Below are 144179 nucleotides of genomic sequence, written 5' to 3'. Positions count from 1 at the left end.
AGCTGAGTCAACATCAACACTTCCTGCTTTCACAAGTATGAAGACGGAAAGCAGAAGGCCGGTTGCAGTTGCTAAACACTAACTGGTGATCAGGAAGTGTGAGCAACACCATAAAAAAATGTTTTATGTGGTATGGAGGTGTTCAGTTAACACATTGTCAGGAATGAAAGACATGAGTAATGAGTTTCCAGAAGCACTAGTTATTGCACATCAGGCTGGCGAAGGCGTTTTCAAACTATTTCGTGTTCATCATTCTACATTGATAAAGATTTCTTACAAATGGAAAAGCATTCAAGACATTTGCAAATCCTCCCTGGTGGGGATGCAGCAAGTTCACGTTGAGGTCAGACCATGCAATACTCAGAAAAACTGTAAAATAAAGACACTGTGAGAGCTGCATCTCAGACCCTGCAGACCTCAGTTAGCATTTTTAAGTTCAAGATAGTATACATAGAAAAAAAAAACAGAGTAACACATTATGTAGCTTATCAAAAATATCTCATGTCCGTCTCATATAAACCATCAAGCATGGTGGTGGGGGGGCTGATGATTTGAGCTCATTTTGCATCCACAAGACTTGGACATCTTGGAGTCATTCAGTCGAACATAAACTCTTCTGCTTCCCAACATCTTCTACAGCTGAAGCTGTCAGACAGATGTAAGTACAGCTGAAGCTTGGCTTAAAGTGGTTCTTGCAACACGAACGTAAACTTTTTGAGGTTGTCAAATTGGATCAAAGGTAACATGACTGTCATGGTCCTTATTTAGCCACAGGTCAAGGGAGATTTGATCGTTCTGATTCTGTACAGTTACTGGTTTCTGGTTTCTTTATGAAGACAAAACCGACTTTTGGAAGGAATTACAGAAAGCAGTCACAGTATATTACGGAAAAGTACAGTAAACTTACATTTTGTTGGTTTGTAATCTGAAAAGGATTAGAGCGGAATAAAGCACATCAGAGGAATATTCATGCCATTCATGGAAGATGAGCAATTGAAACCTACAGGAATCAAATGCCTTACATTGTGTTCTGTCAAACTTTAAAGTAGTAAGACAGGCTCAATCCAAAACATTGCATTTCCTATTAACCTAAGTCGTATAAAGTCTCTTGGGCTGGACTTTACAATATTGGAAAATGGAATCTGCTCACCTTGATGGCAAAGGCAGTAATTCCATTGACGAGGTAAACTCTTCTAATAAAGATAAGCCCCCAAGAAAATCAATAAGCTGAACTAATTTCAAAAGGGTCTGGACAAACACAGTTTTCTTTTCCATTGATACTGCTCACCTAGACCTTTTTTGTGTCTTTGCTACACTGCACAGTAACATAGTGGGCCATGAAGTGATTCCACAGATGCCCTTTCTCTGATTCCTTTTATTCCCCCATTAGGCCTCTGCTGCTGGGTCCACAAACTTCTCTAATTAAGAATTCGTCTTCAGCAAATTCTCCCGTAAAATGGCCCCTGCTGCAGAACGTGGGGGTGATAAAAGGAGTTATTGGGCCTACGACCTCCTTTGCTTCTTATCTCCTATAAACACTTCAGTTGGTTTTACAGGGCCACGGAGGCGGCGGAACGAGCAATAAGCCGAAGGGGAGGTAGCGAGGGGGGCTGATGACTTATTCATGAATAATGGCGCAACAAGAGGGCGCAGATGAAATTGACAGTGAGAACTCCTCATACTATAATTTGTTATGTAGTTCTGATGGGACTCGTGTTGCACTCCAAGCTGATTAATCTTTGGACGAGGTTCTGCATTGTGATGATTCTTTCTTTCTCCTTTATAATTTTTTTTTTCCTCAAGTAGCAAACAGTGGAGTGCTTGAGCTCTTTTCGGGAGAGAAATAGAAACTAACAGCACATGCTCATTAGATTTCCCAGGGTCCTAACATTAGCTTGTGGATTTAGCATCACGCCAGCAGAGACAAAGCTCTGCTCTGCTATGAAAGTCACCCTGCTGAAATGACATGTTTTATTCCCTCTATCTTCTTAACCTGATTCTGTCACAGATCAGGAACTGCACATGCTCGGATAGTGCCATTAAATCACTGCTTCTTTCAGCTTTTTCAATCTGAATTCTTCACGTCCCTCACCTTGTGCAACTCTGGTGTTCTTTTCAAGGGCTTTAAATGCAGTTAAAGCCTCACCTCATCTCAGTTTCTTCGATGCACTCGCAAATCCAAACTGAAGGCAAATCCGACCTTGCAAGGCGGGCTGAAAAAGAAGAAATGGGAATCCAGGCTGCATTCATACTCCTCCAAACTGTTGTTTTCGTCAGAATGAACAACGGAGAGTGTTGACACTCTGTTTGCTTTCCTTGAAAATGTCTGAAAACAGAACCTTGCTGCCAGTTGAATCTCAGTTAGAAAGCAGATGTGAAGCCCAGCTGGCACCAGACTTTACTTCTGCTCTCAGGCACAGAGAGAAGCAACAGTAAAAGCAGCTTGGCGTTATGTAGGCAAATGTTGGAAACAATGATAGTGCATACAACACAGCACAGTGACGGTGAACTAGGGTGATTTACATCCTCTCCTTCTCTGTCCAGTCGAGCCTCAGAAGCACTCCCTGCCGGAGAGGTGAAAACTCAGGACGAGGTAATGGAGCTGGAGATTGTTATTATAGATAAACACTTCTGTTACGATCCAGTTCGCACTGCAAGTAGGAAATTACAAGGCTGTTTCTCAAAGATGAGCACAGAGGCAACTGATTTTATTTGCCTGGAAGGTGCCAGTGGGCATAGTTACAATCAAACAGCAAATGATGCTGGCCTGCCTGTGTGCATCTGATGCCCATTTTGAAAATACATTTATGTCAATTTTGTTTCGCAGGAATCTGTAGGGAAACTGTTTCCATTCCTAACTTATGGTCGATAGTAGGTTAATCAAGGAAAAGATGAATTACATACAGAATATTTATAATGACACTTCATATCTTTACATATCACTTTTACCATTTTTTTTTCCAGTCCAGCTTCTACATTAGATGTTGCTTATGGAGACAATTCTTTTTTTTAGTCTGCCAGAAAACATTCCGATTGGATGTTCCAATCCATAAAGCAATCTGATCGGATGCGTGTGTATTTATTTTGTTCTTTTTTTTCACGTGCAAAAAGTGGACTCACCTGCTGCTCTGTGGGAAATAAAGCACGTAAAGCAGGAAAAAAAAAAAAAAAAGTTTGAATTCTCTCATCTTTATTCATGAAAACTAATTAATTCAGTCAGGGATGAGCCAGATGGAGCCATATTGTGTCCTGCAAACAATTGTTGCTGCTCTGCTGCATACCCAACAGAACATGCAGTGTCTTCTTCAGCTATCTATAAGCAGGCGGGCATTGAAACTGTTTACTTGGTGCCTCTCCTTCCTCAGTAGATGAGGAGCCCTTGGATGAAAGACCATGGTAAACACAGCTACTGCAAAGGGACATTGCATTTTATGAGAACTAGAAATATGTTACATAATTTTAAAAAGCTAGTTATGTATCTAAACAAATGCATACAATAAACAAATTAATAAATGAGTGAAATATATACAAGAATGTTGAATTGCAATCGTATAGTTTACCCTCCCTCTTCCAAAGGCAGGCCTGCTTTTAGGTTGATAGTGGGCTGACTTGTGCATAGTAGCAAAGAAATAATGATATTTTTTAAAAATATCTCTTTGTAATCTAATCATTTACTTTTCAATACATGTCTATCTGACTCATTATAAGTTGCAACTGAACAGCCCAGTCAGTAAAAATATTAGGTTCCTGAAATTCTCCTCACGGGCTAATCGTATGAAAGGAGGCTATTTTGTACTTCAGTAATTCAAAATATTAATAGTAGTAGGACAGAGGCTTGCACCCTCTGCAGCGCACGTGACAGACAAAGGGAACAAGAAGCTGGGCTGCTAATAACATCCTACTCAGTACATCATTATTAATAACTTTGTAATGCTGCTGTTGGTTTTTTTTTTTTTGTGTGAGATTTTTTTTAACCTATCTTTTCAAGGAAGGATCCATCCAACCTTAAACCTGACATAGAGCTAAAATTGGAGACTGTGTTGTGTTTCCTTTCATAGGTCTGAAAGATTAGGCTTGCTGTGGTCATTTTACAAATTTAAACACACTACTATCTGCACAGCGCCTCTTGCCTGATGATTGCTGGGATAGACTCCAGCTTCCCCATAACAGTAGGTATAGATAATGAATGAAACACACTTCTAATTAACTGTCCATGATGGATGATAAAAGCAGGATTTTTTGTGCCATTAGTGCTGCATCTCCTGGTGGACTGCATTAAATTCAGAAAGATTTGGAAATATATTTTTAAACCAGTAAGAAGGCTGTGAATTTATCTACCTTCCTTCACACCAAATGAACATTTGGGAGAAGGTCTCTTAATATCCAGTTAGACCATAAAGAAAATTACAACAAGTTAATTTGCTTTCAGGTTCGTCTGAGTTGCTTTGAGACAGACTTGAATAATCGTGAACCTTTCCTTTAATCAAAATTTGATTGTCTGATACAGACACTTTCATTAAAAGAATGAGTTGGCGAGTTTTAAACTTAGCACTGATAAATGACTGAGCCACCTCGGTCTACGAGGTCGGATCCCTCTGATTATGTTACAATCGATAGCCAGCACGTGAAGCAACAACTTGAATTACTTATGCAGATGAGGTAGCTTGATACTGTGAAAGTTCCAGTCCAAGGTCAATGGCTGCGGCTAAATGACATCCCAGAAATGCGTAGATGTCACTGTCAGTCTGAATCACTTCTCATTTGCATATCTCACAGTTACACTTGACTGATATGTCATTCACTTGTACTCCATTAAAAAAAACACAAAAAAAAACATGCTAATCCTGCTTTTATTGCAAATTTGGCTGTCAACTCACGTTAATTGGCAGTTAGCCGAGCCACTAAAGAAAACTTGACTTGAGCATTGTGAAAGCAGCTCCCTGTACTAAGCCTATGTGTCTTAGCATGCTTAGCCTCTCACAGCTAAATGCATACTGCTTTCCCTCTTGTGTATTAACTGTTTGCATGCATGCAATATCCCACTCCTGCATCAGGAGGGGCAATAACCAATACTTCAGCCTCTAATGCGAGCAAACATCGGGCATTACATTTGGAAACACATTTATGTTGAACGCATTAACATTAGCTTGCTAAATGCAGCCTGGTGTTGAATCAATTCAGCACTTGGCAGCCAGCAGCACATCACAGAAGGTCCAAATACTAAACCTTGACTTCTGCAGTGCTGAATACATATTTGTGATGGCGGGAAAATACTGGCAGATTTGTGTTGCATGCTTTCCAATAGGACAATGAAGTGCCAGAGCGTGAAAGGTTTTCCAAGTTACGGAGGATCGCACATGCAAGCAGTAGCTTAGGGAAATCAGCACAAGATATTAATTAGTGTATATATATATATATATATATATATATATATATATATATATATATATATATATATATATATATATATACCTTAGTTAAAATGTATTTGATAATTGACCTATAGTAGACCTTGTGCTTAATTCAATGTCAAAATGGGACTGCGCTTCATGCATCACTTAATGCTGATTATGAACTGAAAAATTGATGCTGTTTAATTAACAGCAACGCAAAAGCTTAAAATTCTCCAAACATTGTGCGTCTTTCCCAGATTTGCTCATCAGAATTGTGGTATCTTTGTCAGCACACAGCTGGCCTTCTCATGGTGTTTCTCATTAAACTATTTATCATGCTGGCCTCATCAAAGATTAAAAGTATCCTAGTCGTTCATTACAAGATGCCGTGCATTTTATTTGATGAAGTAATTCATCCATAATGTATGTGTGTATTGCAGTTTTCAGGATGCCTGCGAGACTAGAGAAACACATCGGCATTCCAAAGACCTACAGTGAAAGGGGGGGGTGGGGGTGGGAATGAGGTTAGTGCATTGCTTTTGATTACGTCGGCATTTCACAGTCTTCCCTCTGCGATAAACTGCAAAATAATTACTTTTACATTAGGAAGATCAGACTCATTGTGGGAACTCGGGAAGGTTTGATGGGGGAGACATGATAAGTATCACAGTAGCATTAAATTTGGCACAGCAAAATTAGCTTTATCTTTTGTGATGAGGAAGCTCTCACGCTAAGGGGACCTTGATGCAGTGGAAAGCATAGGTGCTTTATCAGAAGTGGCAGGCTGAATGAGGCTCATCAGGCCACTCTCTGATTGAATTCCTTCTCATAGTCTGTTGTTGGTCCTGACGGGCCGCCGAACACTTTCCTGAGTGAGTGAGTGTCCCTACGATTGGTTGCCTCCACTCATCCAAGGGTGATGAGCAACTCAGCCTATTTTATCTGCGAAAATGCCTTGTGGGATTCCAGACATTGTCAGCTGATGCTTGAAATAAATCTCAGCGCATTGACAAATGTCAGCCCTAAAGGGGGAGGGGGTCTGGGCCAAAGTGTTCAGCGGGGTAACAGAGGCTGCTGAAGCAATCCTGCGGTGACTGAACAATGATGTATTTAGGCCAGGTGACTGGAGGGTTGTTGTCATGGCGAGATTCGTGTTGGTCTTCAGAGTATTTTCACTCGGCTCCATGTAAAGTGGTATGAGATGTTTGTTGCTTTGTTTATTCAAATTTGGCGAGAACAACATAAACATATATTTGTTTATGAGGCACAGGCTCTCATCAAGTTGGGTGGCTCATGCTCGACGTGTGCACAGATGGCCGTGGGCAGAAGGATTGGTAATTGGGAGAGCCAGCTTTGCACGCTGAAGCATTCTGCAGGGGAAAAAGAGCCGAAAAGATCGCTATAGAGAGAAAGTTTAACTTGGCGTATAGAAGATCACAGTTTAAAACACTGTAATTAGTGCCTGAGGCCACATCTGTCTGGGCGCATTGGCAAATGACAGATTACACCCTCTTCAAGTCCGTTAATGAATGCCTCTGCTGACATGCGGGTGTGGATTTGGTCATTGTCTTACTCATACACTCCACAAATAGTCAAATATTGCTTGCCAACAGAGCTGCCCTGTAATTTCTTCCCCCAAACTTGGAAAAACTATTCTGTTATTAGGGCCGTCATATGAAATGCTGCTGGGGTGTCAGATCTTAAAATGACTGCAGGACCATGTTAGGAGCAGTGAGTGGAATTTGGGGACATTATGACATTTCATGTCCTCTTGATTTTTCACATTTTGAAAAAAGTCTATGAAAAACCAGAATTTTAAAATAAAGACACACATTAGTTTGACTGAAATTGGAATGAATTAAATTTCTCAAAGTGTATAAACACACCCAGATAACATGATTTGTGCATATGTATATTCTGCAGTGCTTAGTGAGGCGTTACCATTTAATAATGTTTATGTCTGTGATCTGCAGGGTTATGTCACAGAACTTTACTTTGAATATGCCATCCTTTATTAAAAATAATTTTAAAAAAATAGGAGCCAGAGTATATCTCTGTATAGAAAGGACATGATCAGAAATCAATTATAGATGCCTGTGACCTTAAGTTTTGAGTTGCCGTTGCAATAAAGAAAAGTATAATCTTTGATCAGACTAATCATGTCTTTTTTTTTCTTTTTTTTTTTTGGAAATGACAGACATGACACCCCCTGGACTGAATCAGAGATCTTCTCAGTAATTAATTCAGAAGTCTGCATCTCTAGAGGTGTGGTAGCACATCTGGAAAGGCAACATCAGTGCAAAATAATATACAGGTTTAGACACCTTTCAAGGAAGGTCTTGCCGCACATTTCGGCAAGACAATGCTAAACTGGATGCACGCATCTAATTAGGATGGGACAGAAAGCCAAGTGAGAGTTCAGAAAGGCTTTTGTGAAAATATAGAGCATTAAAATGATTCTTTTGGGGCTTTTTTTCTGTTTATCATGAATGTCCTCAGCTTGCCTCTTGTCTCCATGTGAAAAGGCTGCATATCAGATGAATTTCTAACTTCAGATGAATATCTTTTATAATGACCTTTATAATACTCTGATTATCATTAATTCACCATTTCTAATGGGCACCAAGAATTATCCAGGCCATAATAGAAGGTGTTTTATAATAATTTAGCTTGTTTTTCAAGGAAGCCCACAGCACCGTGTCAGTGAGGTGTGCAAGTACCAGAGACGTCTGTTTCAGCCCAGTCAGGTCGGTGTTGGGGACATGAAAGCAACGAAGCAGGGGAAGTGCTGAAATGATATAAAATTAGTTTAAGATGCTTATCCACCAGGTGGCCCCAGAGGAGAATATTACTGTGATGCTGGTTTTGTTGGCATTATAGACACTTACAGCTGCCATCTTATGTTCTCCTGCTTTAAATACATGAGTGCAGTCGTTGTGTAGTCAACTATTTATACCTTTTCTGCCTTTTTTCAGAGTGATATTTGTCTAACTTGGTTAGAACATTCATATATTTATTGAATTTTAATAAATTCAGAATGGGGACAAGGACAACAAAAAGGACTGTCGAGTGTAAAGAAATATATCTTCAACCATCTCCCTGCCAGAATACTAGATTGATGAGTAGAATAAAGTTTCTAAACATGAAATTTAAAATATTTTGGGATGTTGTTATATATAGGCTGTAATGTCATTCAGAGATTCAAGAAATATAAGAAAAACAAGCCTCTTAATTCAATGAGGGAGAAAAATGAAAAGCACTCTGAAATCGCTGTGATATTCTGGCCCTCAGGCAGCGGAGCATTGAAAACACTCGTGCTTCTGTTGTTGAAACCTCTGTATGAGCTCAGGAAGACTTCCTGAAAACTCCTGCCAGGGAACACAGTTCAATGAGACATAAAAACATAAATAAACAAGATACAAAACCCTGCCACTTTCTCTCAGGTCTGAGTTTTTTTCTTTTTTTAATTTGATGGATGCGAAGTTAAAAATTCTTTTCTTTCCACCAACTATTAATTCTGACTTATGCATTTAAATTCTAAATCTTTTTTTTCCGTAAAGAGCCTCCTATTATCTGCACTACAATTTAACACTTCTTCCTTATCATATTACAAGTGGATCATCAGTCAAATGTGAGGTTTGAACTTTTGATGCACAGATCGATCAACTTAACATCTGTATCAGCCGGGACTCAGCTTGTCGACTGCACACAATCTGTTAGCAAAACTTGACAACACTGACCAATGACTGTGGCTGATATCTGTGTGTCCTCGATGTGCTGCTTTTCTCTGAATTGAACAGATTTTATTTTGTTAGGCACAGATTGCAATAGTAAAACAGGTTAGAAACAACCCTTTCATAGAAATTTCCCAGAATTTTCTCAGACCTCCACAGTTTGTGCAGCCCCTGCAAAAGTCTTGGAAGCGGAATTCTGTAAAGCTGCAATAGATACTAAAATAAAGCTACTCTGAATTCATTTCATCATCGAGATCAAGCAAGCTTTTTTTGCACAGTCGTTCTCTACAAGCTGAAAATTTGGATATAATATACAAGATTCCTCAGTTTTTGATGTCTACAACCAATGTTCCCATTTATTTATTTACTGTTGGCTCATGTGCTGTTGCAGTAAAAAAAAAAAAAAGGTTGTTTGATCTTCGGGGTTAAGAGGAGCAGAAAAGATCATCCCTGTCCGCTGTCAGTAGCTGAAGCTTCAAAGTTTTTGTAATAGAAATTAATAAATGGAACCAGGAATCCCAGTGTGAACTAAAATCCATCCATAATTTAAAACCAGTCCTGTACTGTACGTAGGAGGGAAATTTTAGAGTTGCAGTTGGATGTGTGTGGGTGGGAAATCCATTGTACTGGCTGGTGAGGGGCCCGTTTGAGAGAATGTCTGAGAAAATAAGTGGGAGCAAAGGGGAAGGAGTAAAATGAAAGTGCGTGTGCATTTTTATATTCCAAAGATGTGTTTGTGTTTGTGTGTGTGTGTGTGTGTGTGTGTGTGTGTGTGTGTGTGTGTGTGTGTTTTCTTTCACTTTTTGTGAGGGAAGGGTCAGAGCATCTGACAGACTTTCTAAGTATGATGTGAGCCAGTCAGAGAGCAACTGGCTGAGAAATAAGGAGAGCAGAGAATTTGCTCTCCTCTGCTTCATATTAACATTGTTTTCTTTATGCTGGAAATAGAGCAAGCCTTTGGTGACTGACAATGTGCATTTGCTTGTGTAACGTATTGAAAACTGAGGACCACACTAGAAAAATTAACACTAACAATGATTAATAACCTCCTTGCTCAAGTCCACTTAATAAAGACACCCGTAGTAATCAAGTTTTATTGGAGTAATAATTATGTTGTGTTGACATTTTTAATAAGTAGCTATTAACACAAACAAATCTGCCCTGTATAATACCTGCTGCCTGCCTCACTTAGTTTTTGTTTGGGGGGGATGCTGCTGAATATGAATGAGAGATTGTTATGCAGACATACAGAGGAGGCTGTTTGGGTTAATTAGTGAGAGCGTGGCCTGCTGTGGCGCCAGAAACCTGTGTAGCCCTCCTCTTAGCCTGGTGGGGAATACAATGAATCATACAGATCTCTTGACTAGGTAGTCTAGTGCCTGAAAACTTCAGAGGCTTTGATGTGCGTTTTAGCAGGAATGTGGTATAGATTCGACGTGGTTATCTAAGAAGTGAAACATTTGACTGTACTTTATTTTATTATTTATAAATCTGTGTTAACAAGGGGATTAGTAGACTATCACCAGGCAACCAACCAAACCACCAACCACACACGCACACACTTGTTTTAATTTGTAATGACTGGTAACGTTTTTCAGCGAGCGTATGGATGCGTACGCAGCTGTAGCAAAATGAAGCAGTTCCCCTGGCAACTGTAGGAGGCAGTATTGTGCATTCTAGCCTATGTTAGACTTATAAAGAACAAAGAAGAACGTTCATTCATTCATTCATTATCCTAACCGCTTAGTCCAATGAAGGATCGCGGGGAACAAAGAAGAACACTTGCTTTATTTAATGGCCACATGTGTACTGTGCTGCTTTTTTTAATGTCTCTTTCTGAGAATGTGCATTAGCACAATGTCCTCTGTAGCCACCCTTCTCGCTGCTGAAACTGACATTAGAACTCAAAGGACAACTTTTAACTTTGTACTGCCTTCAGCAGCAGTTACTTAACAACCATACCAACATAAAGAACACACGGGGGCGGTGGCATTTGACAGTGTATGAAATGGATGTAATTATTTACATTCATAAAGGGAACATCACTAAAAAATGCATGTCCTCTGCAAAAGAAGCAAGAGTTTCCTGAACTAGATAAACCTTTAGCAAAAAGTAGAAGTTTTTCATCTTTTTCAAATACATTTCCTAAACATGATTAATAAAATGGCAATGGATGCCCAGCTTATGATACCTTATGATTAGTATATTTTAATACTATCTACTTCCTCAAAGTCCCAATACCTCATTGAGATCAATGTTTTTATTTTTTTTATTCAGGCTCCTGTGGCACCAGAGACATACTTAGACTAATCACACGACTAGTAAACAATTAAGTATAATTTGGGTCAAAAGTTTAGTGATGATACAGCATGGGGAAACCATTTAGGAAACAGCGCAAGAGAAATGTTTTACCTTAAAGTCCCTGATGGACAAGTGCAAGTAAAACATACAAACCCTGCAAGTGGAAAAAGTGCCCAGGGCTCGGATCTAAAATCTTGCTGAGCAGCAGTGGTGAGCCACAAGACGACGATGCTTTACCCTGCTCACAAGACTCAGTGGGCCCACTTATGTAGCACTCACAGACCCCTAGTGTTTGATGGACATAATTTTAGTTAAATACTATATAACACGGCTGCCATGTGGCAAAGGTAGAGCTGGAAATATACGCTGGAAGCGCTGAATAAAGCAATAAGGCCCAGTGGAATGCGAAACAACGGCTCCTTCCAGGTGGTGTTATGCTGAGAGAGGAGTGCGGGGAATTGGATGAGACAGAAAGCCCGTCTGGCAGCCTGGCGGTAGGCATTGGACTTGGCAGCTCTTTGCCAGGGAAATGCTGACAGGCAGGCGCGCCTGTCGCAGCATATAAGTGCCTCCCTGCACAACGCCGGGCCCTGTAGGGCAGGTCGGCTCTCCTGCGTTCAGCACACACAGCCACCACCACAGACTCCAGCTACCAAATGAAGTGTGAAGCGGGGGGCATGTGTCATCACCTTTGTATGGTTGAAAGGCTCTGTAAGGTGAGAGAAAGGCCAGTGGTTATATCATAGACATGTGCCATGCACATGAGCAGTAACATTCATGTTTGCTTGATTAGAGGAACAACTTCTGTGACTAAATCGCGCTCAAGGCAGAGTTTTTTACACCAGCAGAGACTCTATAATTACGCAGGGTCACTAAAAGCAACACAAGCACACAGATTTGAGCAAGAATAATTTATTCATGCTTGACTAGTGCTTAATCTTCTCTTAGTATAATTTATGGAAAGACAGATTTATGGCTGTCCTGGATAATATCTTTGGAGCTTTGAAGAAGCAGTAAGATTTAAACATGAGTATTTGAAGCTGTAATCCTGGGGAAACAATAACGGATGCACTAATGATCACAAGACAGCCATGGTGAAGTGGAAGTTATGCTTTAATAGCATGCAGGCCACAGGTGTAAAACAAATAGCCTTCACATGGGCCAGGAAAATACACATTTAGGTTTACTATCTTGAATTTCTTTGGAGTGGTTTGGAAACGCCTTCAAAAATTAGCAATACTAATGAAGGGATAATGTGACTTGATATAAGTAAAATTACAGTAATGTGAGAAAATGTTTGCCCCTTTGGTGATTTCTTACCATTTTGCACATTTGACACAGTTAACTTTACAAAGCTAAATATATAATAGTTTATACATACAGTTTTTGGGACCTTTTGCATCACTTTATGGTAAAAGATTTGCTCACAGTCCTGTTCAGTACTATCTGATACTGGTCTTCTGTCTCTTAATAGGTTCCAGGAAGCAAAATATTACACTCTCAAAATTTTGACATATCACATGGTAATTAGTGGTAAATATCCCCCCCAAAAACATTTTTAAATTTTTTGTAACACATTGTTAAAGGGCTAAATAAAGGCCTCATGTGCAAAAAATTTTATTTATTTATTTTTTGACCATTTTACACAATTTGGGCTTTAGAGCTTTAAATGTTTCATATCATCACACAAATTTGAATATAAGACAAAAGAATCTGGAAACTCAATGAGTGAGAATCAAAGTGATTGAAATCTGTCCGTCTGGAAAGGGGCACATCGCTATTTCTAAGGTGAAGTAAAAACTTATATAAAAACACTTTCATTTTAAACTTTTACACTTTAACAAATAAACTTGTGTTGCCTTAATGGTAACTATTGCAACATTGTGTACATTGTGATCTTTTCTGTTAATTTAAAGGCATTTCTCTCCAAAATGGTGCTTAAGCACCTGTAAAACAAAGCCAGTACTATGCTCATAAAGCTCAGAGTAAAGAGAGGACATTATAAAACGCTGGTACAATTCTGCCAGCTCACATATAAGTGTATCCATGGCCACAAGTGAGAATGAAAACATGAGTAATCTTAAAAAAGTGATTAGATACCAACAGAAACACAATTTATCAGAATTTATTACATTTATCTGTCATTGAACTTTGATTTTGTGACATATTATATCTTTAATTTCACCATTCTTGGTGACAACATTTGAAAAATAGGTTTACAATCCTGGTATGCTAATGCTTTGGTTCTGTTTTTGTCGAGTTGAGCACCACCGGAGTTTTGCTACCCATCACAGGAAGAGCAGATGTTAGCAAGTGAAAAAATCTGCATAGCTGCCAAGAAAGCACTTAAAGATTACAAATACATCAAATGTCATATAAAATAATGCAGATAAGTTGAAACTGTAGTTATGATTGTTTAATGGTTTTTAGCATTATTGTCTTGGTTGTGAAACCTGCTGCCTAGGGTAAAAAAATGCAACTCCAACAGGCCTTAGATGCTGCAGTAAACAGTTGTGGCAGCGCACTGATGCACTTTGCTTGCCAAAATAAAAAACATAATCAAATTTTATGTTATCAATAGATCCAGTTGCTGTAGTGTAAGCTCTGCATATCTACATATCTGGCTCTGAACTATCTGGTGATGTCTGCTGCAAACTTTAAGATAACTGAGAAACATTTCTAGCACAGTACTAACTAATGCTGTTGTATTAACACTGTTGGATTACTCGTTTTCCCATCACTTTGTGGTTGAAAGGGCTGTAAAACCAAAATCAATAATTTGATACAAATCAACAGCAAAATTTAGTATTCAGTTATCAATGCCAAGACCACCACTGCAGCTGTGGCAGAGATGACCCCCTCCCTTCACTAATTTGAGCATAAAACCAACTTAACATTGTTTTTATTGTCCTAAAGTTTCCGCACATTGTGAAAAGGCCTGTTTTTGAGAACCAGTGCAACAGTGTATGATTTAATTTATTTCCTTTTTATTCAGCTTTGTCATATATTTTTGTAAAAAACCTGAAGGGAGGACACATTTGATAGGTGCTTCTTGTGTGAGTAAAAAGAAACTGGAGAACTTGTCTGATCCCTGAGTTAAAACTTTGAAAATTGTCATTCATTTATCAATAATTCAGTCCAGATGGACATCATATTAGAGCTGCATTTAATTTCTACAAAAGTACAAGAATGTTCTTAAGTGTCTCGTTGATACTTCTGTTTTCAGTAAGAGGCACCAGGACTGCTTCCCTGTTAGTCCCTATTTATTAAGACCAAATGCGTGACCATTAAACTATTTCTTCCCAAATGGTTTCAAAAATACTGTTTACTATTGAAGTACTATTAATTGATACTTGTACAAAAGAAATGACTAAAATCCCTTCATGATTTTTACTTGTTACACTAAAATCTTATCAAACTAAATCCAAATGACTTCTGAAAAAAAACAAGCTGGTTTTGAAAATATATCTAAAGGATTTCTGATGTGATATTTGTAACAACACACAACAAAATGAGGTATTTGTAGTGACGGTATGAATTGTCAGAGCTGTACTGCTGTGTGTGGCAGTGTGTTCCAAGGAAGTGAAGGTTTAGATTACCCAACCATGACCTTTGCTGTTGAAGCGGGATGTTTGCATAGCCGGATCCTGCTGTTTTGACTGGCGCAGTGCAAGCAGCCGCTCTCAGACGCTTTTCTTCGGGAAGATATCTGTGGACTTTTGTTTAGTTAAAATGAATTCCATGACATTTGAGAAATTTGCTCTGCTCTGTCAACTCATGGCTGCTTGCTTCAGAGCGAGTGAGTGTATTCTATCAGATGCTGGTTATGTGAAGATTAATCCTCTGAATGATGCCCATTCAAACAAGAAAACAAGAATTTATTTCATCTTTCAAAAAACCGTAATGAATTACACTTTTCCCAAGGTTTTTTTTTTTCTTTTTTTTTTTTTAATTTGCTTTGAAATTATAAATCATATTTAACACCCCTGAACCCTTCACCTTTTCAGTTTGCTGAATTTCTCTGCATTTCCATTGATCTATTCTGACATGAATAGAAAAACCAAAGTCACCTAGCAGTGGAAACTTCTCTCGGCCTTCAGACACACTAGCATATCTCAGACACATTTTCTAATGAGCTGTCTGGCTAATTATTTTTCAGCAAGAGAAATTACACTATCAATTGAAAGTGACTTCATAGAGTGAGAAGAAAGAGACGTTGGGAATGGGGGAGATGAGAAGAGACTAAAAGACAGATGTATTGGGATTATCCTTTTGAGATGATACACTCACAGCAGACATGGAATGTATTTATGGCTGGATCTTTTCTTCATGGGGAAAAGGGATGTGGTGTTTCAGTATAATAGAGACATTCATTCTGCTTTTTATGCCTGAAATCTGAAAGTCTTTTCTTCTCTTTTGTTTTGTCTTTGTTCCTTCCTGCAGATGTACTGTGGACGGCTGATGATTTTCCCTCCTCCAGTTCAAATTCAATGGCAGACAAAGACTGCATTTCTGACTGCCCCTGCTACCACTGAACCCGGAAAGACTCTTCTCATTCACAGCTAGACAGCGGTCTTGCTTCTCGCTTCTGCCTGCCATTCTTTGCTCTTCAGTCCATGGCCATGGCTTGTTTTCTGGCATCGGTGTTTCTTCTAGTTCTCCAGACATATGCTGCCCCACCTGAGTTTGTTCATACAGGCTTTGGTATGGACTTTGACTCTGGACTATCAGCCAATATCTCTGAAGTTGCAACTTTTCCACCCCCGGGAACAAGAAAACGAACCCCACATAGTATCATTATTGGGGTGCGCAAAGGTGGCACAAGAGCTCTGCTGGAGATGTTAGACATACACCCCGAAGTCGCTGCTGCTGCTACTGAGGTGCACTTCTTTGACTGGGATGAGAACTATGCTAAGGGTCTTGAGTGGTACCGTGAGCTGATGCCCTACTCTTACCCTCACCAGATCACAATCGAGAAAACTCCAGGTTACTTTACGTCAGCCCTTGCACCAGAACGCATCTGTGCCATGAACTCCTCCATAAAACTGCTATTGATCTTGCGAGACCCGGCTGAACGGGTCATCTCCGACTACACCCAGGTCTACTTTAACCGGCTTGAGAACCACAAGCCAGTACAAGCCATCGAGAACCTGCTAGTGCGCAACGGAGCCCTGAACATCCGGTACAAGGCAATTCAGAGGAGTCTGTATGACGTCCACATGCGCAACTGGCTGCACCACTTCCCCCTGGAACAGATACACATAGTAGATGGAGATGCCCTGATCCGTGACCCTCTGCCAGAGCTGCAGAAGGTGGAGTGCTTCCTCAACTTGCCTCCAAGGATAGTATCCTCCAACTTCTACTTTAACCAGACCAAGGGGTTTTACTGCATCCGAAGTGATGGAAGAGAGCGCTGTCTGCATGAGTCTAAAGGACGTCCTCACCCTGCTGTCAACAGCACTGTTCTGCAGCAGCTCCGCTCCTACCTACAAGAACACAACCGAACCTTCTTCCGGCTGGTCAAGCGCACCTTCGACTGGCAATGAGAGGTTTCGATCGCAAACTGGACTCAACTGAGCCGCTATCTTGTCTGTAAGGAAGACAAAAAACACAGCACTTTACATACACGAAAAGCCCCGTTGAATACCCCCTTATTAACTACTGTTGTGATCTCTGGTTTCAGCAGAACTTATTAACACGATAAGGTGAAAAATAAAGAAAAACTGTCTTGACAGTTGTAAAATTTAACAGAGTCCCTGAACTTAAGTCCTTTTTTTCAGTACCGGAAGCATTTGAGTTGTCCAGTTGCAGTGAAAACAAGTTACTGAAAACGAATGAACTTTTTCTCCCCTTCTAATGTTTGATATTCTTGGTCTTGATAATAAACTGTCCTGTTTTGAAATGAAAAGAAAAGTGGGCTTTTTCTGTATCTTTCCATTTCTTTCCGACTATCTGAAGCACCTGAGCCATCCAAACTGTGTTATTTTGAGAGTACACGGTAGGTAGAGGTATTAGAATTAGCTGGAGCTTTGCTGGGGTGTAAGGTAGACATTAATGCAAGGAAATGGGTACCCCGGAGCAGCACTTTAGCAGTACAGAAATCTCTAATAGCTTTGGACATTGAAGGTAGCCTTTGCCTGCAGCTAAATCGGTCCAACCTCCACCGTCAGCAGACTCTTATCCATTAAACTTCTGTTGCATTTTGCTGCTGTTTTGTTCAACAATTTGCTTAGTTGTTAAATGTGTCCATTACATTAGATGCCTGACAGTGCTGTGAATTATTTACAGCTGGTAGTGTATGTGTATACAGTGGGAGGCGTATTATCTCGTTCCTTGAATGGCACGCAGTTTTCCCAGAAACAGCTTGTCGCCCTCTAAACAACAAATAGACACGGGTCATGTTTCTTTCATTGATTGGACTTTAAAGAGCAGCCAAAGCTACAGCTCCACTGGGATCTGATATTCATGCGATCTCTCTGCTCTGTCTGCTGGAATAAGCACTACTACCCTCCCGAGGCAAACAGTCATTGATGCTACATTGGATCCATATCCAGAACACAAGATGGGAGGGAGGTGTAAAGCTGCAGGCAATCTAGAAATGTGCTGAATATTTATATTAGGAGTGTAGTTCATGGGTGACCTGAGGTTTTAGTTATAATTAGACCTGAAAATTATGCGTGTAGACAAAAGTTGTCTGATGACAAAGTTAAAGCCAAATGAAATCAGCCTTGATTCATTTGGCGAAGGGACTTTTCCACCTTCTCCTCACCAGGGGGCACTTGGACTCCAGGGTATGTGGAAATATAATTAGATATGTTGTGTCCACGTTCCTCCGTGCCGGTGCACACAAAGGTGAAGGGCCTGAGACAGTTACCCTGTGATACTGGCTGATGCCTGTCTGCTCTTGTATGCATCATCCAGCTACTCAACTAGAAGATAAACTGTCCTACAGACACGTACACATGCACATTATCGGTCGTCCCCAAGGTGTTATGTTGGCATGGAAAAGTGTTTTCATTAAACAGATGGGTAGGAAGGACACAAAAGCTTGTTATGCTTACAAAATGGGAACACTGCGACCAAATTCTCATTTAAAGCTTTTATCTATTGGAGGTAAAGTTGACTGGGTTTGCTTGCTGGGAGCTGCATCCTGCATCTGTAGCACTCATACCTGGTGTGGGTTGCTTAAAAGACAGATATTTTTTTATCTTTTAACTCCACAAGAGTTTAGTTCATTAAAACAAACCCAATCTATCTCAATAACTGACTTGCAGGATGCTGGTAAGTTTCTCTTTTTATTCTAATTGTTGAAGGAAATAAAATCTTCTTTTGTCAATGCCATGCACTATATTTAATATTTACAATATCTCTCTCTCTCTCTCTCTCTATCTTTATATATATATATATATATATATATATATATATATATATATATATATATATATATATATATATATATATATATATATATATATATATATAGGTAGATAGATATTTATATATACATTTGTCTATTCATACAAATTTTGACATTAGAAACAATCACCATATGGTGAAGTAAAGTAAAGTAAAGTACCTTGACATATACTGATGCTTTTCTCAGCTCCAAGTCATTCAAGTTTTAGTAAATGGCACCCACTCATCATGCATGTGTGCAGGTCTGTTTGTGTCTTTCTTTGTATGTGTGTGTTCTTTTCCCATTCACCCCTGCTAGATATCTGACCGCTACTGCTGATTCCCACAAGACTTACTGCAACTCCCACGGGACCCATCTGCTTCCAATCCCACAGCAGTCCTCTAATGTGAATCATAAAGGATGTTAATTTTAAAGCCAAAAAAAACTAAAATGAAATGAAGAAAACTATCAGACTTACATGTTGTTTTGTTTGCATACTAAACCCAAGTAAGCCAATGTTCACTAAGATTTAGCTTATTATTTAACAGCAATGAATGAAGGGGTTATGAGGGTAAATTAGTGAAACAACATACAGATATGACATTCCACAAACCTGTCAATGTGACCAAATTGTTTTTAAATCTTCATGTTGTGTAAAACTGTATAGAAACAGTGGAAAACACCACCAAAACTCTGCCTTTGTAACAGACTCAGGTGCATCTGTCTTGCAAAGACCTAATAGTTTCTTAGAATATAAACCCATTTAAGTCTTTTATGAAGAATATCTGTAATATTGTCTCAAGCAGAACACAGCAGGTCTGAATCTCACTTGAAACTTTTCTATGTGGAGTTTGCAGAGGTTCTTTCTTGGTGCTAAATTGGACAAAACTGATCTGGAAAAGGGAAGTATCTTTCTTTAGGAGTCTTAAAATTTGAATTTAAATATAATATAATATAATATAATATGATTATATGATTTACATATAAAATAGGTAACTTAAACTGATTCTAATAAGTTATTTTAACTAATGGCTGAGTGAGTCACTTATCACTGCATGTCTTTTCTAACTGGCAACCTTGGATATAATTAAAGGTTTGAGGGGTGGTCTGAAGCAATCTGGTGTAGATGGTTTGACTGGTCTTGTCATCCTAGAAGCATCTAATGATCTGTCTAGGATTGTGATTGATGAAGCACTTAGCATCGAATCAAAGCACGAGGAGCACTCGCCGCTTGCTAAGCTGTTTGCAAACTAACAGCCACTGTATTTGCGCGGCACAAGTCTATTACAGAGGTGTCCTTGATCTGAATTAATGACCTCTGAGTCAACATTAGAGGCAGAACTTAATGCACAATTAAAGTTGATTGGCATGGCTCAGTGAAGACATAAGCTACAAACAGCATGGGTCAATGAATCAGATCTGAGCTAAGGAGTTATTTATCTTTACTCATGAATACTGCAGGATTTAAAGAAAGAGGAATAAAAGAACTTCCAGTGAGGACATTACCCAACAATGGAGTATTTTTAGTCTTTGTCAGGCTAGTTTGCTGACTTGCAAACTAGCCTGAAGGGAATGATGCACACTGTATATTCAACACAAAAAGCTGTTCAAAAAAATCCACCCACTCAAGCCTTTTCACATTTTTACATCAGAAAAGAACAATGAACCAAGATATAATGAGAAAAGACCCACAAATGCTTCCTAAAATGCATGTAAGATTTCCACAAAAAACATAAAAGAAAAGTCTGAACAAACATAATTGCGCAGATAAATGTGTTTCCCCTACTATACTTTTAAAAGCAGCTTGTTGATTTTTTGTTTTTTCCCCTTCTGTGATGACTTATTCATTTGTTTGTTGATTTATTTTTCATTGCCTTGGGTACGGAGGGCATGTGTTTGATCTGCTCCCGCGGCAGTCTTTGCTAAAGAGGGAGGAAGGCTGCTGCTGCATGCAGGTCAAAGGGAGGAGAAGGAGACGTGTCTACTTATTAGCAGCTGAACTGTAAAAACCTCGGATTAATCCTGTGAGGCATTTGGGGGGGGGGGGCAAGGTTAGGGTAAGAAATGCATGGCTTATTGTATTATCTGTCAGTTCAGGCATTTGCAGGAGTAAGTAAAAGAAAGCTAAACTTCTCCATGCTGATGTTCCTTCCAGTTCTCTGCTGTCGACCTCTTGCTGTTTTACAGAAAACCAAATGTCTATAAAGTCACTGATGCAGCTTTCTGAAACTACTTTCAACACTTACTAAAATCTATTTTTTTACTTTGAGTTATGTGTTTATTGCAAAAGGAAAGACTTTCTGTTTACAAGTGAACGCTTCACTCTCCATAATGGTTCCTAATCTCCACAGAAAAGCACAATACATTGTATACCGCAGTGTGTAATGTACACCACCCTCTACTGCACTGCCTCATTTCATGTCTCTTTCAGAGAATGTACATTTCCGTGCTCTCTGTCACCATGGTTGCTGTTCTCTGAAACCGATGTAAGAACTCTCTCGAGTGAATTGTCTAACAACCCTGCTAACATAAATTAAACACAGGAAAATGTAAACAGCAGCGTTTGAAACAGACGTACCTCGCTGCACATGTGAAGGGAGCAAAAGAAGAGGCTCACGGTTCATATGGGTGTAACTCGTGAGTTTAATCAGCACACATCACAAGTTTCTTCCACATTGCAATTTCAGTTTATTTCAGGAGCCACCAGCTGAGATGAGATGATACCACATACTGATCTTACATAATCATTCATATCAAATAATGCTCAACTTAAATCCAAAACAAAGTTATTTTAACATAATCTGAGGCACATTCTGGATGTTGAGTTTGAAAATGTTCATGTAAGGAAAATGAAAGAATATATTTCAATTTGTAGACATTGAAGGAATTTGTTCTGTAAACTTTACTCCTATTTAGACTAAGACAAAAATAAAAAGGCAAAGAAATTGGTAGTAATACCAAGGTATTACAGTCTGACTTCATCATAGTAACTCACCACACATTTTGGTTAGCAGCATTTACCTCATCCTATTCATTTAGGAAATTTAGAGAAATAATTATTTTCATGTCTTATAACACATACTGCTGCTAGACTATCAACATGTTACACTCATAAATACATTACGCTATTTTATTTAGTGGACATTGGCTTCCAGTGCATTTTAGGATTAATTTTGAAATTCTTATGTTGACATACAGAACATTAAATGGCCAGGCCCCAGATTACCTCAGATTTTTCTAATATAAAAAAAACAACTGCTAACTGTCTTCATTGTCACGGCTAAAGGTAAGGCAAGTTTATTTTTATGGCACAATTAAACAACAAAGTGATTCAAAGTGCTTTGCTGAGAAAATAAAACATTAGAAAATAAGAAGCAAAAATTAAAATGAAAATTGAGTGTTTCAGCTGGCCTGAGGCTTACTGGGAGTTTGTTCCAGACTTGTGGAGCATGAAAGCTGAATGCAGCTTCTCCATGTCTCCTTCTGACTCTGGGAAATGATCAGAGACCGGATCCAGGTGACCTAAAGACCAGGGAGGACAGAGCCTCTCACTCTGCTGCACCCAGTTATGTGTTCATACAGGTATTATTGGTTTTTACTTTATGCTACTTGTTTATCTGATTGTGTCTTATTTATTTTTTTGGTGGCTATTATGGTATTTAGATTTTTTCATTTTATTCTTACAGCACGGTGGGACTGAGAAAATTACTTAACAAACCTTAATTACTGACTTGCTACATTCATTCATTTTTAGTGAGGCACTAGCAGAGATGCCCCAGTGTCACTGACAGGGGCAAAGTGGGCCAAAGTAGTCTCTGTGAGGGAATGACCCTGCTACTTGGGTCTCCCAGTCTGCCAGACTCTGGACTCTCTGCCTCGGGCAGTCTGTGAAGCTTTGCCATCAAACAAACTGAATTCTGAATTTCTTCCTAATTTTCCTCTGTTTTGCAAAGTCAGAGGAGAACTTGGATCCCAGGCAGGCGGAGAGGTAAGCTCTTGTATCTGAGCGTGTAAATATCCACACACAGCCTCAGGTACGAGTTGTTTTAAACTGTGAAAAATGTGCTGTTTTCATGTAGCTTTTTCCAGTAGCTTTTAGCTTGGCTGACTCGGGATTTCTTGCTGATTTACCACAGAGTGCTCTGACAGCTGTCTACTGCAGGTAAGATACTGACCTTAACTGACTTCTACGCCCATAAATAACACACAGTATCCCACTTTAAACAGACGGAATCACAACTTTAAATACATGAAGCCACAAATGAATGATGGCGTCGACAACCTAATAAGACACGGACCCTCCTTTTAAATGTAACCTCCCACTGAGTGCTCCACTTTTCCATCTGTCTGTGTGCTGACACAGCATGTAGACTATGTTTCTCTTTCTGAGATTCCTTTCACTCTTCTCCCCCCAGCCTCTATTATCCTTCAATCTTCCCCAGCAGCTCCTGTCTATTCACATCAAGGGCTGGCGGAATAGTGCCACAAGGCATTTCACTCTGAAATATCAAATCTACTCTCCTTTGGGTGCAGAACCCTGAGTCCCCGCTCTGATTCCTCCACAGCCAAACAACAACAGTCAGAGTGCACAACCATGACAGCAAGCATCATATTTTACTGCTGGCTTACAACATCCCGAGCCCACAGGAGCCAAGTGTCACACAACTGCTATTTTGAGCCTCGGCAGAAAGCGGGGAAGACAAACCAACGCAATGCACCTCGCTTTCTACGTCATCAAAGTTTTCAGCCAGAGTCGGGTGTTCGGTTCCTTTTTATTTTCATTCAGTTTTTTCTACCTGCACTTTTTCCCCGTTTGTTTCAGCTGCAGCAGCTCAGAAGGGAAGGTGACATTAAGACTGTTATGTTTCAGCGCTGTTAGTCATCATTTTGTCAATTTCATTGTTTCAAGCTTTCCACTCAAAGGCTCCACAAGCCGCTTATTTTTAGACCATTAATTTATGTTCCGCTAATTAAGTATCCTTCACTAGTTACTCAAGCACCTTCCTATAGCTAATTTATTTCAAAGGAGGTCCTGTGTGCTTCTCCGTTTGGAGGGGAGAATAGAGATGGGGAGGATAAAGTGTGTTCAAAGGGACTGCACAGACTGAGAGGAAGCGATAACACTGGCTTAGTCCCCCAGAAGTCCTCAATAAAATGAACATGGCCTTTGGGGTGCTTGCTAATCCAGCAGAGTTGTGACAGCTCAAGCAGGTAAATAAACCGAACTCATGTAAAGGAAAAAAAGGATAAAAAGAAAGAAACCTATTAGCATCACTTCTTATTTGATTGCATAACACATGCATATTTATAATGTTACTATTGCATATAACTCTACTAGCAGTTGCTGAACAATATCCAGCAATTATACAGCATTTCACTCTTGAAATGTATTTGCTGTTTAATTAAGACAGCATGAGATGAAATATTATCCTGAAAATCCGAAATGACATGGAAATTTAATACCACAGAAACTAGCAATTATTCAAATTTCGCTTGCTGAAATTGCCACTTAATGAAACCTGCAGGAAGCTGGACACTTCTGCTTGTCTTATCAGACAACACAGCAAACGCAGGGCCATAGAAAGGAAGGGACTCCCGTCACTCCGCCGTGGATGCTGCCTATTTATAATGTGTCTGAAAAATTCAATTCAACTTTTTGCAGGCTTGGTGATTGGTGTGAAACCTTCTCTGCTTGCTGTGAAAAAGTGGTCCTTATTTGCAGCTGTGACTGAGCGAGCAGAAAGTCAGACTCACCTAAGTTAAAACAGTTTTCCTCTCCGTTGGTTTGGCATCATTTGGTATCAGAGAAGCCAGCTTACGTCCTGACGTTGGTAGGTTTGAAGATATTTGAATTTAAACTGTTTTCATACTTTTATCTGCTGATGCGATGCAACAAAAGCATCAGAATAGTTTTGAGCTCTTTGATTTCTTGACAGTTTAAAGAAAGATTATATTTACACACAGTAAATATAAAAAACACAAATACAAAGTTTTAAATTCTTATTTTGTCTCGAGGCAGAAGCTCTAAGATGATAATTTGATGAATCACTTGTAAAGGCTTTTGTTGCTTATGGACTGCAGTTTGCAGGCCATAATAATAATAACTGCCCAGGCAGAGTTCAACACAGCTGTTTTTATTCATAACAAAGACAAACGTATGTGCCATCTTAACCTTTCTGAGTTAAGGACCTGTTGTCACTACCTCCATTCGACACAATGTTATGAAAGTATGACATGAAATTAAATTCACTGGTTTCTTTTAATTTGGTATTTGGACGAGGAATTAACTGTTTATAGAAATACAGTCATGATAGACTTTATGAAACTGTCAGAAAAAGGATAATAATTGATCTTAACAAGCAAAAATGTCCATATTTAAAGACGGAAGGGGTTTCAAGGTAGATTAAACACATCACTGTCGACTTTCTTTTACTTTTAGGTCATATGTGTGAAGAACTTTGGGGTCAAGCATAAACATCAGCCTTATCTACAAACAAACAGATGTTTATCAGGATGGTGGATTGGCAGTAACACATCTATAAGATCTGTTCTCTTACCTGGAAACTCTCAACGAGTTCTACCTTCAGTGTCACTATTCCAAGCAGACGTAAGACATTTTGTGTGAATGTCAGATCAATTGCTTCTGCTTTACAAATACACAAGTTTAGAAAGGAAATCGTCAAGTTATTATTAGGTTATAAAATATTTAGATCAGCTTATGACAGCACATTTCAACATGACACAGTTGACATAAAGGCTCTTAGATTTACAGCTAAAACATCAAGGAGATGAGACATAAACCCATTAATTAGGAAAAAAAATGATTAAACACAATGTTATTATTAATTTATTCTAATCAATTTTAAGTCTTGAGCAGCAGGTGGACTTTGTCAAATCTAAGTGGCGCCTATGGAGAGAAAAATTTGTATTAAATAGAGTTTGTCACTGTAGGTGTTCAACCTCTTCCTTGTTTAAATCAAAATCAGAATAATTTAAGAGCATCTATCAGGCTCGTTACAGAGATCTTGGGGTGTGGATGTAGAATAATGCAGATGTTTGTAATCACTAATTGCACATTAGTCCTCCAAACCAGAGAATAGGCTGCTGGTTGCTAAAAACATCCATATTCATGGATTTTACAGAGTCGCAACATTTTTATTTGGCTTCTGAGTTATATCAATTAGATAAAGATACTAATTGTTTATTACCAGCTAATAATCTGAGGTGTTTGTATCTAAAATCCTTGTGCCTATTTTAGAATTCTTCATTCCCCCTGTGATAATGAAGCATTAAAACAAGAGCCAGCAAAATGCAGGGACAGCCTCCACTTCTCTAAATTCCCAGTATTTGGTTGATTACTGTTCCAAATGATGGTTTTTGTATGGGTTCTCTCCAAGACTCTCCACTTTCACCCAAGAGACTGTTTTCATTTCATTTAGAATGCATTATTCAGTTTGACCTCCCCAGACAGAAACTGAGGGGTCGGCATTATCATGCATATAAACATGTTGTTCATTTATTCTTCTCTGCACATAGCTCATTGATTCAGAAATTGGGAGCATTCTGCGCTCTCTCTCACACACACACAATTTTAATGAGTTTCCCACCTCAGCCAATAAAAGAAGTGCATTTGTGTGTGAGCGGTAGTTGGAAACAAAGGGGGGGGTGGCTGGTCAACTTGAGCACAGCCTTGTTAAAAAGTCAATTAAAGAGAAACAAAGAGCAAGCGGAGGAAGGAATTGTTTCTCCTCGCAGTTGTTTTCTTTTTGCAAAGCTTCGAGCAGCCTCAGCAAATGAGTGCAAAGATTATTTCCAGGCAAAGTCAGTTTCTCTGAAGGGAAAGAAGTCGGAGTCTAAGATTACGACTTTGTTTTCTGTGCAATTCCGCATCCAACCCTGTTGCTTCGTTCTCATTTCACTCTTGCTCTCTAATTTTTTTTTAGTACTCAAGAAAAAGTGGTCAACCGGTGGAAGATTTTTTTTACACTGTGTGGCTTTGGAGGTAATCTAAAATAAACATGGTTGAGATGATGAAGTTGTGTACGCTGCACTTTAAATTCAATCAGCTTGAGTCATTCGCTGGGATGTTGAGAGCAGAAAGGGCAACTCGAACACAGCAGCTATAAATCTGTCAAGTGTCTTCCTCAGTCACTGCTTACGAGGTCAGTGAGAGGAGAGGGGGTTTCACCCATGTGTGTGCGGTGTGTGCGGTGTGTGCGGTGGTTGTGTACAGGAGAGCTTCTCCATGCTCTGTCCTCAGTAAGAGCCCCGAGTTATTCCTCCATTATTAATGACGTTGGACAACATGTTAACCTAATTCTAAAGGATTAGGCTGCAAACAGCTGTCTCTAAGAATCCAGTCAAACTTTATTTTTAATTTTATTTTACTTTATGGAAATGATCATTGGAATGTGTTGAGACCTCGATTTTGCAAATGTGAAAGATTTTAGCAGATCTTTTGAAATCCCTCTTGGTATTACACCTGCCAAGGTTGTTTATCTTTAATGTTACTGATTTCAATTGTACATATTCTTCAGGATAACAACACCACATTTCTGCGTGCAGATGCACATTATGCTGCATATTATTTACTTTGGATTTTACTGAAATCTTTAGAATTCTCCCTTAAATTGATAAAAATACACTCTATAATGTTAGCCAATAGAGAGCAAAGATTGACATGCTGAAATTCAGCTTAGTGTTGGGCAATATACCACTTCATATTGACCACATTGCTAAACATGCTGATCTTATTGGACATGATGAGTAGTGAAATTAGGTGAGAAAAGATTCAAAAGTAAAGCTGTAGCTTAATAAATATGAACATGATGACACAGAATAACTTTTGCCAAACAGGAGCCAAATCTGTAGTCTGGAGATAATCTGATTTTAAAACAAATAGGACCAAACACATTTATACTGCTAATGCTGTCAAGCTAAAGTTTTAAACAGAGAATGTGACATCTTTAGTGGTGAAACTAAGATATGCACTCTCACCTAGCTCCTAGTTCTGCTAAGTACTCTGGAGAAACATGTAAGCAGGGCTAGGATCAAGACACAGTGGACATTTTTTTCGTCTTTGTTGTGTGATTAAGTTCATAATGTCTACTCTGACTACATGTATAGTTTCTTTTTTTTCCACACGAGTATTTGTTAGAAAGTAGATGGTTTTACGTTTTAAGACAAAGTCTTCCTCACAAACGTCATCCGACATCCATCATGGTGTGTCCTTATCAGCTGGTGGGGGAATCCGGGTGAATTACTGGCAACATCTGGCAATGTGACTGATATGACTGGAGGTCCACGCCTCCTGCTGCACAGACAAATACGCTTTGTCTGGAAAAATTGCTAACATCTTTACTATTTGAATTACTGTCGTAGATAATGAATAATAATAATAAAAAAAAAAAGATAGTGAACCCAAATTGGTGTTTTTCTCAGTCAATTTAACAACTTTATCGAAATAAAAAATATAAACAAATCTAGAATTTCATGGCTGCAACACAATATGTTGGGTTAGTCAAAGGATAATAAAAGGGGCAAAGAGTCTTCTTTCTCTCTTCTTTTCTTTCTCTTTCTCTCCATCATTTGTCCATTTTCCCTCTATTTCTTTTCCTCATCCTTTCTTTTTATTATCTCTTTTTTTTCTGGTCCAGTCCAGTAGTTAGAAGCTGAAATAACAGACTTATGAAACAAATAATAAAATAAACAATAAAGCTCAAGAACCAAGGGAAGCCTTATTATCCACAGGCTGTTCAGCACAACACGGCAGCCAGACCATCATTCTGCTGCCAAGATGCTGGACAGGACAAGTATTTAAAAAAAAAAAAAAAAAGTCATAGGTAGGACACATTAAAAGAATATGTATCTTTAAAAAAAAAAAAAAAAAAAAAAAAAAAAAAGAAAAACATGTTATGATCAACAGATTAACTAGTGACAGGTGAGGGTGTCATGATTGGGTATATTATGTATTTTAAATATATATTTTCTTGAATGCACATGAGTATAAAAATGGGGTCTTGCATGGAAATGTTATGATAATAGGCCTTAAAACATGATTTCATCCATGAAATGTGTGTGCTTCATTAGCATGTCTGCAGATCAGATCTGTCTCCTTCTAAATATGTATGTAAACAATTATCAAACAATAACAATAACAACCAGGAGTTGTTGAGCAGCAATGTGTGTATGGGCAAACCCATCGTGCACAAACCACTCAGATACAAAACCACTCTTTAAGGGACAAACTGGGGTATTTTTTGTCATTTTGAATGTTCCCACTAAAAACTGCAGACAATACTTTAATTAGAGGCGGGTTGTGAATTGGATTTACTCCAAAATGTTCTCGTTAGAAATGCCGTTGGCATAGGAAGCAGCAGAGTCCAAACTATTAATGGATATGAGAAGATTATTGCAGTTTAATTACCAACTGAGATTAAGCCTCAAAATTGAAATTAATTGATTAAGGATTAACCCTTACATTGTTAGAAAAGGACTTGAGAGGAAAGTCAATGACAGAAGAGCAGCTAATCAGTTCTTAAAATGTGAATACGCACATTTAGACTGAAATAATGTCAAATAGCTGCTTATGTAAAATGACATGTGGTACAGTTTGTTCGTCTGCAAACTGTGCACTTCCCACTGGAGACAGTGAAGATATTAGTATTTATCCCAATAAGAAGGTTCCGATAAATGGCTGAATGGCACACAAAGCCTATTTTTCTATTTTCATTCAAACCCTGATTATGACTTGGTTTTTGTTAATGTTGTTGCACTATTTATATATCATGCAAATTTTTCCACAGCGGGTATAGTTGCATGATGTTTTTTTTTTTTTGGAATGAATAATTCGGAATTAAATAATTTGGATTTAACATATTCTCCTATAAATTTACATGAAAATAATAATTCTGAATGAAGGTTTACATGAAACACGTCCTCTCTTGACCTCTGTAGAGCGGCGGGTTGGGAATGGTTCTGAATGGACAGAGGGTGCACGTGACATATGACGTATACTGGACATAAACACAGTTCGCTCCCTGTTCCTCATCTTTTTAGTCGTAACTTGTAAAAACTACTCAATAAGTACCAGTTTCGCTGCTATTTTTTTATTATAGTTTTGAAGTAGCAGCTCAATACGAGCATACTACTTCACTTTTTGCAGCACTGAGAAAGGGAAAGAAAGGTAGATCACCAAACACGGGCAGCAAAACAACGCGCATCATCGGGACAGGACAAGGTAACCAGCATGTGCAGAACGACCGGAATTAACTTAGAGCGGAATTAAGGTTTACATGACAGAGGGATTAAATAGATCAGAATTAAAATGTGAGTAAACCAGACACTTACATCGAAATTAAGTTTTATTCCTAATAGAAATTTACATTAGGAATTCAGTGTTTGCATGGTCATTTTTCATCAGTTTAAAGCGGAATTAATTTTTATTTGGAATTAAAGAGGAATTAAAACTCCCATGTAAACATAGCAAATATCTCCACAGTGAAGTGATCTCAGAAAGGCCAGGACTGTGTAACACACTACAAGCTCTTACTAAATAACGTCTGAAGCAACAAGGACATTATATCCACCTCTTCTCTTATTTTGTTCTTTGACTCCAAATATCAAGAGTGGTTTATAATATTATTCTTATTTTAAACTTTAAAGATATATCCAAGTTGATTTAGCAATAAATCTCAATTCTGTGACAGATGTCGCCGGGATGAAGATTACATGCAGTGACCATATGTCTTGCATTTGTTTACATCACTGGGATGCATTGTTGTGATTTCTTACTGGATCATTTACTGACATTTAGACATGAAGTCCAGAGCAAGAACAGATCAAAAACATTTTCTAAAATGCCTAGACCGATGTATCTTGGTAGCGCTCCGGTATGGCTTGTGAATAAAAAGTTGCAGCTTGTGGGAGGACAAAGTTAATAGTCAGAGATTGGCTTCTCAGCCAGCAAGAGATGCAGAGATGAAAGTAAAATTGGCAATGTGTGTAAGGGCAAGCTAGCATTATGGAACTCTCCACTTGCTGTAAAATCCGTTTCAGTGGTGTTCTTTCATTACATGATGCAGTGTATGGTGTGAAACAGTAGATTTTACACAGGTTTTTCATTGCAGACACTTACTTTGAATGGAACCAGCTGTTCGTGAGCACAACAGATGATGCACTGATGCACAACTTGTGCTTATTGCCTTGACTTAGCAGATGTTATTATCTAGAGTAAGGAATGCAGTGGTTACTGCTCTGAATGTGTTTGCCACCAGCTTTAAGTTCAGCATTTAAATATCAACAACCAGTGGTCGTATTTGTGCAATTGAGCTCACGCCCTCCAGTGAGGAAAAACAAGAAATATCCATCTGTTAATCTCAGCTCACAGTCAACAGACATAAAGCTCATATTTTCATTGGTCAAGCTCAGAGTCTATGATCTGTGTTCATACATGTTCATAACTTGTCCTGCAATTTTTCCACCAGATTATCACGTGATTTCACATCACAAATAAGCATGTTGGAACGCAGCTGAGTTGTGTATGCCCCAAGCTAACCACTTTCAGTCAATCCTCTGCAATGTCACCATATGGTACCACCCTTGGAACCATGGCCAGGATCATGTAAAAAAGTAGAGCATCATTCTGTTCAATGGAAACTTAACTGGATCATGTAGCTCTTGCTTAGCCAGTGCTAAGTTACTTGAATACTAACGTACACTGAACATCAGTATAATGTTTTAAAAGATATTTAAACATTTTTCCAGCAATGGACTCTCATATTGTCGGCTAATTTGGTATCCATCTATCTTATACCCTTTACCGTGAGCTCTCTCCAGCTCTCTCCAGCTCTCTCCAGCCAACAACAGACAGGTTCATTTCTTTGTCCATTCCTTTATTCCAACAAAAATGTCTTCTTGCATTTCTTTGCTGAATTGGCCATGGTGTGCGTTCAATATGGCCGACGTTGTTTGTATCAGTTTCCCAGCATGTGAAGCAAAACACAGTTGCAACGTCACGCACTCCAATGAAACTGCGTAGTGCAGTTTCTTAGGGCGGAAAGGCTGGAAAGTTACATGATGCGTTTTCAAGCTTCAATGTGAAAATCTTATTCAACTGAGTTGATGTGCAGACCCTGAATTCACCTACAGGTTTCCCCACATTGACTTTAAACTAATCTATTTCTATAACTATATTAGCACAACTTTTCACAACATTAGCAGTTTTATTTGCATCGGGGGAAAAAAAATCACCTTTAGAAGTTTTCCACCAAATGTAAATATTTTTTAAATTCTTTTTTTTTTTTTTTTTTTGTCTTGTCCAGCATTTAGGCAAGCAGAATGATGGTCTGGATGCTGTGTTCTGCTGAGCAAATTTTCTCTGCCAAGGGAAGCTTTATAGATATAATGATCCCCTTGACTTTCTGAATTTTTATTTTATTTCTATATTTATTTTGTATTGTTGTTTGAATTGTAGAGTTTATACTGCTGGACCAGAGAGGACAGACAAAAGACAGAAAGAGAAAGGAGGAAAAAACACCTCATAAGAAAAGTGAAAGAGATAAAGGGAGAGAAAAGGGAGAGAAAAAAAAAACTAAAAAATAACCCAAAAACAAAAAGAAAGAAAACAACCTACAGATGTATACATACACACATACAGGCACACACATACATATGCACACACATACACACGCATACATACACACACATATACTCACACGTATACACACATAATATATATATATATATATATATATATATATATATATATATATATATATATATATATATATATATATATACACATATATATACATATGTACACATATACATATACATACAAGCCAACTTTAGATCATAGTAACTAAACTATGAATCTAAAAAGTTAAATATAAATGAGAAACAAACAGAAATGAGAAAACTAGCTGCTGTTAGTGAATAAAATTGCAGACGACTCGGTGACTGTGTCACATGCAGAACATGCAGAGTGGAACGTGTTCTGGAAAAGGTGATCATGCCAGTGTGACCCCTCCCACACAAAGGCAAAAGGCAATATTTTTAAAATTCAACTAATTACAGCACCACTGGGCAGTGCCACCCCGGCCACCCCACTAGGACTGCCTCTGCATTTGCAGCAGACAGTTATCCAAATTTGTTATATTCTCAGTGGAAGAACATCTGTGTTGCTATGCATCATTATATACATGGTGACTTACACAGGATACAGTCCCAGCTACTGTGCATGCAGTGGTGCATGGCAACACAGCTGTTCTTTAGCTGAAAAATAAAAAAAAACATAAAAATCCCCCAAAATAGTGTTCACTCAAACAACAGGGACATTTTTTAAAATTGGATTTTAGATTAGTTTTAAATGGTGACAGTTTGCTCTTAAGCTGAGTGTGCTCAGATTTCTGCTGTTTTTATGCTAAAATTACCAGTTTTTGTTTTTTTTCTATAACTTAAGCAGAAACACAGAGTTTCTAATAAGCTAGTGTTTAACCTAATTTAATTTGAATCACTGTTAATATGTTTGTTTCATTACAAGGGAGAGGAATGAGGTTTTTTGTTGCAAACACAGGAGATTTAAGCAGCACTGCCATGGGATTTTCTTTAAGAGTGGTGGTTTCTCAAGTCATGGTGTGGGAAAAAAAAAAGAATATCTTCTTTACACCTGTCCTCATCATCTCGATATTTCACACACTCTGGATAGCTATTACCCGAAAAGTGGGTCCTGAAGTTTGTGTTCCACCTCTCCAGTCTACAATCTCACACCTCCTCTGTAGCAGTGATGGGCACAGCTGCCCTCTCCCAAAACCATCTTCATGTGTGTGTGTGATTGTGTGTGAGGCACCTTGGTTGGAGGCGTATGTATGACAGGCCCAGCAACACCTGGCCTCCCCAGCAGGAAGCAGTGTATCTAATAACGAGAGAAAGTGTCAGGACACATGAGGTGTATCCAGCAGAGAGTGGAGTATAAAGACGACCACAGACTCGTGTCTGAAGCAGCTGCCAAAGCGCTCACACACACTCACACCTTGTCCCTCTATTCCCATCGTGAACCACATGAGGGGTAGATAATCACATTTTCTGTCAAATTGAAGAGGTGATGGCAGCTCGGGGAAGAAATAAAAGAGCTACAGCGATGCAAATGTGCCTGTTTGTTTCTTTTTCTGCACGCATCAGCTGTCATCGCAGCTCAGGTTCCACTGGAGAAATACATCTTCCTCCTTAGAAGCTACCCATGAATGGAGCACATGTCCCCTGATTGACAGCTCATTACCTTCCCCTTAACACAGACAACAACCTTGGAAAGAAAGAGGTAAAACGGTGGAAACAGGTCTAAAATTTGGGCTGTGAGCTGTGAAGAAGGGAAGTGGGCACAAACAGGCACAAAGGTGAAAACATCTGAACAATTTTACATTTTTAATAAACTGTCATTTGTTTTCAACAGGAAAAATACTGTTCACGCTTTCTGGTCACTTTATTAGGTACATCTTACTAATACCGGGCATCATCTCTTTTGCCATCAAGGCTGCCTTAATTCTTGGTGGCTTATATTCAACAGTGTGTTGGAAACTTTGCTCAGAGGTTTTGCTTCATATTCCCAATCAGTCGAGGCATCTGCCGGAGGTTTTCTTCCTGTTAAAGGGGAGTTTTTTCCTTCCCACTGTCGCCGCGTGCAGCTCAGGATGGGGGATTGGATCGAAGTCATGACTTGATGCAATCAGTTGGTTTCTATTATTGGATATGTATGAATTGGCTCGAAATGATGTGTATGTTGATTTGTGTGTGTAAAGTGCCCTGTGACAACACTGTTGTGAAGTGGCGCTATACAAATAAAGTTGAATTAAATTGAATTGAATATTGACATGAAGCATCACACGGTAGCAGTAGTAGTATTTGTCAACTCCACATCCATGATGAGAATCTTCCATTCCACCTCATCCCAAAGATGCGCTGTTGGACTGATATCTAGTGACTGAGGAAGCCTGTCTGCTCCATGCTTGGATGTGATGACCATTCAGAGATGGTATTCTGCATGAGTGGGTTGGAATCAGTAGTATTTTGATTTTCTGTTATCCTGCTAATATCTGCCCACTTTCCTCTGACCTCTGACTTCAGTGTAGCCTTTTGGTCCAGACAACTACTGCTTAATAGGTATTTTCCCTTTTTCAGTCCATTCTTTGTAGCTCTTACACTGCAAAAACTCAGCCTTAAAAAACAAAAAAAAAGATATACAAAAATGAGGTAAATGTTGCTTAAAATAAGATAAATTATCTGCCAACAGAACAAGAAAATTTGGCTTGTCAAGACTTCCCAAAAGTCTTGAAGTTGTCAAGACTTGGAGACAACTTCTTCTCCAAATGTTTGCCTACCAGTAAAAAAAATGTGCTTTTTTGTCATTTGTCATTAATTAAACTTGTCATTTAATAACGCATCAAATATGAACAGACTGGAACCTACATGTTCAAAAAACTTTCTGATTATGATTGTAGTTATTTTATTAGTTAATTTATTTTGAAAATATTGAAAATCTTACACACTCCACCTTTAAGAGTATTTTTACTTGTTTTGGGAAGTCTTGACAAGCCAAGACTAAACAAGAGAAATTCTCTGGCAGAAAAACTAAGAATTATCTTACCTTTAAAAAAAATAAGCATATGTGTACTCAATTTAAGATTTTTACTCTTATGCTGGGCGGACACTGTGCGATTTTAGAAATCTGACTGTCGGGGAAATGCTCCCACTGCACGACCGGGTTTGTCCCTCGTACTCTGTTAGACCCTACAACATGTGTACTCATACTGTACGACTGCTGTCAGCCACGATTATTGACAACCACAACTAGTTGTCGGCGTCCGTCGGCGTGTGACGGCACTACATGCTCGAGTGTGAACAACGAAAAACAAAGGCTCCTAGTTCCTATGACAACCACAGTGTGCCTGACAACAAGATGGTGAGCAGGCAGCAAGTTGTTGCAGTTGTGTGCGCTGAAACAAAATAAAAAAAAGAAAACCTCGTGTTCTCTCCATAGCTCTACTAATCTCTCTTTTAGCAGCTGTGTCCACCACACATGTCTGAAGTTGGGGTTGCCCGCCATTGTTTAAAGCTCCACCGGTGTCTTCTGCGCAGGTGCGAACGTAGAATCGTGACATAACACCACTCACGCTGTACGAGCGACGGCGAAAATTTCTGACATGCCAGGAGTTTGATCGGGAGGTCGCAGCATCATCGTTAGAATGTAGCAGCAATTAATCCTTCCTCGTGAGTATTCTCACACTGTACGGCTTACGACCTCCCGACGCTACGATGTTTCCACAATGACGTAGCGTGGTCTGCGACAGCAAAATCGCGGTGAAATCCCCTCAAAATCGCACAGTGTCCGCCCGGCATTACTTAGATTTCAGTTTTTCCAGTGTAGTTGTTTTTGGTTGTGTGTGAAATCCTAGTAGATCTGCACTTTCTGAATCACTCAGACCGGCTTGTCCAACCACCAACCACCATGCTATGTCCAAAGTGATTTAAACCCCCTTTTCTTCCTCATTGTGGTGTGTTTGTGTTTGAATTTCAGAAAGTAATCTTGGCCATGTGTACACAACAAATGCATTGAGTTGCTGCCATGGATTTAGCTGACTAGATAATTGTCTTAACAAAAGATTTGAACAGGTACCCCTAATAAAGTGGCCAGGGAGTGTAATTCTGTTCATAAGAGATGCCTGCCAAGCTTTCAGCTCAAACAGCTTTGTCAGCTATTGAAAGATTTTTTTTTTTTTTGAAAATGGGATTTTTCACTCACTCTAACTTGAATACTAACTTTGACACTTCTCAAAGTGAAAAGTATGTATTGATTTTTTTTCCCTGCCCAGTTCTCTTCTTTGAATAACTGAAACCCACAGTAATATTGTGAGTCACGGTTGAGGCAGTTTGCTCCCAGAAGGGTCACCCTGACCTGTGTTATGGTTCAATTCAATCAAATACTTGATGTTTTTCTAGCTCTGCAAGATATGAGAACCTTCGCCAGATACACTGATTCTGGTATTTGGGAGGGTTTTTTTTTTGTTTTTTCTTTTTTTTTTTTAGAAAATGTGTGTGTGTGTATTTGTAGAGGGGGTATTGTGTGAAGAAAAAAAATCTGCAAAGAGCAGATGCATCAGTATAAGTTCAAATAAACAAAGAAACACCAACTGTAAACATGCAAATATGTAAGCTCCGACCTTCATCCCGAGCATACGACAGTATCAGTCAGGTCTGAGAACTCTCTGTTCCCCAGAGAAGGCCCAGCAGTCGCTACACCGCCTACCTTATCTCCCAGTTCCCACCACCAGTGAACAGGAAGGTCTTTCATATGACTCTTATCGCTAGACTAGAGGAGAGAAAGAAGTGGGAGGATGAAGATGGGGGGGAGGTAGAAGGTGGGAGCCCCCACCGTGCAAGGCCACAACCCTGCTTTCCCATGCCAACGTCTGATCATCATCCCCGCCAGGGTGCAACGCACAGAGATAGATCTCACCTCTATCCGGGTGAGACCTTCACAGAGAGGAAGAGCCAGACAAAACAGCGGAAATGTCAAAAAACTAGAAGCAACCTGACAACTTTCATATCCCCCCCACATGTCTGCAACTCTGCATGGTCGCCACATGGGCTCAGATATCAAAAAGCAATTGCAAAGCCCTGTATTTCCATTTCTGTCAACAGTTTGCATGCGCAGCTGTTTGTGACTGGGTTGCCTCATGACTTTCAAACACACAGCATTTAGATGCTGTTAAATTGGCAACTTTAGATGAAACACTGTTTATTTATAAGAATGTGTATGTGTGTGTGTGTGTGTGTGTGTGTGTGTGTGTGTGTGTGTGTTGGGGTGGGGGGTATATACAGTGTCTCAGTATGTCATATGACTTGAAAAGAGTCTTAACAACAGAGGAGTGAAGGGAAGGAATTATGTTGCAGTTATCTTAATATGTTGCAAAACACTGAAAAATGTTAAATTTCTGCAACATTTGAAACTGCTAAAGTCTTCCTGGAATATTTTCTTTCCTGATTTATGTCACAGACTTGTATCATCTGACTGAAAAAGAAAAAAAGGTTAAATAAAATGTGCTGTCATGTTATATTTAACACTTATACTGTATATACTGAACACTTGTGTAAATTGAAACGTATACTGGATAAAAAACATAGTGTTTTATGACCAAAAACCAGTTTCAATGACATTCTTAAAACAAAATGTATTCTTTATTACAAATTCATACACATACAGTCATGTAAAACATAAAGAATTTAATTACTTCAAAAGTTTCACAGATCATAACAAAAAAAAGGAAGACCGAAAGATAAGAAAAAGGCCATGTGGCCCTAAAATAAAAATAAAATAAGCATTGCATGACCTGTGGTACTTGTTATTTAAAGAAAAAAAACAACATGGACCCTTAATGCTTTTATAGGAATTTAAAGTGTAAGTATTAGGTGTTAGTTTTCAAATGTGTTTGAAAACTAGCACTTTTCCAACTATGTAAAGACCTCTACAAAAGCTGAAGTTCTGTTAGCTTGCAGGTCTGGGGCACTCAGGCATGTGTTAACACAATCCAGAGGACTGACAACAATGACCTTATGAAAGCAACTTTTTTTCTGCTGAACAGTCTAAGATGGCTTATACGACCATTTCTAAACAAGTTATGATCCAACTTTCCACAGTGGAAAATTACTGATAAGTGGAAAACACTGAAGACAGTTGTCAAAGTCCTTCTTATGTACATTTTATGCAGACTGCGGCATTCGTTAAAATCTTTGTATCTTGGTTTGTTCATAGCTACAAACTCGCTTATAAATGTTTGACATTTTTGGAACAAAGTCAGCCTTCGGACAAAGGTTGGATTTGTTAAAAATGCAGACTGTGTACAAACATTGAGATTTTCCTCAGAGGAAAAATGTTTTCAGTCATTCATTCAAGAACAAATTGCACTCAAGAGGAAATTTAATTTTATTGCAGCTCTTCCTCACACCATCAGACTCCACACACAATTGTATTTAAATGAAATGATCGGAGAAAGGACCCAAAAGCAGCACAAGAGATCTGGGCAGATTAACAGTTTTTATTTCAGCCACTTGGTGAGGTTCGGTGCTGGAGTTGAACTCTGGTTCCCAGTGAGTAGAGCAGAGCAGGGCAGAGTAACTTTCCTCTGGGCCGACAGAGTGGACACCTAGCACAACAAGGTGAGTGAAGATCCACAACTCACGGTTGGGGGTCCTCCAGGACAGAAACCCAGTAACCACTGGGGAGCAGGCTCCAAGGGCAAGGCAGGAAGCGGAAGTCGGGGACAGATCAGGTCGGTAACGGGCAGGCAATTGCGGTCGGAGTGCTGGAAGGTCAGGCATGAGAGCAATGACAATCTGGCAGTGAGTGAATGGTGGAGGCTGCATATATGTGCAGGCTGAACTGATGGGGATTGTGAACAGGTGGCAGAGGCAGGTGAGAGCAGTGAACTGATTAGGGGTGTGGCAAGCAGCAATGCTGGAGGAAGCAAGGCTGATTGTGACATTTAAACACATTTAGTTAAACTTGTTCCTTCAGCTACAGGAATAATACACTACATATATCCAGGTCGACTTCCAGATTCAGCTGCTGAATATGATTTTTAATCATTAAAATGTGCTACAACTGTATCTTTTTTTTTTGATTGACATGATTAGTTTTATTAGGAAATCCAAATTATGCACCGCCTACCTGTTAATAAAACCACTGACCGACTCACCTGAAGGTTTCATTTAATCAGATGCACTCGCTCCACAGGCTCAACGCATCGTAAAAGGATGCCACAGCAGGTTGCAGTTTGCTTTACAAACTGTAGAAGGTACAGTAGGTTATGCTGTGAAAATGCATCTTTAGCCGCTATACCCTGAGGATACATCTGAACATGCTCATGGGTCCCAAGTTCAACCCGTTTGTACAAAAAACTACTTTTTACATGATTTGAATGTCACTTGGGTTATTTATAACCAAGTTATTACTCTAAAAATGAGGATAAAGTGCTCTCCCACCACCGTCTATCTCTGCTTGCACATCTCTGCCTTTCGCCCCAAAGCCAGCTGGGATAGGCTCCAGCTCCCCGCAACCCTGAATTGGATTAGGCGGTTTGGAAAATGAATGAATGAACATTATTTATTGAACCAGTGTCCTTACAAGACGGACATTATTCCAGTAGTAGTAGTCCAGTAGTAGTAGTTTAAAAAAAACAAAACTTAGGTGCGACCTTAGAATAAATTTAAGAAGATTTGTAAGAAGATATTGTGAATGAAGCCCAAATATCCTCTGGACAAACAAAGAGAAAATGGGAGATGTTTGGTCATAATGTGCAGCACCAGGTTTGGTGAAAAACAAGTGCAACTCATCAGTGCAAAACACTAATTGTCAAGCATGGTGGAGGGATAATGACTGAAGCTTTTACTTCCACAGGACTTGACAGCTAAAGCTCGGCTGAAACGGGATTTTGCAACACAACAATAATCTAAACAGAGCAGCAAAGCTACAACAGAATGACTGAAAAAGAAGAGGATCGGTGTTGCTGATCTTATCTACGCAACAGGCAGTTGCGGAGCGTTTCTACCATCCTCTTACTTCTTTACGCATGTCATTTGGTCTGTTTTTGGGGCCCTAGTTGGTCCATACCCTGATTGAGCAAAAGGAGTAATACTGGAAATGGTGGAGGCATTGGAGAGCTGTACAGCTGATCTGCAACAAAACGAGCAGAGGAAGAAGTAGCCGTCGCAATATATTTAACGGCCATACAGACCACCATTAACTTCCTTTTATTTTCCCTTTCTAAGACCGAACATTATCATGATCTCCACTTGTATATCATGATCTCACCATGTATACTTTGTCGGAAACTATTGTCTGACCTCTGCACTGTCCCCTGGTGGATGGACTGGGAATCGCCATGCTAATGTCACAGATTCTTGGCATCTGAACCAAGCGGCACCCTCCGGTGGTTAAAAGTGAAGCCTATGCGGAAGTGCATAAAACTGCAGTTCCCCCTTCATCCACTAGGGGCTGGCTCCAAAACTGAGCAAATCCCCATAGACTCCCATGTTAAAAAGACCAACTTCACAGCAGAAATAAACATGTTTACAGCCTGGTTCAAAAATCCATTTTAGGTTTAATAGGTCAGGTTTACCTTCATGACAACTGTGGGGGGAGTGAATTTTTTTTTAACTCGCCTGTTTAAAAGTAATTTAATCTCAAAGTTCAGCAAATTTAGGGGTGCGTCCTTTTGATTGACAGGTACCAATCTCTGGCTTCAAGTAAGAAGAACATAGAACAACCACGGTTTTTAGCCGGTTAACGTGACTTAGCTTTAGCCCACTTACCTCTGTTAGCTGGTTAGCTCCTGTTATCTCGGGGTTAGCTCGGTTAGCTTTTAGCTACAGAAAGCTCAGAGTTCACTCAATGTCAACCATCCACCATGACGCTCACGGCTGCCCTCTCAGCTTCACCTCTTTGCCCATATTTGTATTTTCCGGGCGAGACGATGCGCATGACGCTGCCAACATGGCGACGGTAGGAACCGCCCACCGAGGTTCAATTCAGCTCTTCAGAAACCTATAGGTGACGTCACAGAGGCTCCGTCCATCTCTTTACATACAGTCTATGGTCTGAACAGACATACTACTTTCAGAAGCAAGGTTGATTAAAGGGGACTGATTTTTTTTTTTTTTTCACCGTTTTTGCTATTTGATATTTACACAATAAAATGGTACCATATGTCAGATATAAGACCTGATCAATATCTTTCCTTAGTATACTTAAGTTTAGTTTTATTTTGTTTATATATGTAAAAACTTAAATATTTGATTACAAACAGACACAACAATCTATTCAGCCTATAGTTATGAGCGAAATAAACAAAACTAATAATGCATGTTTTTTTTGTTTTGTCAGCTTACAACATGTAAACTTATTTGACACATGAAGAAAAACAAAGTGAAACCACTTAATCGTAGGTGATGTTGGCTTGCCAGACAGAGCAGAAACACCTTTTCAGAAAATGCAGAGCAGTGACAGGCCACATTTCCATGAGAATTTTAATTCCTCTGTAATTCGGAGTAAAAGTTAATTCTACTTTAAAGAGAGGAAAAATGAGCATGTTGACACCTAACTCTGAATAAAAATAACATTTCCGAATTAAACCTGTAAGTGACCAGTTTATTTCCATTAAAATCTGAACTGATTCATTCCTCTCTCATGTATATGTTCATGCACTTTAAGTTAATTCCTGTCGTTCTGCACATGCTCATTCCTTTGTCCTGCCATGATGATGCATAAATTCCACCTCTCTTATCTGCTACTCCATCTCCATTCTCCTCCTCAACTCCTGAAAATAGTGAAGTGGCACGCTCATGTCGAGCATGCCACCTTCAAAATTATAATCAAACTGAAAGCGAATATGGTGCATTGACACAGATTTTATTCAAACATCACATTTTTACTCCAGACAGGTCAGAACAGTCCTGCATTTGTCTCTCTCCACACTCCCAACCCATGTAACCACTTTTAATGCTATTATACACATATAAAGACTATAAACATCAGTGCAGCAGTTAGGACAAAGTAAATGCTTTATATTTAATTCAACAGATGTTTAATATTTAATACCATGTTAGCACACCATTAAGCCTAATTAAAACAAGCATCCATTCAATTACAGCACATCATGTTGAAGCAGCACTGACTGATACTCTGGAGGGTCTGTCAGCCCACACAATAGTCCACCTTCACTCTCCGTCGGACCCTGTAATGTCTGCTGAACTCTGCTTCGCTTAACAATACAAGAGGAGCTGCATGTAAGAAAGCAGGTAATTTATTCAGCCAAGAAAACAAAAATGAACAAGTGGAACAGCAGAAGCATTACTCAAATTTCAGTGAACACAAATCAATCCTCTCACTGCATTGGGGAGGTGGGATTTCTGGTGTGTGTCTTTGTACTGGAAGTCAGTCCTACCATGTATATTTTATACCACGTTTTAAGCTGCTGGCTTTTTAATTTATTCCTTTTAGAGTGTTGTTGCCTGCAGGTCCACCAACGTAGGTAAAAGCTTCATGCAAACACATGTGAGACAGATGAGTGCTTTAAAAATGAGTCAGATTCCTTGACAGCGATAACATAGAAAGAAAGATAAAACACAAAAACAATTTCTAATTACTTTTACCACAACAACAGTTATCGTGCAAGTTATATATGACATCATTTGCAGTGTGCCTGATGTCTTTTGGCTATTAAATGTGTTGCATCGCAAATGAGCTGCAAGAGGATGTTTTAGAAATAAAAACTCAGATAAAAAAACTCACACTGGATTTAAAGTTTGCCATTCTTATTAATAACCAACGTGTTCAGTGGCTGAAAAACAAGCACATTCCGCAGATTAAAGACATGAACCTATTCAGATGCATGATGACGCATCCTCTCCGTTTTCCTGCCGAGTTTTGTTTAGTACAGAGGGACAAGCAGGCTCAAGGGGAGGCCAAGCCCTCATCAGCATTGCTAAGCAGCTGGGCGAGACACAGAGGGAGGGGGAGAGAGCGTGCTGGGCCAACCCCACTGGGAGCGACCTGGGCCTTTTGAAGTGGTAATTTGCCCGGACTCCAGGGAGGGCCGCCAAATTGAAATGTCTTCTGACAACCACAGACAGCCACAGTTGTCGTCTGATTGAACCACCTTCAGGGATAGAGAAGGAGACAGACAGGAAGATACTGGAACGCCGATGGAGAACGTTACGAGGACAGAAAAACAAAACCATCCCACTCAGTGACTTTAATTTAACTGGAAATATCATGACTCTGATCCCAAATGTAACATCAACGTCTTTTTGATTGTCTACGTATTAAAAACTAACCAACTATTAAATATACCTGACAGTATAATTTCTTATATATGTAAAACATCCAGCCATGAGCAGTAATGTCATCATGATTAGTGGGAATGAGCATTTTTTTATATGGAGGAATCTGAAACTGCAACTAATACTGCCAAGATAAAGAGAGAAGACAGCTGGCAGCACTCTTACTACTGCGACCTGTTAGGAAGAAACTCTAAAGTAGGGTTTTAATAATGTTATTAGGTGTTAAAAGTCCCACATCAGCTGTTGTTAATACCAACAGAACTCACCTGTGTTCCACAGGGTTCTAAATCTTGAAAAGATTTTAATGAAATAGGGTAAAAAACTGGCTGCAAAATTACTTTAAAAATTACTCGAGTTACAACAACAATTCGTCAATATGTTACATGACATGTAAGCTGCAGTCAGTAAATCAGGAATCGTTAAATGTGCATATATGAACCCTGCCCACACCTCTGGTAAAGAGAACATATTATCAACGGGGTCAAGAAGCAACTAGCCTCTGGCTAATATTTTTTTATGTCTTGTTAGCTGAGTTTAAACACAGCAAACTTGCTGTACTGCCCCACCATGCAAATAGTCAGGAAGGGAATATATAGTATGTCCAGCCTCATCTTTCTAAAACTGTGAGTGATGCTCTGCAGATTTAACAAACAAAGTCTCTGCCACAACATTGTTTGCAGATTTAGCTAATGACATGTCTTGCAATGCATAGAAAATGTGCTAACGAGGCTAAAAACATGTCTAAAAACTTTTAAACAAAGAAGTTTTAAACGCTCGAACACACCAGCATACTGCTGGGAGTCAAACAGCATAACATTATCCCAGCTCCACACAGGACATGGCTGAGGCGCTCGTCTCACCACCTCGTGGCCTTATTCTGTCAGCCCCTCAGCCTGATGCAGATTGGCCCCTACTACAGGGGCTCAGGGAACTCCCCCCGGTCTCCATCTGTTTAACTGCATCCCCAGCATCACAAAAAAGGGAAATGGAGGGAGGGGAAGTTAAAATTCACCTACCGCTGGGAGAAGCACAGGAAGAGAGAAACACGGAGAGTGAAGCGTGTAGCTGTTCATGTTGCTTGTAGCAATGAAGTAAAATGTTCAGATGGAAAAGAATGTCAGCGTAACAGCACCGCGAGCTCAGCTTTAGCTGCTGAGACATTCTGTATCTGTATGGCCTCGGAGCAATGCTAAGCTAGTTTCCTTTAGTAAGTTATACTTAAATCTCAAATATAATTAGCTCTCATGATGTGAACATATATTAATAATTCTCTATTTCATTCTGTTATATTTCAAACCATAGCTTCATTCATTCATTGATTTTCCTTGTATAAATATATTTGCATGTAGAAATGCAACTTTTCTAGTTTTTGTTATTTTCTCTTGCAACCGTTTATATGCATTGCATTATGGGACACGACATGTAACTGATACATAACAGAGAGCTCACCATGTGCTCTGCTACTTATATTGTTACAACGTCATTTTGTAGTTCTCTTCTGCACAAATTCAGAGAGAAGCACCAGATATCTGAGAGCATGAAATTACAAACCAACCAATCACGACCGATTACGTCTGTGCAACCATCCTGCAAGTAGGGGTGCACGTGAGGTCTGGCAGAGGTGTGTGTCAAGCCTCTGCTGACCTATGCAGAGCATATGGCAGTGATGCTGTAACTGACCTTGTGCAGACACCAATGCGAGTATAGTCCAGCTTTAAGGTCCACATGTCCTTAACATGTTCCATGCTGCTACTTAAAGGTAGTAAACAGCAAAAAGCAGAGTAGTCTGAGCTGTAGGCAGCTTTTTGTTGGGTTAGCTCTGTTGTTGGTGTTTTAGCTTTGCACTGCTGAAAAATACAAAGTTCTCTTTGTTAATGTAGTAAAGCTATTACATAATGAAGACTGTTTACAGGAGCTGCTGCCATGCTTTCCAATGCATTTCTTTGCTTTTTTGTCATTTTAAGCATATTGTCATCTATGTTATGCGTGCAGCAGTTGCCTGTATCTTCATTGGCCGGCTAGAAAGACTTGAAAAGTTTGTTTTTTAAAAACACATTTTGATCCTGATTCTTTTACTTGTCAGTTGGGCATGTTTCATGTGTCACCATGACACTAGCTAGTCATCTTACTAAACACCAAAACAGTCAACATCAGTGGAAAATGGGATCAACAAAACCCTTTGTATAGTAATATTTCCAATACTTAATATAGATACTATTTCTTAATTAGGACAAGACTCTTCTGCATTACACTGCACTACATGGCAATACCTGTGTCCAGCTGGACTCGCTGCGGTCTGACTAGCACATATCCATGATGCCCCCTGAAAATTTAATTTCTTGCTTCTGTTCCTCTCACTCTCAGACATAAGTTGCTTTGGAGAAAAGCATCTGCTAAATGACTGTGGTAGTAGCAGGATAACTGTTAATTCCAGCCTAAGACATGTTAACAAACAGTGCTAATAATATACATAATGGTGCTCTTTAGCATCTATCAGAAGAAGGATTAATATTCTTTCCCCCAAACACACACACACACACACACACACACACACCTGCACAGCAGCTATGTTTGATTAAAGCTTTGTATTTGCAGAGTGCAACTAACTAATGCTGCTAATGAACATAGTGGATCCCCCAAAATGGCAGTTAAAGCCTAAAGAGATTTGCAGTTGTTTGCTGTGTTGTGATCTAGGAAATCGCACCCTCATCCTGTCAAAGAGTCACGTTCTTAAACCACGTTGTATCCCTGAAATGTGCTGAGAGAACTCCCTCCTGCTTGGTGGCAGATGCGTTCCAATGAACAAGCAGCTATTCTTGTCCTTTTTCCTTACTGAAGTGAGACATTTCTGCTTATCTCTGCAAATTTCCCCTTGCTTTTGGATAAAAAAAAAAGCACTGTGCAGAAAAACAAGGTTGGATTTTTAAAAGCTCCATGTTGAAGTGTACCCAATTAAAAAGCTGGCCCTCCTGAGACGTGAAGGAAATGAGTCGAACGGCTTGATGTGGGGAGGACTGCTGCAGCGGCTGAGCAACACTTGTTTGCCTTATTTCTAAGCCACTTGTTTTGCAGATCAAAGTAAATGAGGGGGGATCCTGTACCTCACATTTAAGGCATTTATTGATCAGAGAGTTGACAAGCTCTACGTGGCTGCTGCAGATTCTGTAAACAGCACACAAATATGCTACTGCTCGCCAGACCTTGAACAAATAGTTTTGTGTTTCTCTCACCAAACAACAGGATGCCATACACAGAAAACCAGTTCCTAATTATTATTGTGAATTCATAAAAGAAATTTCTACTTTGACACTATTCAGCATGCAAACCATGTTTGATGTCTGCTCTCAGTCCTGGTTTCACCAATGGGTGGAGTGAAAGATTTAGGTCCATGTCTCAGTGGCAGTGTGGGAGCTGGCTAAAGCTGAACACCCACACAGAGCCAATGCTTCGAATTATTTTGCCCATTATTATGAAGTTTACACCAATGGTTTTATCTTGTATATGTTTTTAGCCTCTAAATCATTGTAAGCCTCCTTTTTTGTGTCTTTTTTTATCCAATTCCTTTTTGGATAAAACAACATGACTGGATTGCAATGAACTTTAGGACTTGAATAAACTCTTTACTTTACTCATGTTTTTTTTTTTTTTTCAAAGAATACTTTGCTAAAGTTTTGATATCTCTTTATTAAATATTTATTTTGCTTCCAAGAGCTTACCTTAAAAAAAAATCATTCAAAGCCATCTTGGCCAACAGCTTCCCAGTCTTTCATTGTCATCGGCTATTATTTCAATATTTATTTTCAGTTTTGTCCTAAAAATAGCATTTAACTCTATGAATAAACCAGTCTGTTTACTAAAAACAGCCAACTTATCAAAAAACCTATTTTAAATGGTGTATTCAGTCATTTTGTTCATAGCAGCCCACAGCAGAGACACATCATTTGTTTCTATTTCTTTGGTTGCTTTGAAAAATGCCAAATATAACACAGTTTGACATATAGAAAACATTATTTTCCCGCCAACAAGGTGATTCCCAAAGAGCCATTAGTTAAAGCTTGGTATATGTCGGCTTGTGTGGCATGTCTTGAAAATCTATTAAAAAGGAGGATTTAAAGTGGAAGACAAACGAGGAAATGCCAAGCCTAAAAGCTACTGGTAGATCTCGAAGTATCTGGACGTTTGTCCTCGAGAAGTATGCAAAGAATCCAAAGACCTGTCATAGAACCTTTCGAGATGCATCTGGGCCTGTCGTTTATTCATGTACTGTTAACTGAAGCTGGACTATATCCCTGTGATCATTGGGCGAAAGGCAGGGTGCACCCTGGACAGGTCTCCAGTCCATCACAGCTCAGATTTGACAAGATGTATAAATATCATAAGATGTGTTGCTGGTGAAGAAACAAAGGCAGATGGCAGGAATGAAAACAGAATTTATAATTACCTAAAAGACAAACACTTTCAGTGTGAATATAAATTAAGGCTGTCAAACAATGAAAATTTTTAATCTGATTAATCACAAGATAGCTGAGGATTTATCACCATTAATAACACTCCAAACTATCTGCTAGGTGTTTAGCTTGAACTCACAGCCTGAACAAATGTGTGCCTGGTGTGGGAAAAATATGAATAAAATTAAAATAAAAGATAATAATCATGATAATCAGTTTTATTTAATTATTTCCGATTTGGGAAATTCCGTTCTGCATTTGACACGTCTCTAAATGGACTGGAGAGCAGCTTGCTGCCATGTTTCAGCAGTTGTGGGGTTAAGGGTCTTGCTTAGGTGGTCACACTGGTTTCCCTCTGTTGTCAGACTGGGAACTTAAAACCCACCTTTGTAACCACTACTCCACCTCTCCTCCTAATGACGTTCCAAATGACACAAGAATTGGACTGAGAATCAGTGACAACAGGTATGAAGTGGTGATAAATCCCCCACAGATCCTGGACGCCCAGGATTATTGCAGCAGTATGAGACCAGTTTAACAAAGAAACAATTGCACAAGACTTATTTATGCCGTATACATCATCTTTCTCTTCATCTTTGCATGTGTTTGGATAAATTACTGTAATTATTCCCCATTTTTCTTGCACTACATAAAAAAAGAAATAATGAGTTGCTGAAGACATTTGCACAGTACTGTAAATGGGGTCATGTCATGGGGTGTGAGGTGACCTCACCTGGACCGTCATCTAAGACAGATGTTCCTTGACTACACTGTGATATATGACTGTTACTCTCTTTGGTGCACGGGGTTCAGACAAAAAGAGCACAGTTTCATCTTCAGCTGCTTGCACTGGCCTTGACATGCCATAACACTCCCACTATGCCGCACAGCGTATGAGTGTAGGTGTGTGCGCTCATGTCAGAGTCTCACTTTGGTACACCCTGAGAGTCCTTGTCTAGAGACCTTGAGTGCTTGTAAGTGCAGGGTGCCCGTCCATTGGGAGAATGAAGGGGAACAAAAAAAAAAAAAACACCGGAGCAGATAAGAAACTTTTCCACCAGCAGGAACAACTCGTCCTGGATGTTTCCCTTCTTCCATGCGCTGCTTCTGACGTCTGCAGCATGTGTCAGATAGGAGATAATAACTGTAACAAGTTCATTGTCAACCAGAAGGATTTGGACATAACAGACAATGAACTTTGCAAAGGAATCTGAGAAATGTGTATCACTGTAGCAAAACAAAATGTGTTTTCTTTTTTTTTTTTTCCCGTCCCTCTCTCTCTCTCTTTCTCTCTCTCTCTCTCTCTCTCTCCGGAGGCATCCTCACAGGAGTGTTTCCATGGCTTGAAACCAAGGAGAGAGAATAAATGCTGATTGAGCACAGACAACAGCTACTCTGTCTTTGCTAAACATCTTCAAGGTCCCTGTGGAGGGATAAATGGCCAGCAGGAGGTGCGTTCCCAGGAGAGAATCATCTGGATGTTTAGGAGGTAAGTCCTCTTCTCAACTTCTCCATCTTAGAAACTCACTCTTTTATATGCAACAACATTTTGGAAACTTAGAAAACTTTTCTTTAAGCCATGATTTCCTTTTTTTTTTTTTTTTTTAAAGATAGAATAACAATTTGATTCAGTTTTGCATGTTCAGTAACGAAAGCCAGCAGTTCTACCTGGTGAAGCAGCAGAAGAAAATCTGAGCTTTTCATTCTGTTTGTCATGCATTCACAGTGCAACTCCTCTGCTTTTGTCGTCCCTGCCTCGCAGGTCCCTGCGCTTGGCGACGGGGTCGCACAGCTCATTGCACTCGCTGTTCCTTTTTCCTATGCATATACTTCTTTGAGATGTAACTTTAAAGAGGCATAAGGCATGGGAAAATGGGGCTGCAGAGGTATTCCACCGAGCAGACGGACATTTCATTGTGCTACACGGCAGCTGACCTCAAAGGGAACACACACACACACACACACTCACACATGAACGAAACTGGCTTGACTTGAACTAAAAGAGGAAAACTGATTTTATGTCTGTAGTTTGTTTTTATGCCAATTCATGATTTTAAACTCGTATTTATCTTTCATGACCTGATGTGAATGTGGATCTGTTTGTCAGATATATTTTGTCTTTTATTCTTTTAATAAAGAAATTGCTTCTAAAATTGTGTGAAATTGAATAATTCTGGCCTTTTAGATTTTTGATTTTTAGATTTGGTTTTCTTAAAGTTGCACATTTGGGTGGTGATACACTAACCATTTTTTTCTTACCAAACTGCCTCAGTTTTGCTGATTTAATCCCATAACGGAAATAAATGATTGTATTTTCATATTCTGTTCGACACTGTGACTTAATAATATTTTCTCTGTTGCTGAAAATAGTATTCTGGTCCTGGTGAATGATTAATAAACATTACATAAACCTAAAAAAAAAAAAAAAAAAAAAAAGAAGAAAGGCTAAAGGTAGAACAATTCACAATAAGAAGTATAATTTATAATGTAAATGCCATTTTAGCCATTAATGATGTTTAAATATTTCCTCTTTAAGCAGATATTTTAAATGAATTTATATCAAACTTTAAAGTGGGACAAAGTCACTTTTAGCACGAGGCTCTTCAACTCGGCTCCCTGAGAGCCACTGTCTGCAGGTTCTAGTTGTTCACTTGTTCACAAGTCTCACATTAATCAGTCATTGTGCAGAACTTGGCAAGCTGCTGAATGCTTTAGCAGAGGAAATGGATCTTATCTTAAATAGCAAAAGGTTAAACACTTTAAAACTACACCTATGTTTTTAGTTATTAATCATATTTTACTAATTGTGTATTTTATTTATTTCATACAAAAAATGTGCCCATATTTCTGATACAAATGGAGGTCAACTTTGTAACTACAATATACATGTATGAATCAGATTTAGTTATTCTATTCTATTCAATGAGTGGCAATGTATTAATGTGCCTTTATTGTGGTGGGCATCATGCATAAAAGGATTAAGACACTGGTTTAATCTTTATAAAGTGTTGGATTTAATAACAAATATTAATCTTAAGGCTGATTTGGAAAAAATATCTGTCAAAGCAGTGAAGTAAAACAAGCAAAATCTCCTCCACTCTTCCTGAAGAATAAAATGTAACAAGTATCACTTAATACATAAATGTAAAGTTTCCAGGGTTACAGACAACCAGCTACTTGGTCAGAAGAAACAAAGATCAGATCTGTTATATTTTGTTCTTTGTGAATTGTATCTGGAGATATCTCCATCTTATAATTACGGTCTTTGCTTCATATGTTCTTGAGTTCTTGCTCTTTTGGTGTAACTGAAAAATATTCAACTAGATGTCCCATGCAGAAACTTACCTTTTGATGGCGGTCGTAAGCCAAAACAAAGTGGATTAGACATATATGTCAGGAGACAGAAAGCAACAGTTTTACCCTGAAGGTCACAAGAGACTGGAATATCTGAAAAATATTTTGTTCCTAAATCATTTAATGTTTTAACAGCAGTATTTTAAAATAAATAATTTATTGGACAGGGGAGACTTTATGAAGAGGTCAGATCTGGAATGAAAGGATTAATACAGGTGAAGCAGCAATGCTCTGAATCAGCTGCAGTGTCTGATCGATCTTTTGCATTTTGGCAGATCTGTAAATCAGCTTTTACCGCATGATGCATGAAGTACTTTTCTATAAATCAATCTAACACATTATGTCTATTTCTCAGTATATTTGAGGTGAGAGTGACTCTACTACTCTATAACTGACTGAAATTCTCACCCAACATCCAGGTTTCTGCCTTGGTTTGTGATTTCTAACATTGCAAAGTTAAACTCACACTTGATTTGAAATATATAGTGTATAAAGTGCATAATATAAAGTGTAAACATATATTTTTGCACATATTTAATCTTTAGACTACTAATAGATGGCAAATGAAGTTAGTTGGGCAAAAAGTTCAGTTGGGTTACAAGTATAATAAGAAAAGCTATGTAAAATTATATGAGCATACTTTATTTGACCCCTGACCCCCTCCCCATCACCCAGCCTTGGCCTCAGTCTGTTGCAGCAAACCAGCTGCAGCTTTCCTCAGACTGTTCGCACCTTTTCACCTGCCCACTCACCTGATCCAAAAGGGATCAGCCTAACACTCATTGTCATGCAGCTCATCTATTCTCTGCCCCCTCACCATGGATCATTTATTGATGCTCATGTCTCCATAAGCACCAGGAGCTGCAGCAGCAGACAGAAACTTTTCACTGCTTGGGATTTCTCCCAGTGCATAAAGTCCAGGATGCTTTAAAATGAATTAAGTTCCTTTCATTAGATTAACTACTGATGCTTGCAAACTTAATCAGCTCCTTTCATAAATGTGGCTCCTCATCCTAATAAATTTGCTGGCCTCAAATAAAAAAAAAAATAGATCTTCATAACAACCTGGAACATGGAGTCTGATCCCCTGCAGCATTAGTCAGACTGAACTCCCAACTACAAGTGAAGAAGGCACAGAAACTTTACAACAGCGTGACTCCGTCGGTCACCCATGTCCCAACTAATGACCTAAACGTGAGGCAATACACACCTCACTCAGACTGGATGGCACAGTGTGAAGTGTGAAGCGTTCTGTCGTCACACAAAAGAGCACAATGGATCTCTGCCATCACGCAGTTACTCCGCTTTCATGTCCTCTTGAAGATGCAAATCTACAAGCAGCAGAGGCAATTCCAGGTGGAAGTGTCTGAAGCAGTCTGAGATGCAAAAGAGCCTTCTCAGAGGACTCAGGTGTTTTTTTTTTGGTTTTTTTGTTTTTTTTTTATTTTGTTTGGAGAAAAATATAGTTCTCCTCAGCTGGTAGTTATAGTGATATCCAACAGATGGCAACATACAGGCCCTCATTTAACTTGTATGAGCTCATTGTCTGCATGGTAGCTTTGGATTAAACTCCATCAACTTTTCATTCTGTAAACTATTTATGACACTGATATGAGTCTTTCTCTGATAATGTAAAAGACATAATATTTGTGTCGACATTTCATGGATGAGACTTAAAACAAGCTTAAACACACTCAGCCATACTTTGTAAGGAACTGTGTTAAAGTAAAAAAAAAAATAATGGAAGAGATGAATGAAAGTATTAAACTTGGTTTAATTTGTGGCCTAAAACGGAAGATTTACATCAAACACGCACTTCCAGCTTATATGAACCCTTTCACTTTCACACGACATAAAGGCAAGAGAAAGATGTTCTCTATGTTTTTAAGAATAAACAGAAACCATGTTGTGTTTTCAGCAAATGGATGAGATGTTTAAAAGATAAACTTACATAACAAAAGTGAAATGGTTGAAATGTGAAACAGTATTGTCGAAAAAAACACCTAGTTCAGGTTTTACATTCCCAAACCTGTTAGCAAAACTGCTCAGGCTGGTTTGTTTCCACATTTCATTAATGGGAACTCATCAAAGTCACTGGAAATTTAAGTCTGACAAATGGTAGACCAGGGGCTGAAAGGGTTAAAACTCATAGCGCTTCAGAAATGACCAAAGCAGTCATATTTACAACTTTTAAAACACTCTTTTAAAGAGTAATGTGGTGATTTCTAGATTCTAGATAGAGGTACTTCTACTGCAGTAGAAATGTGTGTGTGTGTGTGTGTGTGTGTGTGTGTGTGTGTGTGTGTGTGTGTGTGTGTGTGTGGTGGGGCTGCGGGATGGGGGCGGTGGTGTGGAGCAGCGGGAGGGGCCGCAGCCGGACGGGAGCTGTCCGCTCAGGAAGGGGTGCTGAAACAGAAACGGAGGCAGCAGAGCGGCCTGGACTGCCAGGAGGCGGGGGCGCGTGTCCTGGACCCTCGTTTCACTTTCATCCTCCGGTTCTGGAACCAAGTTTTAACCTGAGACAAGAAAAAAAAGCCACATATAAAGAAAGAGCCAGAACCAAACAAGGTGCTATCCTGCGTTATGAACTGACTTACAGGGAAAGTTAAGCATCTCCGCAAAATCACGAGACCTAAACGCAAACTGTGCAAAAAAATCCGAAACTTCTAAATCCCACCTGTGTTTCGGTCAGGTAAAGCCTCCGTGCAACCCTCTTCCTCTCCCTTGCATCCAGGCATTTGTGCTTTCTGAAAGTGCTCTCCAGTTCACCGATTTACACCGAGGTGAACTTGGTCCTCACCCTCCGCTGCGGCGCGCGCTCCCCCTCGCTGTCCTCTCCCACCTCGCTGTCGGACCCAGACGCGTAGCCGCAGCTGTCTGGAAAAGAAAACAGTGCAAATTTAATTAATTTACTCAAAATCGATAAGTACTCAAACGGCCTGTCGATCCCAGTCCTTAAAACAAAGTTTATCAGGGAACTTACTATTTGGAGAGGTCGGGGAGTATCGCCTTCTTGCAAATTCCTCCACGTCTCCCAGAAACTTCGGATAAAGCGCTGCATCCTGTGCCTGCTCACAGAGTCCTCGTAGTAACTTTTGGAAAGCCACTCCACAGAAAAGTTTGCCATAATGTTTCCGACCAGTATGACGGCACATGGTGGGCTATATAGGGGGGCCATGCGACTTTATTTGCATTTACAAAGGAATCTCAGCGGAATGACAGAAACTTGATGGTGGTTGTAATTGAGGTTAATGGAGACCGAGTTGTAGTTTTTCTCACGTTTGTGGCGGTGTGAGAAGTCCCGGCGCCACTCAGTCTGAGTATCAGTTACCTGGCATCTCTGCCCTAAAAATGATGCTTGCATGAAGACTCTCAGCAAGCATCCGCCTCACAATACAAGGCCATCAACTACTAAACAAGGCAAAAAACTACTTTAATGTTTATTATGTCTTGAGAAATTCAATAAAAAAAAAAAAAAACTATTCCCTTTTTCTTTTCTTTTTTTTTTACCAAAAAACTACAAAGCACCCCACAGCTACACGTGGTTTGCTTTGAATTAGTCATCAGTAAATGTTTGACCACTGGTGAAGATATTTCCAGACAATCATGGTGCAAACAAAGCCTCCCAGCATCCAGAAACCTGGTTGTTGAAGCCTTTTGTTATTGGTGGGATTGGTGGGTGTGACCGCTTTCAGAAAACATCATCAGAAAGTGAGAAAGTTTGCTTTGATTCTTATGGAGCTGTTTGAATGAGACATTTGCCTTGAGGCACCCTCACCCTCCCCTACAGGCTGTCTTTAACAGCTTCATTTATAAAAAAAAAAAGAAAAAAGCTTTTGGTGTGTTTAAAACTTCGCAGAGAATAAGCAGCCCTGGATTTACAAATAACAATTACAATACATTCAAATATGTCAAAAGTGTATTTTTTTAAATGAACTTTTCCATCTCTACGTCTCATTCCTTCGTCAGGATTTTAACCTGAGGCTTCAGACTTCACATGTAGATCACAGAGATCAGATCATGTGTGCATACAGAGCCACAGACTCTCTGGAGCCAGGTCTGGGGCCCTGGGGTACGTGTAAACTCATCAGTGAGGAGCTTAATGAGGACTAATTGTCGGCCATGAGCTCCACGTTAGCTGGCCTTTGAAGTGCAGCAGAGGGGACAAACAAGACTCATGAAATCTGACCATTTTGTCCTTGCTGATCGAGCCACAGCTGGGGGGGGGGGGGGGCGTGAGATGAATCTGGATTAGGATATTTGCTGCTATGTTTGACATTCTTCCCTGATTCAATTTATCACTTTTTGTTTTTATGGACTGGTTTGACTGGGATTTTGGTCCTATCACATCCAGACATTATTAGGGAATCAAATCAGGAGATCCATACAGTGACCTGTCACGGAACCTTTAGCCATCTTTATCAGTTACCCTTCTCCTGCCCCTCATCATAAGATGAAAGACAAGATGATCTATTCATGTGAGACTAATACCAAAATAAAGATTAGGGTATCTAAAAGATACTGGCTCTACAATGTGCCATGGATGAAGAAGAAAAAACAAACAGTGCGTCTTCAATTTCTCTATTGGAAGATAAACTTTATTCAATCATAAATAGATTTTCTCTAATTATATACAACATTTACCTATAGGCTACAAGGCATCCGATTGCACGTTTTTAAAGTGTTGAAGTAGAAAAAGTCTGTAGTTTCTTAGTAGAAACGCGGCTGCTGGATCATGAGACGGTGCGTCTGGTGAGGGGGCATCTGCTGGAGGACCAGCTCTGGCACAGGAAGCGCGTAAAGGGCCCGGCCTGTGAGCGCGCACTGGGGTCGTTGTCCGGCAGCTAGGTGGTACTGAACCGATGGAAGAGGCTGGAAAGTCACGGACGGGATCTGTGGAGCGAGGTAGTCCTGAACTTCTCGTTTCAGCTTCATCCTCCTGTTCTGAAACCAGGTCCTCACCTGAGAAGAAGAAGAAGAAGAAGCAGAGAGTCAGAAAGCTGCACTTCTGGAAACTCCTGCTTCTCCAGGAAATGTTTGTTTCCCAAACCAGTCTGTTCAGCCCCGTCTCACCTGAGTTTCTGACAGGTTGAGCTTCTGCGCCGTCTTTACTCTCTCTCCAGAATCCAGATATTTGTTCTTGCTGAAGATCTTTTCCAGTTTGCTGATCTGCTCGGGGGTGAACTTAGTGCGCACGCGGCGCGAGGTGGGGAGAGACGGTCTCCCCACCTCGCTGCCTTCATCCACAGAGAGACTGTCAGAGAAAGCGGCTTCGCTCTCATAGCCGGAGGAATATCCGCTGACTTCTGAAACTGAACAGAAAAGTGGTTGAATAAAAGAGCGCGTCTGCGGATCTGACTCAGAGTTTGAGGTTACTTACTGGGAGAGGAGCAGTGTGCTGGACGCACTGGTGAGAATGAGCTGGCCTGCTGCTCTGCTGGCTGAGCGGACTTGGATGGTTTGGGTTTTGCCTGCAGGTAACCTCTGCCATAAGTCGGCGCGCTCGGCGGCACCACGCAGGGAACGTGAGGTCTGCACTTTGGCGCAGATTCTGCGTGGAATATGCGCTCATCAGTCATTGCGGTGCTGTGATGGCTCTCGGCCAGCCAGTCCACGGAGAAGTACTTCACCATTTTGGCAACGCTACTCTGACTTTCTAACCTGTACAACCAAGTGATGTTGAAAGGAATAGTGTGGCAGATGTTAAGCCAAGGGCCAGCCTTTATACGGCCCCGGCCCTCGCTGCAATTTGCACATGTAGAGACCCTTGTTAACACCTGATCGATCCCGATGATTAGGGGATAATGGCTCGTTATTGAAGTTTTTGCATATCCTGAGTGTGGGGGGAGCTGGCGCCACCGAGTCTGAGAAGGCCTGAGCCTAAAACCAGTGAAACTGGGGCGGGTTGAATGTGGAATAGCTGAGCTGATACTCCCCTTCAGAAGTGGCGACCACATAGTTTGGTTGCTGTATGCATAAGTTACGGTTAGAAAGCTTTACAAGAACAGGTTTCAGTGTAAAACCTTTTTGAAAAGAGCTTTGAGATTAGATAATAAAGCATGTTTGGGATCATAGCATTGTACATATAAGCTGTTTGATTGAGGACCCTGCTGATACTTTCCCATGCTACATCATGCTGTTTATTTAGCTGTATATTGAAGTAATAAATATGGTTTCTCACTCCACTATGCCTGCTGAAGTTAAATGGTACTTTACAAGCTCCATCATCGGTCATGTTATAGTTATTATAGTAGGTCACACTGATCATTTGGGGAAAGTCATTCCATAATAAAATAAGTGAGTTACTGTTCATTAAACTTTTGCATCTTATTTCAACACAATTCCATAAACTGTTGCTCTTAATTGTTATCCGTCTGTTAAAAACATGGCTGGATGCTGGATTTATTTTCATTTAGATTCAAACCTAAATGAATTTATGATGAAGCAATCCGTATCCTCATCATTATCTTACTAATCCTAACCAGAACTGCAGTTATAGGACACAGAATGCCTGGCCTGGATTGAAAACACTGTTGGTTCATTTGTTGGACTTGCAAAGACAAGATTGGCACAATTTTTGTATTTCGGGAGACCAAGCTGTTTGTGCTGCTGTTCAAAATGGATTCTGAAATGAGACACACACACTTTGCTTAATCAGAATCATTTGTCTCACATTTTACATTTAGCCGCTTTCTTTCCCTAGTAAATACAACTTATTGTAACATTTTATCAGAAGCGCTGTCACTACCTGATACTTATGTGTTACTAAGAGCTAAATCTTGCAATGACACAAATTTTACTCATCCAAACCAGTAGAAAACTACAAATGTGTTAAGTTGTTTTTGGTTTCATTTCTTGTTGCTTTTAAGTTGAATAATAGCTGACTAATAATAATAAAGTTAAAATATAAAATGTAAAAAGCTGTCAGTAAAAAAAACTGCCATTTAATCTTTTAAATACATCTTGTAGAAATGAACAGTCTATCTACTTAACATGGTCTTCTGTGTTCTTTTTTAAAAAATGTTTGAAGATTATATTTCATGCAGAAAGCTTAGTAAGATTTTGCGATCAAAGATGTGATTTTTATCCAACAATTTGAGTGACACAGTTTTAAATTAAAGTCGCAAAAAGTTTGAAAAGAAATGTATGTTATAAAGATAAATTAACAAAGAGAAAAGGAAGAAAAAAAAAAACAAGTCACATTTCTTTGCATTTCTATGGTTTTTCTACCAGTTTTTCGGTGCAAATTTAACTCAGTAAATATAGATGGATTCAATTACCTCCAAATGTGCCAAGTTCTTGTCATACTTGGATTAACTGCTTATGGTATTTTCCAGTTGAACTCATAGAACTGAAAAATGAGCGTATTGAATATTTAATCAAATGAAAGCATCCCCATTAAATGGTGACAAGAAACCAGTCAAACAGAAAACAGTGGAAAAAAGATGGCGACGTTGTGCGTAAAACCTAACTTTAAAGCCATTTCTGACACCATAATGACGTGATTTTAACCTGTAACTGGGATCATTTGGTTTCGTGGTGGCACTTGTGCACTCAGATGGGGAGAAATCCTCCAGGGGTTTCGTATTGACACGTCATTGAGACCCCGGTGAGCGCTGGCGCCAGCTACCCAACGACCAGCATTTGGCGCAGGCGCTTCAAACATTACAGATCAAAGGAATTACAGTAGCAACACAATTAAAGCGCGTTCACGTGCAAATATGCTCAAACAAGCTCCTAAGGAAGCTGCATGGGGGAAGCCTGAGAGCGCAAACAAACCCATTGAAAAGCCTTAAGTAATCCTTTTACTGAGCGCGTCGCTCGCCGACGGCTGTAAACACGACACGTCACGCTCATATTCAGCATGATAAATAAGAAATATGTCAGCTGGTGTCACTCAGAATCTGTGAGAGACACTTTCTCACTATTTCAAGCTGAAATTCATCATGTCATGTGTATTAGGTGTGACATATATCGACAGCTTCTGTCCGACCTTTTTGACTTGCCCTCCTCCCCCCTCCTGCAGCTACTGGGGGGATATTACACTAAACTGATCGTTTAGTTTCCTTACAAAGCAGATAAGAGGCTGGGCCCTTGTTGTCTCCTTTATCCGCGATCTGTCGCTGTGGAGGTAGGAGACCATTCAGCCAGCTGGGGCTCTTTGTCCTCACAGCTTTGAAGATGCGCTCTGATCCTGTTAGATAACATATAAAAAATGACCGGGATGCTGCGCACGTTGGGCCATTTCCTCACGTCTGTCTCTGTCGAAGAGGAAGAGCTGTGATTCTGTTCTGCTGTTTTATTTATCACTTATTTAATTTCCCAGACCTGATGAGACAAATCAGTGAGTCTATCTTGGTGCGTCTCATAAGGTTTTTATTGCGCAATAGGAAATAAAGTTGTGCGTGAGAGTTACACTTCCAATAAACCCACTTTAACAGCTCAACGCGTGTTTCAGAAGAAAGCAACGGGGATGAAAGAAGGTTTCTCTTTGAAGAGTCATTAACATTACACTTCTTGATTTTCATATGCTACTTTAAGGCCATTTCCGAGGTGACATCCGTCTCCTTCAGGTTCTGACATGTTAAGTTTCTCCTCCAGTTTGTTGGACAGAATGTTGCTCAGTTGTTTCCGAGTGAGTTACATGTTTTGGACTATGAGTGGAGTTTCTGTTGATTTTTTTTGCCTCGTGGTCACAAAGTGAGCCTACATAAATAAAATGAACTTCAACCTCTGCTTCTGACTAGGCTTGTTTGTACACAGAAATCCATGAGTCATATTCCTGGAGCCGTATACCCTGCATCACCAACCTACTGATCATCTTCAAAAGCTGGCGCTACATGACAGCAGTGTTTTGTAGTCAGACCCAAACACAGCGGCTGTGCTAAGTGATTCAGCAGAGAAACCCAAGAAGACATTATCAGAGGAAAAACAGTGAAAGAATGAGAGCAGGAGTCAACATGGCTTTCTGGAGAGAGCTCAGAGAAGAGACAGGACGCAAGATGGAAGAGTAAAAACGGACTAAAGATTGGTAAAAGGCTTTAGACATTTCTTTTTCTCTCTCTCTTTTTTTTTTCCTTTATTCTTTTTAAGGGGAGCTTTCTGCATGATGAGAAACTCCTTTTATTCTGTTTTAAAAAATGAGTTAAAAAGAAAATTAAAAAGTTATTGTGAGAGTATTACTTTAATATTACATTTTATAACTTTTATGTGCATCTTAAGCATTCATGCAAAAATGACAAAACAGATTTTTATTTTATTTTATTTTATTTTTTTTTTAACAAAAATGACTCAATAGACAGACTTTTTTGGGGGGGGGGGGGAATGCATTTCATATTACATTTAGGCATGCCCAAGAGGATCTTGAGAGGTCGAATGAATACAACTGGACTTCTATCTGTAAAAGTCTGTAGAAATGTTTTATCTGTCTCCCGGGCTGCTTTAGTACAAGGGTTATATGGTGACAGCACAAGTCAGATTAACAGGCGGAATATATTCACAATAAAGTCATAATAAAAAGTGAAATATAAGAAAAAACAACAGAAATGATACAACTAAACTGTAAATAAATGAACAAATATTGTAGAATATAAAGAAATAAATGAAAACAGTTAAATAAATAAATATAAATACAATCAAAAAGCAGATGTTTGCCACAACTTTGTGATAAAAAGCATCAAAGGGTTAAAGGTACAAACTGTGAATTTAAAAGATCTGCAAATCTTTAGAAGCTTTGATTCCACCTGTAGAATCTTTACAAAATTTGCATGCCTGAATTCATTAAATTTGATGCCTGACTAATTGATTCTTGTTACATTTTACAGAAGGTTAACTAACAACATAAACTAATCCAAGTGTGGTGGTTTAACACATAATGCAGCAGTCAGATACCCATCATAAGATTTAAAATCAATCAAGAAAAATAGCAAGGCATTTAAAAATATCACGTTAAATTTGCCTGAAGGAGGGAAGTTCTGCTGGACCACCGGTCCCACATTCCCTGCTTGATAAAGCCAGCCACGAACCTGCTATATCACTTTTCTATCATGTTTATTGTTTGACAATGATACGCCTTGGCAAGAGACGACTAATGAAATGTAATTTATTTGGCTAAATTAAGCAAATCTTCATAGTATGTCACATTCCATCTCCATGAGTTTCACGGCAGATAATAATGGAGGAGAGAGCTGGCAGGGAAATAGAAAAATGGAGACCGGCTGTATGTCGTTCCTCAAAATGACATTTTACACACTGGCATCTCATTATGTTCTATCATTTATTGGTAAGATTTTGTCCTGGCTGTAAGCTCGTCTCCTTGCCCTTCACCACACACTCTTCATATTAAATGCATTTATTACCCATTGGGCTGCTTCACTGTAATCAGTATTAGATTTTAATTAATCACTTTAGGCATGTAATTCTCATTCAGATTGCTAATTGGTTAAATATCAGAAAATATGGGCTGTAATGTTCATTACATTACTTCTAAAACCAATAAATAGATGTGTTCTGCATTATTTTCTTTGACAGACAATCCAGTTATGTCAATTTCATCTTGAGGACTGGATTAACCTGCCAAGAGGTCTGAAAATGAGCTGCTGGGTTTCTATTTACCTCCCCCTGATGCACAACATCCGTCTCCTGAAATGATGCTGGTTTATGAAGTTTGGTGTGTCATGACCATGTTAGCTGTATAGAGGGAAGATGGGAGAATGATGTCATTTTTTGTGTTTACAAAATGATTTGTAGAAACCAGTATAACAGACAATAATGTAATCATTTAGTTACACAACCAGTCAAAAGTTTGGACACGTTCCCATTATTTACTGGGACAGAAAGGACCAAACCATGTACTTATGTTATAAAGCAAATATTGTAACTCCTGAACAAAGTGCTGAACATGAAATAAATTTAGTCCTATTTGTTACATTATAAGCTGCTTTTAATAAACTTCCAATGTTATTTTTTTTTATACTCGGCCAATAACCAGCCCACAGCACTACAGCATTTTACATTCCTAACGACATTTTTATCACATTTTATGTAAGCTATTTTTACTGTTTTATGACCTTTTTTTCCATTTACTGGCAAGTGTTATACTTTTTCTTAAGCCTTTTTCATTACGAATGCAGCTACAACATTTTTATTGACTCAGGCCCTTTTTGTCATTTGCAGTGATTTAACTAGGTAAAAATATGGCGCTGGTGGTCGACTGCACTTGACATAACGATTTTGTAATATTAACTTTTCGAAACCCTCCCCTGTTACGATATTGCCTTGGTTGGTAGTTTACCAAGCTATATTCAAGTTATAAGCAATCATAACCAATGCAGAGCTGTGGAAAATGTTTAATCTCGGTTTATTTGAGCAATCTAGATTCAGACAGAATAAAACAATGTAAATGACATTTAAATCCATCTCATAATTTCTCTTACTGTTTGAACATAGCTTATTGCAAATGAGTTGATACCAACTTTAAATCTTGTTTCCATTCCTTAGATGCCATGCTAGCAGCCATCTGAAGCTAACCATAGAAGCTTCAAGGCTTTGTGCTAAATTCTAACGCTAGCATGCTTACATGCGCTCTTCAAGCTGCTGGGTCATAAACCAAAATATTAATAACTGCAATCAATCTTTTTACTTCATGATAGCAACGCAAAGTTAACATTTAAACTGAATATGGTACAGTTCATCCAGGAACCCAAACGCTGTGAAAGTGAATGAGACTGAACAACAACAAACTATCCTTCAGTAAACATGGATATTTATACACATTTGCTTTAATTCAACAGTTGTGATACTTTAATGAGGAAACAAAGTAGTGACTGGAGCTGTGAACTGTCATATCCAGTCTTGGCATAATTTAGAAATCAACCCTTGAAACATTGTGCTTTCACAACATAGTTTTAGGTGCCTGGTGTGGTCCGTCATCGCTCGTCTCTTCTCCCTGTTGGCGACCATCTCTGAATACCGTGTTCCATGTTTGGTCCAGATATGAAACGATGGAGGCTGTAAAAACTTAATTCATTCATTCATTATTCTAACCGCTTTATCCAATGAAGGGTCGCGGGGAAGCTTGAGCCTAACCCGGCCGTCTTTGGGCGAAAGGCAGGGTACACCCTGGACAGCTCGCCAGTCCATCGCAGGGGCCGTAAAAACTTAAACACATGAATTTGATGCAATAACTGAATAAGAATGTCAGTGTGAACAGAGAAGAAATTATTGCAAAAAATGACCATTACTACTTTTGCCTCTTTTTAGGAAAGCAAATATCAAAACAATTGTGAGGGGTCAACCGTGAGGAATGAGTTATGACCATCATGGACTGTAGGGAAGGAGAACTGGTATTAAGACCATAAAATGTTTAGCTGTCGTCAAGACAACAGAAGCATCAGGGAGTGGACATGGAGTGTGGACCAGGTGGTGATGTTGGACTCAGGGATGGGAAAAGCAACTGAAGCTGTTTTCACTGGAAGGTGGCCTTCACCCGCCTTAGTGTGTCATGGATCCTGCGTGTTTGACGCTCACTGGATTGCTGAAAGTTGGCGTCATTGTTGGCAGCCAAAAGGTGGATGTCAGAGGTGGCGAGGTGGGCGATGCGGCGACGCAGGTAGTCCTGCAGGTCCCGATCTGGGCTGTAGGGGTACGTAGTCTCCTGGAAGGCGTGGACCTGACTCACAACCTTTGCAATGCTCCTAGAACCAAAGTGAGATGTGACAAAAGACGGATACAATGTGAGAAAGGAACTCAGTTGCTGCATGTATGTTTTTCTTCTCAGCAGCATCATCAGCCATGTCTCTGACCTGATTTGGAGAAAGCCGAGACAACTCAGGGACCACAGTTACCAGCTGCATTTCTGCCTTTCTCTGCTGGATCTATTGACCCCAGCATCTGGCTACACCCAATCACCTCTCAGCATCTGGCCAAAAACCTCTTTCCCAATCAAACTCCATCCCACATGTACCATCTGGAGCAACGCTGGCACCCCTACTAGCAACCCAAATTCAACAGCTGCGCCATTACCATCCTAGTGCCACTTGTTGTGACCTTAGCATCTGGTCAGCCATATTGAAGCGAAGGAGAAGGACACGATAAAAATACGTCCTCTTAGAGAGTTGGCCGACTTTGTCATGAACAAATTTGGAGGGTGTAGCTCTGAAGCTAATTCTCAGATAATGAAACTAACTGTTCAGATTTTGTGTCACTACTGGAACAAGGAGGAGGTTCATTTTACTGACTGGATGCAGGTTTGATGAACATCACAGTCTTTTTAACTAACTAACTGCTCTAAGCTAAAACTGAGGGATCAATGTGCTTTTCATCACTTTATACTTATATGGGTCCACATACGTAGCAACTGATATATTTGTTCCACCATTGTTACTATGGTGTCTCTGAATGGACAAACAATGTAAAGTGAGAACCTTCTCCCTTAAATGAAAGCAATTATCACCCAAAAGAGATGTTTTTAACGCAGACTTTAGCAATCTTTTTTTTTTTATGAGAGTGAATTTATCTTTTCTTTTTGTTTTTAACAAGATCAGAAGGGATTTTTTCAGACCAACAGCAAAAAGTCCAGATTTTTACAATTAATTGTGCTTATATTATAAACTGAACAAATCAGTTATGAGCTTATGACTGATTTATTCATTCACTAATAGTAAAAATTGTGTGAACATCTTTCTGAACAGTCAGATCACAAGGCCAGTATTAGCCTGCATAACTCTCAGAGCCATTGGAGGAAGAAGTCTCTGTTTTCTGTTGAGATGTAAGTATCTGACAACGACTGCAGTTCTTATAAGTTATTCTCGTACTTTTAGCTGCTAGCCTGGAGTAGGTACTTTCTCTGCTCATGGGGAACCAATGTACAGAGGTTTTCAGGTTTCCCTTGAGAGAAAGAAAAAATACAAAACCAGCAACTATAAAAAAAAAAAAAAAAAAAAAAAAGCCAGTAAACACTTCTAATAATAATAGAATATAAAGTGCATGAAAGATGAAGGAAATGAATAAAAGCGACTCATTTAGAAGTGTATAAAAGTAATACAGGAGGAAAAATAGAGGAATAAAGAAGCAGATGAAGACCACACTTTTAAAAAAAAAAAGTCAATTTACCTTTGAAATACAAACACAATTTTGTGAATTGTTACTCACGTCACAGAATTTTTGTCATTTTGACTTAACTACCCGTCAGGATGCACAATCTGTGGCTGTGCAACAAGATGAAGCTCACCAGTACAGAATACGACTGTAGCAAATGCATGTTTAAAGGAGCTTCACAGCAGGATAATTCAGGGAACTCAGTTTGAACAGGTGGATTTCCAAGAAACTACTAACAACTGCTAATTCGGGGCAAACTTCTCCAAAATGATCTTTAACCAAGAAAAAAGAGAGCAGGAAGAGAAGGAAAACGGAAATTATTTTCAGCCAGCTAAGAAGCATCACCAAGTTTCATGTGGTGCGCAGACAACTGCTAGCAAGACAACAGCTCACAACATCAATAAAAGAGTCAAATACTCACAGATTATGTGTATGACTCAGTCATACACATAATCACTATAACTCAGTCATCAACCAGTTCTAAAACTGACTAAATTGAGTTTAAAGGGGATTTCTTTATTCAAATCTTTGCTTTGAAGTACCTGAAGATGGGCTTAATGTACACATTGTTTAGTTAAAGGTGTGAATTGTCTTGATTATGAACCCGAAAGTGTTCTGGGGATGAAAAAGTGTCTAATTGTAAAGAGAATAATAGGACAAACAAACAGCATTATGGGAAAGTAGATTAGGATTAGTACACTATAAAACATAATTCAGTGTCACAATATTGTTTCTTTGTTTCCCAACTGATTTCTCAAAAGGTTGCACAGTTTACTCAATGTCACCTAAGCACCTTCAATAATGGGTTCAAAACCCTTCCATCTTTAATAAATTAATTTAATATTCATATGTTTCTAGAGAATTTGGGTTTTTAATGTATTTGTACTTTATTTTTATAATTATCAAATTAATTATATATGAACATGTAATATTTTTATATCTAAACTGACATTTTTTTCACAGTAAATATAGTTTTTTTTTTTTTTTTTTTTTAATAAAACTTTTGAACAATTATCCCTTTTTTTCAGTGTTGTGAGCGATTGTCATTTAATCAGTTTGTGCACTTTGAGATTTGTTTACACTTTGGTGTTCAAACCTAATGCAGTTTTCACAAGTATCTCTTCAGTATGAGCAGCAGGAGAGGCAGGAAGGTAACAGCTTTAACACTGTAACTGAACTGCATCAGGGTTCACTCGCACCATAAACAGTTTAAGTGGACCAGATTTTGCAAGTTCAGGCCATACCAGACTGAGAGGGGAGGTACAGACCAGTCCAAACAGACCTTTTGCACCACAAGTCTGTCTGTTTCAGAAAACTAAAGACAACTAGAACTAAAAATCACATATTGTGAGTTGTGTAGTCCAGTCATGTCATGCAGATCTGGTTTGTTGTTTGAAAATGTTTGTTTTGGAGACATGAAAATCACAAGATGAACTGTTTCTCTTTATATCAGAGTTTTATAGGTTGCTTGAAAGCACAAGAAAGAGGCATTTGCGAATGCTGCAGATGTTCCCAGTGTCTGTTTCTTAGCTTTGTTCACAAAACAAGCCTCCAGTCAGTTAGGTTTGAATGTGGGGGGGAAAAAAAACCAGAAGAGTTTTCAGGGTTAAACTTCACATCATGTGAACACTACCCAGAAGAAAAGTGTGTAAAATTTTGCCAGTTGAAACAAAAAGTGGATTTTTCTGATATGACACGTTTTTGAGTTTTCTATCTACTGAACTGCTTTTTGTTTTTTTTGGGTTTTTTTTATAACGTCAGAGTTTCTATTGAATGCAAACAGAAAACAAAATGTGTTCTGCAGCCAAAGAGTACCTGAGTTTGTTCCATTTGTAAGCCCCAGTCGTGAGCGTGAATGCACCAATCTCTAGCTGCTGGACATGCATAGCCAGGATGTGAACAGAGGGCAATGTCGGCTTCCTCTTTGTGTGTTCTCCTCCCATAAGACACAAATCATCACTCTTTAGAAATACCTGAGAGAAGAGGAAGCAAATTAACAGCACAGAACAAAGAAAAAGAAACATTTCAGGAAAAATAAATGAAGAAAACGTCATTCATGCAATCATTTGAATGTCTATGGTACTGAAGCAGGTAAATACAAAAGTTAGGAAATGATGCATGTTGTTTGAAGCACCAGGTTCTGTCAAGGGCAGTTGTCTGAAGGACAACCAGCTGTAAGCTCTCAGCACACAGTTATGTTGCTTGAAGCTGTTTTCCATTGATTTGTTTGCCCCACAGCCCCGTTTCACAATATGTGGCCATATCAGTCCACTGTTACAAACACCATCCATGTGCTCTTTCTCAAACAGTAACACACACACACTTACACACACCCACCTGCACAGCTCGTAGCTCCTCCAGGATCTCACATACCTTGGAAGCCAGATGTTTCCAAGCCTGTTGGCGGGCAGAAGAGGTGCTATTTTTTATTTAGCATCACCAAAATGAAAGCATATCATGAGAAACCAGAGCCAGTGAAATGAACCTGCCTTGAGATGAAAATATGGAAATTTCTTCTATTTTCTCAGCACAGAAGCCTTCAATTGTGAGTTTTTTTAATTACTCCTTTTCATGCCCATATTTCTCCTCACCACGCTCACTCCCTACATCTTATTTGAATTCATTAATGTTAATTTGTCATTTGTGAAACTAATTAAATACCATCCAAGCTCGATCGCAGAAGGAAAAAAAATGAAAACATTTAGCTCCAGGGCACCTGACTTATTAGAAAAACTTAGAATTTGTGTCAGGAGGAGTTTTATAACATGGAGCCTTACTGGTAATTGCCTGACAATCACGTTCTCCAGACCTCCGAGGACCTGCATCGCTGTGGCAAAATTCCGGGATTCGTAGGAGAGTTTTCCAATCCATAGAAACTTGGTCAGCAAGGCAACTTGTGTCTACAAGAGAGGAAGAAGAGGGGAATCAAAGACAACAAAAATGAGAAGAAAACAGAGAAAGATGCAATTATCTATTTTCTGTTTACTGTACCACAGCACAGCTGGCTGCAAAACAAACACATTCACAAGAAAAATCCTGTCGTCAAAGTGCATGGGGACTTTTGTGTTCCATGTGTGTTACTAACAGTGAAAAGTACAGACTCACTTGCTGTGAGCAGCTTCAAATATTGCATTTTTTTTTGCATTTACAGCTGAAGCACCAGAATGTTTTAAACCACGAGAGCAGCTGAAGTGTGCTCACTGCCAGCATTTCAAAGTGGACTGACAACTTGTTTGTTAGCAGTTAAAATAAAAGAGCTGCTAAAAAATACCTGAATGTTGGATGGACAGAGGTTGTGTTTAGTCCAGTGTTAAGGAGCATAGAAGAGCAGAAAGAGTTGCAACTACAGCATTTAAATTACAGCAATAATTCAGCTTTCATTGACTTTTGCATCACATTGAAAGACAAAAACCATTGCTTCCAGTCTTCAAACCATTCAGCCATTAAATCAAAGACACTGAAATTATATATGAGGGAAATCTGGCTCAGAAAGGGTTGCCTTTCTTCCTTTTTTGACCTTGTTACTTTCCCCTGTTGTGTCTCCTCTCACCTTGACAGAATCGCAGATGACTATTTCTGCAGAGATCCAGTTAGAGACACTGTCAGCGTATGAGAGCAGCCGCTGAAGGTAGCTGTTGGATGGGGTCTCCTCATGAACCAGCACACTGCTGCTCTCTGCTGGCGGGATGTGCTGAGACATGTTCCTGGACACGACCAACCCATAGAGACAGATTATTTCAAAACATGTTCCTACATTTACAGGAGTTATCGAAGTTTCTAGATTTCTGTGCCCATTACTAAAACACACAACACTCAGTTGAACTATTTCCTCTCCCTTCATCACACAGACACACACAAAAAAAAAAAAAAAAAAAAAAATATCCATGAAAACAAAGAACAAAAAGAAAAGTCTATACCAGAAGTTATCACTAAGTAGTTCAATATTCTGATCAACAATATAAAACAGGACTTATTAATCAAAATAACATGCTTGTCCTGTAAAATTGGTATCTTATTTTGTAAAAGCTAAACAAAATTTAGAACATTAAAGGTTTCAGCAATCAAGAGATATGAGTTCTCTAAAACATTTCTATATGATGCTTCATTTATTTATTTATTAAGAAATTGAAATTAGAACTATTAAATTAAACAAAAAAGTAATAACAATAGTTTCAAGGTAAATTAACTTATTTCCCAACTAACTGAACTTAGAGCTCACAAAACAAATACAAATAATAATAAACATTTGGATAATGAAGAAAAATTCAACTGATAAAAAAAAAGTTGCAAAAATGACAATATACAGTGATCTGCATATTGAAACATGATCAAATATTGATCTAATTATGAAATAATGTACACATCCTTTGAAAACCTAATGCACTATTATATATATATACATATATATATATATATATATATATATATATATATATATATATAAATTCACACACTGGTGAGATAAAGTTAAAAGGGCTTGTATACTTATTTGTTTTGTCTTACCCATTACACCCCCTTTCACACTTTTTTCACACCTATTGGTTTCAATATTGGCATGGTGTCATCACAAAGCTTTGATCCCTTTATAGATGAGTCACTCAGAAACAACACCTACTGAGTCATTAGAGCAGTTCTGTGTGCGTGGCGTAGTGTTAAGCTGTTCTGGTACATGATGAGCTGGGACTTGTGTCCATATGAAAGGATGACAGAACTGACAGGTAGACATTTACACTCAATGTGGACATAATCAGACACACAAACGTAAAAACAAGCTTAGGTCTATGTGTGGCATGTTATCAGCAACATGTTACACAACATTCAGTTACGTTTCCTTTTTGAAAAATACAGACTGTGAAATAATTTGTGAGCATTTGTCTTTTGTTATGAGCATTGTGAGCATTTGTGTGCACAATTTTAACTGTAAAATTTGTGACATACATTGGAAATAACCATAGAAACAGAAAGTCAAAACAAAATTCACCTTTGATATTAAAATGCCATGCTTCATCTGCACGATCATTAAAAGCAGAGGCTTTAGATTGTCAATGCAATGTTTCAACAGCACGTGCAAAAGTGTCTTCAAAACAACATTATTCTTGTTGTGTTTTGGTAGTTGATCTATGTTTGGTATGTGATGTAGTTGTGCTGCCTTCTTGGCGAGATCACTCTTGAAAATGAGATTTCCTGAACTCATTGAGGCTATTTTTTTTTAATCTGCTTCAATAAAGGAATTATATATATATATATATATATATATATATATATATATATATATATATATATATATATATACACTTTTTTAATTATGCAAGTTTTCCTGAAACAAAACACAGCTTTAAGTAAGAAAAAAAAGAAAACTTTCACACCTTAGAAAGACCTGTAAAAACAAAGCGCAACAAAAAAGGGGATCATTCTTCTGCTCAGGAGGGGTCAGGAGATGCTTGATCATTTTTAAAAAGCATCTTAATACTTTGCAGCATTTTCTCAGCCACAACATTTCAACAACAGAGTGTACTGTGGGTGAGATTAAATACATGCACCACCAGTCAAAAGTTTGGACAGACTTTCCTGTTATTTGGGAAAGTGTGTCCAAACTTTTGACCAGTATTGTACATTGAAAAAGGAGGGGAAAAAGAGCTCAGAAGCTTTTTTGGGAAGATTCCAGAAGATCCAGTCTTTGCTTTTATTTTACTCACTTGTTTGAGCTCAAGACTTTGTCCCTGACTCCTTGTATCCTGGATTTGAGGAAATGAACCGGATGGCATCCTTGGAATATTTCCTGCATTACAAGAGAAGCAACTTCAAGTTTGATCTCAGTTTCACAGTTTTTAAGTGTATCTATAGAGATATAGCTCCCTCTAGTGGCTGAAGCAGAAAACCTACAGAGAGGACTAGCGTACCTGCTGCAGGAGGGTGAGCTGCTTGGCAATATGCTGTGTGCTAAACTCTGTCTGAGAAAATGGCAGCTGCTCTTCATTCTGCAGGCAAATGTTGGAGAGGTCTTGCATCAGGGAGCTGTAGCATGGCATGGGCAGAGCTGCAGCTATGGAGAAGCTCTTCTCTTTGGCCATGGAAGGACTGGGCTCCACCACTCGAGAGAACCTCCACTGAAAAGGCCAGAATAGGTTTGGGAATGTTGCTGAACCTGTTCTTCCTGCTGCATCATTAACTTAATGGGGGATATTGTGTCATGACAGTGAGGAAATAATGAGATACACTAACGCCAGGCAGGAAATAGCCCCACACATACAGAGGAGAGTCATTCGATGCAGAAGCTGAACACCAACCTTTTTGTTAAGATCCTCAGTAGATGAATGCAAACACACAGAGTCCTCATCTTCATCAACGCTTATTAGGCTTCTTCTTACTTGGCGTCGCGTCGTGCTTTGACGGCTGCGAAGAGCCTTAAGAAGGGCCTCACCATGGCTGTCTACGGGAATAACCTGTGGAAAAATAACACAGATGAAAGAAATTTAAGGGCAGCATGATTAGTCCAGGGTTAAAGTGCAACAAATCAACTCATGCATGTTTACCTCAGTGTTTATAAAGTTTTCTAACATATCCATGAGGCTGGACTTGGGTGTGAAGTCCACTGGTTTACACTCTGCTACCCAGAGCTGCAGCAGGTCCAAACTGCGATGGAAGATCCTTTCACTGTCCCCTGACATATCTGAACCATCCCTGGTGAGAGAAAAAAATCATTAACATCAAATTTGTTTTATGTTTTATACTATCTGTAATCCTGTCATTGAAGGACCTAGACTTCATGTTAAATTGTGGTGAAATCTGTGTGTTTTATCATGACTTCTTTCAGTAGTTTACCTGGCAGCACTGATGAATTTGTCCATGATAAACTGCAGTAATTGTTCAGGACTGCAAAAGAAGCGGTAAGAATAGAGGAACTGCTGGATGTAGCCCTCCACAGCAGCATTTCTGTGATGAAAAGGATAGTAAATACAGCACAGAGGGGAAAAAAAAGTAAAACAACTGAACAACAACATCAACAACATTGGTCCTTAGTGTGTGAAAAATGAAGTACATTCAGTAGGTTTTAGATAAATCTTTAACAGTAATAAGTTTAAGAAATGTTTTTCATGTTGTTGAGGTATTTTGGCCCACATTATTTTACAGTGTTGTTTCAGTTATTTAAGGCTGTGAGCCAATCATTTACCCACAGCTGTCATAATGTTCTACCACAGCATTTCACGTGCATATTTTATTTTTCTTCTGCTTTATTTACTGGTATTTGTTTCTCTTTTAGCACTGGAAAGGCTTGCACTTCCAACTTTGTTGCACTATATACAATGACAATAAAGGTTTGTTTTATTCTACTGCAGATTTGGGATCGTGTCTCTGTTTAATGAGCCAATTTCAGCCATGCTTCTGCCGTCAGTCAAATGCTCTCCCATTTTACTCTACATTACTTTGTAAACAAAGGAGTACATGGTAGACTGCAAGTCATGTGGCTGCAAAACAAGCCCAAACCATCATCCCTCCACTGCCATCCTTGACAGGTAGTTTTCAGGTGGTTCAAAGGGCATTTTTTTTTGCAACTTCTCTGTTTTGTTCAGATGCAACTCTGCAAGCCGACGATGTACTGCCATGTGTTTTTTTTTTTTTTTTGTTTTTTTGGAGAGAAGAGGCTTTTTCCTGCAACCTTTCCATTAAACCACATTTGTTCAACATCTTTCTAAGTGTAAAGTCATGGAGTGTAACATGATACCAGTAGATTTCGAGATGCGACTTCTGGTAGTTTTGTAGTTTCAGGAATCACAAAGTTAACCTCTGGGCCAGTTTCCTTTTACATATTTATCTTCTACAACACACCCAGGTCATTAAAAGGCTTGTGTAGAACTTATCATATGGGATTTTCATTTAATATGAGTTTAGCGTGTTGGAGCAGGAAATCATCCAAAACCTGAAGGGCACTGGTCAAAGAGGTGTGAAGGTGGTGATCCTTGCTCTAAAAATGCATGCAAAGCAAGGGTAAAGCTGCAGGAATGTCCACTCATGAGGCAGCTATCTCAATTATTTTCTCCCAAACAGTATAAAATAATAACACGGCTACTAATTACCTTGATAATTACTGTGAAAGCAGATGTTTCACTCATTTTTTTCCACATTTTTTAAAAACTGAATTATTGCAGTGTTGTGTAAAGTTTTTCATTTGAGACTGAATCCATCTGATTGTCAGCCCTGGTGACATTTTTTTAATTTTTTTTTATCATGTCCTGATATGTAAAAATTTTGTTGACAGATGTTCTTCCTTTTCCCCATGAACTCCTATAAAAGGTGAGCAAATAAAATATGTGGAATCGAATGATTAATGGCAACTCATCTTTTCTACAGAGTCCTTTGCATTGTTCACAGTTGAGGTAGTAAAAGTGTGAGTCACAGCCTATCAGCAGCTCCTGACCCTTCACACACATTAAAGACTGTGAATGAAATGGAGTCCCTCTCCATGTGGCTTATATCTGGTTCTGCTTTATTTTATTTTTGCACAGACGGCATATTTTCCAGGAGCATATTTTGTTAAGATGACCTGAAATACCTTAAAGACTCTCTTCAGTGAAGGCACAGTCACGACACACTAAACATGACCGACGTCTTGCTTGTGGTTGTGAGCAACGAGAGCTTCCTAACAAATGGGAATTCATTCCCTATGCTTCCTTGGTTATGTAGTTTGACTAAAATGCTAATACACTGACTTGTATAGCTTTGTAAAAAAAAAGAAAAAAAATAAGCTTGATGCAATGGAAGCTGAAAAATAATAGTGACCCCATTATTCTAAATGTTGATGTTGTTGCCCTTGGCAATAGATTGAAAACAGATTTAGAAAAGCCATAGTTCAGAGCAGCAGTAATGGTGTTTGCAGATCAGATAAAAATCAGCAATAATAAATTACAAAGCTTCTGATGTTCAAACAAAATACTGTTAACTATAGTAACAACATAAGAGAACAGCCTGATAAAAGTCGGGGAGAAAGAGAAAAGAAAGACTTTATTGTCCACTGACAACTTTAACAACCTCAAGCCTTTCTAGCAGGATGGTGAGGCCCCATGAAGATGCACTGGTTATCTGTTAGCTATATCTCAACTGATCAGACTCTTCACATTGAAGCAATTTCAAATTAATTAGATTGAACTAAAATATATATTTGAAACAAAGTAAAAAAAAAAAAAAAAAAAAAAAAAAAAAAAAACATCTCTTCTTTGGGAAAATTTTTTTGTTAAAAACATGCTAAGATGAAAGATATCCATCATGTGTTCTGATAAATATGTTGGTCATACGTATTGACACATCCTTCTGTTGGACCCATCACAAGCAGTACAGATGGTAAATCGCTTGTGATCTGAATGTGGAAAAAAAGTATCAAATTTAAATTTAAACTGTCATCCAAGCATATCTTGATATACACTGTCTGGCCAAAAATAAAAAGTCACATATCCAAGTTGAAACTACTAAAATTGAGTTAAGAACTCCTCAAACAACATAAATTAGCCTCATAACAACAATCATTAATGTTAATACTTTGTCTACAATACTGGTTTGGAGAAAATGAGATATTTAGTCCTGATTCATGATACAATACCTGGCATAAAGGTAAGCCATGAGACCCAGAGCAGACCCAGTCTGCAAAGTGATTTTTCCTTTGTTGGTACCAAAGTTCAACACAGAAGGATCCTCAGAAGACTGAAGGTCCAAAGAGTCACATCCACAGACAGCCAATGAGGGCAACAGTGAAACCTCCAGACCCCACCGATCCACACTCAGGACCTGCAGAATCAACAGAATTTCTATCAGACATGAGAAGAAGAGGATGTGTTGGAGAAAGCATGAGTGGATGGAGGAGTTGCTACCTCAAGGTATTTCTTCACACAATCCAAGAAGGCCACCTTGGATCTGAGTTCCTCCAGCTGTGACTTGAGTTTGGAGAGCATCAGCTTGCACTCTGAACCTTCAGGAAGTAGCACAGAAATGAAGTTTTCTTAATTATGCAGGATGACAACAATGTCATCGTGCACTAAAGCTTTAAAATGAGCACAAACCTTTGTTTTTTCTTTCCTGTTGAACCAGCTTTTGGTAGAAATTTCTTGTTTTCTTTAGATTTCGAGTTTCGATTATCAGTTGCTGCTGCAGTTCCTGTTAAAAAAAAAAAATCGCACTGAACCATACAAAGGCACTAAAACTGCACCACATGCCTTTGCTGGAAGTGGCTATCAGGCTACATAGCGTGACTAGCCATGGCAGCAGAATGCAACAACTCTTCTGAAGTGAGAAGTTAAAGCAGCGTGGCTTTAAAAGTGTGTTATTAGCCCTTCCACAAACCTGAAGGAGCAGTGGTGCCATCAAAGCGTGAAAACACAAAGACTATTCATTAATATTCTTTTGCAAATGATAATAACTTCCTCTGCCAAAGGCTAAGTTCAACATATTAATATTCAGATCCAGTTAGAGGGGAATAATATGCCAATTATCTTCAAGTCCCCACATGTTTTCATCCTATTTTTCCCCAAAGCCTGACCGTGACCCATTTCATTAGATAGAAAAAAAGAGCACTAAATAAAAACAGCTGACCACAAGAAGGGTTATATAAAGCTAAGAAATTAAACCTCATTCAGCGAGCACCTGAATTAAAATCTGTAAAGTTTTTTGAGCTGTAATCTTATAATGTGTTTTAAAGGAAACATAAGAAGAATCTCCTTTATTTTCATGCTAAGAGCATATTAAAAACAAGTTCCATATGACCAACTTTTACATACATTTACACAAACATGGTGCAAAATATGTAGTGTAAAAATACTTAATATACAGTATATCCAGTCAAGCAGACCCTGATTAATAAATCATGTGGTTTTCTGTGAGCTCAAACACACAGGGATAAGGTCAAAGATGACTCACTGTCAGCAGCCTTCATAGATGTACCCACCTGTGCTTTCACGTCCAGACTAGGCGATCCTGTGTGCTTCCCCAGATTCAACGCATACTCAATCACCTCCGCACTAAAACAGTCTTCTCCAAAGAAAGCCAAAGCCCAAGCTGGGCTGAAGCTGAGGCCCATGCTGCCTGCTGTGGTTCCAGGGCAGAGAAGCCGCTCAGACACTAAAGAGTCGCTGTCCTCCATGTCCTCCGGACTCATCCGCTCGTCATGGGCTCCCATCAGCTCTTCCTCTCTCCCTAACTGAAACTCAGCTTCAGAGGGGCTTTCATCGCTGCCACCCACTGAATGATCTCCCCCCTCCATGACCCCGGTGTGGGCACTGTCAATGTTCACACCTTGGATGGTAAACAGAATCAGCAGAGAGGGAGAGAGAAGGAGGAGAGAGGGACCGTGTCACATGGAAAGCAAAAAGACAAACTGGATTTGTGTTGAAAGCACAGTGAGAGATACCCAAGGGTGTTGCTGGGGGTATTCGTTGCAAACTCTGTCACGGCTTCACAAAGCACTTACTGTTTAACAACTGAGCTTACAGGCAACTGAGGCTCAAGTTCAACCACTACTTTTTTTTTTCAATCTCAAGTATCTTTTCACAGCTTGCTTGTAATCAAGATACCATGTTTAGCATATTTTAAGAGCACAACAAATGCAGATCCAAGTGTGTGTGTGTGTGTGTGTGTGTGTGTGTGTGTGTGTGTGTGTGTATATAAATGTTGCCGGCCAAGAATGCGCTGCAGAAAAAAAAAGAAGGAAAAATGCTTTGGAGTTTGCTAGCATGCCATGGACTCTCATGAATGTGCTTAAAGCTTAAGAACAGCATCCAACAGCCAGTCATAGCCCCCGTGACTTCAGCCAGCAGGCATATGAAGAGAAATATATCAAAGCATCACAGAGGGGCTTGGAAAAGTACTATTCAGTCTATTTGGGAAAAAAAAAAAAAAAAAAAAAAAGCATTTAAAAGACCTTTGTGTGTCTATTTAGGGAAGTTTGCCGAAAAGGGAGATGGAAAACAATGCATAGCCATTTTCTGCTCTGCATTTTAGGACAACAGTATATGTTTGACTAATTCATGCCTCAACTGCTTCCATTTCACAGTTCCATCCATCCATCCATCCTCTTAACCACTTAGTCCACTTCAGGGTTGTGGGAGGCTGAAGCATATCCTAGCAGTCGTTGGGCGAGGGGCAGGACAGATCCACAGTCTATCGCAGGGCTGCATTTCACAGTTGATAAGAAATATTAAGCTTTGTGAGCACTTAAAAGATTCCTTCATCAACCTAGAAGCTGGAGTATTTTCTACTTCTAAATGCTGAAATATCTTCTGTGATTTTTTTAAAGAGAGGATGCCAGTAAACTGACTGGATTGCTCCCATCGTGTCACTTATAGCAGCCATGGAATCCTAGTGTAAAGATTTTAATACAATCAAGTCATGAGGCAGCAGACAGAAACACAGAGAATAGCTCTCACTTTTCCAGGCATAGCAAGAGAAACACATATCCTCAAGCTAGTTTATCTGTTATGGGTTAGTGTAGAGACACAGATGGTACAACACGTACAAGAATGAAAAATAAAATCATGAATACTATATCCCATTTTTTGTTATTACACTCAGAAAAACTAAATAGAGCACACTTAAACATGCCAGTGAATGGAATGGAAGTTGTGTTAGCAAAACGTGTAGCTTTAAATAATTCAATGGCTGTGTCAGGTATCAGGCGCACATGTCAAGTTTTCTTGGGGGTGCTGTTCCAGAGGCACAGCTAATTCTGTTATTAGACAATTTTAGTGAACTTCAGTGAGCATGAATAACTGGTCATCAACAAAAACAGATGATATTTACTGATTATATCTGACTGTAAGACAGTTAACAGCATAACTTTAGTATCACAGAGCAGCACTTACCTCCACATTCCTGTTAAAATAGTAAACCTATCTCATCCACTATATAGTCTTTACTTATATTTTTGTTTTTGTAGCTAACAGGCTTGCACAGGTGGTAAAAGTTACTGAAAAGGATTCAAGCTTCCTTTATAGCAGGCGTCCCTGCCAAACATCAACATCTACACACACCTTTACACCAAAAGGGCCTCATAAGCACTTTGTGCTACTTTTTTATTTGAAAAGTGCTTTATAAATAAAAATTTGATTTAATTTAGTGCGACTTAACACAGCCTGCCTTCTCAGAAAGTCTAGTCTGCTTCGAAGGGTCAGTTCAATCTGCATAGAGAGGTGTAACCAACAATCTAGCTTCAGCTCTAATTGTGTTTCTGATTTCAGAATCATGAAAGAGAAGAAAGAAGAAAAATCCCAAGTATTTTATTGGATGATAAATTAATCTTGACCCCCATGCTCAAGATAAATCCAAGCTATTAAAAATGTCAAGATAGCATTTTTGAATGCCTACATAGAAACTTGTTTTGCTATTGTTGCACCATTTAGTGGTGAGTAAGTTATGCACATCATAAGACATACAACAACAATCACATTTACATTAAACAGGATTTTATGCTGACTATGAAAACTATAATGCAGTTATTCAGATCAATAAACATTGGAGAAGAAAATCCAAACATTCAAGCTTTAAAGAGTTAAGACTAGTATTTTAAGACTAGTCAGATTTTATCATTTAGGTAAAACTAGTTACAATGCAGCTGTGGAACCACAGAACACTTAATGAGGAAACTTAACCTTCATCCAAAATATTTTTATAGCACAAAATTTATAGCTCATCACTCAACTCAACTAGAGTGATTGAGTTGAGTTTAACACTCAGACGATTCCCTCAAGAAATTTTATGTAGTGAGATTCTGAAAGATGACGTTAAGTACATAAATTCTTTTCATGACTTTCTCCATAGTTTCTTGCAATGACAAGTTGCATATTAAAGAAATTTAAAAAGAGATTCAAAATTACACACAATCAAAGCGAGGAATAAATGTGGACAAGCAGGTCCTACCTTGACGTACACGGCGTTGACTTGGCAATAATCCAGCATCCTCAAGCATGATCTCATTTTTAGCATTGCATGAGTGGTCCTCGATTCCTTCCCAAGAATCCACACCAACACGACTGGATGTGTGAACGTTTCCATTCAGGTCAAGACAGCTGTGCAGGCAAACATCTCTCTTCCCTCTGCGGACGCTGGCTGGGAAGGGTGGGTCGAGGGTTGCCCTTTTCACAGCCTTTGATGGAGACTGCTCATTAGAGGCACTGCATGGGGCACATTAGGACACCAAAAACACACAGTGCACTCAGATCCAACAACAATTAGCACTTATTAAAATAATATTTATCAAGGGATGTTTGAAATAGATCACTTTGAGGAAATAACAGATCAGGTTAGCATCAAACCTTGAACAGAGAATTTAGCAATGTGCTAATCAGTGAAAACACACATAGTAAACAGCTGTCCTTTACAACACTAAGAACTCAAACAAAACAGCTAGCACTTATTATGCACTTGCAAGTCACACTTATCTGTTCAAGAAGTTGTTACAGCTGCAAACCAGAAAAGCTCTCCACATCCACCATTCAAATCCTTGTCAGGGTTTGAATGAATGATGAATTAATGAAAAAAAAAGAAAAACAGAACAGTGAAGAAAATACTCCTCCACAGTGGAGTCCTGTGAACAAGCCCACAGCCAGAGGAAATGCTGTGATGTCTCCCTTCTACAGCAGATTAAAGGCTCTCGCTACATGTTACTCTGAGCAAGAGAGCATGGCCACCTGGATGAAAAGATGTGTGAAAGGACTGACAGACTAGCCGAGCTGCTTGTTTCTACCTTATATATGAATTCAGAATTGTATGCATTCACATGAACCCCTTGTGTAAAACTGCAAAAAAAAAAAAGGGCTTAAATATATCTCCAGCATAGCCAGAAAGTCTCCTCTGCACTATAAGACATGCTGCAAACCTGTTACCGCTGGGACCATTTCAGCTGCTGATGATGGTTTACACTTGAAGTGCATATTGTATTAATGCTCATTTAAATGCTGGGTGTGGATGCGCACATGCATATGTAAGCGTGCGGAGGAGGAGAGGTCATGTTCTGAGAAGCCTCGGTCGTCCTGCTCATCTATGTTTTTCATAGCCCACAGAAGAATACAATGAAATGAAAGCAGTGAGATCTGAGCGCTTCCCTTGTTTTTAGCTGTAAAAAATATGCCAGGGAAAAGCTTTCATTCGACATGCAAGCTAATTATGATAATGTTATTAATAAAAAAAACAAAAAAAACAAAAAAAAAACGGCAAGTTTTCTGAACAAACTCATGAATCTAAAGGATTAAAACCTGCTGCAATGGTAAAAAAAAAAAAAAAAAAAAAAAGCAGAAATAAAGATAAAAAACAAAACAGAGCGTCAAACAACACTCCCACAGCAAAAGCTATGTTTGAAAAGCCTGCGTTGGCAGAATAAACCCTTGTAACCAAACGGTTACATAGAATAGCCAATTTATTTTCATTTCATGATTATTCAAGCCTGAAATGTGGGTTGTATTTGTAGTCTGTAACCAGGTGGCTCATCATCAGATACTGTAATCTTATGCTACGGACAGATGGCCCCGTCTCCAACATGTACATTTGTACTGTTGCTGCTAATTAGAAATATTCAACTGATTTTGCATGCAGTAATTTTAGTAATACAAATGCACACCAGTTGAAACGCTTAGTATATGAAATTTACAGCAGTGTGAAAAAGTCTTTCATCTTTTCTTTTGATTTCTTCATAAATTACTTCCAAACAGCCAGACTTTCACATACGTTTTTGGAATAATCATTTCTGAACATGAATATGCAAATTATTACAAATGAATCCACATTCATGAAGCAATGATGTATACCTTGTTCACTTGTCACATGACCCCTTATAACGTCTTTATACAGAGCCACATAGATTCATTATATGCTGCAGTAAAAGGTTCATTATGTCAGTGTGTATATCACGTTGTGGAATTACTGAATGTGACCGGTGTCAAGAGGTCACAAAGCTTAAGGAGAATCCCCATCACAAAGTTCTAATAAATGCATAGAAGTTAGTTGGCTCTAGCCAGTTCATCAGGATGTATAGCTGGTGGCACTTGGATGATGCAGCCTGCTCTTTTTACTCAGCAAACAGAACTGAAGAGAGCAACCAGACTAAAAGCAAGCATTCTCTGAGACTCAGTTACACTGACTTTCTGATGTGCAAATATAGCAAGAAGTTTTTTTGTTTGTTTGTTTAAAAGGAAATACAGAAAAAGAAGTCTAACCATGTGGACGGGCTGTAGTTGACCAAGCAATGTAACACACCCAGGAAGTCATCTTTCCAGTACAGATCGCTAAATCTCTTCCTGACAATGTTTGCAAACATATGGTACTGGAGGTCCTTCAAAGAAAAGATGTACTCCCCTTAGAAAAAGAGCAAAAGATAACAATTAGACAGAATGAGAGGGATAGTTGGTCCTTTAATACATATTTATTTATATAAATAAGCCATAATGTAATTCATCTAAAGATACGTACCCATGGTGATGTCTTCATGCCCATTGTCTAAATATCCACTAAGTGAAAACTCTCCTTTGAGCAGGTTTATTACCTCCTGTAGGGCAGGGTGGACTTCCGGGGAGACAGACTTCTCACCTTGGGGTTTTGTATTCATTTGTCCGCTGGACACTTTGTCCACAGTTTGGTCCAGTAGGCTGTCAGAAATGATTGAGTCACTACTTAAATTAGATGATGGCAAGTCATATTCCTGGGCTCCAGGCGTCACAGGCACATCTGTGCAGTCCATTAGGAGACCATCATTGCTTTTGGGCACTGCTATCAGTTCCTGCAAAGGCTGTGGGACCAAAGAAAGATTTATATTCAACCCAAGGAGAGACTCGGGTGCCCTGACCTGCACAGGCACTAAAGAAAGATGTCCAGTTGTGGGATCCTGACGAAAAAGGTAATTGTTGAAAACACCAAAACCATTAAGACTAGCAAATAATGGCGGAGGACGAGAGACTTCAGACAGAGAGATATCAGAAAGGGTTGAAGGGTAGTCCACCAGCATTTTGTTGCTAGAAGATGTAGAGGTGGTAATAGTCTGACGCAGAGTCAAATCTTCTCTTTGCAGACTAGGTTGATCTGGACATGCGTTTTCAGAGGCTAAAGGGAAATCGAGGCGCTTTTCCATGATATGACGACTTCTTTTTGTCAATCCATCTGTGTACCTGTAAAGCAAACACACCCTTAGAGCTTTAAATATTACTTTTCCTTTTCCTTGGATTTATATCCTGCTCTTTTTTTTTAGAGATCTTTTGGCATTTTGCTTTACAACAGAGGACAGAGATCCTCATTAATACATTTTTCAGAGAACTTAATACATTCAGAGAACTTGTAGATGTTTTTTTTTTGTTTTTTTTGTTATACGAGAAGCAAGAAACAGCTGACCAAAACCATCAATTAAATCTGATCTTCATCTTGTTCGATCATGTGATGCCTATTGCATCAAAGACTTTTTTATAAGGCTATAAGAAAATGTATAAATATTTCTGACAATGGCCCTCTAAGCAACATCCATATATAACCTCTTATATAACCTATTCATTATGACACAATGATACCAGACTTTGAACCGTTTCCTTCGGTTTTGAGCAAGGCCAGTTTAACTCTAGAGTCTAGGCCGTCTCCCTATCCCTTTAAGTACTATACAATGACTTTGTTTAACCGTCTTTTAGCATTGAATGGCTATAGTGAAAGTATACCTTTCAATGGCACTTTCTGGGTGCCGGCTCTCCTCCTCTATACCAGTCTTCTCTTCATTGGTCAGGATGATGGGGGTGAAGTGTGTGGCAGTGGAAGTGAAGGCCTCTGGGAGCTGAAGTTTCTTTGTGAAAGGATAGCTGTGGGGAACAGGGCCAGGCACAGGAGCCAATCGGCTCTCAGTGGCCAAGGGCACAAAGCCTACACATAGTTACAACAATGCCAGACACAATATCAGTGATATTGTCTCATGCAATTCACACTGATAAATGTGTAATATTTGGGAGATTTGCTGCAACAGAAATGAAATGAATGGTATAAGAAGTAGTTACTGAGTCTCCGTGAGCTATAAAAGTTAAATAGAAACAATCTGTAGCTTTTTTTTTTCTCAGTGTCCCCCTTGTATTTGGTACATTTAGTGCAGAAAATATTATAACTCTGTAAATACAATTTATTGCATGAGGGTCATCAAGTTGAGTAAGGCTGGCCTACCACTGGTTTGCAGAGGCTCTTCACATGAACACTGTTGAGTTTCAGTTCCACTTAAATCATCATCTGCGTCACTGGATTTTGAGGCAGGCTGGAAAAAAAAAAAAACACGTCCAGTTCATGACAACAAAGACTATCATTTTCCTCAATTATACAAAACAGAGAAATGATTAATAATATCATGCAGAGTCTAGAACAGATGCTAATAATACTCCACAAATGAACAGATGCATCTGTGGTGGAAAATTTACCGGATGAACTCTGCTGATGAGGTTGTTCCAGACGGCCTCCGCATTCGTCCCCTGGCGTGATAAGTTGTCACGGCAACTCTGAAACAGATACACATGAAAATATGTCGGTTAAGAAGTATGTGGAAAATTAACTTCTATGTGATTACAATAGTAAATGATGATGAGGAAAATGTTTTGTTAACAGCATAACGGTACTTTGGCCAACTGGTCATACAGGTTTATTTGTACAATAGACATTATCCAGACTGCTATGTGGCAGTCTGCACTAAGCCCAGTTTGTATTTAGAAAATAAAAAGATGTAGAATCCAATCACTGAACACGAAATTAGTTGGATCATGCTTGGGGAATGTGTCACAGTCAGTGGCATAACATTTCAAGGATAAAGAAATGATATATTCAAATAAGTACCAACAAATTCTGGAAGCCAATCACAGACTATTTGCTTTATTAAAAGCTAGTAAAAATGGATGACAAGAGGGTGGCTTCAACAATAAGGTAATGTTAATAACATGTCAAACAAAACATGTCAAAATCCACAAAGGATTACGCGCAATCTGATCCATTGTTACGCCCATCACAGTCCCCTGACACCCCCATGTTATACCTCAAAAGAACAGCATATCTTTCATGGCCTAAACATTTCACAGAACTGGACATTTTCTGGAAGACCAACCGAGCATAAATACCACAGACAGGAAATTGTAAAACTTTTAAAAAACAAACTTTGTCCATATAATTAAAAAAGTGAAACTTAACTTCATGCCTTTTAAAAATGATGTCAAGTTGTGGCACAGCTGCAAAACCACAGACTATTTGGAGGCATGCATAATGTAACTATAAAAAGTGGAAAATCTAAAGTGATGACAGATCTGTACAGCCTCACTGATCTCTGTTTGTTCTTTATATCGTTTGCATAAAAGCAGCTCAGTGTCTGTTTAGTAAAGAAACCATGAATTGAAAAACCACAAATTTGAATCCATGTAAAACTGCCAAAGTGCTTCCTAATGTAATTCATTTTGCACAATGACTGGCTTTAAAGTAATATATCCTTGAATAGGAAAATTCAATTAGTGAATCAGAAAAGAAGACTGGAAACAGAAAAGTGCACGGATGTTTAAAACCCTGTGATGGTAAATTTCAGGCCAATTCAGGAAGAACCTGGAATGGCTTTGTGACTCGTCATGCAAGAAAAATCAAGTAACCAACAGGTTAGTATAATGCACGGCTTTCCTTATCTACCAGCGTCAGGAAGACACAGTAACAAGGATTACCGTCTGGCACCCATTCAATGGGAAAATATGAATGCCAAATAATACTTTTTTAGCCATAATGATGGTAGGTCTCTCCATGGGCGTCCTCTTAGCCATCTCTAGGAGCAGTCTCTTCAGTTTACGAGGCATTGCCAGCTTTTGATCAGGTGATAAACTGAACTTGGCTGTGGCCCAGAGAATAGCAGCAACCCCGTAAACACAGACCTGAGCAAAGACAGAAGACAACAGAAGAGAAAACATAGCTGAAGAAAATTTGATTTTTTTTTTTTCTAAAAAAGAAGAAAGCAGTTTGGACAGACCTTCTCAGTGACTATACCATGTTCTTGATATTCAGGTGCAAGATAAAAATCATCTTGGGATCCTTTGGAGAACACACAAAGTCAGTTATTCCATTTAAAACTTCTAGAAATACTGTCTGCTTCGTGCGTTCTTACCTATGTTTTTAGGTTTCAAAAATAGCACGTCTCCCTCACAGCTCACATACATCGTGTCCAGGCATAAGTAAGCTGGCAGAGTGACACAAAGTGATCACAAGGGTTAGCAAGAACACATGAAACGTCACGCTTTGGTTTTCTTTGGAGTTTTCTTCTACCAAACCCCATTACTGTAAGATCTGGGCATTATGTATACATTAAAACGAGAGAGTTTACTTTGGTTTTGAGGAAATAAAAACATTAGCATTATCACCTGGAAAGTCAATGTAGGATTGCAGTGATGACAGGCAGGTGTAACATAAAGCCCACAGCTCATTGACAGTCAGCCTCCGTCCACAACGAGACAATAACTCTCTGAGAGAGATCCACTGGATAGAGACAAAAAAAGAAAAAAATATTTTAAAAAGGAATGACTTGCTGTTCACTACTCTTGTTTAATCACTAATTAACTCAAGGATAAATCCGAACAAAGATCATGTCTTGTTCTATCTAAAATTAAATACAAAGAACTCTGTTGTATAAAAGAATAAATGATGATTGGGATATTTGTGGGACAAATGCACATTTGAGCCATCTTGAAAAATGATGTACAGATAAAAGGTTTTAAGCTTGAAAATCAAACGGAAAAGTCTTTTCAGTTAAATTCAGTGAGTTGAACTTAGCGAGACAGTAAAACATTAGAACTCAGGGCTGTTTAATAGTGAAAATAAGAGAATTTCCGCATGCACAATGCAAACGGAGATCACAAAGAAATTGACAAAGAAATGAAAAATTCAACTAAGTACCAACAAATTCTGGAAGCAAATCTCAGACTATTTGCTTCAATAAAAGTTAGTAAAAAAGGGATGACAAGAGGGTGGCTTCAACAATAAGGTAATGTTAATAAACATGTCAAAATCCACGAAGGATTACATGCAATCTGATCCATCGTTACGCCCATCACAGTCCCCTGACCTAAATACCCTCATGCTGTATACCCATATGAAAACCAGTAATCAGTGAGGCTAAGCTGAGAAAAGGCTTGAACTGATTACCTCATCTTGAGATTCTTCATTCAGGCACAACATGCTTTTGGTCATGTAGTTATTGGGGATGTAGAGGCTGTGGTTCTCTGAAGTATCGTGCTCCATTTCCAGCTCTTGGCAAGAAGTGCAGGAGGATTCTAGGTCTTGGATGCTGACGTTACAGTTACTTTCACAGCGGTCTTGTAAATTAGTTAAGGTGCAAGTTTCTAAAGCCTCGTTTCCTAAAGATTCGTCCTTGCTCACGTTGGCACTACAGTGTGGATAAGCCTCACAGGACTTTCCTCGGTTGAGCCTTTGAAGTCTATTATTCCACATAGACGAGGAGCTCGTGTGTTCATCAGCTCCTATCTCAGTGAGGTCAGATACAGGTATGCTAATGTCTCCATGAGGTGGGGTGGACAGACACGGAGGGTTGTTGGAGTCGGGAACAGAGCAGGAGCGATTAAGGGCACCTCTCACTCTGTTCAGCCTCTGCTGGGCTCGCCTTCTCACTGGGGAGCTGTTGTGGGACCGGCAGTCCATCTCATCGGTCAAGATCATACTGTCTCCCTCACTGCTATCCATGTCCTCGGCCCAGAGAGAGGAATCCCAGCCCCCACACACCTGTGGGCACATTATAATTTATTAAAGCTGTTCTGATAAACAGTAAAACAACTTCACATTCTGAATCCCATTGATCCCATTGGGGGAAAGAAAACCTTCTTACTGCCTTACTTTCTTAAAAGGTTAAGTACAGGCTTCTGAGTAATACCAAGAGATATGGGTCTGTGTATGTAAAAACCCACATGGAAATGGCTAAGAGCAGAAAGGTATCTCCACAAAGAAGACAACTTCATTGAGCTAGCAGCAACAGAAATCACTTATAATAAGAAGGGCTTTACTGGAGATGAGCCGGTCGTTTTGTAGAATGGTTAAAAAGAAATGCTTTAGATGAGAAAAACTTGCGTAAGAGTAAATTCTTGCCTGATAGTAGGAGTTCACTTCATGTGATTCAAACTGACATCGTCATAAAGTACAGTATGGAACAGCTTGTGTTGAAAGCTGACATACAATTCAGAGATTCTGTAGATTATTTCTAAATTAAACAGTTCTATTTTTTTTTTTTTTTTTTTTACATATTTCAAGCCTGCAAAACATATCTCTATAGACTTAAAAACATTTACAAATGTGTAATGCATGTGGAATGCAAATGTCTGTGAGTAACTGCGGGTACATGTAAAGGCTGGGACATACTTGCTTTCAGCAACATGTCCACATACATTGGCTGCCATGCCTTCAACGAGTGCACGCGTGCGCAAGTTGCAACATTGACTTGAATGCTGAGGTGCTCATGCGTACAAGAGCATGAACACGAGATCAGAGGTAAACGCAATGGTAGATTGTTATGAAGTGGACCCCTCAGACCTTCTCTATAACTACCAACATCGTTATCATTTTCTCTCTACGTTGTAAAGTGACAAACTCTTGTGCCTTAACAGAAACAGATTGGTAAATTTTTTTTTAAACTTTTTTTTTTACTGAAAATACAATATGACCAGCAAATTAACTAGTTACTCTTAACGCTGGATACTAGTAGCAATGTCCGGTATCCAACGTTTTGGCTGCATCATGGTTCCGTTGTTTGTGGTAAGTATTGTATTTACACAGGCGTAGCGGAACACTGATACTTGCATACACAGCAAGTATAGCCCAGCTCTAAATGTGTTTCCAAATCAACACACAAAAATTATGCAATTTGATCATATGAAATAATTACACACATGTAGATGGGACGAACTGCACAAACATGATTACCCACAAGTATTCACTCTCAACCTCACAGATGGGATAGTTTCCATGTTCAAAGGTTGTATATATCTTTTTTGCCCATGTTTTCTTACTGAAACAATATTTCCCATATCAGATATATTTGGTCATCTTATGAAATCAAAGTTAAATTCACAGTTAAAACTACTTCATACTTCAATGAATACTTGCTTGGACACAAAAGTGATTAAATAAAACAAAATCATAATGAATGCAAGAAATTTATTTATTTCTGAACAAAGATTAAAAAGAAGATTTAAAGTTTTAAAATAGTATTTTATTCAGAATTCCCTATTCATTAGTTTAAAATTGCTTTCAGTTCCAAGAAAACTTTGCTTCATATCTATGTTAGGCTTGTCATGTTCGTTATATTTAGCACATTGAGTTTGTGTTCACTAAACGATTTACGGCACACTACTTTGCCCAACATGAAAGTACAACAGCAGCTTCTTTTAGTAAAAAAGTATTTGTACTGGTGAAACTTTGCCTGCATTTACCTGGTACAAACCTAATATCAATATAAACTGGCAAGTTAGTAATGAAAATACTCTTTACCGCGATGTATTGTCATTTTGATAATAACTGGGATTTCATTTTATGTGTGGGAGGATGTTATCAGCCATTTCAAACTGTAAACTACTGATAGGTCACATTATTTTAATTTTTGTCAATGTTAGAACTTTTTAAAGTTGTTTCTATTCCTTCAAAGGTAAGATTACATTGAAACCTGCCAAATTGACTTCAAGCAGATTTTTTTACTTTTTGCATTTTCATTCAACTTGTTTATGTCTCTCCATACAAATAAATAAACAGCAATTGAAATCAGCTTTTTAAAGTCATGCTCTCTTTTTTTTTTTTTTTTAAAGAAAATTATTAGCAAGAAAATTATTAGCAATTCAGTGCTCAGCTTTGACACATTAACCAAACTGTTTTGGAAAAAAGTTGGATGACGGAATTTCACACAGCCATTTCAGACGTCTTCATAATAACATCACGAAGAGGGCTTTTGGGTTTTTTAACCCATTAATTACATACACACAGACACAGATACACACACACACACACACAAACACATACACACAGACACAGATACACACACACACACACAAACACACACACACACAGACACACAAAATACCCACAAAGGTGAATCTTTGTGCAGACTGCACTAGCAATTTGCTAGCTTTTATTAGCTAGCTAGCACTTAGCTTAATATATGAACCTGTCAAACAGAGAAGCAAAGAAAGTGCTAGTGAAAGGGGGACTACTACATTTTTTTCACTGATTTTCAGGTTAAGTATTTTAACCGTCTTCAAAGTCTCACAGTCAAATATCCCTTAATTTTAAAGTCAGATGTAGTGGTCTATATTTGTAGTCTACACCAAGCGTGTTCAGGTCCCGAAAACAAAGAAAACTTCACAATTTCTGTTGCCTTTTTAAAGATTTTTGTTAAAAAGTGAGTTTTCTAATAACAAAACCCATTTTTAAAAAGTATTTAGCTACATCTAAAGCAAAATACCTGCTGCCTTGACAAACTATTTGTCACAGAGCTGTCAGAGAGATCTTTGCTCTTCTCATCCGAGCTCAGTCTTTTTAAAATACATCTAGGTTTGGAATGCTGCCATCTTGCCTCCCAGGAGCCTTCCGGTCCATCTGTGGATGTACAAAGACAGCAATTAAAGGCAAGGAAATCGCTGTGAAGACCAAACAGTCAGCTGCTTAACACACACGATAAATAAAATAACCTTGAAAGTTTGAAACTGATTCAATGGAAAGCACACGTCGTCCAACAGAAGACAGTTTCCGGCACACAGCTGCAGAGGAGGTATGAGACAGTCGATCCTCAGCCAGAGACAGGATGTCCTATACAAGTATTAAACCAAAAGGTTTGCAATATTCAGACAACACACGCGCTTCTTAATGTATTAAAGATACATGTTAAGATAAAGAAAAGCAGTTTCAGCAGGCTGAACAGTTTTCTGCCACTATTAACAATGAATACATAATTTAGCTTTTATATGCTTAGAAGACATTACAAAATGTAATTCCATCATTGTACACCTAAAATGCAAAAATGGAAGGTCATGAAATTAATAAGAGGGCAAAAAAAAGATAAAATATCTTATTTTTGCATTCTTGATATGCTTTTATGTATTGATTTAAGTATGTATTTGTAAAGTGATGATAAAGTAAACCATTTCATTGAACATGTCTGGAGGATTGTAAACTTTTTCTCATGCCTGCGTTTGGTGAACTTCATTATTTTGCATTTAAAAATGTGGTTTTGAATTGGCTTATTTTTAGACATTTTTCTTGACATTTATTTTTTTTTCAGCAATACAAGAGTGGAAACGTTAGCTAGAGGTTCATGCAGCATTACTGGGTTTAAAATAAGTGTTTTTTGAGATGCAGATCAGAAGTTAAGATGTGCACCAATTCAGCAATCTGAAAAAAACAAAACAAAAACACAACAAAACAAAATAGATAAAGTAAATAAAAAGAAAACAACCCTGCATCATGAAATTGCAACACAAATTTAGAATAATGTCCACTAACAAAGTAGCAAAAACATTAAATATTGCATCTTCTACATGAAATAATCATACTGGACATCTGAGTGGGCAAGAGACACAGCCCACAAAGTAGTGAAAGTTGCTATTAAATGATCTTCAGGCATCACTGAATTGAAAATAAAGATGATTCTGTCATGGTAATCACTGCTCTGACAGGAACACTTGTAGAAATCAAACTGTGAACACAGATCATGACACTAGTCATAAAAGCTTGATCTTGCCAACAAGAGACCAAGTGAGAGTAAGATCCAGAAAGATCACTGCCTTCTCTAGGCTCATTCAAAATGATCTGTGACAACTCTGCTGGTCTACATAGGTAAAGTGGCTATGGACTGGTCTCTGCTAGATGCTGGGAAAGGTGTAAACAGCAGCACTATATGCTTCCAACTAGATGGCATGCATTTCAGAAAGACCTTGAATATTTCATCAAGACAATGTTAAATCACATGCTTTATTATGGCTTCATATTATTGAACCACATCCAGGTGGTGGGCTGACCTGTCTACAGTCCAAATCCTTCATCAATGACATCTGGTGAACACATTTTCAATGCAAAATACAACAGAGAAAGTAAGCACAATAAAGTCAAACAACTAGAATCAATTTTCACATTGATCCTCATCTATGGTCTTCAAGACCCTCTGTCCTGCTGATTTCTGATACTTCATTGCTGCAAGACAGACACCTAACACAAAATAATAGAATAGAATAGAATAATAGAAGACTTGTGCAGAGTTTATCAAAGATTAAATTAATTTGAATCAGGTCTTTTGCAGCAGGGAAAGGTCTAACACCTGCAGGATAGTGGGCCTTTAGGATTGGGTTGGGGATCACAACAACAAGACAACATTGTTCACCTACAAGTCCAGCAGCCAGTCTCCTCACTTTCCAGGTGCTCAAAGACTGTTATTAAAAACTTAGTTTTTAATATATAGTGCTAAATTTTTACCTAATATGATAAATATTTATTGAATATTTCATTTATTTTATTGTCTCATGAGATTTGCAAACCATCACATTGTTTTTAGTGGGATTCCATCGACTGGGTAAAAATTCTACCTTAATTTAAGTGACATTTTATCATGCAATCGGTCATCTCAGTGACTTTCAATGATTACAATTTTTATAAAAAACAATCTTTATGTAAAGTTTAGTAATGAGTGTATCCTGCCTGCCACCTAGTGATAACTGGGGCAGCTGACCCACAACTCCTTAAGCGCGCTTAAAAAATATAAATAAATAAATATAGTATTGTACAATGTTATTTCACTAAAATATTTTTCACTTAGCTTAGTTCTCTTTTACCTCTTTTAGATTGTTGTCACAAACTTATAATAAAAGTGTTGGACTGAATAATGTTCACACCACATACACTTTGATTTGCACTTACACAACATTTCCACTTGATGTTGCTAAAGAACTCTGACTAACTAAAGTACTAAAGTACATGAACATGTAAGAACATGCTGTACTAAAGTACTGCATGTTCACCTAACAGTTATAAGAAAATGTACATAGTCAGAATTATTGCAAAAGCATTTTTTTCTCCTCATCTATGACTCTATGACTGTATGATGAATTATTTAATGATGACACTGATGTCAAATTGCTGCTTCACTTAAAATCTGCAAGACATTTTTTGGGGAATTTAACATTTATATTTTGGATAGTAAACAACTCATCATTTATTTATGTATTTATCATTTATGTTCACCTTTTATTAGCAATCTAAATGACAAAAATGTGTGCTGCCCCCAAAATCTAAATTGTATTGAGTCTACTAAAAATAAACTCTCATGCTTATTATCATTTAATTACTGATGTGAGATCTCTGATTATGCAATACCTATCAGATAATACGAATACCAGACAGTCTTCTATAAATAGTGAGTGTTTAGGACCTGCAGGAGAGGTCTGTCTTCAGGCTTCTCCTCCTGCATCTGCTCCAGCATCTTCTGGATTTCTTCTCCCAGGTCTGCCTCAAGCTCTGGCTCGATGACAAAGCTCAATGCAGCAGAAATCGTAGAGCCCAAAGAGTAAATATGGCCCTGCAGCCGGGGGTAGAGAGGCAGAAAGCACTATCATTATCATGAAACGAGAGGTAATTTACATTTGGCACAAAACCTGCTGCATATCTGTAAATGAATTAAGACAGACTAAAAATACAGACTCTTCCAAACACCACTGGTATGTATCAAGCATATTTTTACAAGGACTTTCAGAGATTTGACACGAGTGAGGAAGGTCACCATAACAGACAAATAATAGTTAACTAAAGGACTTGTCGCTCATCCAAAAAGTCTACTTCTGATGTGTGTGTATGTGTTGGTGTTAGAAATATCTCGAAAAGGGAATATTCCGGTAAGTTCCTTGTTGTTAATGTGATCTGTTCAGTAAGTAAGTAGGTGTGTTTTATTACCATGTGATACAGCAGAATTATTGTGGTTCTGAGCAAATTATTTTATGGTAAAGCAATAGGTATAATAAACTGCTTGTATGAAATAATAGACAAATTGTATTAGAAAATCAACTATTATGCTGCAAAATTAATTATTTATTTCAGGAAACAGGCCTTTAACCATGATACTACCACCACCATGTTTCCAGGATGGGTTATAGATTTTATCCTATCTGGGAAACATTATGAGATATATTGATTTATTTACATTGTTATAATAAGATGATGACTAAATAAAATTAAAAAAATCAAATCAAATCAAAAGATGTTACCTCATTTCAGGAGCTTCTGTTAAATGGTGGCGGTGCTCAGCTTAAAGAAGAGGCTAAAATGCTTGAGCATCAGTGGGGAGCATCGATATAACGTTGCTGTTTCTGTGCTTCATAAGGAGGCAGCTGGGGTGGTTTGGACATCTGATTAGGATGCTCCCTAGTTACCTCCCATTGCAGGCTTTTTGAGCACAGCCAGCTGGAAACCCACTCAGGGGAAGAATTAGAACACCCTGGAGGGATTGCATATCCCTTCTAGTCTGGGAATGCAGCAGAATCCCCAGGTGTATCTAGAGGGTGTTATTTAGGAGAGGGATGTCTGGATTTTCCTCCTGAACCTGTTGTCTCCATGACCTTATCTCAGATACATGTAAGAAAGTGTGTGGATGTGTGGGTGGGTGGACTAACCACATGAATTTGCGAATTCTTACGATAAGGGCATTTCTAAAAGAGATCCATGTGACATATGAAGATGTTAGATGACATCGTAGGACTGATTTCTGCACACGCTTCCAACTGATTCCTGACATTACAAACAGAAACCACGATCATGAGTTGTAGGTAGTAGTCAGGCACGTGTCGTGAGCTCTAGGGTCAGGTAGTTGCAAACTGCACCATACACAAATGATCATTTATGTACAGGTAGGTAAATGCCTGCTTCATCTAACACAATTAAGATTGTATTACACCATTTAAAAAACTTGCAAAGCTAGCTTGGTGATTCAGTCGCAGTCCCCAGATTATTTAACTTCGTATGTCTTGACAACCAATAGCATATGTTGACGTTTTGCCTTAAAAAAAAAAAAAAAAAAAAAACGTAAAAAATGTTTAACCCTCTATAGCAGGCTCATCCCTCTGGTGAGAACATCAACCAGGTTTAAGAGCAAAGTGTCAATTCACGAATCCTTTTACGTTACTGCATGATGCAGTAACGTAAAAGAGCAGCATAGCGATCTGTCTTTTTATGTATATGATTTTATATGGGGGAACAGAGTGTATATGCGCAAACACACCACTGTGATGACATGAGAGGAAAAGGCAGTGCAGGACTGTTCCTACGGCCTTGACTGTAAAGTGCAAGGGTGGGTCGTGCAGCTTCTCTGTCTGGACAGGAGGAGGTGCTGTTGAGTATTTATTTATTTTTTTTATATTGTGCTATGAAAAGCACAAAATGCCATCAGTTTCAAATCTATAGGTACTACAGGAAACGATAATCTGAATTATTATATTAAGGATAGTAATCATAAAATAAAGTGAAAAATAACTAATTATTAGAATGAATTATTACTTCTTTCTGCTTTGGGTTGGTACTGCCTACCCTGCCTACTCTGACTGCATACGACTGGTAGTAATATAGAAGTGATGAGAGTACAAGCAGCAAAAAAATTGGCTGGGCTCACCCTTGCTTTTTCACAAAATGCTTTATTGTTTGGTAGAGCAAAATTTTCCCTAAGTTTAATTCATTTAATCAATAAATTAGTAGGAAAAAAAAATCAGCTATAGCTTAGTCCAAGAGCCCTGGTGTAGAGGCATCTACTGAGGATGCCTTCTGGCCATCTACCAGGTGTTCTGATCATGTACTGCTTGAACCCTACCGTGGAGATTATATCTGTTGGCTGGCTTGGGAATGTATGTATTTAACTCCAGAAGAGCTGGAGGGGTTAGATGTGGAGACGACGGTCTTAGGATCTTCACACAGTAGTGCGGGGCAATATTTAGAATATGAATTGAAATGGATACTCAGAACCAATGATCGATGTAATCTTGTTCATGTCATTTTTTTAAAAATATTTGGAAATTTACTGTTAAATAAATGAAAAAAAAGAATAATTTGTTGACAATACACTACCAGTAAAAAAGCTTGGTCACACTTTCCCATTAAATCCAATGGAAAAGAGTGTCCAACCTTCGAAGGGTAGTGTATACATTGAAACTTTGTGACTTTATTTTCACTTATTTCACTGCTCTTTTATACTATGGAAATAATGCAACAAAAAATGTAGTTAGCTATGACGGCTAAAAGTAAAATGATAGGTGTTTCTTAATCATAATCAAATTAACCTGTTCAGTTAGTCGTGCTATTAAGGTCATATTGCTTATAGGCAGCCCTACCGCATATACCATTACCCCATCAACTCAGCCTTGAATAAGCAACAGAAAATAAATGGACTGGCAAACTGATGGATGGCTGGATGGTTGAAAACATTTCCTATTCTATTATAAAATAATGTAAACGTATGACAAAATGGTGGACTGATATGGAATGAGGGGAGCAGGTTTAACGGGTGCCAGAAATGTGCTGCTATATACTTATGTGTTCCCATATTTGGAGTTAAAACTAAAACTGAGATCAAGTTTAGGAGTAGTTGGGATTGTTACTTGTCTGATTTGGGCAGAACAAAAAGAAGTTAAAATGATGAAGACAAAATCAGTTTAGTAATGTAAACATATCAGAGTTTCACCTCATCCCCATTTCACTTCAGAAAGAAGTGACAGACTTGAACCAGTGACAACAGTTGCTGACCAGAGTGAAGAAAGAGAACAAATACTTTGCTCTACCAAGGTGCCCCTGACTGTGTGGTGTGCTCAGAAACTCACAGGGGGATTGAACAAATGAATACATGCAGTTGTGCCCAGTGTCTGTAAGAAGATTCAGCATCTCTCACCTCAAACGTACTGCCAGTGTTGTCAAACTCTGGAGGCACAAAGGAACCCTCTGGATCATCTGCAGGTCAGAAACATCAGCTGACTTTACTGTTGACAATCATCATGCCATCAAACTGGAACAGTGCATTTTAGAATAAATGAGATGCTGGCATATAAACATGTCAGTTGTGTACAGTAACCTACTTGCTGAACACTCGCAGTGATGATATTTAAATCAGAAGAAATATGTACTCAGCAGCAACAAGCTAATGCCGCTGCTGCCATTCATTTCCATAATTTATGTGTCAGAGATAATCCCTGACGAGCAAGACAGGAGCGATCTGCAGATCAGGAGGTGAAGAAAACACAACACAAAAAAAAAAAAAAAGGGAGAACAGCATCTTCCTCTTCCTCACACTGAAGTAGGTCATCGCTCAGAGAAGCAACGAGCAGGACACGGATACATGAAAACATCACTGCAGACACACCGTTCACTGGGAAGAACCATGAGCTGTTAGGAAACTGGGGGGTAAAGGAGAGAAGAGAAGGAATAGAAGAGAGTTAAGTGGGTCATGAGAGTTCTTGGTTTTGTCTTCTGGGGTTATGAGACCGGCTCTTGGCAACAGAGAAGCCACCCTCAATTTCTTTCTCCCTTTGTTTCATTTTATACTCTTCTTTCCCCTCATTTTTCATCTCACACTTTTCCTTCTCTCTTTACATTTCCCTTTATGATCTCTTTTTTTATTCATTTTTATCTACCCCCATGTTGCCTTCTTTTGTTTTTCCTTCCCTCCTAATGTCCTCTTCTTGCCTTTTATCATTCCCACTTTCTTTCAGACCTTCTCCCTTCACTCCCCTCTGGAGGTTTTCATCTTCTTCTCTATTTTCTGCTCCTTTGCTCTTCTGCCCTCCTTTTTCTTGCTGCTAACATATCTTCTTTGCCTTTCCTTGATCTACCTGCCCTTACCTACTTTCCTTATTTTTTTTAATCATTGTTTGTCCTTTGTTTTGTTGTCGCTTACACCTTTCCTTTCCACATGTTTATCTCATCCTCAGCCCTTTTAATCGACAATCTTATTTTCATCACTCATCTTCTTCTTTTCCTTATGTCATTTTGTTTCACCCATTTCTTCATCTCATGGAAAGTTCAAACAAAAATAAAGAAGGAAAATGATGGCTCTTCGGCATATAAAAAAAAAAAAAAAAAAAAAAAAAAAAACTGGAACACTGGGAAATAAGCAGAGTGAGTAGGGAAAAATGAAAAACAAAAAAAAACCATGACACAAAAAGGCAGTCATTGTCAGTGAGGCAGCTGCCTCTAGGGTGATGGTGAGAGCTTGGTGAGTCATGTATGCCTACAGCGTTTTAGCACAACAGGTAGAATGAGATGAGCAACATCACAGCCTCAACATGCTCTCCAAACGGGCTGATGGTGTCTCCAGCAGAGCACAGCCAGTACCACTTCATCAGCAGTAATTAATCAGCTGAAATGAACAGTATTGACGTGTCATTGTGGCCACTGCTGTTCTTACTGAAATCCATCATCGCAGCCACCAAGGTCACCTCGTGATGCAGCGTTGTTTGCGTTCAAGCACGCATGGGATTGCCTGTTAAAATCTGCGCAGGCTCGAGATTGCATTGCTGCTACACAAACAGCTCAATTAGAAGGAATCAATGGGAAACGGGGCTAGGAAAGCAAAGAGAGTATTGTTATGATTAATTATAAATGGACTCTGCTTTGCATTGGCAAATAACACAAAAGACTGCAGCTTCTGCTTTTGTTGGAATGAAACAAAGCATGACAATAACTTTCAGCTTGCAGAGTATCTTTTCTGACTGAAGATCTCTGAGGAGAAGAAAAAAAAAATGCACCAGATCCTATGTGGTGTGTGTGATTGTGTGTGTAAGCAGCATAGGTTGACTGCTGATAGGCTAACCAAACTGTTGCCACAACAACGATCCCCCTGGCAACTCTGCTTATCGAATCAATCCTTATCAATTCCTCTGATGTTGTGCAACAGGGAGCTGAACAAGGTCCCGCGTTTGCTGATGCAAGTGGAGAAAGTGGTGAATGCTGGAGAGAACGGAATGAAAAGCAAGGCGGTAGAAGAAGAGGGGAGCTGACGTGTAATCACTCCTGACAGGATGTCTTTTATTTGGTGTCACGGGGAGAAGGATGACGAGGGCCGACCTGCAGACCTTGAGAAAGTCTGACAGATTGAGGGAGACACTGAACAGCCTCGGGCAGGGATTTGCACACTGAATGTGATACAAATCGGGACAACAACTTACTGAAGAGGAAAAGATGACTCCGCTAGGCCAAACATACAGCTTAAGCAACAGCTCGGCAGTGCAGTTCCCATCTCTGGTTTGAATTCAAACATAAAACTAACTTCTATATTACTACTCTTTGTGTATGTGTCAGCTTCAACACTCAGCTGTATGCAGGCTCCTAGGCCCACGTATTGGCTGCAAGATGAGTATAAAAATCCTTCATATGGTTATTAACCTCACTGAAAGTCTGTGCTTTTGTGCAAATTATAATGATATAACCATACAAAAAGTGACACAGCTGCTGCACAAGTCTGTAAATGGAAACATTTGGGTTGTTGACTCACCGCTGAGCTGCTCCATGAAGCAAACATTCCCATGAGCGTTGAAGGCCAGAGTGTCCGGTGTTATGCACAGGGTGTGGAAGAGGTGGGAGGGTCTGATGCTCTGCAGGGCCAGAACACATTCGGTACACACCGCCCACACCTCCTCCTCACAGAGACAGCTGTCCCGCAAAGAAAGGATGTCTGCCAGGGACACATTCTCCTGTGGAAGTCAACACATGTTCAAATAGGTGGAGGTAAAATGTTGCTTTCGAATCTCCGCCAAAAATGAAAAGCCTCAGATTTAGGATTTCTCCAAAAAGAAAGTGAACAACTTTTTTTTTTTTCTTTCATTTCTACATGTCTACTTAAATATAATAATTACACTTTAGCCAGTTAACTCCTACCAAACAGATTTGTTTAATATGAAATTTAACAGGCTGGTTAAAACCTTCACCCTGTATTCTGGAAAACGTTGATATAATGACATGGAAGAGGAGCTGATTCCAGCATAGAAATAATGTCGGAATAGCAGAGTCAGTGTGACAGCTAAAATACAAAATCTTCCTGCAAAAGAATCATGAAAAGGCAGCACACATAAATAAACAAACTATAAAATCAGCCTATAAACACACGAGGCATTTTTACTAGTGCCAATCAAAAGATCAAATTTAATGGGTAAACTGGCATTGTCAGAGACTTGGTCCACCCAATTCAGTCTCTGCTCATACACAAATGCTGCGTAGACATGAGACATATCAGAACATATCATAAACTTGCTTTTTTAACTGATGGCAAAACAAAACCACTAAACTGTGAATTGCATTGAGTGTGAAACTCTTGTGGCATTTCTGATAAATGTGCAACAGTGGATTCATCTACTATAATTATATGACATATTTACACATGTTTAGACACCCTTTCCCATTAAATCCAAGGATTTAATGCCTACATACACACACACACTATATATACACACATACATTTATACATATACGTTATATATATATATATATATATATATATATATATATATACACACTGCTAAAAAAATAATAATAAAGGGAACACTTAACACAATGTAACTCCAAGTCAACCACACTTCTGTGAAATGGAACTGTCTACTTAGGAAGAAACACTGATTGACAATCAATTTCACATGCCGTTGTGCAAATGGAATAGACAACAGGGTTAAATTATAGGCAATTGGCAAGACACACCCAACAAAGGAGTGGTTCTGCAGGTGGTGACCACAGACCACTTCTCAGTTCCGATGCTTTCTGGCTGATATTTGGTCACTTTTGAATGCTGGCGGTGCTTTCACTCTAGTGGTAGCATGAGACGGAGTCTACAACCCACACAAGTGGCTCAGGTTGAATTCAGAGGGCAATGTTCCTGATGCGCTCCGCTCATGCCTGTTGCTGACTTGGCTGTACTGGTTCATTCCAGCACAGTACAGCTCTGTACTGGGATGCACCTGGACACAGTTCAGATGAGTCCAAGTGCAAGTGAGAGAGAAGGATGATGTATAAAATATCATCTATGAAGAAGAACAATCCCACTCTTCTGCAACCTCTTCCTGAACACACAGACCTGAAGAGCTTCTTCAGCGACATACTGAATGAGCACCATCACCTTCCTTGATTCCTGCAGCAGTTTAACTGGAAACTGGTGCCGCTTCCAGTTAAACTGATTTCATAAAAAACACAGTAACACTTATTGATTTTTTTTTTTTTCTTTATTTACTTTTATCATTTTTACTTTTTTTCCCCTCCTGGAAGAGAATATGAGCCTGAAGAAATGTTTGTCTGTCTGTGTTGTTCCTGTTTTGGACTATTAGCTGCTGGGATACGACATCATCGATCCCATTATCTCAAGACAACATTTTTTTTAAACAACATGCAAACACAGCCACTGTGTGCTTCTAAGCAGTATAGTTAAGTTTGTATGAGTTAATGCAATGTGCTTCCATCTCAGAGCACATCTTCTTTGCCTGGTATCCATTGCGGGCTTCACTTCAAAGACACACTAGACTTTTGACTAAAATAAAAACCGACATGTTGACACACTAACACTTGTGATTAATTACCAAAGCAACGACTGATTTCCAAAACAAATTTCTATTCAAAACCCTTAAGACTCAACTCAACATTGGCAACTGTTGTTATTCTGACTAAAGAGTGAATTTTGACTAGAATTAAGGACATGAGTGCCAAAAGAGGGTTTATTACATGAAATAAGCATTTCAAGGAATCAGAAGATACCCTTGCACCTCCTTTATATAGCATACCATATTGACCTGAACAATGTCCTCATTCTGAGAATGCCAATATAAAAAAATTGGGCATTTTTAACCAAAGCAGGGAATTTTACTGCATTTTCCAGCATTTCTGCAATAACAAAGCATTTTTTATTCATAGAAAGTGTATTCAAACGCAGGTACACCACTGCAGGACTCCAAAGCCAACATTACACACCGCATCCTCTGCGACCCACTATAACCAAATGGCCCAATTAATCTTGGCAGACGCAGCGATCTCAGAGATTCCAAGCAGTGTCCAACATATTGCTGTGGTCTGGTTATTATGGGATATCCAGTCTGCTTGGAAAGTGAGCGCAGAAGTTGGCTTTAACTCAGAGAGAAGGGTGGAAGTGGGCAAGTGTGGGGAGTATCACTGAGTGGTTATTGTCAACCCCCACATTCAGCGCTAAAACTATGAATTTTACGCTTTTCTTTCTTCCAAGACATTGCTAATGCATTCAAGGACTCTGCTGTCTTTTGACTCTCATTGTATTTATTTCGATTGCTAGCACAATATCTAACCTGTTTCGTAGGTTTAGCAAAGTGGTGGGAGATTGTGAACAAAACATATTGATCTGATCAAGTGGTGTAGCGCACAATTACAGGGCAGAGAAGAGCCACTTCAAGCAGCAGCAGCAGCCGCCCCATAAATAGATGGTTTCCCTCGGGAACATTGCAAGGGAACACTACTCTCCCTTACTCCGCTCAAGTTAAATTTGCTGCCCTATATAAATTGAGCTCCAAGGTTCTGATCGGACTTGTGGTGTGCTGCTTTTCTTTGAACTCTGGGATTCAGAGGACACTGCTCGTGGGTTTGCAGGTGGCCAGACATTTGAGTCCAAGTCTGCCCTACAATTATCAAATGCCTAGAGGAACTTTTAGTGCAAGTCCAGGAAAGTAACCTTCCCCTAAATTACCTGGAATAGGCTCCAGCCAACTGTAATCGTACAACATATGCTAGATAGAGAACTCTTAATTAAGTCAACTAGTGCGTAGTCCAGAGCTGAGGTTCATCTCTGAAGTCCTGCCAAAAATTGGAAACATTCCTCAGTGTAATTTCTGCTAAACTACCAAGCATAAAAATGTTCTATTTCCTAGTTTAACGGGGTAACTTACACTGTAAAGTAGAGTGACTGAATTCTTTTATAGAATTGCCCTTTTGCACTACTTTAGAAACAACTCCCATGCATTTCAGAGGCTCATTGTTGTCTTCTCTGCACTGAATTTAGGATGTGACAGGGTACAGCAAAGGAAATGCCTGGATTTTGCCCTTGTAAAAACTTAATAGTTATACCCTCAAACAATACACCTTTTAAAGCTTTTTTGAAAAGAATTAGTCTTTTGATAACATACGGCATTAGCCTGACCACGTGCTTGGTTAGTGATAATGTGGAAATCTTTAGGTTGTTATCTGTTGGCAATTTGTAGTTGTATTAAATATTATGACTACTGTTAAATAGATAAACTTCAGTGCCTGTTCTATTGTCTTTGTTTTGATATAGATGAAAAAATCTAAATGAAAAAAGCTAATAAAAACTTACACCCAGAATGTATGCATTCAGAAGGGATTGGTCAATAATATTTGCACTACAAACTGGCTACAAACTGAAATGAGTAAAAGCTCCTGTAATAAAATCTTCCACCTTCCCTGCAGGGTTTATAAACATCTTACCATCCAAAGATTCCGCACTTTTCTCGGCCAATCTTTCCAGATTTCTCAGTCATGCTTTTCAGGTCAAGCATTTAATAACATCAAGCTTACTCTGATTCACCCTCACCCACACAGTGCTGAGCCTAGCTACCTGTTTCAGCTGTGATGAAATAACACAAACTGCTGTCATATATAGATACTGCCTCCAGATCTGAAAAGTGAAGCCAATGCATAAGCACTTTAAGCCTGCAATCTTTTTAATGGTAAGCAGAGGTGATGTTTAAAAAAAGAACAAAAAAGTCTATAACAAAGTGACCTCACTACTCATTAAATTTACCAGTTTTTCTAATAACTGTAGGCAAGGTGGTTGTAAGAGGAAGAGCTGTCATCATTCAACTAGAAAGTTGAAAGATCGATTCCAGGCTTCATATGACTACCTGCCTAATTGTCCAAGGACAAGACACTGAACCCTGATATAAATTCATTCATTCATTCATTTTCTAAACCGCTTAATCCAATTCACTCACAAATATGGCACGCAGATGACTGTTCTGAAAGGCAGTACACCCTGGACAGCTTGCCACTCCTTCACAGGATCACACAGAGACAAACAACCACCTCACTCCTAGGGGCACTTTAGAGTAACCAATTAACCTAACATGTATGTCTTTAGACGGCGGGAGGAAGCTGGAGTACCTGGAGACAACCCTCACATCCATGGGGAGAACATGTAAACTCCACACAGAAAGGCCACTGACCAAACCTTGCCCCAACCAAGGATTGAACCAGTGACCTTCTTGCTGTGAGGAAACAGTGCTAACCACTATGCCACTGTGCAGCCCCTGATATGAAATGAAAGTTTATTCATCACACTCACAGACCACCTTATTAGGTACACTGCTTGTATCAGGTTAAACCCCCTTTGCTTTTAGAATTGCCGTAACTCTTAATAGCATAGATTCAACAAAATGTCGGAAAATTTCCTCAGAGATTTTGCTCCATATTAGCATTAGGCACCACACAGTTGCTGTAGATTTGTTGACTGCACATCCAAGATGAGAATCTCCCCCTTTCCACCACATCCCAAAGCTGCTCTATTCGAGTGAGATTTGACTGTGGAGGCCACTGGAGTACAGTTAACTCACTTTGTGTACGAAGTGAAGGTTCAATTGCTATCATACTGCCAGCAGCATGAACCATCGTTTAAAACAGAATGGATCAATGCTTTCATTGTTTCAGCTGATCCTACAATATGATCCTACAATATCATGCCCATTTTAAGCTGACAATTGGTCCTGTGTGGTCTACTGCTGCAATCAGATCTGGTATGCATACCTTAATCAGTAGTTATTTTAGTTAGCTGCCTTTCTATTATCTTTAACCAGGCCCCTTTCTCCTCAGACCTCTGCATTAACAAAACCTGATGGTCTCCCTTGACAGAGCAAATCTGTCTGGCAAAAATATGACACGCAGATGACTGTTCTGTATGCTGAGATGCTGGACAGGACAGGTTAAAAAACAAAAAACAACAACAAAAAAACCTGATTAGTCTAGACAGCTGCTGCTCACTGGATAGTCTCTTTGTCAGACCAGTCGCTGTTTACCTAAATTTTCACAACTGTGTGTCATGTTACGCATGTCTCTTCGGTCAACCATGGTCATTTAACTGTCCTTTATAAATAAATGTGAATCACCTAAATGTGAGAGCTTGTGAGTGGACATCCCTGTAGATTAGCAGTGTAAAACACTCAGATTAGTTTATCTGAGACTCAATCTATTAAATCTCCTTTCTGCCCCATTGTGGCACTCAGTTTGAACTTCAGCAAGTTGCTTTGATCATGTCTACATGTGTTAATGAATGGAGCTGCTGCCACGTGATCGTCTGATTAGCTCATTGTACAGGTAAGTGACGGGTAGAAAGTTCTGCTTTACGGCAGGATTTCTCTCAGATAATCGTTCTTTTGTTTGTTTTACACCAGTCATTAGATGACTAAGATAAAGTACCTCTCTCATAATAAGGTTGTGTGAAATCTAAACATTATATTGACTTTGCGTGGGAGGCAAATCCTGAAATTACTTAAAGGACAATCAATTAATTCTTTCTTTAATGTAGAGAAAACTTCCAAAAGCGTCCCATTCGGTGGTTTGTTCATTACATTTGAGCTCGATGTGACAGTTGGAGAAGAAACAAAAACATTAACCACAGTTACAATGAGCAATGTGCCCATTCGTTTTATGGATTGTTATAGTTTTTTTTTTTTTTTTTTTTTTTTTTTTAAACTCATTATTTGGAGGCGAATAACATTCCATTAAAGTAGAAATGTATCTCACCTCATCCTCCAGTAGAGGAGGAAGATGTTCCAGCTCGTAGTATCCATCTCTTTCCTCAGCTTTTCCCAAGTAAGTGACCGCCGCATCACTCCCGGAAGTCTCCATTGCAGCAACTTAGATTCCCTCATACGGCAACGCTGTTTTCAGTCCAGGCAGCAATCCTTCCAGTCGAGACAGATGGCATGCCCGAGCTTCTCAGGGTACATCAAGCTTCACATGGAGGTGCGTTGCGGTCACTGCGGGACGCTTACAGGAGAAGCCGCAAACAGCGATGCGTCCGAGGCGACAGGCTGCCGCGCGCTGCCGGTGTTTGTGGGGCGCTGGCCGGTGTTGGAGCCTTGTCCTGCTTCCACGGCTGCAACACCAACGCAGTAGCAGGAGATATATTAAACGCGATCACGAACCTCAGTTGAATCTTCCCCCACTGCTTGTTCAGGAGCCAGCTGAGTGGAGAGCTGCAGCCTGCATGCCACAGTTGGCTGCACGCCCCCGCGCACAGTAGCCTACAGTTGGAGTGACTCATATTCGTCACTTAGTCCTTATCTCCTCTTATTCCTGTGATCTGAACTGTTAAGTCATTAATATTCTCTCACAGTTTATCTGTTTCATTGGTCATGACTTTATTATTCGTTTATTTATTTATTTAAGGTGTGCATCTTTACAAGCTTCCTATAAAGTTAAGTATTTTTCTTGTTAAAATGCATCTGTACAAAACCAGGATAAAGTTAAAAGCCACTTTTATTTCCCCATATCATCATAATGATAATAGTTGATATTGTTTTTAATATTTGGGTAAGAAGAACCACTGCAGTACTGGCTTATACAGCAACTTAAAGAACTTCCCCATTTTTCCTCAGTGAATATATTTTTAAAGGTGCTCTTAAGACATTTTCACAAGAATTCAATAATACCAAATGCAGTCCACACACACACACGAAGAAACTTTAAATGTCCATAAATTAAGTTATGGGTAAAAGTATTGAACACATGAAGGTGCAGTAGATGTGGAAAGCCAAGAACACCATGAAATCTTTAAACTTTCTTTTTTTTAGTTTGAAATAAATCTTTTTTTTTTAGTTTGAAATAAATTCAAACTTGAAAAAAAAAAAAATATATATATATATTGGTATTTAGAAAGCAACACTGACCCTCAGACCAAAGAAATATCAGCTGTTTCAGTCCAAGTTCATTCCTCGAGGTCTACCATACAGCAACTTTTAGATGCAACCCTTGTTTAACACACCTGAATCAGATGAGTTGCTAGTTACCAGGCCTCTGCAGAGCTGAATGACATGCAGAGGAGGGAATTCAGTTATTTGATTCAGGTGTGTTGGAAAAAGGTTGCGTCAAAGTAGATCTTGAGAACAACTTGGGCATCTCCGACTCAGACAATCTCCTGAATTTAATAGAATATATATATATATATATATATATATATATATATATATATATATATATATATATATACACACACACGCGCACACACACATCTTTGTTTACAGAAGAGGTTTTTGTCATCTCAAGATTTGATGACTGTTCATGTGGAGGAATGGGCCAAAAGCACTCCTGAGCAAGACTAGTTTCACCATACAGGAGCAAGGCCGGATTATCCAATGGGCACAGGCACTGGGGCCCACGTGGGGCCCAGGTAGGGAAAACACCAGCATTTTGAACATAAAACAAAATGTATATAAATGCCAGATAGTTACACCATAGTCTCCAGTGTGCTGCTATTTGTATCATTGGCTGAGAGATGTTAGAAATGTAATTTCACAGTGTATCATTCAGAATTTTCACAATGCGGTGGGCAAGGGGGCCCCTGGAACACTCTGGTCCAGGGTCCTGTGTACTTTTCATCCGGCCCTGTACCGGAGGCATCCAAAGCTGCTTTTACAAGGGCTATTGTACAAAGTATAAAAGAAAATTCAATGGGAGCATTCAGTTCTTCTTTATTCTATTTTATGACATATAATCTATGGACTTTCAAATGTTTGATTTCTTTGCATATGTGGATTGTTTCTGACATCTGGTGAAAATTTCATGTCAATTGCACCTTTAACATATATTTAATGAAAATGGCAACCTGTTAAATACATGTTTTATCTTGTGTATGTCTGATTAATGAGGAGTTTAAGTCTGAAATGGTTTAAAGTAGATCAGATGAGTGTAAAGGCCTTCTTGTTGGCTCAGCTGGGTCATGTTCAGCCAGGACATAAGCATAGAATGGAGGAGATAAACTCATATGACGAGAATGGCATTCTTATCAGAGATGTATTAAGACCTAAAACTCAGTAAAAATGCTGTTTCAAAAGTAAAAAATTAATAAATAACTTTATGTTCCCGGGGACAGAACCAGAGGGTAGTCCAGCGATCTGATTGGACCTCCAGGTGAAACACAAAGAACAGACAATCATATTCTGACAAATATTCAGTGTAAAATGGCCTTTACCTGGTAAACCTCAGATGTTCAAGTGCAAGTGAATGCAGCACATAATGTACCTGTTTTTATATCAACACTCTTTTCTTTGTGATAAACTGGGGTGTTGGACTAAAAGGCTGTAGGGATGATACTATTTATTTACAGGGAGGGTCTCTCAGAAAGACTGGAATTAAAAGAGAGTTTTTTTTACATTCCTGTTTTTAATCTAATTTTTAATTAATCAATGTCACAATAAAATTCCCCCTGAAGAATGAATATTATATTAACAATAATCATGGATGCTCCCTCAGCCTTCGATAAACCTTTAAAAAAAGTTCAACATAGTTTAGCCCACACCTGTAGTCAGTTGAGTTCTGTAGAGACGTGGGACGGCCAGAAACAGGGGAATGGGAAGAGCCATGTGTCCCCAAGGAAGAGAAATCAGGCTACCAAAAGGCAAAGAATGAAAGCAGAGAAGGAGAAGAAAATGAAGCGAGGAGAGTTACTTTTTCATTTCATTGAAAGGAGGTGAGCGGCACACCTGAACCATTGAGTTGAAAGTAGCAGGTGTCTGAGTGATGGCACCACAATAGGCTTCATTTAGAGAAAACACAGATTAATTAGCAAAAAAAAAAAAAAAAAAAAAAAGCATAAACATCACAGTTATTGTTTTACTGTGATACGAAAAACCTATTCAATCTTACATCCATATTTATTTCAATGGAAATGTCAAAGTTGTATTAAATTATTTTATCTATCTAAAAAAGGTCATTATTTAATCTTAAGAAAGAAGTTTTCTTACAGTTAATACTTAATCACTTTAATCAGTGTATTAATGAGAAAAACTCTTTACAGTCAAACAGGCAGTGCAATGTAAAACATGCAGCAAATGCTTTATTTCATGGCAAACATAGATTTAACCTTTTAGTACAACTGTAACATTGTATAAAATCAGTTTTAGCACAGCTTACCATCATGAATCCTCATTTTCAGGCTCCAGCAGCAGCAGATCATCATGTCCAGGTCATCACTGAGGATCTGGGACAAGGGAGGCAGCTAGGCAGTCAAGTACAATCCTTTAGCCGATTCAGGTGAAAGGATATCAGCAATACTCACATAAAGTAGCTTCTTTTTTTATTTTATGTTGTCTGCTATAAACAGGATGAGTTAATCCTTTACCAGTTAGTTTTTATGGAACCTATCCTCCCTAAAAAACAATGGGTTCAGCGACAAGCACTGAGAAAACCAAGACAAGGTTTTTCTTATTATCAATGAACTATAAGTGCTGGTGCAGCAGTGAATAAAGCTGCAAGGTGCAGGATTATCCTAACTAAACAATTTCTGTTAAAAAATAAATAAATAAATAAAATAATCAGCTATTTAGTTTTTCAAATTTTAATGGGCTTTTTACATCACTTGGCTGCTTTATTTGTAATAAACAAGTCATTATTTCTAAAAATTTAGACCTGTTTTAAAAAGGTCTTTGCCCCACCAGCCCACCCTCCCATCACACCCTCATTAAAAGTTTTTCTCAACCCACCACTGCATGTTCTGTGATTTTACTGAGTGCAACTGTCCGTTGTGAGGCATCATGAATAAAGAATAAATACAAAGATATGCGTTTTCCTCAGCGATATAGGTTTAAATGACAGCCAAGTTGTTGTTTTTTGATGCATATCAGTCAAAAATGGGGAAAATATTAGCTTGTGTTGCTCATGGTGGTTTGACAGAAAAGGTCAGTAAACATGATTTTGTAAATGTGTGACATATTTCTATTAACATCAATGTAAGATCCACTGCTGCTGTGGATGTTGGCTTGTTATTGTGTCTTCAGGGGTATTAAATCCTGTTACATGTGAGCTGGAAATGTTAAAAGGTTAAAACGGTGTGACACAGAGATCTTAAGTTGCCATATGATGGTTTAAAAAAAAAAGACTAAAAATGAACCATAGCTGAATTCCATGAACAAATATTGTTGTTGTGAAAAGGAAATTATGCAATTTCTTTAAATTTCATAAGTCTCAAAATAGGGACAGCTGGACTTCATATAAACATCTGGAAAACATATAATTTATTCAACAGAAACTTCACCAGCATGCAACAGAAAACTGAGCATGCTCCATAATTACAAACCTGTAGAAAAGGGGTCATAAAGGGTAGTTTGCAACTTTTTTGTCAGGGATTTATGATCATTTCTTCATTCTATTCTCTGCAACTCCAGAACCAGTTTACTTGTTAAACTTTTGACACTGTTTATACTATTTTATGCCAATACCACTATTGTAACAGGTTCTGATAATCTTGTTAATGCTGTTGTGAGTATTAGATAAATGAAACATGTGACCTCAAAATGGCACCATATAAACATTTGGATTTAATTCAATCCATACAATTCATCCTCCTGGAGCCATGTGTGCTTATAAACCACTAGATGGAAAGAAACATTGTGATGCATCAGTGAAACTTTGCTGGCATGTGCATGTAACCAGAAGTCTGCATGGGTTACAGAAATTCACCCCTAAGGAGGTCTTGGATGTTTGTAGCTGTTAAAGTGTATGCTCAGCAATAAAGTTTATACGATTTTATATTCATCAATTTAGGGTCAAAATTTGCAGCTGACTTGCCGCTATAGATTACAATGCTTGTTTTTCTTGTGTTCTGACTAGATTTTAACTTATTTATTTTCATACCCAATTTGTCCAGTTAAGACCCACAGGTAAGCTGGAGCCTTTCCCAGCAATCATCAGGCAAGAGGCAGGTACACCCTGGACAGGTTGCCAGTCCATGGCAAGGTCTTTTCTATAACATTATAAAAGTGTAGCACCATGTGGTCAGGAGACAGAACTGCACTTTTAGGACGTTTAATAAAACAACTGAATCGTCACCCTGCTCTCAGCCAAGATTAGATCCTACACAGATTTCACATTGTGCCTGAACAGAAAAATCAGTAAGAAACAAATGTTTAACCCTTTTAATGCATAGTGGCCACATAGCTTTTTTCTTGCATGCACCTGGAGATGGTTTTGTAAGTAAACCACGTCAGTGAACATAATTTTTTTTTAGAAGATTTACATAATATAATTGTGATTATATATTATTTTATGAATATTTTACAGAATACATAATAAATCATAAATTATGATGAATCCTAAATATCATTAATTAACAAAAAAAATATTGCACATGTCTGTTGAGGTAAAATACTATATTTTAAACAAAAGGTTGCATTGTTTGTTTTTTTTTTAAATTAATTCACACATGGAAGGGTTAAAGTGACCATTTAAACAATGAATCCCAATTTAATGTGCTAGCTTATGTAAGAAAAGCAAACATGTTTAACCCTACAGGTGGGATAAAACAGATTATTAGAGAATATGAACGAGGTAAAGTATGTGACAACAGCTTAATTCTCACATAAATAAAGGAAAAGTGCAACTGGCCTCCCACCCCTCGGCATGCACTTTCAGTCTCCTTTTATGTGCCAGGGTCCACTCTGATTTCCTCTTCTGGTCTCTGTCTCTGCTGCTCCTCCTGCGTTCCTATTACAAACACAGTCACGCTCATGCACATTTGTTCCAGTTCAAGACAATTTGTGCATACTCTGATCCGTCTTGTTTGTTCACTCCATTTAAATATCATCCTGTGCAGCATCATAAATGATCGAGAGGCTGTGTGCCAGCTGAGCTGAGGGTGGTGGTGAATGAGATTGCTATGATTGCCAATGGTGCCCCGTGGCTGCTGACAAGTGACAGATAGGCTTCTCTGACCAGGGAGAAAGTGAGAAAGGACACTATTAGATTTGTTGATGTCTCTGTGCTCTGGTGTATTGCAATAATTGAAGGAAACACTTTCACTTTAGCAGCCAGACAATTAATGTGATCGTCCGTAGTCTGGCATATCCCCTCAATGACTTATTACTTGAGAACAAAGCAGTTTGTTTGATCCTTGTTGGCGCTGTGCAGCAGCCAAGTGAGAGATACATTCAGAAGGTATTTTAGCTTCAAAAGGATTAGCTGCTAATCTGGAAAAACCACAGAGATCCTTGCTGTCATGAACCACTGAATCATTTGTAGTGAAGCACTATTTGAAAGTGAGGAGCATGAGATTACTTTTAAATATTTTTATGCATTTATTCCCGTTTTTATACAGGTTTTATTTATTCATTCATTTTCTTGATTAATGACCCCACCATTGTCCAATGAAGGGTCATGGGAAAGCTGGAGCCTTTCCCAGCAATCATTGGGAGAGACACAGGGTAGACCCTGGACAGGTCACCAGTCCATTGGAGGGCCGACACAGATGTTTAAACATCCATTCACACTCGCTCCTAGGGACAATTCAGAGTAACTGATTAACATAACAAGCATGTCTTTGGATGGTGGGAGGAAGCCCAAAGTCACATCATGCCCCCAAATAAAAAAATCTACCAACATTTCCAGGGTACAGAAAATACCTGAATAAATGTCACATTTGAATATAAGCTATACCTTCCTACAGTGTGCAGCAACTCTATTTCCTTCTTCAGCAGCCATATTGATCACCTTTAAGTTGAATCATATGCAATATCTTTGTGTGTTCTCCCTGTTGAGGGTGTGTGCATGAAGTGCAAAATGACTCGTTATCCAGTAAAAATCTAAAACTGGCTGCATCATTGTCTTAGCTGCAGGATTTAAATTCTGTCAAAAAGGCAGTGGTTTGTAGCCTGGAAATGATGGTAGTTTTTATTTTTTTGGATGAAGTTTCCTTTTGGATATAATACCTGTTTGGATATGCGATATTATTTGGAATTCCAGTTGTTCATTTAAAGTGGGGCTTTTGAGATTTTTGCAAGCTAACTGAAGGCTAAATTTGCATCCTTCCTGCATCCTGTTACGTCTTTGAGTCGACAAAGTCAGCCCATAGTTGATGTTTGTCTTATCTCTAGGTCTGTCACTTTCTCCCTTTCCTTTCTATGTTTTCTTCCATCTTCTCGTCTTACATTTCTTTGATAAATCAGCCAGGGTGCATGTCCAAAAAGACTAGTGTTAATATCTGGTTGTGGGTGTTAAACATAGCTGTCATATGATGCTCTGGGCTGAAACAAAGTTGTGACGTATGATTTGTTTGGCCTCAGAATACTGCAGGGCAGTTATGGTTCCCGGGATGTACATGATGAATGTCAGTGTGCCATCAAAACAAATCAGAAGCATGGAGTTCTTAGGATGGAAATTTATGCCATGCTGCTTTAACAGATGAGTCGGTTTTAGAGCCGACTGGGGTTCATTTACTAACATTTTTCTGCTTATCTGGACCAATCAAGCCAAATAAACAAAAACTGAAACAAAAAGAAAAGGTGAGAAAAAGTGTAACAGTACATTTATGAGACAGAGAAGATAATGAAAATATAAAAGGCATGAGAACAGATTCCTGAAATGTACATGATAACCAAACCAACAAGTCAGATATACAACATGACAGAGTGATGTCAGCTTTAAGCTTACTCTCAACTCAGCTCAGCTCAGCTCAGTTCAACTCAAGTCATATGACTTTATTAAATCCTAAACCTAAATGTAACATGGAGGAACTGTAATGATCTTGTAATGTTTAGATGAAGTTCTGTATGGATACAATTGTGCAGGCCTGATCTGTGGGCAGTAAGATACACAATGCCACTATAATGATTCAACCAGTTTTTGTCTAGTCAGTAATCAGAAGAGTGTCCACACTGGTTGTGTTCCAAGTTTGAGCACCTCTGACTGTGATAAAGATATGATCTACTGAAGAAGAAATGTTTTATTCCCAGAAAAATAACACTTTCTTTCTTGATTTTCCCTGTCTAATTATTTATTACCAAAATATTGAATTTACTGAATCAAACAAAGACATAAGTCAGTGCAATAAAACTACTGTACCACAGTATGCAACGAGGTTTTAAATCAATCCTGATTCCCACAGATAAGAAGAAAAGATGGGTTGTACCTTATGGTTCTCCTGGGAGGTTTTGGTGTTGTGAGCAGTCTCTTAAAGTTTTATTTCACAACATCCTCTTCACCTTTACTTTTCTAAAGAAAAAAGGCAGTGTTTCATAAGCCCACAGAGAGAGCTGTTTCTGACAAAGCAACTCTGACATCTGTTTCACCAAGACTTTGGAGAGGGAAAAAAGAGCCAGGTCAGCCCCTTTGACTAGTGTTTGGGAGCTGCTGTACAGTCCACTGTGAGCATAAACAACACAACAAAACATTTGTTGCAAGGCAGCGGAAGCCACCTTGTTATTCCCCCAGTTTAATTCAGCTTGATAAGCTTGCAGAGGATGAACCCATGATAATATGGAGCAGATTACAACAGAAAACTAATGGGAATAGTGTTGATTGCTAAAGTAAGGTGATTATTACGTGTATTTCCCTGAACTGAACTCAGGCCTTTAGAGAAGAGATGGTGAAGCTGAGGACAGTGCAACAGTAGTGATACACATTTCATCTAAAATAGAATTCCTTTGTAACCACTGGGTTATTTTTGTTTATTAACTTCAGTGTATATTTTTGGAAATAAATTCTTTAACATATAATGTTTAAGTATTTTGTAACTGTGAGTTATCTGTTTTCCTTATCATAACATGACAGTTTTGGAAGCCAGTGCTCCATGTGAAGGGACTTAACTTATTATCTTGTTAAACCTTTGTATGACTTATCCGTTTACTTTTGCAAACAGTTGAAGTTGGGTTTCAGTGTTTGAAGTTGAGAAGAGTTGGTCTAGCAAGTTTGCAGCTAGGAAGTCGTTCCTATGACAACCAGCATTTTTCAGCCAGCGCTCAACTTCCAGATTGTTTAACTCCATGACTGACTGGTTACTCCAAGAAGCCATAAAGGGGCTCATAGAGTAGTTTGAGGAAGCTAATGTAGTTAAACTAGCTAGTATCCTACAAACCACAAGCTCAGATGTCAGGAGGCTGTGAAAAGAAATGAATAGATGAGTGATATTATACTTTTCCTTTCATGAAACCCTGAACAGAAGAGCTTGAGTTGATCATACAATGGTTTCTTTGGAAATCACAATGTTTTTTTTCCCTCTTGCTTTGGGGCGGTCTTTTATATTTGTAGACCTGAAATTCTACCTTTATAATAGTGATTATACACTCAGCCTTCAAAATCATACCTTAGTATGATAAACGTCACGGCTCATTTTTCAGCGGGAGAAAGTGGAAAATGGAGGACAAACTTATCGTGGCTGTATGTGCAAAGCCGGTAATATACGACTGTTCTCATTTTCATTACCGGGATAGGAACAGAAAGGACCTTGCGTGGAGGACTGTTGGCGAGGAGGTTGGGGCGCCAGGTAAGCTATTGAAACTTTTATCGCGGTAAAGTATTTTGCGCTTGGGTATTCTCCTTGAGCTACATCCGCTCACCTAAGCTACTGTTCGCTGATGAATGTCTTCTCTCAGTTGAAACGTGCAAAAAGAGGTGGAAGAGTCTACAAGACAACTATATGAAGGAGAGCAAAAAAGAGAAGGAGATGAAGAAGAATGGTGCAGCAGCAGGGACAGCCCAGCGGTGGAAGTACCAGGCGGTACTCTCCTTCCTCGAGCCCTTCGTCACTCCCCAAGAGACGAGCGGTAACATGGCGGGGAGGGTCGAGGATGAGCTGGCCACTGGATACGACCACCCAGAAGAGCCAGAAGAAGCAGCAGCAGGGCCGTCATCATCAGACACAGGAGGTTGGTATTGAATCACTACAATCACAGTCTTAGACCCTTCACAGACGAGCAAGTTATCCATTCCACAGCCACTCACCCACCCAATTACAATCGCTGTTGCTAGCTTTTGACCTTTGTGCTAATAACAGTCCTGATAGTCCTATTTCTCCTTGGCCCAGAAGACACAACGTCCAACAACATGTTGCCAAAAAGAATTTAAAGTAGGGAGTGTACAGACCACAGCACACTTTGTCATTTTGTGTCAGTCCATCTCAGACAAGCTAAGGCACAGGGAAGGCAGCAACATTTCTGGGTGTTTCTAATAATATGCTTCAGCTTTTCATGGCAGAGTTTGAACTTGTGCTCATAGATGTAGCTACAAACTGTGCTGACTGGAAATAGTTTTCTGAAGTGTCTCTAAACACCAATGTGGTGATATAATTTACACAATGATGTTAATTTTTAGTACAATGCTGCCTGAGGGAATGAAGGTCATGGGTGTTCAGTGTTTGTTTTAGGCCTTGCCATTTACGTACAGAGATTTCTTCAGATCTGAGTGTTTTGATGATATTGTCATACTGTGGATGAAAAAAATCGCTAAATTCCATGTAATATTATGCTGGGAAACATTGTTCTTCAGCTGCTGGACTATTTGCTCATGCAGTTCTTCTCAAAGTGGTAAACTTCATCCCATCCTTGCTCGTAAATGACCAAGACTTTTGGGATCCTAATTTTATGTTCAGTTAAGGCACTTACCTATTTCCATTTAACCTGTTAGCACGTTGAATGTTCCATACAGGTATTTTTGAGCATTCCTTACCTTTCCCATTCTTTTGTTTTTCCCTGTCCCAGCTTATGGGACATGTTGCATGCGTTAAATTAATAATTAGTGAATTAGTGAAAAAAAAAAAAGAAAAATTTCTCAGCTTGCACATTAATTGTATTGTCTTTGTATTCGGTTGAATGTAGGTTAAAAAGAATTTGTAAATCATTGTATTCTGCTTTTATTTACGCTTCACACAAAATTCCAACTTTATTGAAATTGGGTTTGTAAAATCCACAAAATACAGCTCCATAAAATAATGAAGTTACTGAATGTATGGAAGCGTTGTGATTAATTTACTTTAATACATCTACCAGAGAAATGTAGTTTGACCGAGCAGTGGATGGGAAACCAGCAGGTCTTGTATCCAGAGGTGTAATTCATGGTAAGGTGCATCTTCTTGTCCATTTTTCCCTCCATCTCTCCCCTTTGCCACTAGATTTGACCCTTGTTCGTAAAGCAGACCAAAACCTAATTAATATTAGCTATAAACATAACTAATAAGAGAGAATTCCTTACAAATCAGATCTTTGTATGATATATCAAAGATATCACACTTCCTTTCTAGATAAAACATGGCATTTACATGAGGAATCCTTAAAACAAGCAGTTGAGCAATGCTCACTTTCTCAAGATACTGTTTGCAAAAATAGGTTATTTTCAAAAGGAAGTCTAAAACTAAAGACCCAGATTTACTCACCGTCTCCATGGCAAAATCAGTTAGAATTCCACCCTCTTATCACTTCTTTTTATTCTGCTCTTATAAAAATTATATAACTTTTTTCACACACTTGGTTTTTAGGTTTGAGCATGCTAAAGCTGTGTTTTATACAATATTACAACCCTAATTACAGTGTTTTCATCATCACATACAGCCTATGTGTGAACACAAAATAAATGTTTCACCTAATAAAATCCTCCAGCAGGGTGGCTTACAGAGAGCATTACAACTGTGACACGATGCTGCAGTGAGTGGGCTACTGTGCAAGCTTATCTGTATGCACATGGCATGTGGATGTGTATTTTGCACAACTATGTTGTGTGTGTGTGTGTTTGTATGTGAAGACGAGGAATCAGTCAGGCATGATAGTCTGGGAGGGGATAAAAATGCATATTCATCAGGCCTTGCAGATAAAACACTGGCATAAACTCTGTAGCGAGCACCGCTTAAATAGCTGCACTGGCACTCGATATGTTCCAGCAGAATAAATACTTGTGAACTTAGCCCTGATGAAAATGTGTCACAGGAAGGCAGAAAGGAAGAAGTTATCCCTGTGTACATTTGCATTTGATTGTTGGCTGGTGCTCAGTCAGGTCCCCCCATTTTTCACCTCCTTCTGAACACTTAATTACTATAGCAGACTGATCTCCCACTTAATAAAAATCAGCTAAATGGGGTGTCTGAGTAGAAGCAGGGCACGATTTAGAGAGTCTGGAGCAGTGCCATGCCTTTTCTGCTGGACTCCGAGTCATGTGTGGAGGACAGTGTGCAATTATGCTTCTGTGCACACGGATGCTCTAAATGGACAGGCTTTGACCTCAAATGTTGTTTTATGAGTCGGTTCATTACACATCTCTCTAGTAAACCCTCTTAAACACAATCCAGCTCATGCATTAACCTGCTTGTTGACCTCTGCTTCATACTCAGTTTGTGTTCATAAAGTCCATTGTGTTCCTCATTAAATCAAGTTTCTGCATTCAACCACTAGATGGCGCTGCTGCATAGCGAGCAGATATCTGAGCCTGCACTTGTAAACAAACCGTTTGTTTGTGTTGACTGCTCTTGCAAACACAACTAGCCATGCTACGTCATCCATTAGCATTATTCAATGGCTGCATCTCTAAGGTGAACGACACCAGCCGTCTCTGGGGCTCCTCCTACTGCACATCAGTCATTATGGCACAGATTTGAATTTGTGTCACACTGAGAGGAAAACCCTGAAGAGTTTTCTGAACATTACCCCCCCATTTTAGAGCACACAGTTGCACATTTGGCCATATGTTCAAAAGGCTTTTGAAGTCAAGTGCGCATTTGCAGTCTGAGACTCCCAGGGCTCATCTGGTGAAAACAAATGAAACTGGTGACAGATTGATTTTCTGAAGCAGACAATCAGAGCTGAGAATTCCAAGGGATTGTAGAGTTTTAAATGAGAACCGGCCATGATTTTAAAAAGACAAATGATACGTGTCCCCAATAGTGTATTCCCAGTTTAAATCTAGATAATAAATAATTTTTTAATACAGTAGATTTTTTTTCTTTTTGTGGGGATTCTTTGTCATATAGTGGGAGATGTGAGGAGAAAGATATCAGTTAAGGAAAATTCCCAGTGATGCCCTGAAAGTATTTCAAAAGACTTTGTCTCTAAACTGCTTAAACAGCAGTATGAGCTGCAGCTGTATGATAACTTGATGATTAACACCATCTAACAAGTGTTTTATATAATATACTTTATATGCACAACACTTCACTTTATTATTGAAATGTGGTAAGGAAGATATGAAACATCCATGTTCTATACCTGCTAAACCAATTCAGGGTTACGAGAGGTCTGCAGCCTTTCCAGGGAAGCATTCACCCTGAATGGATTGTTATGATAACCAACTTACCTAAAGTATGTGTAAAGTATAATGGTAAGCAAGCCCCAGTTGTTGGTGGCACAGATTCAGCAATATGCTGGGAAAATCCTCTGAGGTTTTGCTCTGAATTAACATGAGGCATCATGCAGTTGCTGCACATCCATGATGAGAATCTCCAATTCCACCACACCCCACAGCTCCTCTATTGGAGCACGATCTGGTGACAGTGGAGTCCATTGGAGTACAGTAAACTCATTGTCAAGTTCAAGAGATCAGTTGGAAATTATGTGAGCTTTGGGACATGGTGCGTTATCCTGTGGAGCTAGGCATGAGAAGATGCAACACTGTGGCCATAAATGGATGGACACGATCAGCAACAATACTCGGGAAGACAGTACAATGCCATGTTGGTACACGGGGGGCCTAAAGTTTGCTAAGAATATATTCCCTAAAACCGTACACCAGCAGCAGTCTGAACCGCTGAGACAAGACAGCATGGATCCATGTTTTCATAAAGTTTTGGGCAAATTCTGACCCTACCTTCTGAATGTAGCAAGTGAAACTGAAGATTTGTCTTTTCCGTCTTCCACTGTATAAAGTTTTTCTGAGTCTGTGTGAATTGTATCCTTAGTTTCCTGTTTTTAAGTGACATGAATGGTCACTTGTGTGGCCTTCAGCTTCTGTAAGCCATCTGCTTCAAGGCAGGATGTGCTGTGTGTTCAGAAATGGTATTCTGTAAGTCTCAGTTGGAACCAGTGCTTGTTTTAGTTTCTGTTGCCTTTCTATTATCGCCAACCAGACTGCCCATTGTCCACAGACATCAACAGAATATTTTGGTCCAGACAACTACTGTCCATATTTTTTGTATTTCAGACCATTCTCCCCCTCCCTGAGCTGTCACTTTATCGTGGTAAGATCCTAGCAGCTATGTTGTCTTGGGCTTTATGCCCCTGGTAGGGTCACCCATGGCAAACAGGTGTCTAGGGGAGGGACCAGACCAAGTACGGCTCACAAGACTCCTATGATGAACAGAAACTCGGGCAGAAATGTTCCCTTGCCCGGACGCGCGTTACCGGGACCCCCTTCTGGAGCCAGGCCTGGAAAGGGTTACATGGGCCCCACCTCCCGTGGGCTCACCATCTGCGGGAGGAGCCATAGGGGTCGGGTGCAATGTGAGCTGGGTGGCAGCAAGGGGCGGGGACCCTGGCGGTCCGATCCCCGGCTGCAGAAGCTGGCTCTAGGAACGTGGAACGTCACCTCTCTGGTGGGGAAGGAGCCTGAGCTTGTGCGCGAGGTTAAGTGGTTCCGGCTAGATATAGTTGGACTAACCTCGACGCATGGCTTGGGTTTTGGAATGAGTACCCTCGAAAGGGGCTGGACTTTCTTCCACTCTGGAGTTGCTCATGGGGAGAGGCGCCGAGCAGGTGTGGGCATTCTCATCAGCCCCCAGCTTGGTGCCTGCACGTTGGGGTTTACCCCAGTGGATGAAAGGGTAGTTTCCCTCCGCCTCCGGGTGGGGGGACGGGTCCTGACTGTTGTCTGTGCTTATGCGCCGAACAGCAGTTCAGAGTACCCACTCTTTCTGGAGTCCATGGAGGGAGTGCTAGAGGGTGCTCCTTCTGGGGACTCCATTGTTCTGCTGGGGGACTTCAATGCTCACGTGGGCAACGACAGTGAGACCTGGAGGGGAGTGATTGGGGGGGCATGGTCCCCCCCCTTTGAACCCAAATGGTGTTTTGTTATTGGACTTCTGTGCTCATCATGGATTGTCCATAACGAACACCATGTTCCAACATAAGAGTGTCCATATGTACACTTGGCATCCGGATTCCCTGGGCCGCAGTTCGATGATCGATTTTGTAGTCGTATCGTCGGACCTGCGGCCACATGCCTTGGACACTCGGGTGAAGAAGGGGGCGGAGCTGTCAACTGATCACCACCTGGTGGTGAGTTGGATCAGATGGTGGGGGAGGAAGCCGGTCAGATCTGGCAGGCCCAAACGTGTTGTGAGGGTCTACTGGGAACGTCTGGCTGAGTCCCTTGTCAGAGTGAGCTTCAACTCCCACCTTCAGCAGAGCTTCGAACATGTCCCGAGTGAGGTGGGGGACATTGATTCTGAATGGGCTGTGTTCCGTGCATCTATTGCTGAGGCGGCTAGCCGGAGCTGTGGCTGTAAGATCGTTGGTGCCTGTCGTGGCAGTAATCCCAGGACTCGTTGGTGGACACCAGCAGTGAGGGATGCTGTCAAGCTGAAGAAGGAGTCCTATCAGGCCTTCTTGGCCTGTGGGACTCTGGAGGCAGCTGATGGGTACCAACAGGCTAAGCGGCATGCGGCTTCGGTTGTTGCCGAGGCAAAAACTCGGGCATGGGAGGAGTTCGGTGAGGCCATGGAGAAAGACTTCCGGACAGCTTCGAGGAGATTCTGGTCCACCATCCGGCGGCTCAGGAGGGGGAAGCAGTGCTCCATCAACACTGTGTACAGTAGAGGTGGGGAGCTGCTGACCTCAACTTGGGACATTGTGGGTCGGTGGAAGGAATACTTTGAAGACCTCCTCAATCCTACCAACACGTCTTCCGATGAGGAAGCAGAGCTGGGGGACTCAGGGGTGGACACTTCTATCTCTGGGGCTGAAGTCGCTGAGGTGGTCAAAAAGCTCCTTGGCGGCAAGGCTCCGGGGATGGATGAGATCCGCCCGGAGTTTCTTAAGGCTCTAGATGCTATGGGGCTGTCCTGGCTGACACGCCTCTGCAGCATCGCATGGGCATCGGGGGCAGTACCGCTGGATTGGCAGACTGGGGTGGTGGTCCCCCTTTTTAAGAAGGGGGGACCGGAGGGTGTGTTCCAATTACAGGGGAATCACACTCCTCAGCCTCCCTGGTAAGGTCTATTCAGGGGTCCTGGAGAGGAGGGTCCGCCGAATAGTCGAATCCTGGATTGAGGAGGAGCAGTGTGGTTTTCGTCCTGGTCGCGGAACAGTGGACCAGCTCTTTACCCTCTTTGGGGTCCTGACGGGGGGCATGGGAGTTTGCCCAACCAGTCTTTATGTGCTTTGTGGACCTGGAGAAGGCATTCAACCGTGTCCCCCGGGGGCTCTTGTAGGGGGTACTCCGGGAGTATGGGGTACCGGACCCCCTTGTGCGAGCTGTCCAGTTCCTGTACGACAGGTGTCAGAGCTTGGTCCGCATTGCTGACAGTAAGTCAGAGTTGTTGCCGGCCAGGGTTGGAATCCGCCAAGGCTGCCCTTTATCACCGATTCTGTTCATAACTTATATGGACAGAATTTCTAGGCGCAGCCGAAGTGTTGAGGGGATCCGACTTGGTGGCCTCAGGATTGGGTCCCTGCTTTTTGCAGATGACGTGGTCCTGTTGGCTTCATCTGGTCGTGATCTCCAGCTCTCGCTTGTACGATTCGCGGCCGAGTGTGAAGCGGCTGGGATGAGAATCAGCAACTCCAAATCTGAGACCATGGTCCTCAGCCGGAATAGGGTGGATTGCCCTCTCTGGGTCGGGAGTGAGGTCCTGCCTCAAGTGCAGGAGTTTAAATATCTTGGGGTCTTGTTCACGAGTGAGGGAAGGATGGAGCACAAGATCGATAGACGGATTGGTGCGGCGTCTGCAGTAATGCGGACTCTGCGCCGGTCTGTCGTGGTGAAAAAGGAGCTGAGCCAGAAGGCGAAGCTATCGATTTACCAGTCGATCTGCGTTCCTACCCTCAGCTATGGTCATGAGCTGTGGGTCGTGACTGAGAGAACGAGATCTCGTATACAGGCGGCTGAAATGAGTTTCCTCGGCAGGGTGACCAGGCTTTCCCTTAGTGATAGGGTGAGGAGCTTGGTCATCCGGGAGGGGCTCAGAGTAGAGCCGCTGCTCCTCCGCATTGAGAGGAACCAGTTGAGGTGGCTCGGGCATTTGGTCAGGATGCATCCTGGACGCCTCCCTGGTGAGGTATTCCAGGCACGTCCCTCTGGGAGGAGACCCCGGGGAAGACCCAGGACACGCTGGAGGGATTATATCTCTCGGCTGGCCTGGGAACACCTTGGGATCCCCCCCGCAGAGTTGGCAAATGTGGCTGGGGAAAGGGAAGTCTGGGCTTCCCTGATTAGGCTGCTGCCCCCGCGACCCGACCCCGGATAAGCGGCACGAAGATGAAGACCATTCTCTGCAAATCCTTTTTAGACAGGGCTGTGTGAGAAAACCCCGGCAGAAATACTCAGACCAACAACCAAGCCATGTTAAAAGTCACTTAAATATCCTTTCCTAACCATTCTGATGTTCACTTTGAACCCTAGGATGTTGTCTTGACCATGTCTACATGACGAAATTCATTTTTCCTCATGCATGTGTAACAGGGGGTGGCCCAGGGCATGTAAAAATCAAATAAAGAAAATAAAAACAGGTAAAAGAGGGTCCTCCCGGCCACCTTGGTTCCTTTAAAAATCAGTGGGAGCAGAGTTGACGACACTAAGTCTCAATAAAAGCCAGTTTAATAAAAACAAGATAAAATAATAAAAAGGTTAAAAAGTTAAAATAATAAAATCCCAATCCTCTAAAGTGTCTTCTAAAATGTCCTTTAAAATGGCCACTATGCGGCTTGGGGTGACCCTCCTCTCTGCAGCGATGGATCCAGTCTTCTCAGCCTTCCTTCGACGACATCACGTACAGGACCTGCAGAGAGGAGCATACGTGGCAGTCTATACGCTACATGAGGGGAACCCTCCTGCCTGGCCCTGCAGCCAGGCTCTCCCTCTGGACCCTAAACTAAGCCATTTTTACTCACGCTTGGACCTGGGCCAGGAGTATCCGAAGGCCAGGGACTGAGTAGCTGCGCCTTAGCGTCCAAACTGGCTGCTGCACTTCAGGCTCCGCCTTGCCACCACCAAGCCGCTGTGGGACCAGTTGTCACGGACCCCTCAGCAGTCTCGTCATCGTCATCGTCATCGCCATCATCGCCATCATCGCTATCGTCATCATCGTCATCGTCGTCGCCATCATTGTTGCCATTATTGTCATTGCCGTCGCCATCACCATCACTGTCGTCCATTTTCAGGAGCTCCGTCCCCTTCCTTGTCCTGCTCCTCTCCTCTTTGTTTTCCTTCTCTCTGTCTCTCTTCTGCCACACCTGTTGCTCTTTTAAAGTGTCTGCCCAGCCATTCACAGGTGTTCCCACTTAACAATTAGTTGTTATGCGACAGGCCTCCAGGGGGGGGTTGTAGTGCAAGCAACACATGCTCAGGATAGAGGATTGGGTCAAAGTCAGGAGTGAAGTTGGTTTTCCTTAAAGTGGAACTATTATGTGCATTTCAGGCTAATTTATTTTTTTTCTGGGACCAGATGGGCTGAGATTGATCAAGTTATTGTCACAAATTGCTTTATTTACTTCAGACCGACCCTCTCCGTAGGCTGTCAGATCAGCCTGCGGGCAAAACGAGTGGATTGAGACTCTTCCGCATTAAGCCCCGCCTCCCGCCACTGCACTACATCGGGAGCGCGCACCGCACCTGCTTTCGCCGTCATTGTAACATCTCATAAACAGAAAGATTAGGCTACTTCGAATCAATGAAAAAACAAAATACAATGTCAACACATAGCATGCAGCCCTACATGTTGGAACCTGAATCAGACCCTGAAAACAAAGTGGAAAACAGCAGCCCACAGCAACGAATGCAGCAGGATGTCTCTCTTTGGTAAACTCATCAGCCATCGTTGGAAATAACTTTATCTGACGTTTTCCACCCGCCTGATGTATTTCGCCTCATCGAACCTTATCCCCCGGGACGTCACAAGGATTTCCAAGTAGAAAAAACTCTCTAAAACAACACGTTTTTTGTCGCTATGGAAACCGAACGGAGAGCGTGCTGGAACTCAAACCCAAACTCAAAAATGCGTTTGGGTGAAAAAAAAAAGTGTCGTTCACTTGTCTGATGAGGATTCAACACTGTAACACTGTAGAAAGCTCAGAAAACTTGAAATACCATAATAGCTTTAACTATGCTATTTATAATGAATTAGCTGGAATTGATGTGTCAGTAAAGAGGCCTGAGATGACATTGTGGTGAAGTGGTGCTATACAAATGAAGCTAAATTTAATTGAATTGGAATTGAATTGCTTTAATATGATTGGCTGATTACTCATTTGTGTTAACAAGCATTGGACAGAAGGGCCTTATTAAGTAGTAGGTGAGTGTGTGGTTTTCTGTTGTAGTCTTTTATGCCACCTTACGGACTTATATTTCAACCTTACTGTCAGGTCTGGAAGCAGTTGGACACACGCTAGACAGGTTGAGTCGACACGGCCTTTTAATCACAGGGAAGACACTTAGGTAACGCTGGAACGTCATCCAAGAAACAAAAAACAATCTGGCAAGGAAGGAAAGAATAAAGCGACCTAAATACACTGAGGAGGGAGAGACACATGAGGGTAACCAGGAGGCTGGTGGGAGGAGAGGACACACGACAGAGGGTCAGACAAGGCACCTAGAAAACAAACAGGAGAATTAGACATAGAGCTAACACATCTAGAAGTGCCAAAATAAACGGAAGAAAAGAGAAACAACCCTGGCCCAGGAACACAATCCTGACACTTACACCAAACTTCTCTGAAAACTGATGGTAGAAAAATATGAAGGATCAATTCATAAAATTCCCCAACAGCAGTTTGATTGCATATAAACCTCGATCATCTGCTGGTCTCCAGGATAAATTTGAAAGCAGTCCAGTGAAAAGTGAAAATTGATAAAGAATCACAAAAACCTTTCCCCAGTGGATCAAACCTAAATTGTAAGTTAATAAACCAGTTTGGAGGGTCGGCCATCATTTTAATAATAAAGCAGAGTTGATTATCAGCAGTTGTGTGGGAGTTAACATCCCCAAGTCAGTGGGATCTGCTGTTATTCTTGCCTCTCCGTCCTCTCAGTTCTCCTTCCTGCTTTCCTTGTCCTTGGTAGACCATGCTGTCCCCAGCTGTCCTGTTCTCTCTCAGCTGAAGGAAGGCAGACAAGTGGGGAGGGGAGGAGGGAGCTGGCTGGCTTCAGCTCTTCCTGCCTGGCTGGCTGTTGTGTTCAAGCCTTGATGTCACATAGTGCAGTGACAGCCTCTTAGGCCCTCATAATCCACTGGATTGTTGCATTAAAACCATCACATGATTCTTTGCTTCCTACAGTTGTACTGTGTTGCATCACCATTAGTGGATGCTATAAATAACAAAGGCAGGGTGTGGAGGATGGAAGGGGAAAAACTAGTGAGCACTGTCAAAAACAGAACAACACAGATTGGCAGCTATTGGCTCCCTCTGAGGCCAGAACACAGCTTTGAGTTAGCGCACAGTAATAATCACACGTACTTGACTAAGTCTTTGGCACATATCCGAGTTCTTACAAGGATTTGATGCAAAAAAAAAAAAGAAAAAAAATTCAAGAGCGCAGCGGGGGGGGAGCCAATGGTTGTGACAAAAAAACAAGTTTAAGGGAATATTCATTCGTGTCACTCACAGACACGTCAAGGTCTTCCTTTCCCAAATGAGAATCTGCCTGGGATTGTCACATCACTGAATTCAGGTGAGGATGTGTTGACAGTAAGCTGCTGGGAAGGAGGGGAATGGGGCTGCGTGAGGTAAAGTAGGATGGGGGGTTTTGTTCATGGCTTTATGTGCTCATAGGAGGGATGCAAGTCTAGATGTTTTTTCCAGGAAGAAGCTGAGAGACAACTAGCCAGACGGCCTCTGCTGAGGGTGACCGGGAGGAGGAGGAAAGTACATGATCAAATTGATTCCACCTTTCCAAAGGTCAGGATGTGAAGAAATCCATCCAGGATGTCAAGAAAATTGGTTCCTCTTTAGATAGGAATAACCAACATCAACATAAGGTGTTTCACAAAAAATTCATCATTATTAATCGATACATGATCCGTATTTCCCCGTTTACACAACAGAAAGGTGGGAGACATCAGACGGAAACATACAAAAGCACAAATCTGCCTCTGATTTTGATGGCATATTGAATTGCGAATGTGAAAAGGGACACAAACCCACTGGAAGCCAACAATGTGTTTGTCTCCTGCAATTAAGTGTGCAAACTGTTCATCTTTGGCATGTTTGCACAAGAAAATAAGCAGAGTTGTTCACTTGAAACTGCTCCAGTTCAATAAAAAATATTTTGCATGAAAAAAAAAAAAAAAAAAATGAGATTCTTTTGTATAACGGACTGTTGGAGTAAGGAAACCTTTTTTCTTTAGTTAACTCGAGCTGATAAATTGTTTCTATTTGTCTTCTCACTGCTGCATTTTAATTTAGCCTGGCAGTCTCTCTCCCATAACCAGAGTTTTTTTTTTTTTTATAACATTGAAAGTGTCTATTTGATAGTGCAGAGCAGCATTTAGCCACCCACCCACCTGTAGAAATAAAATGTGAGCGATAATAAATCAAATACTCTCCACTGACAGAGAGTAAACAGATGATGGTTTTGAGGACAGACAGATGAGACAAGATGCTTCACTAATAACATGTTGAGTACAACTCCACAAAGTAATCAGTCTGCTTGTGTTAAATCTGCATGTTTTCCAATTTAATTCTGCATTTTGAGAGTATTGACTGTTGGGGATGAGTAAATAAATTGAATAGTAGTGTGCCACATCATGAAAGTGCAGCAGTTTGGCCATTTCATTATAAAGAATTGTGATTTTTTTTTTTTGTTGTTTTACCCGGCATTTATCTGTTTGTGTTCAAGATAACGCAAAAAGTTATGGACAGATTTTCATGGAATTTTCAGGAGTTGTTGGAAATGTGATAAAGAATAAGTGATTTAATTTTAGTTGTGATCTGGATAGCGGCTTGGATCCAGGAACTTTTTAAAGACCTTGAAAGAGATTTGAAATGAAATGAAAAGAAAAATACTTTATCAATCCCCAAAGGGAAATGTAATATTGTAGTAGATCATTTTAATTTGAGGAGGTCTTGTTCCGGAGGCTGATGGCTGCTGGCAGGAATGATCTTCTGTATCTTTCAGTCTTACATCGGACCTGAAGAAGCCTCTCACTGAACACACGTTGTGTTCTCAGAGTGCTTTTCTAGTTCTTTGTGTGACAGTGACAATGGTTGCTGCAACTGATCTTCAAAATGATTGTAAAGCAGAAATAAATACATTATAAACAGGATCAGCTCAGGATAATACATTAAGCTGTTGATATCACAGGTCTAACATGGAGGATCCGAGCTGGTCACCAAACCTCCAGACTGCCCAGATGCCAGTTTGATTGTTTCTGCTTGAAGCGAACCAAAGACTGCACCCTACATCATGCATGTTTTGCTAGCATCTTGGTACCAGACACTCTACAAAACCTGCCTGTTTGTACATGGTTATTTTGACAGACACAGGTTTGTCTACGTGTTTGCCACCTTTGCTCACATACAAACACACGTCTGGGACAATGAAAATAAAATTTCAAGGTTTGCTGACAGCATCAGATCAAGCACCCTGTGTTAACATGGCAACTGCACATGTAGCCAAGGTTGTGCTGCCACTAAACTTAACAGAACTCCACATATTTTGGTTTAAATACACAGTTATTGTCCAACTATAATGAAGAAAACAAAACCATTACGACATGTTAACACTGCTATGTAAAACAGCACTCATCTTTGGATTTCCAAAAGTGGAATGTTTTTGACAGTCTTCTGATTTGCCAGCATAACTTCTGAGGTGGGAGCTACACCGTCCCGTTTTGGCTTGGCATGCAATGTTCATTCACATTTTACACATCTTTTTGTAAACTGTGCCGTCAGAACAGGATTTTGAGGGAAATGTAGGAGGGAAAAACTGTGCTTGGCAAAATAACCATGTTTGTGCGAGCATGGACTCAGATTTTTACTAATGTACTTTTGTCTTTCCAGAAGGAAGAGTTTAAATCCACAAACAAAGCAGGTGCTGCGCTGCAAAGTCTACGTTGCAGCATCATGGCCTTTAACGTTTCTTGCATTTTTACACACAGTTGGAAATGGTTAGTTCGATGAAGTTAGTTAGTTAGACGCAATCTTCAATCGTACCACTTAACACCACCCAATTTTACACACTGTTCCTTTAAACCTGTAATAAAACCATGTGTATTTCTTATAATGACTCATTACAGCATTTATTATGATTTGGACCTAGTAAAAGCATGTCAGTTGAATACTTCCTACTTTTATTATTACTTAAATTGAATCTACACAACTCCCTTCTTCTACATGTAAATCAGGCCCTCTGACATCATTTTGACATCGTGGCGTGTTATTTTTTCTTAAATAAAAAAAAAACCAACCTCTCCATTTGCATACAGTATAGCATTCAGCTGTTATATGCATGTTTTAATTTAGCATGTATGAATTGTCCATTGCAGAGATAAACATTCAGCAAAATCTCTTGGACACTCTCTCTCTGTTACACACACATATTAGCATTGTTGGTTCCTAGAAACCAAATGATGGTATCTAATAAGAAGTTTGCCCACCTCTTTCTGTCATCTCTTCCTCTTTGATCTCTCCACCTCCCTCCTTCTTAGTCTTTCATCCCTTAAGCCTCAAACTATCCATGCTGCCCCCCCCCCCCCCCCCTCCCACCCACACACACACACACACACACACACACACACACACAGCCACACCACTAGCCACCCCAGTCCTCTGCATCGCTTTCCTACCCTGTGAGTCTCAAGAATATTATTTAAGTCAAGGACTGCATTAGCATGACGATCACAGCCTTCTATCACGAGTCCTGTCTGTCAAGACCGGAGCTGGAGGAGCAGGCTTGGTTACGGGGGGGCACTTTATATGGGGACAGATATGAGAACAAAGGAGCCAAAGGCAAATGAAGCCAGGATGAAATGATCCAAGTAACAAATCATGGATGGAAAACAACAAACAAAAGAACAGTCTTACTCCTGATCAGATGCATTTCTTGTTAAAGGTCCAGAGAGAATTGGGTGGGCACACTCTTTCACCCGTCTTCTCTGACTCATTCTCACATTTGTGAAACGTATCACAACAGTAAAATAAAACACAGTAAAGTGTATCATAAGCACACATCTGTGTTACCGAAGTTCGGATTAATGCTGCCTTCCATTGCTTTGGCCGTCAGTCCTCCAAACACATGGAGCATCCTTTTTTTCCCTTTGTGGACTGGTGATCTGAAAACAGCTGTGCTTTTTTAGAAATTCTTCCTATATTTTTTTTCCTGTTTTTGCAAACTGGTTTAGTTCTTTTGGAAAGATACTGGCTAAACGTATCTCTGACTAACCTGCAGTTCTCATGTTCAGCTTGGACCTCCACTGCAGACCAGAAAGAAGAAGTGGGACTGATATAAAACATGGCTTTCAGTCAAATAAATAATCTGATAATGGTAAAGCAGAGGAGAGCGAAGTGTGGCCTTGAAGAGAGGAAAAAAAAAAAAATAAAGAAATCCAGCTGCATATTAAATGTACTCAGGCGTTTCACGGCCTGTCAAATCTGGGTGTGATTCGTGGAGCACGGAAGACACACTGTCTCATTTCCTGTGTGATGTGTGCACGTGTGAACGCCTGTGCATGTTTGTGGATAATGTCTGGGCATTGACAACGCATGCTCACACTGCAGCGGCTGCAGCAGTCAAGCCTGCCATCATTTGGATTTTTCCCCTGTGGTGACTCCGTAGCACATCTCAATTTCCATCATGCTGTCAAAACATATAAAGACGATATAGCAAGCACTCTGGAGAAAGAACAGGCTTTTGAAATCACTGGCATTCATGGCTATTTATGTTAATCATGTGCACATGGACAGACACACAAAGCCAAAGATGCTCTCACCTGTTGCATGGTGAAAAAATACATTTATTGGAATCTGTGTCAATGTAGAAAAAAGTGAAAACTGGCTTTAGGTTTTTGTCACAGTACCACAGGTGAATATTCCAGCAGCTGTCTGGTGAGCTGAAACTAAGCCAGCAAGCTTGTTTAGGGCAGTACATCTGCTACTGATGACAACAGAGAGGGCGGCCGACGGCTGCCTGTGATAACAAACACATCATCTCACAGACACTGAAAAAAGCTCAGGTTGCTCCTAAGACACACCACCAGCAAATACACATGTTGTACAGCAAAGTTAACCTAGACCAATGTTTTCTCAGCTGAATGTAGCTTTACCAGGAGGTTTGATTTTGTTGTGGTACGATTTCAAATCATTTCCTTGTAACTAGAAAGCCAGTGTTTTTGTTTTTTTTTTTTGTTTTTTTTTACCTGAATGATAATCACTGATCCAATCATACTGTATAGTCATGGAAAAACAAAATGACAACTCCTTACAGCTCTTCGGTTATATTTATCAGGACATTATTACAAAATTCTCTAGTCCTCATCAGGTCTTAGAATAAGGTTAATAAATCTCCAGCTGAACAACACATCATAGTATTCATTTAAACATAAACTTATCCAAGACAGAGAAGCAGTGTGTGAAAAACCAAGTTGCCTCCATGAGAATTAAGAAGGTAAGTAGCAGCCAGGTGCTGCTTGATTAAATTATGTTTATCAGCCATAAATAATCCTATAAAAACAGAACTTTTGGGAGGTTTCTGCTTTGAAAAATTCTGGTGACAAAGCACAATACCAAGCAGAGAAGACATCTGCTTAAAGAAGCAACTGTTAACAGCAGTCTGCCTGGTGACAGGTATCATTTAGTCCATCATTTGACAGGAAGAAAACATTTTTTTACAAATGGAAAATTTTCAAGAAAGTTGCCAATTTTTCCAGGAGTCCATGTCTCAAACTGTCACCCCAGTAAAATTACATACATTGTAGTGGTTCACCTTCATTACCAGTATGGGAACCTGAGGCCTATAAAGTATGTATGTATATCTCTATCTCTAGATAGATAGATAGATAGATAGATATATCCCAGACATTATAGGCCTCAGGTTCCCGGACTGGTAATGAAGGTGAACCAGTACAGGCATCTGCAAGCGCCAAAACATGGCAGCCCACTCTGCTCCAGTAGATCTACAGAGGAGTAGAATGTAGAGGTTAATTTTTCAATTGGTATTAATAAAATATTTATCATTAAATCATAAGAGTACAATCTGAAATAAACTGATCAGGTATGATGTGTTAGGTTGTTCTTCTCTCTTTGAGACGTATGTTACAGCTTAGCTTTACAGAATTGGAAGATGTCCTCTGGACAAAAGACACATAGGAGGAGACGTTTGCCCAAAATGTACAACATGTTTAGTGGGAAACATGCGGCCACTTGTCTGAACGATGGATGTTCTGAATAAAGAAAAACAGATTTAGGAGGCAAGGTCTAAAATCTTCCAAGGATTTCTATTTGTCACACAGAACTTAATTTACTTCCTGTTTTTGCTTCTCAAGGTACTTCTGTAAGTTAAATACAATTATAGATTAATATATCATGTGTTGTTCATCTGCGGTTGTAATTACCTCATCTATAAACCCAATGAAGTTCTCATGTTTCTTTCCATTTGTTGGTTTTAATGGAATGATAAATAAAATCTCTGAATTAAAAGAAATTGTTTTCTCTTTTACCCGACTGGAACGGCCGATTCTTTTCCGACAGGCCGAATGTCATGTGCGATGCATGTCTCTGATTTATGTGAAGTCTCACAACACATGGCGAGTCTGCATACTTTGAGGTCAACAGAAAAAAAAAGGCCATCTGAAAACAAAGAGGACATTTCTAAACTCAGATACTGAGCATTAACATTGAGAGGTCAGCTTTTTTTCCCCCACACAACTTTCTTCACATATAGACTTATTTTATTCTTAAATATCTTATATCTTATATAAAATGATTAATCAGAAACCAATTCTATATACAAAAACAAATGTGCACAGGATGGAGTTAGGAAGTGGTGTGCATGCTGATGTGGTTGGGCTAGAGCAGAGCTTGTGGTGTGATTACATGTACTGCTTGGAAAGTTGTTTGGCTTTTCTGCTAAAATGTATGACTGGTTTTGTCTGAAGTGTCATACTCAGTATCATCATTCATATAAGACACGAGTGCTTCTAAATCAATACTGAGACTTCTTTGCCTTCTCTACTGAGCGGCAATCCTTCAGAGACCATGTGGCCTTCTCGGTAACAGAAGAACGATCCATACGTCAACCTTGGCCTCTCCTGACACAAGTTAATTTACTCAAACAAGACAGTGCCTTTTTCTGGGATGGATTAAAAGACAATTTAAGACAAAAGTCTTGTTAAGTGCAGGTTACTGGTGGGGAATGGTACAAATACTTGTCAGGAAGTTAAAATAAACAAACAACAAATTTTAGGGACTGCTTTGAGGGTATGTTGTTGTTCATGGTGAAAAAATAGAGTCAAATACAGCATGTGCGCTTTGTAGCTGTTATGTGACAAATCAGAAATGACTTGAATGCTAAAGGGATTGCATTTGTTCTGGTTTGCATGTTATCTGACTTTGGCCGGTGCTGAGAGAGGCTGAAATGTGTCATAAGCCTTTACGAGGAGAGGAAACAGTGGACATTGCTCATCGTTCATCTGCTTTTTTTTTATTTTTGCTTTTTTTTTTTTTTTTTTTGTTTGTTTGTTTGCTTCTTTTTTCATTATGATCTTTTCCTGTAATGTTTAAGTGTTTAAACTTTATAAGTACTCAGAAGTTGAGCTGAATAGATTAAGAACTCAACCTGCTCTACGTGGCAAAAACGCACTGGATCCAGCAACTGGTAGACATCAGCTCCCCATCCAACACGGCCTGGCTGTGTCTGTTGATGTGCCGTCATCCTATTCTCTTCAGGAAAAGAAACCAATAGTGATGACATCATATCGCCATGACAACACCAACCTTGATATGAGGACACTGCGTTTCATTCCTTCTTTTTCCGTTCTTGCGTGTTTTTCTCAACCTCCCCGACATCTACGCACCTCTGGCAAGCAACATTATCTGTGTGTAATATTTAGAAAATCTCCAGTAGATGTTCACAGTTGCTTGTCAGAATGGCAAAAAATTACCCACATGAAGTCTAAAATTGCTGGTTTAGTAATCTAAAACATGGATGTCAAGAGTCTTTTAAACTACTGGAGGTTCACTGTGGATGTAGACTACTGGTAGTTTCAGATTCTGAGTGTAAAAAACATCTTGCAGCTTTTTGCCTTTCAGCACTAACACACATATTCATACAAACCATTCATTTTCTTGTATGTATATGTATATATATATATATATATATATATATATATATATATATATATATATATATATATATATATATATATATATATATATATATATATGTATATACGTATATATATATATGTATATATGTATATACGTATATATATATATATGTATATACGTATATACATATATATATATATATATATGTATATACGTATATACATATATATATATATATGTATATACGTATATACATATATATATATATATGTATATACGTATATACATATATATATATATATGTATATACGTATATACATATATATATATATATGTATATACGTATATACATATATATATATATATGTATATACGTATATACATATATATATATATATATGTATATACGTATATATATATATATATATATATATAATACATATATATATATATATATATATATATATATATATATATATATATATAATACATATATATATATATATATATGTATAATACATATATATATATATGTATATATATATATATATATATGTATATACATATATATATATATGTATATACATATATATATATGTATATACATATATATATATATGTATATACATATATATATATATGTATATACATATACATATATATGTATATACATATACATATATATGTATATGTATATACATATATATATATATGTAGAGAGAGAGAGAGAGAGAGAGAGAGAGAGAGAGAGATCTCTGAAGTAATATGGAAGAGTGGAAATAGCTTTCAGTTACATCTGATGGTGATGATACGACACACGCTTCACAAACTGTTTGTGACGGAAAAGATTCTGTTCGGTCCTGCATGAAACCAGATTTCTGTACAGTAAAACAGCACACTTAAAAACATGTGGACATTAAAATAAAACTTTCCCACGCTGATTGTGATGTTCAAATGTTGTTCAATTCTCTTTTTTTTTTTTTTTTCCTGTTGTTTTATCTAGAAAGGGAGGCAATGGTTAGTTTTAGCAGGATCAGGCAGGAATGCCGCCTCCATCCACCGTTTCTTGTCCTTCCTGCACTACACAGTAGTTTCATTCTTCCAGGGTCCGGTGCGTATATTCCCTGTGCTGTCTGACGTGTACAGGAGTCCGTCATGCAGGCCCCCTTTTAGAATCCCATTCTGATTGGGAGGGTTCTGGGGGTAGGATTGTCTGCGCGGGGCATGCATCTCCAGCTGGTGATGTGTTGCCATGGGGTCCTCCTCGGCTACTTTCCCGCAGCCGCACAGGAACACGCCCGTGTCTCCTGCCTCTGCTGGGCACAGAGAGGGGAAAAGGTCTGCCTTGGCGCAGCAGATGTGCCTGTGGCAGGGGTTATGGCACACCAGAGATTCGTGCGTGGTGGTTGCAGCAGCATGGCATGTGTGATGCCCTTCGTGGGCCAGATGTGGACAGATGTGGGCGTGACGCTCGTGTGTGCTGTGCGGGCTGTCAGTATGTGAGCTGTGCATGCTGCCTCCGTCCACACTGGAGGGAATGTGATAGGCGTACTCCCTCTCCCCGCCTGCTCCACAAGCTGCAGCCCCCGCTCTACGGCCGAAGTGGCGACCTTTAGTCCTGGTGCTGCTCTTCAGGCAGGAGTGCAACTGGATCCCCGGTCGGTAGCCCTCGGCGTCGGCGTGCAGCAGCACGTGGGTAGCTGCCGGTTCCTCCTCCATTAGCTGCTGGCTATGCAGGGCGGCGCAGCATGGCGTCACCGGTGCCAGACATGTCACGTGGTTTTGCGAGGATGGGAGAGCAGCGTGTTTACAGTGACCTAAACTGCTGTGGCTGCAGCTCATCAGTGCCTTGCCCTGACACGGGGAGTCATGGTGGCAGTGGGTGTGACTGTGACCGTGCCCGGGTGTATCTCCATTCACGTTGATCTTGGGCCGAGTTTGAGCTGCCCCTTGCGCGCCAGAGCAGGCGTTGGCTTGTCGTCCGGGGCAACAAGAACACCAGCAATGCCAGACATCATCTCGCTTGGCACAGTGATGGATGAGAATGAAGAGGCCGAGGGTGACGGAAAAGGCACCGTACAGGCAGCTGAAGATCATGTCCAGGAAGTGGCCCTGTGACACAGCCAGAGCCCCAAACGTCCAGGTGGCCAGGAACAGGAAGAGGGTGAAGGCCGTTGTGCGCAGCTGAGCTTTGAAGGAGTGCTCATTGGCCAGTAGTGCTGGGTTGATGGGGATACCGGGGCAGCCGGCGGGGCAGTGGCTCCCACTGGGCGCGGCTGCCAGAGCTCCGGGTTCGGTTCCCTGATGGCAGTGGGTCTGGACCTCGCTGCCAGCTAGCCTCTGCTGCTCCTCCATCAGCTGCTTCAGCTCGTACTTCTTCTCAGGGTGGTGCCGCAGCTGGACGAAGGTGCAGATGAAGTAGACGCATGTCACCAGGACTATGAAAACCACGGGGCCAAAGAAGGCTCCCAAGCTGGGCTCCCATGCCATCCAGCAGCTGCAACACACACAACCACATGGACTTGTTGTAATCTTTAAAAAAACAAAACAAAATGTTGAACAATAAAAATGTTTGCTACGGGAGCCAAGAAGAGCAGTGCTGGGAAAGCCATGTCAAGGTCATTATCTCATCACATCTACTCCTTCCATCAGTTTAAAAACTATGATAAAATAAAGGTTTTTTCCTTTTTAGAAAGACATCTTTAAGAAAAGTAAGTCATCTTGCAAAACTTCTGTTGCTAGGAAGCAAATAGAGGAACAGATGCGACAGTGTTTTCCTTCTGCTGGTACTCAGGACGCTCTGCCCTGCATGGTTTATCCCTCCTGTAACACACCTGGATGAAACGCTTGGCACGTCAACAGGCTTGCAAAGAGCTTCATGAGGACGTCCATCAGTCTGAATCTGGTGTGTTGGAGCAGGATTACAGTTAAGAGAAGAAGCAGGGCTGTGCGTCTTAGGAGTTGGATTGATTCTGACCAATTTGCCAAACTGAAGAATAATGAACTGATTTTGAGATTATGGCATTATAGATAAAGAAGTGTACGCATGTCTGCTGTTAGCTTCATTACTCAGATGTTTTCAGTAAGACCTTTACAAACATCAGGGAGTAGAAAGACATGTTGAAGAAAAGCTGTGTTTTCATGTGTTGGCTAGCTCTTAGGGTTGTAAATGATTTTGATGCTAGAATAATTCAAAAAGTGAGTAAATATTTGCCACAATACAATTTAAATTTGATTTAGAAGTAAATGATCAACATGAGTCACTTCCATTCATATCAAACCACAGAAAACAAAGTAATTTTTTTATTTAATGAGTTAAATCTTTGAATATGATGTCCGCTACATTTCTATTTGCTTACATTAAAATATTTATCATGTAAAAAATAAAAACTAAAACTATTTTAGAACTAAATGTTGTGCATTATATAAAACTTCACAACAGAAACAATGAAAGTCCTTTTGTACAGATAAAGTGTAAATCTTACTCTTATGAAAATGTAAACATTGTAAATAAATTATATTTATGTAACATGATTCCTTTGGCAAGTCGTTTTTCATGAATAAGGACTGGTTCTCATTTGATCATAGTGGTTAAATAGAGAGTAATTTTACTAAAGTAAAAAATATGTTTTTTCTTTTTTTTCAGCCTCTATTTTTCGCTAGAGCACATTTTCTGCGAATATAACACGTTTTCTTAAAATTTGTGGAATTTTAAGAAAACGCCCCCCCCCCTCCATGGTTTAGACATGTTCCTCCTCAAAAGCACCCGACTCAGATTTTTTAACTTAAGTTCTTTGCAGGCTATTAATGAGCTCTTTATTTCATTCAGGTGTGTTAAAGTAGGGTTGCCTATAAAACATGCAGAGCGGGCGGGCCTGAGGACCGGAATTGAGAAACAATGATTTAATATAAGTAAGTATTAATTATTCCGTTACTGTTTCAAGTTTTGACCATGATGAAAAAATTCAATGAAACGTCTCCTTTAGCTTTTTATTAAAGGGTTAAGTGTCTTTGATAAATGTTTACCCTATAAGTACTTTATCAATGCTACTAATGACTCATTGATCTTTGAATTTATGTATATCTCTGTATACAAACGTATTGTTAAACTCTACCTAAGTATGCATCCATAAAACCTTGTTTTGTGGCAGCAATTAAAGAGAGAAGCACGGTGGAGATGGAATGGAGCGATCCAACAAGATAAGAAATGCAGAACTTACTACGGCGCTTGCTCCCCGCTGCCGTAGTTGTCCATATTGATGGCTGCTGTGACGCCACAGATGATGAGTGGCACTCCACCACTGACTAAATAAAACCTGTGATTACATAGGGAGAAACAGACAGAATCAGATGACATGAGTAGACTTTGCATAATAAGGTATGGTTGGATGGTGAGAAATGTACAAGTTTGCTTTTTAATTTATTTCACATGGTCACTGACAGATATTATTTGTTCAACAGGAAACAGATCATCTCATCTCAGAAAAAAGAAGAAAAAAAAAAGAAATGAAATGCTAAAATCAAATTAAAAAAAAAAAAAGTCTCAGCACACTGATGCGAGCTTGTCGATGTGTTTGTGATCACACTCTTCGGGCGTCATCACACTTCCAGTTTGTTTTCTCTGCTCCAAACCAAAGTGTAAATTTCAGCACATAAACAAATCTGCTTCGTGTCTCGTGATGAAGTGTCCAGTGGTCGTTTGCTCCACTGATCACTCCGGCTCAGGAGGCAAGAGGATATTGGATTAAGTCATTTTCTTGGCGAGCTGAGTGTTAGTAAACTCCACAAGAGGATGTGTTGGTGGAGTGTGATGACTCAAGTGGTCTATGTTCATAAGAAATATAAAAATGGAATAAAATTGGTAAAAAGAACATAAAAACTGCAAGTTACACAACATAAATTTAAAATAAGAAAACCGGTAACATGGACGTGACAGAATCCAGCATTACCTCCTACAATGCAGAACCTTTAATTGCAATGACAATGCTCCAACAACATTTTGTATAGCCCTAATACACACACACACCTGTACCTGTAGTATCAGAACCCTAATTTTCCATAAATGTGACTTTGTAACTGTACAAATTATTAAGAGACAAAGAGTTCAAGGTACGTACTATGAGAGAATACCAACCTTGTTTATGACTGACACCTGCTAAGAGCCAGAAATGACATTAAAAATGAGAGTAATAAAACTACGGCTGCAGTCTTCCAACTATCTCTATCATTTCAGTTACACCTAGAATTCCACAAAAACTAAATATTGCAATAAAAAAAGCTAATCGAAACACTCACATTTTGGAGAGTCTCAAATATTGCTGAAAAGTTTTTACACATTCACGAGGTGTTTTTTATTTTTATTTTTTTACATGTTTTGCTATAGAACCATATTGCGAAAGTTTATTGGATGCACTTTTTTCCACCAGTTAATTTCCTGTAAAGTATGGAACAAACAACAGAGAAGTTTGGAGTTTTAGAAAAGAAAATGAGGGAGAAAAGCTTAGAAAAGCTGTAGCAAATTCCATGCAGCAAATAGAAAACCTCAAAATGACGCTACGGGGCGACCTTGCATAAGCTACAATTCTCGCAAAATCTCATCGCCCAAACAAGATATAAGGAGAACTGAGAATGCACTACACACTGTTCCAAGGTAACACACACAAATCGCAATTGTTGTTTGTCAAAACTCAGAAATATTACTTTCATTTTGTGAAAAAAATGTAGTGGAAACACACAAAGGAGGAACCAACATTTCTGAAAGGTAATCAGGTCCATGGCCTTTAAATTTCTTATATCTACACAAAAAACACGACACCAGTGTATAGACTTTAAGATGAGAATACTGTCTGCTCTGCTCTTGGTTTTTGTCAGTGCTCGAGCTGTCCTGTTTTAAATTAGCTGTAGCTGATTAATTGTGTTCTTTGCTCGGCCAGAGAGGGGAGCAGCCTGCTTTTAATAAAAGCATTACTCTCTGTTTTACTCAGAGGGAATAATAGCCTTGCTGTGAACATAGCTGTATGCCTACATAGAAGAGCATAATATGACCTACGATATTATTTTGTCCTCCTGCAGGCTTGTAACTGAACAATAAAACTTACATCACAGGAAGTGAATTTTTATCAAAAAAAATCCTTGCAGACCCAAATCTCACCCCCGCAGCTTCCGTTCTGCATTGTCCTTGTCCTCCATCTCTTCACTGTCATCCACTTTCCTACATAACACTATGCTATTTCCTCTTTCGTCCTGTTCAATCTCAACCTCTGTCGCAATACCGTAACCTTTCGACCACTCCATCTTCCTCCATCGTCACCCTCTGTTTCCTCCCCTCTATGTCCCTTCCCTCTCCCTTTAACAATCTTTCCTCCGTCACACCGCAGCCGTCCAAAAAAATTCAATTACAATCAAGATGTTTGTCTGAGCTGGTCAGTGAGAAGAAGAGGGGCGAGGGTGGTGGTAATACTGGGCTGTCACTGTCTCCGAGTGGAATAGTTCCCTCAGGGGACCCTTCTTCAGCAGAAAGCCATTTACACACCCGTCAGCTAGATAAGCATAAATGAGAAGAACTAGTGGATGTTAAAGTGCCAAGTGCTTTATTACCCTTTTCCCTACTCAGAATGGCCGCTTGTATTTCTCAAATACCAGTTTCAGTGAAAAACACACGCAGATTCTGTGAACTATTTCAGTCTACCTACCACCCTGGTTTTATTCCAAAAGGTGCTCCATCACTTTAAAAGTCTTGCCAGTGCACTCACCCTGGCATAAACATGCACTGTTTCTCCCACTTCAACACGTGCATATTAATTTGTTTGCCATTCCAGTGAGGAAGGCCTTCGTCCAAATGGCAGCGAATGCAGAGCTGAGCTTTTGAGTGAGTTTAGAAGCTGCAATCATCTGATATAAATAGAACCTGAAGTGGCTTTTAGACCACAGCTACGCACTGAAAACCCCTCCTACCCTTTCTCTTTTGTTCATGCACCATCCTCTGCTTTGGGACAAGGCACCATCCTCTCTCTGGACCTGGTCCAGGATGCACATAGGACAGTTAGGGACAAGTGATGGTCATACGCAGCTTCAGCACAGAGCAAAAACGTCTGGGTATGGCAGGACATTCAGTTTAATGTACAATCCTGAAGTACTGAATATCTTCTAACGGTGACAGAGAGCTGGCTTCAAGTGTCAACATATAACAGGCAATTTAGTAAAGATCCAACTGTAAATTTTATCTTTAAGCTCTTTGTTACACACAGCCTTTTGTAAAGACACATCATTTGTTCTCATTTCTTTGGTTGCATCAGTAAAAAATGCCAAAGATAACGCAGTTTGACAGGAACAAGGTGATTCTCCGAAGGGTTATTAGCTGAAAACTTGGCATATCTCAGCTTAGTGTGCTGTCTGAGTCAACGTGACAAGTCTAGCTTTGTCAAACTGGCGGGCATTCGTAAGGTGCTGATTCCTGGGTCGAGAAATTCAGACCAAAAGAACAGAACCAAGGAACAGTTGCTTTCTATCACAAACTGTGACGTTAGTAGTGGTCAAAGACTAAGTTCACCCAAATCTAAGACTACTGAGTTACATTTAAATAAAGTACAGGAAACAACTAAGCTGATTGTGAGAGCACTCGATGCTTGAAAAAGTGTGCTGCATGCTGTGTGCATGTGTTAAAAATAAAGAATTCCAATCAAACAAATCAGTTTCAGAAAGGAAGAAGGATTACTGTGATCGTGCAGACTTGGTGGAACTGGACATGGTTCTACGTGTCCTTTCCAGTTGCTGACCTGCCACAGCCAGGCCAGCCAACCAGGTATCATACCCCGCAGCTGCTCCACAGTTAAAGACAGCAGGCAGACAACAGGCCACCCACTGAAAATAAAGTTCAGATGGACAAACTGACACTAATCAAACACTGGACTAATTCATTTAACTTAAGTAAACCCGGATGTCACCATGATGTTATGTTATTTGGTCACTAAAAAAAAATGTTCGCAATTATGTACCCTGATGGAGCTGCATGGTTCAACCAGTGGCCTGTCTGTGTGGAGTTTGTAAGTTCTCCTCATGTATGCGTAGGTACTCTGGCTTCCTTCCGCTGTCCAACGAAATGTGCGTCACTCTAAATCACTCTAAATTTTCCTTAGAAATGAATTAGCAACCTGTCCTGGGTGTACCTTGCCTTTTGCTTGCTAGTTGTTGGGATAGGCTCACGTTGACATCTTAATATCTGATGTAACTCATTCAGCCCATTAGAAATTTGGGAAACCAGAGGATACAATGGAACTTGACGACTTCAAGAAACAAATCTCTGAGCTGTTTATGATAACTTCCACCATAGTTGAGTCCAGTCACTTTGGTTCTGGTTAAACTGATGTGAATGTAAACATTGAGCTTCTGAGACTTTATGAAGGCTGTATCTGGAGCCAGAACTGTGGCTGTAAAAATATTAGTAGTAAACAGATGATAAAAGCCAGCCAAGAGAGGGATATTCTTAAAAAACAGAAAAAAATCTAGGGAAGGCCTGACGCAGGGCCTGAAAGATGCATCTGACCCATCTCCATGGAGGGGTGGCTGTCAAGAAGGACACAGGGAGAAAAGGCTGATGTATGCCAAATGACACAATAGCTGGACTGAAAATCAATGGCAACAGGTCTGATGGAGGATGAATCGTCCCCAGAGCCTGGACCCCGACATTACTGAAGCAGTGTTGGATCATCTGGACGCAGAACAAAAACTTAAGACATTGATTTTCAAGCTCATTAGCTCATTTTTGACTTGAGCTGCATTCTAACTTCTTTGAGGTGTTCCCGGTGACATATAAAGACACGTTATTCAGGAGCCATCTACACCGACCTAGACATGGTTTCTAAGCCACACAGTTTGTTGGCCAGGTAAAGCCAAACAAGCTTTTTCAGATCCATTTCTGATCTTTGTGCTGAGCTGAAACAATCAACTGCTGACTGTATCATATTTAATGGACACATGAGTAGAATCAGTCTTTCTATTTAACACTTGAGCAACAGCTACATGTAACGGCCTATTACCGAGCTCTCAAGTTTCCAATTTCATTGGTAATAGGCCATTTTGTTCAATATTTGAAAAGACATTCTTCATTTGGCTGTAATGTTTTTTTCCTTTCACTTTCCTTTTGTCTAAAAGTAGATTTTCTATATCATCTATATCCAGGCCATGGTATAATGTGGTATTATTTTATTTTTGCCCCATTCTACATTTTAAGGTGTAAAATTGCCTACCTGTTTGAAGTTATTAATATTGACTTGTGGAGGGAGAAGCTGTTGGTGACATTTAACAGATGCTGGTGATTCTGCACAGGAAGGGAAGCTGAAACTCAACGTTGGGGAGAAGATCCACAACCATCACATCAGATGACAGGCGGTTAATAGCACGAACAGAGGTGTTTAAGGTGTGTGGTCCAACACACTGGCAGATCTCTGACAAAGGTCAGCGTGCCGGTCGGCTGGATATGTCATCAAATGCCGTCAGAGAGGAAGGTTGAAGAGAGAGCTGAATGAGGAGGACCAGGACGGTGGTTGGGAGGGGGAAGAAATTGATTTGTCTCCAGCTGCTAAGTCTCATTGCATGAGCCTGTCTGATGGGGAGCATTACAGTCAATCACTGTGGATCAACTCCACTGCTGCGCCACACAATCCCCCCCCCCTGCCTCCCCCCTCCACTGCCTGCCCCCAGACAAATTATCTCATTCACAAGCAGTGCATGATGGGAGAGCCTCTGGAACGTTCCACATTAAACCCTCCTCATTCACGCAGGTGTCTGAGGATTTGCTTTGCAAGGAAGCTGTCGGTTATAGGTTGAAGGGGGGGGGTCCTTATCAGTTGGAGTCCTTATCCACAGAGACTTTAAAACACCTCTTGAGAAACATATTACTGTACAGAATTCAGTTTTAATAATGTCAGGTGTGAGGTATCACTCCTTTACAGATTTGTTACAGATATCAATGTCAGGTGATAGAGGACAAGGACATTCACAGTGCCGGACCAAAGCCGAGCTACACCCTCCTGTATGCCCTCTATGGCTCAGCTGCATCCTGGGAGGAAGCAAGCACTGCGACATTGTGGCATCTTTCTGATGCTGCGTGGCGGCTCCAGGTCTTCGGCAGTTCCTGGACAATGACTGACAGCAAAACGTGCAGC

General features: G+C 39.6%; 4 protein-coding genes across 4 annotated transcripts in view; 1 reads left to right on the top strand and 3 right to left on the bottom strand.

Annotated features, from left to right (window-relative positions):
- Window positions 1–16050: 16050 nt before the first annotated feature.
- On the top strand, window positions 16051–16974 carry hs3st1l1 (heparan sulfate (glucosamine) 3-O-sulfotransferase 1-like1; the record flags this gene model as incomplete). Its single annotated transcript, XM_079249349.1, has 1 exon — window positions 16051–16974. One exon carries the CDS (start codon window positions 16051–16053, stop codon window positions 16972–16974), a length of 924 nt encoding a protein of 307 aa, XP_079105475.1.
- A 39253-nt stretch (window positions 16975–56227) lies between these two features.
- On the bottom strand, window positions 56228–57474 carry LOC306762290 (uncharacterized protein; the record flags this gene model as incomplete). The annotated part of the gene is made up of 3 exons (XM_079248732.1): window positions 56228–56479; window positions 56591–56829; window positions 56898–57474. The coding sequence occupies 3 exons, from the start codon at window positions 57472–57474 to the stop codon at window positions 56228–56230; spliced, it is 1068 nt and encodes a 355-aa protein (XP_079104858.1).
- Window positions 57475–63012: 5538 nt separating this feature from the next.
- On the bottom strand, window positions 63013–105503 carry kndc1 (kinase non-catalytic C-lobe domain containing 1). Its single transcript, XM_079248663.1, has 31 exons — window positions 105380–105503; window positions 99120–99318; window positions 96522–96580; window positions 93030–93176; window positions 90301–90418; window positions 90075–90208; window positions 86759–87352; window positions 85978–86092; window positions 85725–85796; window positions 85590–85651; window positions 85336–85494; window positions 84019–84096; window positions 83771–83858; window positions 83281–83479; window positions 82055–82746; window positions 81802–81940; window positions 79521–79764; window positions 76545–76913; window positions 75664–75757; window positions 75475–75572; window positions 75207–75391; window positions 72437–72547; window positions 72148–72295; window positions 71902–72057; window positions 71515–71721; window positions 71311–71393; window positions 69165–69318; window positions 68392–68514; window positions 67952–68011; window positions 67430–67587; window positions 63013–64212 (listed from the first exon to the last, which is right to left on the bottom strand). The coding sequence occupies exons 1-31, from the start codon at window positions 105482–105484 to the stop codon at window positions 63984–63986; spliced, it is 5379 nt and encodes a 1792-aa protein (XP_079104789.1). The 5' UTR covers window positions 105485–105503; the 3' UTR covers window positions 63013–63983.
- Window positions 105504–135096: 29593 nt separating this feature from the next.
- adgra1b (adhesion G protein-coupled receptor A1b) overlaps window positions 135097–144179 on the bottom strand; it is a gene marked incomplete at both ends in the record, with an annotated part of 190841 nt that continues 181758 nt past the window's right edge. The window contains 2 exons of the mRNA XM_079248652.1: window positions 135097–136513; window positions 138237–138332. Of these exons, the coding sequence (XP_079104778.1) occupies window positions 135097–136513; window positions 138237–138332 (1513 nt within the window). The remainder of the gene's footprint in view (window positions 136514–138236; window positions 138333–144179) is intronic.

Source organism: Telmatherina bonti (assembly GCF_933228915.1).
Source record: "Telmatherina bonti genome assembly, chromosome: 11".
Lineage (NCBI taxonomy): Eukaryota > Metazoa > Chordata > Actinopteri > Atheriniformes > Telmatherinidae > Telmatherina > Telmatherina bonti.
This window is presented reverse-complemented; position numbering and strand designations above follow the sequence as displayed.

Excerpts from the sequence above, each read along its gene's own strand:
- kndc1 (XM_079248663.1), bottom strand. The coding sequence starts at position 105,484 with ATGGAGACTTCCGGGAGTGATGCGGCGGTCACTTACTTGGGAAAAGCT. Across the intron at positions 85,495-85,589 it reads ATGGTATAGTCACTGAGAAG|GTCTGTGTTTACGGGGTTGC; the intron begins GTCTGTCCAAAC and ends GTCTTTGCTCAG. Across the intron at positions 75,758-76,544 it reads GTCTGGACGTGAAAGCACAG|GAACTGCAGCAGCAACTGAT; the intron begins GTGGGTACATCT and ends TTTTTTTAACAG.